The sequence below is a fragment of the Macaca nemestrina genome, chromosome 2, assembly GCF_043159975.1.
Source record: "Macaca nemestrina isolate mMacNem1 chromosome 2, mMacNem.hap1, whole genome shotgun sequence".
Taxonomy (NCBI): Eukaryota; Metazoa; Chordata; class Mammalia; order Primates; family Cercopithecidae; genus Macaca; species Macaca nemestrina.
The window spans coordinates 110275780-110382198 of NC_092126.1; the positions used below are offsets into that span (position 1 = coordinate 110275780).

The window sequence follows — 106419 nt, forward strand, 5'->3', positions numbered from 1 at the left end:
CTGACATACCTCCGTGACTGAGATTGCAGGAGGAGCACCAGGCCAGCAGGTGAAGGGTGGGCTGGGTCCCTGCTCTGGCTCAGGACTTGTGGGGAGCCAGGAATCTGAGCCCAGAGGGCTGGCTGGGCAGGGACCTGCAAGGTTGGACACATCCATCCACGACGCATCTGGGACAGTCACTAAGTGTCCCCACCTGATACCCACCTACCACCTTACCCTCTGGACCCTGCCCTCTCCCACCTTGGGCCATTCATGGGCTCCAGAGTGGCACAGAGCCCCTTGGCCCGACACCCTGAGGACTGACCCTACAGCGTGCCCAGCCTAGGCTCTGGCCTGAATGAGCTTCTTGCTCTTGCTGCAGCCTGAAGACGGCCCCGCATGAGCCCCGCCCTGCCTTCCCATCTCCTGCTCAGTCCGCCTTGTTCTCCATGGACTCAGCATCCAGGAGTGCACCCCATCTCCAGCAGCCCACACACACCCCGTAGGGCATAGGGGAGGGGTCAGGAGGCCCAAGACAAAAAACTCAGGTGGGCATTAGGAGGTGTGGGTGCCTGCTGAGCAGCCTCAGGCCCAGCCCTGCCTGCCCCTCCAGATGACGGACAGGACCAAAGGCTGTCCAAGGGCCTGGTGCACCCGTAGAGCTCCATGCAATGGTTGAGGGGGGCATAGGCCAGTCTTGAAGGGCCGCAGAGCCAGGCTGGGAGCCACTGGAAGTTCAAGAGAGAGAGCAACAGGTCTGAATGTTTAAAAAGTCCCCATATCGGCCTGGCGTGGTGGCTCAAGCCTGTAATCCCAGCACTTTGGGAGGCCGAGATGGGCGGATCATGAGGTCAGGAGATCGAGACCATCCTGGCTAACACAGTGAAACCCCGTCTCTACTAAAAAATACAAAAAACTAGCCGGGTGAGGTGGCAGGCGCCTGTAGTCCCAGCTACTCGGGAGGCTGAGGCAGAAGAATGGTGTAAACCTGGCAGGCGGAGCTTGCAGTGAGCTGAGATCCGGCCACTGCACTCCAGCCTGGGCAACAGAGCGAGACTCCGTCTCAAAAAAACAAACAAAAAAGTCCCCACATCAATGTGGAGACGAGAGGAGGCTGCACAGGGGTTGGAGAAGAGGTGGCCTGGCAGGAAGCAGGTGGCCAGGCAAGGAGATGGTGACAGGGAGGGCAACAAGAGTTGGCTGGGGGAAGGAGACCTCAGCAGGGCAGATCCTCATCCTCCTCCCCAGGGATGTCCAGTGCCGCTCTCCAGGGTCTGAACGGGAAGTTTCTGAATAAAGCCCATGAGGCCCACTCTCCCAGAAGCATTCAGACTGGGCACCCCCCAACAGGGCTGTGGCTTCCCCCTCAGACTGGGTGCCCCCCCAGGTGGAGGTGGGCCTCTTCTCTCAGACTGGATTCCCTCTAGAACAGGGTTTGGTCTCTTCCTACAACCAGGGACCCCCCAATCCCCACCCACATCCCACGACAGGGCTGTGTCTCCCCACTCAGTCTGAGTACCCCAAAGTCAGGGCTGAGCCTCTGTCTCAGGCAGGGTGCCCCCCAGAGCAGAGGTGCGCCTCTCCTCTGCCCTACTGGGTCACCCCAAGACAGGGCTGTCACCCCCATTAGACTTGTCACCACCTTCCCTTTATATGGAACTCCCCTCCAGATAGGGCTGTCCTTCCCCTTTGAACTAATGCCCCCAGGACATACTGGGTACCCCCATCTCAGGTTTGGTGTCCCCAGGCCAGGGCCAGGCCTCCCCCACCAGCTGGATGCCTCTAAGAGGAGGACCGCCCTCCCCTGGGGATATCTGCAGGGCAGTGCCAGGCCTCCCCCTTTAGGCACCATTTTTCCCCTCAGTCTGGATGTCCAGGACAGGACTGGACCTCTCACCTCAGTCCAAGTCCCCTAGGCTAGGACCAGTTCTCTTCCCTTAGACTAGAAGCCCCCAGGCCAGGGCTGGCCTCCATTCAGAGAAGCCTCAGAGCCCCACCTGGGCCATTCAGGTATTGGCAGCGGAAGTGGAGCCCTCAGCAGGCCTGGCAGGCAGGCAGGACCCTGTTTGCCTTAAGCAGGGGCTGGATCCAGGTGGTCACTTCTCCCTTCAAGGCCCCACAGCAAGGCCAAGCCACAGGGAACACGTAAACATTAGCAGAGCTGGGCGGGGTGGTCAGCAGGGAGGAGGGCACCTGGAGACCCCAACTCCTCAGCCTCCTTGGCTATGGGATCCGGCGCCTTACAGGCTGCCACAGACTCCAAGGCAGGCCAGTACAGTGGCCAGGTCCTGCTCCCACCTGTCTTGAACACATGGACGGCCCCATCCCTCACTGGCCTGTCTCCCTCAGCCCAGGCTGCGAGAAGGATTGCCTAAGGCCCTTGGAAGGAATGGACCTCCTGGGGGTGCTTGTCCAGCCCTGGAACACAGGCCTAGCCTCAAGGGGAAGCTGAGTGGATGCAAAGCTCCCAACTCAGAATAGGGTTGAGCTCTGCCACCCCGTCGAGAGCAAGGACTGAGCTGGGCCCCAAGTGCCTGGAGTGGACGGGCTGTGAGGGGCCACAATTTTCAGCCCTCAACCTGGGAGGTGGCCAGAGGGGGTATGGACAAACAGGAAAGGGGGCTGAGTTCTCTGGAGGTTCAAGAGGGACATGACTCTGCCCCTCCCTCCCTGGGGTCTGGGAGGACACAGCCCTGCTCTGGGGGTCTGAGGGGATATGGACCTGTCCTGGGGATCTGAGAGTGCACTGTCTCTGCACGGATTGCTGGAAGAGCCGTCTGGTTGCAGGGACCCGTTGTGGGGGGCTAGGGTGAGGGGGTGCAACTCCCTGTCCCTGGTGCCTCCTCAGCCAACTCCAGGAGAATGATCCCAGCCCGAGGCTGCCATGGCCAACTGAAACAAACCTTGCCTGGGAGACTGGTCCCACTGGCTGGGAGGGACAGAGGAGGAAGGGACTCCAGAGCTAGGCAGGGACCTGAGCCCTGGCTAGCTCCAGATGTGGGCTGTGTGGCTCTGGGCAAGCCACCTCCCCTCTCTTGAGCCTCAACTTCTCCTCACAGCTCAGGCCCCTGCTCAGGCGTCATGACCTCAGTGGGCTCAGGATCCTACCTTGCTCCTCAATAGGCTACCAGGCCCGGACAAGGATAGGGACAGGACCCCTATCCTTCCCTCGGGCAGGCGAGAGAACCTCAGGACCGCCCCCTGGGACCGGCTCTCTCCCTCTTCAGTGCCACGGGCATGCAGGCAGTGGAGGCCAGGTGAGGGTGCATTCTTCTTACTCCAGCATTTTCAACAGGCAGGAGCAGCCTTGGCATGGACCGCACCCTGGCCTTTACCCAGAGGCCACAGTTAGACAACCTGCCCACAACAAACTCATGTCCATACATCAGCAAGAGAGAGGAACGTGTTGGGTGTCATTCTCCATGTGCAAGCGTTTGTATGCATGCGCTGCTTGTGTATTTCTTTGTATTCGTGTACATGAGTGTCTGTGTACCTGTGTCTGTGCTTGTTTGTGTACCTGTGTATGTGTGGCCATGTGTGTTTCTATGTGTATGTATGTCTGGATATACCTGTATGGCCATTTGTATGTGTCTGTGTCTTCTGGTGTGTCTATGCGTATGTGGTTGTATGTGTGTGTACCAGTGTGTCTATGTATTTTTGTGTGTCTGTGTGCATTTGTATGTCTATTTGTGTATTTCTGTATGTGTGTCTACTTGTGTGTGTATATCTGTGTCTTTGTATATGTGTCTGTTATGTCTGTGTATGTGTGTGTCTCTACGTGTCTATGCTGGTGTATGTATGTATGTGTATGTGTATTTGTGTATTTATGTCTGCGTGTCTGTATATGTCTATTTGTGTATTTATGTGTCTGTATATTTGCGTATTTGTTGTCTGTGTATTTGTGTGTCTATTTGTATTTGTGTCTATTTGTGTGTCTGTGTATTTGTGTATATGTGTGTGTGTCTATTTGTATGTGTCTGTGTGTTTGTGTATGTCTGTGTGTCTATTTGTGTGTGTGTGGACTCGTGGTCTAAGAATGCTGCCTGTGGGTGGAATTTGGCTCATAGACATGTTTGGTTTGGCACCCACAGTATTTTCAACATCTTGAGCCAACATTCAAAATCAGGATATTTCACATAAAAATTCAGCTTTCCAACTTCTCTTAAAAATTCAGAAGCCCTGGCAGCCCTGGGCCTGCATTCCCATGAGGCCACGCTCCTCCCGAGCTGCACGGGGCTGGCCTCCTCCGTGCACCCTCCACAGCCTCGCCCACTTGTCTCGCCCACCAGTGTCTTGAGGATGGCTGAGTTTGTGAACCCAGTATGTGGTCACAACTGAGTGTGAACCTGGCTGTCAGGGAATGTGTGCATGAGCGGGGTGTGTGTGCATGTGTGTGAAATGTGTGCATGCATGTGCAAAACAACTCTGCGTATGAGGCAAACCTGTGTGCGGTGCGTGTGAATGCCTGCATGTGCGTGTGTGTGTGTGGAGTCTGCATGGGGGAACACGTGTGTAAAGGCATGGATGTGCACGTGTGTGTGCAGGGGAGTGGCCATATTTGTGGCTGTGTGGAGTGTGTGGGCCACAGAGGGCTGGCATGCTCTGCAGAGGGGCCCCTTCCGGTCTTTGAGGGGGAATTGGATTCCCGGCTTCTGGCTGGGCCGCCTTGCGGGATTTATTTCTGTCTCAGTGCCCACTGGAGGCCTGAGTAATGGGAACATTTAAAGAAAACCAGTAAATACATACAGAAGGGGCAGGCTGGCTGGGAAACTCAGCCCAGACACCCCTGCCCAGCCCACAGCTGCCAGAGCCCCTGAGGCAGGCCTAAGCCCAGGGAGAAAGGAGCCCCCGCATGCAACAGCACCCCCTCGCTCTGTGGGATGCCCACAGCTACCCATGCAGGCCCCCACCACCTGGATGGATGGTCCCTGGTCAACACTGGGCATCTTGAGAGCTTGCTTGGCTCCGAGCAGTAGATGTTCAGGAGATTCAGGGGATGCCAGCTCAGGCCTGGCCCAGGGGCCAAGAGGACCTGACCCTCCGAGGTGCCCTTTCCCAGCCAGGCTACAGGCATTCTGCCCACACACACCCTCTGCATATGCAGACACACCCACAGTTCAAGGAGAGGGGAGGCTGTGCTGACCTGGCCGGGCTGGGCGGGAACTCGATACCCCACCCGGACCTCACACACCTGGCAGTGCCTTGGAACCTCCTCTCCCAGGACACGGCCCCTGCTGTTCTGGGTCTCAGGCTGACTAGACCCCACTCTCCGGATCGTCTCTGATGAGCAGTCACTTACAAATGACAGACCCCACAGGAAAGGACAGGCGTGCGTCAGGCAGTGGAGTGACCTGCTTTACAGAAGACCCGGTGCTGGCAGGAGCCGTCTGGACCAACGCCCCGTCAGGGACCCCATCGAGCATCTCCTGCTGCCCCCCAGTGGCCATGGGAGGACACCGGGGAAATCACAGCTGCATGGAGCTGCTCATCGGCTTGTCTGAGTGGACTCTCAGGGCCCCACGTGGTTCCCAGACAGACAGTTATGGGGAAGCCAGGCCTTTCAACTGGTCTGAGGGAAGGGCCTTGGATCCCAGCACAGATCTGGAGACCACCCGGAAGGTCAGCTCCTCAACGGCAGAGCCGTCGTCAGTCACAGCTGCATCCCCGGTGCCCAGCACGACGTGGGTCCTCGGGAAGCATGCTGCACTAATGGCCCACTCCCTGGGCTCCTGGGGGAGGGCAGCGCTGTAGCAAGCCCTGGGCCCGGCTCAGAGCCCCATGGAGAGGCTGCCTGAAGGTCAGCGGGCATCTCACACGTGGAAGCCTCCAAGACAGTGAGGGGCTTGGGCCTGAGGCTGGACAGTTTTCACTTGTGACTTCAGGGATTGTGCCTCTCTCTGATCCCAAGCCCATAGTTCCTCACTGTGGTTACAAGGCCCTGTGCTGGCTGGCGGCCTGCCTGGTCCCTGGCTCTGCAAGCCCAGGTGGGACTTCCTCCCAGCCCTCTCGCTGCCTCCCCAGCGAGAGTCAGAACCAGAGGCCCCGCACCTGGGTCTCTGGTCAGCAGGCATTGTTCTCCTGTCCTCTTCTGGGGAAGGGGCATCTGTGCTGCCGTGGAACATCCCAGGCCTGACACCTCTCCCAAGATGAAGAGGCCGGGTGTCCTAGAGAACCGTAAGATGGAGGGACCTTAACACTGCGAGGTTGGTTAGGGCTGTCCTGGAGAAGTGCCTGGGCAGTGATGGACCAGGCAGTGGCAGGCACACCAGGGTTCCATCCACAGTGCTGGGCACTGGCCCCTGGCCCATCTTAAGCCCGAAGGGCTTACGACAAAGGGGCTGCCAGGGTCTCAAGCCACCCTCCTCACCTAGCCCGCCAACCAAGGCCAGGGCTGAGACTTTTTTTTCTTTACCAAATTCTCAGGGGATTATGAATCACTGAGACTAACTCTGAACTATCCTCACCTGATCTTCCCCAAGACTATGGTCCAGATCCCAGAACGTTTGTTTTAAATGGAGAACGCACACTTTAAAGAAACACACATTTCAGTAACATGTTTTACCAGTTTCTTTGCTCACCACCTGTATTTTTAAAATCTTTTTATTTTGAAGTATGGATTCATACAAAGTTTGGTTTTCGTTTTTTTTAACAGAGTCTTACTCTGTCACCCAGGTTGGAGTGCAGTGGCATGATCTCGGCTCACTCAACCTCCGCCACCAGGATTAAAGTGATTCTCAGGTCTCAGCCTCCCAAGTAGCTGGGACTACAGATGTGCGCCACCATGCCCAGCTAATTTTCGTTTTTTTAGTAGAGATGGGGGTTTCACCATGTGGGCCAGGCTGGTCTTGAACTTCCGACCTCAGGTGATCTGCCCACCTCAGCCTCCCAAAGTGCTGGGATTATAGGCGTGAGCCACCATGCCCAGCCAACAGGAAGTTTAAAAGTACAGAGAGGTCCTGTGTAACATTCACCCAGCTTCTGCCTGGTTCCATCTCCCACAGCTGCAGTACAACATCGAAACTAGGAATCAGACATCGGTGCAGTGTGTACAGCTCTACTCCATTTCATCAGGTGCACAGACACAGGTAACCACCACCACAGCCAAGACACACAGAGCTATTCCATCACCACCATTCCAGAGATCTCCTAGGAGCCACCCCTTTTAGAGTCACCTGTCCCCATCATCACTAACCCCTGGCAACCACTGTTCCCTGTCTCTATAATTCTGTCACTGTAAGAATGTTACAGAAGTGGAACCATACAGGAACCATACAGTATGTGACCATTTTGTACCTGCTGTTTTCACTCATCATAATGCCCTTGAGATCCACCCAAGCTGTGGCAGGTATCAGTCCTTGGTCCTGTTTTATTGCTGAGCTGTATTCCACGGTACAGATGAACCCCAGCTTAACCTGTCCCCTGCTGAAAAGACCTTTTCCCTAGCTTTTGGCAACCTACAAATAAAGCTGCTATGAACATCTGTATATGCATTTTTGTGTAAACATTCGTTTTTATTTCTCTGGGAAATAAAAATAAAAAGTACGTAAAGTTTTTAAATAAATGGCCAAACTATTTTCCAGAGTGGGTATTCCATTATACATTCCCACCTACAATGTATGAGATTCAATTTTTCCACTTTCTTGTCAGCATTTATCACTATTTTTATTTGCTCAACTAAGTGTGTAAAGATATTGTGATCTTTACTGGTATTTCCTTAATGGCTCGTGATGTTGAACATCTTTCTTGTACTTACTTACCATTTGTATATCCTCTTCAGTGAAATATTTCTTTATGTCTTTTGCTCACTTTCTAATTGTTTTTTGTTTTGTTTTTCTTACCGTTAAGTTTGGGAGTCCTTGATTTGATTTGCAAATATTTTGTTTGTAGCTTTTCATTCTCTTAATGAAGGGTTTTTGTTGGAACAAAAACTTTTAAGTCAAATTGATCGATTTTTTTTCTTTATGGATTGTGCTTTTGATCTCAAGTCTAAGAACTCTTGACCGAGCTGTAGGTCCTGAAGGTTTTCTTGCTTACTTCTAAAATTTCATAGTTTTGCATTTTACATTTAAGTCCACAGTACAGTCTGAGTTAATTCTGCATAAGATCTGAGGTTTCGGCTTGGGTTTGTTCGGTTTTTGCCTATGAATTTCCCATTGCTCCAGGACCAGTCGTTGAAGACCGTCCTTCCTCCAATCAATTTGTTTTGCACCTTTGCCAAAAATCAGTTGGTCAGCCTGGGCAACAAAGCGAAACCCCATCTCTACCAAAAATACAAAAGTTAGACAGGTGTGATGGCAAGCACCTGTAGTCCCAGCTACTCAGGAGGCTAAGGTGGGAGGATCGCTTGAGTCTAGGAGGTTTTGAGGCTGCAGAGAGCTGAGATCTCCCCACTGCACTCCAACCTGGGTAGAGTAGAGCGAGACCCTGTGTCTCAAAAAAAAAAACAAAAACAAAAACCAACCAACCAACCAACAAAAAAAAGTTGGCTGTGCTTGTGCATTGTCTTATTGATCTGCCTCTTTTTCCACTAACACCACAATCCTGACTGCTATTACTGTAAAATAAGTCCATAATAGGTAGTAAAATGTTTAGTATTCCTTATGCTTTTTTCTTCTAGTTAAAAATTGTTTAGCTATTCCAGTTCCTTTGCCTTTCCATACACATTTTAGAATAATCTTGTCTATATCGAGAAAAAAATCTCACTGGGCTTTTGTTAATAGTTACATTAAATCTATCAATTCTCCAATGAAACACCTGGGCTTGGAGGTTTTTCAAGGCTTTAAAATAATAAATTCAATTTCCTTAACAGTTATAGAGCCATTTAAATTATCTATTTCATCTTGGCCGAGGTGTGGTATTTGTGCTTTTCAAAAAACTGGCCCCTCTGAAGAACCTGTGGAGTTGATGTGGGTACGATCATTGATGGTGCCCTTTTCCCGTCTTTCTGATGTCTGTGGAGTATGATGCCCTTATTTCATTGCTGACATTCGTAATTTGACTTCTCTTTTGTGTCAGTCTTCCTAAAGGCTCATCAATGGTATTCATCTTTCCAGCGTTTGCCAGTCTCTTTCCACACCACTCTTTCCTGCACCCTGTAGCTCACTACTGGCTGCCTTCCCAGGAGCTTCTACCTTCCTCAGACAGTCTCAATTCATTGGCAAAGTGCCCAGGTTAAAACACCCATATCCCCCCGATGCCTTCGCGGCTGCTGACACAGTCATGGCCAATGCGAAGTGAAGACAGGTCTGTGGACAGAGTTCAGAGACAGGGTTTCCTCAGCTGGCGTGCCCTTTGCCCTCCTCCTCCTGCCGGTACCTCGAATCTGTGATGGGGCAGAAGCCCCCATGGGGAGGTGAGGATGGCAACTGGGGAGACAGAAGGGACTCACATCCCTGGAGGCCTCAGGGAGCCATGGTACCAGCTTGGACTTAACACAAGAATAAAACCCCTCCTTCCTTAAGCCCAGTCGTGGGTGACTGTCAAACAGTCCTGATTCCCATATCCACTCCTCGCTCCCTGGTTTTTGCTCAGCATCCCATCCTTTAGTTCTTTTAGCAAAGATCAGTGCATGGTAAACACTTAGTGTCATAAGCTTGGAAATGTCTGTCATGCCCCTACTTATGGTAACTGAGCAGACTTGACATTTGTTTCCTGAGCACTTAGGAAAACTGTCTTCTGGTATCAATTGTTGATGAAAAGTGAAACTAATTCCTTTGTAGGTAATCTTTTAAAATTTTTACATGTAGCTTGTGTGACTTTTCCCCTTTAGCTTCGATGTTCTCATCTAGACCACTGGAATCAAACTGCAGATGTAGTAAAACTACCCTTAAAAAAAAAAAGAAAAAATAGGCTGGGCACGGTGGTTCATGCCTATAATCTCAGCACTTTGGGAGGGGAGGCGGAAGGATAGCTTGAGGTCAGTTTGAGACCAGCCTGGCCAAAATGGTAAAACCCCGTCTCTACTAAAAATATTTTAAAATGGCACGGGCTCACGCCTGTAATCCCAGCACTTTGGGAGGCCGAGGCGGACAGATCACAAAGTCAAGAGAGAAACCATCCCAGCCAAAATGATGAAACCCTGTCTCTACTAAAAATACAAAAATTAGCCTGGCATGGTGGCACGTGCCTGTAGTCCCAGCTACTCAAGAGGCTGAGGCAGGAGAATCGCTTGAACCCAGGAGGTGGAGGTTGCAGTGAGCCAAGATCGCACCACTGCACTCCAGCCTGGCAACAGAGCAAGACTTCGTCTCAAAAAAAAAATAGGCATGGTGGCACACAGCCATAGTCCCAGCTACTCGAGAGGCTAAGGTTGGAGAATTGCTTGAGCCCAGGAGACGGAGGTTGCAGTGACCTGAGATTGTGCCACTGCACTCTAGCCTGGGTGACAGAGACTCCACCCATCCATCCATCCATCCATCCATCCATCCATCCATGCATCCATGCATCCATCCATCCATCCATAAATAAATAAGCAAGCAAGCCTGTGTGTTGAAATACAGCATATATACCAACGCGTATAAAAATAAATACATCTAGAGAATAAAATCCCATCACTCGAGCCAGGAAAAACACTTTATCATGATCTCACAGGGCCCCTTTGAGCTAACTACAAGCCTGAAATTGACGATCACCACCTTGCTCTTCCACCGTGACCTTACCACCTGAGTGTGTCCTTACATTGTCTCACTCTGCCTGTTTGGAACATCACACAAATGGCTCATACTCTTTCTTCCATGACTTGCTTCTTTCAACATCTATCCATTTGTTGCACCTGACTGTAGCTCTTCTCACAGCTATGGAACACTGCACTGTCAGAATGACAACTTACTATCCCCACATTCTGGCTTTCAGTGTGTTTGTGTGCACACATGTGCCTGTGCTATTACAAACAATGCTTCTGCAAGCATTTCTGTCCCTGTCTCCTGGTGTACATGCACAACAGTTCTCTGGTGCACTGAGGGCAGAATTCATGGGTCCCAGGGTGCACAAGTTCAACTTTCCCAACACGGTTACATATTTCCCACTCCTACGGCTGTCGGGGGAGGCCCCAGTGCTCCACAGCACAGCGGTGTAGCTAATGACACTTCTGAAAGTCTCCCTTGCCTGCCTCCTCCTGCCACCTCCACTTTCTTTTATCTTGTGCTTGATACAGCTTTTCTAGTCCCATTAATCTTTCTTTCTATTAATTTATGAGGCAGGGTCTCACTCTGTCGTTCAGACTGGAGTGCAGTGGCGTGATCAAGGCTCACTGCAGCCTTGACCTTCCAGGCTCAGGTGATCTCCCACCTCAGCCTCCCAAGTAGCTGGGACTACAGGCACGCACCACCAAGCCTGGCTAAGTTTTTTATATTTTTGTAGAAGATAGGTTCTTCTACAAAAGAAGAACCACGTTGCCCAGGCTGGTCTTGAACTCCTGGACTCAAGCAATCTGCCTGAGACTCAAGCAAATTCAGCCTCCCTAAGTGCTGGGATTACAGGCATGAGTCACTGCACCTGGTTGGCTTCAGGTTTTTTAAAACTCAGCAAACTGAGTTTAAAGGGAGAAAAGAAAAGAGAAAAGAGAAGAGAAGAGAAAAGAGAAAAGAAAGAAAAGCAGTCTAATACTTTGCCATTACTGACACATTTGGATTCCACTACTCAATCCACTTTTCTCTCTGCTTTCTTTTGGATACTTTTTTCTCATTGTTTTTTTTTTTCCTCTCTCTCTCTCATCTCCTCTGAAAGTAGTACACTCTATTTCTACTCATTTCAGGTTACCCTAGAAATGTCAACAGGCCTGTTTCCTAGTTTCATCCCTCTTCCCGAGTGAGCGTTTTCAAGGACTGTAACCCCAACCACCTCCTATCTCTGAACTTACATACCATTGTTGTTATGTATTCTAAATGGCCCTTGCTTTACCCCACAACACATTTTTCTTTTATAAGGTCAGTGCTTATTTACATTTATACTTTGTTTCTCTGATCTTTCCATCTGGGATTGTGCCCCTCAGTCTGAAAATATCCTTTATGATTTTTTAAAAAGGAGAATGCTTATTTCATTTTTAAAAAACTTTATACATATACAGTTCACCCATTAAAGTGTACAATTCAATGGCTCTTGGCATATTCAGCATATTCACAGATTTGTGCAACCACAATCACTTTTAGAACATTTTCATTACCCCAAAATAAATTTTCGCTTAGTAAGAGTCTGCTGGTGACAGAATCCCTGACTTTGTTGGTCTAAAAACAGGCCAGGTGCGGTGGCTCATGCCTGTAATCCCAGCACTTTGAGAGGCCAAGGTAGGCAGATCACTTGAGCTCAGGAATTCAAGATCAGCCTGGGCAACATGGTGAGACCCCATCTCTATAAAAAAATATGTCTCATATTTTCCCTGAGTATGCAATTCTAGGATGACAACTTTCTTTCATTCCTGTTTACACTGGTTATAGCTGAGATATCTGCTGCTACATTGCTCCTTGAAAGGTAGTATGTCCTTTCTCTCTGATTTTAAGGTATTTTCATGGTCTTTGTGCTCTTTAATCACGTTATTACAACGTGATTGGGTATGTAGTAGTTTTTAAATAAGTCCACAAATTCTTACAGTCCTCCCTTTAGGAAGTGGAACCTAATTCTTCTAAGTGTGTGCTGGGTGTAGTGACTTGCTTCTAACAAACAGAATGTAGCAGAATATCACTTCCAAGGCCAGATCATAAGCAAGCCCCATAATGCTCCCTCCTGCCTTCTCTCTTGGATTGCCACTCTGGGAAAGCCACCTGCCATCTCCTGAGAACACTCAGGCCGACGGAGATGTCCATGTGGCGAGGCACAGGGGCCACCAATCAACAACCCCATGAGTGATCTTGGAAACAGATCCTCCAGCCCCAGTCCAGCCTTCAAATGAGTGCAGCTTCCCAACTGACCCCAAGCTAGACTCACCCAGCTAAGCCACTCCTGATTCCTGGCCCACAGAAACCGAGGTAATAAGTGTTTGTTATTTTAAGCCCCCAGTTTTGGGTAATTTGTGTGTAGCAACTGATGATCAATGAAAAGTATGGAATTTTTTTTAAGTAAATTTGCTTACTTAGAATAAACATTAAAAAAGTGCATAAAACATGTATACAGTTCAATGAATATTCATAAAGTACAAATACCTACTTAATCATCACCCAGATGAAGAAACAGAACATTTGGATGTATATTTCTTCCTATCAACCTGCTTGAGACTTGGTGGTCTTCTTCAATCTGTGAACTGGTGATTTTCAAAAGTTCTGGAAAGTTCTCAGCCACTGTTTTTAAATATTGCTTCTGACTCATTTTCACTGTTTTATTTTGTTTTTTTCCACCTGGAACTCCATCGTTTTACATTGGATCTCTTCATTCTATTCTCCATGTCTCTCAGTCTCTTGCTTTACATTATCACTGTTTATCTTGCTGGGCTGCATTTTGGAAAACTTCAGATCTAGCCTCCCATTCACTAATTATCTCTTCACCTTTGTCTAATCCACAGATACAAGGTTTTTAATTGCCATAATACACTACAGTAGTATATAGTCACTCCTTATCCATGTGGGGGGATGTTCCAAGACCCCCAACCCCAGTGGATGCCCGAAATGGCGGCGAGTACTGAACCCTATATATACTGTGCTTTCTCTTACACATACATACATATGATAAAGTTTAATTTATAAATTAGGCACAGTAACAAATTAACAATAACTAATGAGAAAATTATAAAAATATACACTAATAAAAATTATGTGAACGTGGTCTCTCTCAAAGTATCTTATTGCATGTGATAGTTTTGGACATGGTTGACAACAGGTAGGTAGCTAAAACCACAGAAAGGGAAACTGGAGACGCCAGGGGTGGGGGGCAGATTACTGTATCTTTTATTTCCAGAATATTGGTTTGGTTCTTTTGCAAATCTGCTCTTTTCACATCTTTTAGTTCTTAAATAATTTTTAAACATATCTAAATTCCATGGCTGATAATTCTGATGTCTGAAGTCTTTACAAGTCTGGTTCTACCATGTTATTTTTGATGTTGGTTATCTTGCACCTGAGGCTCTGTTACCTTGCTTGTCTGATAAGCCTTTCTGCAATCTGTTCATTTCTCTTTCCTATTTTAAAAATAACTTAAAGCTCTTGGCTCAAAATTTATTGCTCCCTTCCTTTGATGCTCATTTCCCAGCAAGCCATCGTCCCATATGGGGCCAGACTCCTAGTCACACTGTGGGGAGGGACAGGTGCTGTGCCCATCATACTCAGCAGCAGTGAGGCGGTACATTGTGAAGTGGCCCAGGTCATGTTTGGGGATGATCCTTGAGGGTCACTGTCCATCAAGGGTCACTGAGTAGGCCCTAAGATTCTCATATGTCTTGGAACTTTATAAGTGAGAATTCTTTGAGAACCGATATGAATAAAGCTTTGTCCAGGTAGGATCTACATTTTCTTCTATCAAGTGTTTGAGACTTCCAACATTCTGGGACCAGTGGGACCACTTAAATTCTTGGATTCTCATGTGCAAAAACCCACATGAAGGCTGGCTCAGTTCTCAAGGAAGACCTTTTTTTCAGTCGAGTAAGTGGCAAGGTTTAATTTTTGTATGGGAAGCCAGGAGGGCAGATTTGCTATTAGTTCACAGAGGGTGTCACCCTTTGGGGACCCAGCTTTATAGAGAGTTCTATTAGGGCCCTCATTTTGCAAAGGTTTTGGTTTGTCTTCAGCCCAGGCATCAGGAACCCCAAAAAACAATGTTCAGTTTCACCTGGTTTGTCAAATGCTCTCAAGGCAAAGGTCAGACTATGGCATTCTGCTATCTTTTTTACATTCTGCCAAAGTATTCCTTATTTTCTTGCCAGCTCATTGCTGTATTTTTAAAATATTTGTTGTTATTCTTTATTTACCTAGAATTTTTAGCTGTTTGCAAAGAGAGGATCAGTTCAGGTAACTATTCCACCATGAAACTAGAAAGAGAAGTGGTTGTCCGGCTGGGTGCAGTGGCTCATGCCTGTAATCCTTGCACTTTGGGAGGCCGAGGCAGATGGATCACCAGAAGTCAGGAGTCGAGACCAGCCTGGCCAACATGGTGAAACCCCATCTCTAGTAAAATACAAAAATTAGCTGGACGTGGTGGCACGCATCTATAATCCCAGCTACTTGGGTGGCTGAGGCAGGAGAATAACTTGAACCTGGGAGACAGAGGTTGCAGTGAGCCTAGATGGTGCCACTGCACTCCAGCCTGGAAGACAGAGTGAGACTTTGTCTCGGGAAAAAAAAGAAGTTGTTGGCCATTCTTTCTTCAAGTACCTTCTTTCTCTAGTTTCCTTTTCTTGGAACTCCTGTCATCTATAGGACATGTATCAGTATGACAAGGTTCTCAAGCTACCCTCCATCTCACCCTCTTTCTCTCTCACTGCCACCTTCTGTATGACTGTCTCAGCTTTAACTTCCAATTTACTAATCCTTTCTTGGACTATAGGTTAATACTTGGCTCTCTAGTGAGTTTCTTATTTTAAGGGCTGTATTCTTTCTTTCCAAAATTTATCATCAGTTCTTTCTTATGTCTAATCTCTGTTCTTAAGGGTACCACACCCTCTTTTATCTCTCTGATGTAAAAACAAATGCTCATTTTTAAAACCTTGTAGGCTGTTACTATTTCAGTTTGGGTATAAATCCTCCCACTTGTGTTACTGGTCATTCTTTAAGGCATTGGATTTTCTCATGTATTTTGTAATTTTTGTTTGCGTACTCATGATGCATGGTACTTTGTTTTTCCTTCTAGGACAACACCCAGGGTCATAAAACCAGAAGCATACCTTTCAATAGCTCTCGGGACTGTCGTACTGGGGGATAACCCTACTCTAGTCCCAGAGCTGATGCTGAGTGGCAGCTTAGTTGCCAGTCACCAGGTATCCATGTCCTTCCACTGCTACAGACATGCATCCTGTTTCCAGCTGCAATCCCAGGAGATGCAGGGAGTCTTTTCACCCTTTTTTTCCATAGGAAAAACAGCCCAGCTCCAGTTTTACCAACTGGACAGAGGGAGCCTGGCTCCAGTCCTGCATGTACCACTGGACCTAGGAAATACTGGAAGGGTTTCTGCCCCATGTGGGAGTCAGGGTCTTGGTCTGGTCTTACTACTCAATGCAGAAGCTGGCCAGCTACCACTTCAGCCCTCACCTACGGCTAGAAGTTTCTGCTTCTTTTCCACACAGGAATTACCTTCCAATAATAGTTGCATAATTTTAACTTAAAGGGTTTTTTCATTAGTTGTGTGAGTGCACTGGTCTCTGTGTGCACAAACCCACTCTGCCTCTATGACTGGAGTGCTTGGCACTGTCTGCCAGAGATGGGTCATTGTGTTTCTGGAACACTGCGGAGAGGAAGAACATACTAGACGGCTTAGGGCAGAGGCAGGAGGCTCAAGGGGACATCCTGAAGGAAACTCAAGGGTGTAACCATCCTGGAGGAGATGCAAGTCCAGTTGGCCACAGGTACTGCAGTCAGAGATGACGCAGCCAGCCTGCTACCCTGGAGAGTCAGCTCCACAGAGGAGGCTCATATCCTAAAGCCAGAACCTTGGGGATCTAGGGTCCACGACCACACCTGAAACCCAGCCTACAATGTCCCCGTCTCTAGCAGAATGGGCCACCCCTCCCATGCAGGCTTTCTGTCCTAGGGGAGCCACAGTCTAGCTCTGACTGGTGGAACAGGGAGAGGGGCTGCCTGGGGCTGGGGAGAGTGGGGAAAGCAGTGACAGCAGCATCAAATCTGGAGTGGCCCTGAGTTGGGGCTTGCCAAGGCCCAGTCTCTCTCATACTGTGAAAGGATCCCCAGAGGACTAGGGTGGGAGCCTCTCCAGCTACTCCACAGACTATTGCAAGGCCTAGGCCTGGGGGAGGTGTTAAAAAGGATTTTCTCAGACCCTGTCTCTATCACCCAAGGATCTTGAGATGACCAGCAGTGACCATGGACTGGGCCAGGACATGGCTGCAGAAGGCAGCCCTGAGTATTCCCCACCCCTCCAGCCTTAACATGCCCAGTCCAACACAGGGATTATTCATACATATTAAGTACCGCTTCTGCAGTCACTCCATCTCCACCCTGTAGAGCCCAAATCCACAGTAGGAAATATTTGACAGATTTCTGCCACAGACAGGGATTTACTTGTCTCTATTTCCAGATTTTTTTTTTTAAAGTTCAAAATATATACATATATACAGACATATTTACATTCACATGGGCAGACACAGGCATGCCCAGAGTTGTTGCTGGTTCTGCCTCCATTCAGAATGGCAGGGGCCACCCAGGAGACACAGAGCTGACCTCACCGATAGGGGTTTCAGACGTGACGGGCAGGGAGTCTCTGCTCAGAAGCCAAACTGGAGGTGACGGCAAGCCGAGCCCCCATCCCTGCCCAAGACCATCCCCTGCAGGACAGGCCTGATGGGCGAGTGGTGGGGCAGGGCACGCCTCAGTCAGAGTCACAGGCCTTTTGTTCGGTGGCAGCATCCACTGCAGAGGCTAGGCTGTCGTCCTGGCCTTTCAGCCTTTCACCTGGGATGGATGGCAGACAGAAGGAGTGGGAAGGGTTCCTGTGCTTGGGCCACCATCCAGTGGGTAGGACCCCACCTTCCCAGGTACTGCACTTACGGATCAGCTCGGCAATGGCCCTCTGAGTCCGCTTTTTTAGTTTCTCCAGCTTCTTGGCCACATCTCTCTTGAGGTCCCTGGAGCAGGGAGGCAGGGAAAAGCAGGAAGGTGAAGGTTGGCCTGATGTGGCCTTGGACCCCCTCCCCTCTTGCAGCCCTCTGGCACAGGAGTCATGCTCAGTTGCTTGAGGGGGCTGCCCTGGGAAAGAGGCCAGGACATTCCCCTTCTGCACCCTCTCAAACCCAGCACGAACCATTATTTCCTGTCCCACTGAGGCAGGGGGACTAGTACCACAAACCCACCCAACATAAGGGACTGAGCTAAGACATGCAAAAGTGGATGGTTTCTCAGGGACCCTCTCTTGCTCTGCTCCTCCGGTCACCATCAGGGAGTGACTTGCTCCCGTCCACTGTGGGCCCTGCTCCTCCTCCAGCCACAGGCCCAGCTCCTCCACTGTGGGCATCTGGAAGTGCACAAGCACTCAGTCCATTCTCTCTGGCTCTGGGATTCCCAGGACATATGCCCCATGCTTTTGTTTCATCAAATTAAAATACCCTCAGCTGGTGTTAAGTGGACCCAGAATCAGACGACAGGGATACAGCCCTACCTCCAGCTCAAGATGAAGACAGACACAAGCCTCCCGGCCCACAGCACCCTCTCTCCCACTCTCTCTCTGCCTAGCAAGAAGGATGATGACCTTCATTTCAGAGAGGAGGAAACCAGGGCCAGAGGGAACAAACTATGGTGGTAGAACAGGAACAGAAAACTGTGTCTGCCCTTCCGTCCACCCATGGCCCCCAAGGACAGCGGTTGGGCTCACTCAAATGGGAGCTCTGGAGCAGATGGGCTCTCAACCTCTCAGGAGGGCCTTCATGAGGGGCCTGCTGCTCCCCGCACCTGAGCCCCTCTCCATCACTCCCCTCTCATCCCGCCACTTACATCCTCCTCAGCACTGGTTTCCAACAGTAGCTATCTCGTGCAACTCTATGTCTGTACTGCCAGTCTCTGCACTGTAAGGGCAGGAAGGGCCAAGCCCCTGGCCCATGCTGGCACCAAGAGCCCCTGAGTCAGCCTGCACCAGCCCCACACGGGTAACACTCACCAGTCAGGCTTCCGAGGAGCGAGGTTGGCCAGGTCCTGGGAAGGGAGGAGACACATATCAGGGTGGAGGGGCCGCCCCAGGGAAGGGGGAGGGCAGGCTCGGGAAGGAGGGAAATGGGAGAAAGAGAAGGAGGAAGGAGAGGGACGAGGGCAAAGAGGCAGGTGGGAAGGGAATAGAAGTGACGAGAAGGAATGAGGGGCAGAGGGAGAGCAGGTGGCAAAGAGAAACAGGACACACAGAAGCAGTGAGGATGCCAGGGCAGCCCAGGCACTTACCACCTCCTCGATGACGGGCTCAGGCTTGGCGGCCTCCAGCTGCTCCTTCACCTTCTCCTCCACTAGAGGGTGCAATAAAACAGAGAAGACCTGTGGGAAAGGCGCTGCTGCTCTGCAGGGACACTGCCTACTGTGGCCCGCAGTGAGACAGGACCCCAGGCTTCCTTGCACCCACTTCTCTGTGGTCCCCAATCAGCCAGAGGTGAAGACCCTGCAAAGGCAGCTCTGGAGGGGGGGGCCTTGGTTTTCCAGGATGAAGCAGTCCCCACAGGCCAAGAATGGGACAGCAGGAGGCAGCCAGCCACAGTCAGTCAGGAAGCATGGATGCTGACAGTAACTACGAGACCAGAGAGCTGCCTGGGTACATACAAAGTGAGGACTGGCTTCTCACATAATCCTAGGGCTACTGGGCTCTGAGGATGTCCTCTGGGTCCCAGCCTAGCCAGAGCCACAGGTGGCTTTTCCTCCATCCCACCTCAGCTGTATGCTCCCAAGACCAGGACAGAGGCACCTTCCAGCTCCTCCAAGCTGCTGCCAGAATAGCGAGCCTCTGAGCAATCTGACTAGAAGGTTCCTGCCCCTCGGGGACAAATGGCGGAAGCACTAACAACTCTGAGCTCTGTGGGCTTCCTCCAACCCCTGGCACTCAGTGGGCCCATGAGTGCCCTCCTGCTCTGCCTCACCTCCCTCCAGAAACAGATGAGAGTTGAGGGCTGCCCCTGACCTGGGCAGTTCCTCACCTCTCCTCTGTCCTGCCTACTGACCCCCACTGCACCATGACCCTACCAGGTGGGGCCCAGACTACAGAGCAAATCATGGGGAAATGTGTGGATTTCAGGGATGAAGGAGGTGGGGAAGCAGACTGGGATGTGGCCAAGCAGAAACACTTTACTTTTTCCCAAGATAAATGTATTTATTCACTTGTTACTTATGCAATTCAAAGAAAGATGATAACAAGGCCAGGAGTGGAGGCTCACACCTGGAATCCCAAAACTCTGGGACGCCGAGGCGGGTGGATCACCTGAGGTCAGAAGTTCGAGACCAGCCTGACCAACATGGTGAAATCCTGTCTCTACTAAAAACACAAAAATTGGCCAGGCACAGTGGCACACAGCTGTAATCCCAGCTACTCAGGAGGCTGAGATTACAGTGAGCCGCGATTATGCCACTGCACTCCAGCCTAGGTGATAGAGCGAGACTCCGTCTCAAAAAAACAAGCAACAAACATAAAGAATTAAAATAGGGACTCTCCAGGGCAAGGGCCCAGGGATCCGGAGGACTAAGAAACTTCCTGGCATGAGTGGTGTGGACGGCCAGAAGCTCCTAGTGGCTGTGCTGCTCCCACACCATGGCAAGAGACTAGGCAAGCCCTGGGCCAGGCCCTCTCCCCTACCTCGGTGCTCCACATTGCCGGTCCACTGCTGTGCATGGCTGAATGACTGGCCCCTGTCTCTGACCCACCCAGGCCCCACAGGACCCATCACCTGCCCTGCTGCCCAAGGGCCCCATGACCACGTCCACTTCTCAGCCCAGGAGTCCTCTGAGAGGATGTGGCCTTTTTCAAACCCCACTCAGATCCCGGGGAGGCCTCAGTCTCAGGCGGGTGTGAGCAGGACTGAGAAGGCACAAGAGGCCTCTTCAGCGCCCCGACAGCCTCTGCTGCCACCGACGGCCGACTGTGCGCATCTGCCATGAGATGGTAACAAAGGGTCCTGCCTGAAAGCCCAACTCCTGTCCTGGTACTGCTGGTTATTCTCAGAGAGCAAAGCCTGCTGAGGTGCAGGGTGGCTGACAGTGCCAGGAAGCAGAGGTGGAGAGGGGCAGCCTGCTTACCTGCAACCGGTTTGGCCTGGGGCACCCTCCTCTTCTTCAGGTCCTCATCCTCCGGGACATAGTTCCGCAGCCTAAGTTCCCTGCGAGGACAGAGAGAACAAGCAGAGACGAAGTCAGTGTGTGACATGGTCTCATTCATTCATTCATACAACTTGCATAGCCCATGACTTCCCAACTTTCCTCTGCGCTCTCTGGAGATGGCCTGGTGAGGAGGAAAAGCACAGAATGAAGTGTCATCAGTCAGGCCACTTGGCACTGTCCCCTGCCACTTAGCGGGACTGGCTGCCCTCCAGAGGCCCTGTCTACTCTGCTGGAGTATGGTTCTCTTCCAGAGTTGGGCCAAGGACGCCTAGGGAGCATTCACAGGGTGTCTCTCCTGGATCATCCCCATTTAACAGCTAAGGGGATTGGAGGTCAGAGAGACCATACCCTTTTCACAGGATCACACAGCAATGGGTGCACATCTGAGCTCAAGGCAAGGTATGCCTCCCAGCCAGGGCTAAAGCTCCTGGACTGAGTGATTCCTAAAAGACAAGGCCAGTGGTCACCCACAAGTTCCCCAAGTCTGGTCCCTCTTCAGAGCCTTCCTGCCCTGGGGCTCATGCCACGGAGTACGCCTCAACTACTTAGAGAAAAACATCTGGGTGTGCTGGGCCAGGGGCAAGTGGCAGTGAGTGAGGAGTGACGTGTGGACAGACAAGCAGGTGCTGGTGGGCTCCAGAGGGGCGCAGCTGCCTACAAGCCGTGGGAACATGGAGGGGAGGCACTCCAGGAGGTGGCAGCGCCTAGGCCTGCAGATGACGTGGACAGGGTCAAGGCACAAAGCACACGAGAGGCTGACTCGGCTCCAAGACTGCTGAGAGTGGCCCGTGAGGGCTGGGAAAACAGGCATGACCGTGTGCAAGGCTGGGAAGGCCACAGTCCACCAGGACAGCAGTGAGAAATGCACAGCCCCCAAGGCCTCCATGAAGACAGAGGAGCCACAGGGGACCAGAATCGCCCGGGGGGAGCTGTGGCTAGTTACTATGTTTTTATTTTCTTCTTGCCTCAGTCTTTTCAGGCAGGGGTGGCTGAACCAAGAACTCACTGGGGTCCTCTCTGGCTCAGGGGCTCATCAAATCCTGGACCCCCCCACACAGAAGCAGGCTCCCAGGAAGAGGTGTCCCTGGTAACTCCACAGGGCAGCAGGACGAGAGGTCCTGGGGGGCTGCTGGGTCTAAGAAAGGCAAGGCAGAGGCAGTAGGACAGACCCCTAGCCCCAGGGGATGCAAGAGTGGCCCCTCAGATGCCGGCCAGGGGATACTAGGCCGCGGGTCCTCCTCCCTCCCCAGTACCTCTTTCAGTTCTTGACCGTTGGTCCCTCAGAAAAGTTCTGGGCCTCTAAGGCAGGAAACAATTTCCCAACAAGCCTCCCATAGTCTGCCATCTTCAAAGCCCTCTGTCTGGACCAGGTAAAAGTGCTGCTGACTTTCTCAGGAACTGCGAAAGCAAGCTTTCCCAGAGGCAGGGGTGTCTGTGGCCACACAGCTAGCAAGCGGCAGTGCTTTGGACTCAGGGGCTTTCAGATGCCACTCACTCTCCTATTCAAGGGCTCCACCTGCTTCCTGCCCCCAGCTTACTTACCATCTCCTTCCCTCCTGCCAGGGCCCCTGGGCCTGGAGCCTTGGGGCTGGGCTGAACCACTGGATGATGGGGGAGATGGGGCAGTGCCAACATCGCCTGTGTGGAGGAAGCCCACCTGCACTCCGAGAGCCTGCTTCCTCTAAGGTGCGGAGATACCCCACCCCGTCCCCCATCCTTGAACGCCTGCCTCGGGCCTGGGGGTACATGTCAGGTCACAGAGGTACAGGGAGACAAAGTGGGGCATGACTGGGTGCAAAGGCTTTTGTTCACAACAGGGTGGGGAGAAATGAGGAAGAGAAACTGGGTGTGGGAAGAAAACTGCAGGGATTAGTAAGAAGAAAAACTGTCACTTTCAGAAACTGTCTCCAGGGTTCTGTGAGAAATTGACAGGAGAGAGGAGAGGCCAAAGGGAACTTGACCCAGAACTCAGAGCAGCAACCCGCACCCTGCCTCCAGCCCCGCCCACTGCCCAGGCTTCAGAAGGCCAACTGGAGGAGTGAACCACAAGCAAGAGGTGGAAGCAGAGCCTTGTGCCCACTGTGCCCTGCCACCCCCAGAGTGGAGCACTGGCCAAGCAGCCAAGAATACCCAGATCTCAACCACTAGGGGAAGGTCTCATTCTGGGCCTCAGTTTCCACATGTAAAAACATTAAGGTTGCGCTGGGTGCATCCAGCTCTATTGAGCTGAGTCCACACCCTCCCCAGACTCACTCTTGCAGAGCTAATCTGACGTGCAGCCACTGTTGTGCGATCGCGTGAAAATGGTGCAGTCTCTCTGACCTCCAGTCCCCTTAGCTTGGAGAGCTAAGAGACTTCCCCTCCCTAATGCCCACTTAACTGCCCATCCCTGGAATTCCACCACTACCAAAGGGCAGGAGTCTCTGGGAGAGTCAAGGAGCATGGGGGGGTTCAGCTTGGGGACCTGGTCTTTCCAACACAGGTTAATAAACCTGACAGCAAACACATTTTTAAAAATCTATTTCAGCCAGGCGCGGTGGTTCACGCCTGTAATCCGAGAGCTTTGGGAGGCTGAGGCAGGTAGATCACTTTAGGTCAGGAGTTTGAGCCCAGCCTGGCCAACATGGCAAAACCCAGTCTCTACTAAAAATACAAAAATTAGCTGGATGTGGTGCCACATGCCTGTAATCTCAGATATTCAGGAGGCTGAGGCAGGAGGATCGTTTGAACCCAGGAAGTGGAGGTTGCAGTGAGCTGAGATCACACCATTGCACTCCAGCCTAGGCTGCAGACTATCTCAAAATAAATAAATAAATAATACATATATATATTTAATTGGCTTCAGAGAAGTACCAAGACAACAAGGATTTCAGGGGCTGCAATCACGGAGATAAGGCAAGTAAAACAAAGTGAGCCTGACATCACGTCCCTCTTTCCCTTTAAAGCATGTCTATTTACATGCAGCAGCTGAAAAGCTACGAGACTGAGCAGAGCTTCCCATTAGGTTGGTGCAAACATAACTGTGGTTTTTGCCATTGAACATAGTGGCAGAAACCACAATTACTTTTGCACCAACCTCATATAATCTCATGGGCCTGGAGAGATTAAAAAAAAAACAAAGACGTGTGTTTAGGCAGAAACTAAAACAGACTGCTGACTTCTCAACTGAAACTATGGAAACCGTAAGACGACGAAATGGTATCTCAGAAATGTGGACAAAATAAATGTCACACAAAATTCTAAATCTAGTTAAGAAGACTTCAAGAGAAAGACTTTTTCAGACAAAGAAAGGTTAGGAGAATTAGTTATCAGCGAATCTGTTATTCAAGAAATACTAAAAGCAATACTTTAGGCTAGAGGAAAATGATCTCAGACGGAAACATGGAATTGCAGGGAAAAAATAAAATGCCTCAGAAAGGGTAAATACAATGGCTTGTGCCTGTAATCCCAGCTACTTGAGAGGCTAAGGCAAGAGGATTGCTTGAGTCAGGCGTTCAAGGCTGCACAGAGCTATGATTACACTACTGCACTCCAGCCTGGGTGACAAAGCAAGACCCTATCTCAAAAAAAAAAAATGCAGGGGGAAAACGGGTAAATACGTAGGTAGATTTAAATGAATATTCACTGTATAAAAGAGTAATAGTGACTTACAGTATTTAAAATGTAGCAACAATAGTATAAAAGAAAGAGTGGCAAATAGCCTTGAAGTGTTCTAAGGTCCTAAGCACTGTAGAGGAAATGGTAAACATGCTACTATTTTCTATTAGACTTTGGTAAGTCAAGGATTTTTGTTGTTATGCCTGTGGAAATTACTAAAAGAAAGGGAACACAGTATACAATTAACAAGTTAACAGAAGAAGAAAGTGGAATGATTAAAAACAAAAAGAGACAAGAACGGAGATAAAAAAGGAAAGTCAAGAAACAAATAGTAGGACAACAGATTCATACACAAAGCAGGCCCAGGCTGCCATCCTAGGGGCTCCCATAGCCTTACAGTGTCCAGGGCCGCCACAGCTCTTGGAGACTGGGCAGGGTGTGACGAGATGGTGCCAGCCAGACCAGTAGGGCAGGCCAACACCTAACACCTTGTCAGCCGGCCAGGAAACGCTGAAGCAGCCTGCACTCACCGGCAGTCACCGGCGTCTGGAAGCCACCTTTCTGAGGACCACTGGAGTCCAACAATGCTTCTGCCACCCCCACTTGAGAATGAGGAGGTTGCTAAGGGGAGAAGGTACTAGCTCTAGCTACAAGAAAAGAAATAAAACCAACAAGAATGTCAACAGTGGTTACCTCTAGGAGTGACTTTTTTTTAAGAGATGGGGGTTTTGCTGGGTGCAGTGGCTCACACCTGTAATCCCAACACTTTGGGAGGCAAAGGCAGGTGGATCACCTGAGGTCAGGGGGAGACCAGCCGGGCCAACCAACATGGTGAAACCCCATCTCTACTAAAAATACAAAAATTAGCCAGATGTGGTGGCGGGTGCCTGTAATCCCAGCTACTTGGGAGGCTGAGGCAGGCGAATCACTTGAACCCGGGAGGCAGAGGTTGCAGCGAGCCAAGATGGTGCCATTACACTCCAGCTTGGGTGAGAAGAGCAAGACTCCATCTCAAACAAAAAAACAAAAAAAGAGAGAGAGAGAGAGAGAGAGATGTGGGTCTCACTATGCTGCTCAGGTTGGACTTGATCTCCTGGGCTTAAGCAATCCTCCTGTGTCAGCCTCCCAAATGGCTGGGACCACAGGCGTGAGCCATCAGCTCATCAGGGAAGTGATTTTTACTTGATTTTTTGATTTTCTGTAGATTCCAGAATTTCTAATCAGTAATTCTTTCTACATAGAAACAATCAACCAAGTACTCAAAAACATAAAGAAGAAACAGGCAGAGGAGCCGAAAGGCAGCAGAGGACTGTGGCAGGGTTCTGAGTCAGGCAGCACCAGCACCTCAGCTCTGCTGGTGTCCAGTCTCTGTGGCTTAGGCCCAGGCTGTCCCCTAGCCAAAGGGAAGCAGAGACCAGGCCATGTTTTTGGGGCTTTCAGCCCCAGAGTCTATGGGAAGGGCAGCCGAGAAAACCCGATGGCTTCTAAGACACTATCCTTTGCACCAAATGCCCTAGGCCACCCACAGTCCACCCTATACCAGCAGCCAGTGTCTCGGTGGAGCTTTGCTATGTCTCCACAGGAGCAGACACAGCAGCCACCTCAGTGCCTCCACTGGTACTCCCTCTGACTCAGGGACCCCAGTGTCCCCAAAACGAGTCTAAGCTTCTTCACATGATCCTGGCCCCACAGCCTGCTCATCCCCTTGGCTACACACTTCCCTGTCCATCACGCTTCAAGAGCCAGCTCAAGGAGGTGGCCCTGTGGGCCCCTCCCAGTGTCGCTATTCACCCTGAGGCACAGTGACCGCCCTTCTCCAGGGCCCTCTTTGTCCCACTTGCCTCTCTACCCTCTCCACAGCAGCCCCCACTCCAGGCATGTGGCCCTGTGTTGGCTGCATATCTGTCTTTCACAGCCTGCCCTAAAGGTACCAGGCAACTCCAGGAGGGGCTCAGCATACATTGCCTCAAGCTGGATAAAGGAATTCAGAAGGCACTCAAGAAAGAGTTTTATGGGTAGCCTGGGGCTCTCTGAGTCTTTCAATGACTTGAGAAGACATTTGGAAGCAAAGAAGTTGTGCCCAGCAGATAGAGAGGGCAGGAATGTGGCTGGGCCGGGGCAGCCAACTCCTAAGCAGCTTCTTTGTGGCAAAGCAACTGGCAATGCCAAGCTCGCATTCTATAGAGTTTCCTTCTAAAACGGGTAGCTGACCTTTTCTATTTACTTTACTCCGCTTCAGGCCAGCTGCAGGAGCCCCGGACACGGGCTGGCCAGGGAGGTTCAGGGGAAAGCACCCCTGGGGTGCTTTTTCACACCTTCCATATGTGCCACTGAGAGGAAGCAGGTGGAGAAAGTTGATGTTCTGTCAAGTACAGAGCCAGAGTAGAGTTCTAGAATGGCGAAATGAAAGGAAGCTTTGAGATAGATTATGCATCTGATCCAACCCCATCACTGGCAAACTGGCCTCAAAGTCTACACTGCTCATGGGGGTTTCATGGCCCCTGGTCCACTTCACTCGCTCATGCTACCAGGCTTATCCTTTGGGGCGCTAGCCTCTCTTCTCATCCCTTGTATCTTGAGGCTACTCCACATTCTGCCCCTGCCCTGGGCCCGGGGAGGGAGGGAGAGAGAGGGTAAGGACAAGGCAGTCCCACATGGCCTGTTCCCTGAGAACAAGGTCCTCCACCTGGTCACCCTGGTCCCTCTCCTGCCCATACAGGCCCCCTCAGGGGCCAGAGAGAAAGCTGCTGTGAGGCACTCCTCCTAACAACAGACCACAGGGAAGGCCACGCCCGGGATACGCCTGCAGGCCTTGCGGAGGCCACCACTGGCCAGAGAGACTAGCAACTGTGATCAAAGGACACTTTCATTTTTAATATTCAGAGTACAGAGACACTGGAGCTCTGCCAGGAAAACACACTCATGACACTCAAACACGCCCCTAATAACCCTCTGTTTGCTTTAGGCTTCAGGACCTACCCCTTGTCCCCAACATAAATAACAAGGCTTCAGTTGCTGCTGCCAGAGGCCAGACCCGAGAGAAGCATGAAAATGAGGGGAGAGGCAACTGCCCCAGATGAGGTACACAGCTGCTCTAGAGGCTGCTCTGGTCTTTCTTTCAAGTGCCATTAAAATGTTCAAACCCCCTGACCCAGTAACCCTGCTCTGGGAAAATTATTCCATAGAAATAGTAACAAAACAGGAGCAAGCAAAACAAAGCGTTCTACATACACACAATCCTGGCAGCATAATTCATAATAGCTATGACACCTCTGGGATCTCTTCTGGCAGAGTGCCCTAGAGAGGCCTAAAGTACCACCAGGCTATGAGGGCAAAGGACAATTTAGTAGATGGATGTTTTTGTTTGGTGATTGGTATTTTTCTTTAGAACACTCAATGGCTGGCTCTGCAGCAAATGAGACTTTAAAAGAGACCAGTGGCTTCCCCACTTGTGGGCAGAGGAGACTGTGCTCCAGCTGTCACCCAGTAAGGCAACTGTGGACGCACACTGAACAGGTATAGCGTAAGGCAATAAAACCTCCCTTTCCTTCTCTTATCCAGCCCACCCCAAGCCTCCTGTCCTTCTGGCCAAAGAGGACAAGGTCTATTGGAACACATGACACACGAAGTGACCACAGACAGGACAGGGCCACATCACAGCCCCAGGGGGTGGACAGGCCTCTAAGCAAGCCCTGGCAAATGTGTCCTCAGCAGGCTTCAGGAAAAGGAGTGGGAGCTCCTTTGTGCTACCACCTGAAACCACAGGCCAGAAAGCATGAGATAATGCGCCCTTCCCAGTAGGGGCAGCCTCCACACACGGCCTCTCAGAGGCCACCTCTCGAGACCACCCTTCCACACAGGGAGAGATTGTCACTGACATTTTCTCAATGTGGAAAACAGTCCAGAAAGATTACCGAGGTGCCAGAGCTGAAGGAAGAGCCGGAGGCAGAATCCACACCCTGCTCTCTGGCCTAGGGGTGGACCCCATACCAGCTTCCTCCATCTGGCTCCTCCGGGACCAGCAATCACGGGAGAGAAGCTACCTGACGCAGTGACTGGGGTCTGGCCAGGGCTGCAGGTGGCTCTGCCAGGGCTCTGGGCACTCAAGTGTTCCTCAAAGGAAAAACTCCTGCAGCCTGCCCCACAGTGGAGTTCAGCCTACAGTATCATCCTGGAAACTCCCTCCCTCAACAGGAGCCCAGCCTCTCAGCTCTCCCCACGGCCAGAAGAAGCCTTCCTCGGCCCTAAAAATTACAATTTTAGGTCACAGGTCTCAGAGGCAGGAGCTTCAGAAGTAGTATAGTCAAGCCCTTGCCTTAAAAACGAGGAGGCCAGAGACGCCAGAGCTGGCTGGGGATGAGATCTGTATGGGAGCCCCCACCAAGACCGATCAACGGCTATGGCCACGTGTTCGCACCAAGGCCTACCCAAAGGCCCCCGAAGGATGGCTTATAAACAGCCAAAGGCTGTTCCAGGCAATGACCGGGGCTGAGTGTTAGTTAAATGAGGCCCCTGCCCTGCCGGAGCTGCCATCACATCTGCATCACGTGGTCTGCACCCACTCTCATCCTGGACGCTGCAGAACCTAACCAAGGTGCTCTACATTGACAAGCTGAACTTTGCACCCATCCCACCTGAAAGCCCATAGCTAGTGGGTACTTAAGGCATCAGAAAAAACTGGTATGCCAAAAAAAAAACAAAAAAACCTAGGACTAAAAAGTAAATCATGGTACTCTCAAAGAAATATTAAGCTGCCATAGATAATTTCATGAAAGTATATTTACCAAAAGACAGTCATGACACGGCACATGAAAAAAGGTTACAAAACAGCATGATATGCACAGATACATGTTGATCTGTAGTTTCTAAGTTTTCTACAATCAGAAAACCTATAATTTATGTAAATATCAATTTAATTTTTTTTTTTTTTTGAGACGGAGTCTCGCTCTGTCGCTCAGGCTGGAGTGCAGTGGCACAATCTCAGCTCACTGCAAGCTCCACCTCCTGTGTTCACGCCACTCTCCTGCCTCAGCCTCCCGAGTAGCTGGGACTACAGGTGCCCGCTACCACGCCGGGCTAACTTTTTTTTATATTTTTAGTAGAGACGGGGTTTCACCGTGTTAGCCAGGATGGTCTCAATCTCCTGACCTCGTGATCTACCGGCCTCAGCCTCCCAAAGTGCTAGGATTACAGGCGTGAGCCATACCTGGCCATAAATATCAATTTAAATTTTAAAACAGGAGAGGAGTAAAGGTTTATGGCAGATGAGCTAAGCCCCAAAGGGCTCATAAGGTGAGAAGTGGATTGGCCACACTGGCCATGCGGGGCCCAGATGTTGGGGGACAGGGACCTGCATAGCCCACTGCCCCTCACCCTCCCTGGCCCAATCGAGCCCACAGACCACTCTGGGACAGTGGATGGTGCTCAACCCCAACAGGCTGCCCTGAGCGGCAAACCACCAGCAGCCACTGTACTCTGCCAAAAAAAAGCCTCTTTTCCCCACACACGGAGGGGTCTCAGTGGCAGCTCCACTCCCTTTCAAAAGTTGGAGGATTTTAGCCAAGGAAATTTTAGCCAAGTTGCTTCACCTGCCTGGACTGTGGCTTCTTCACCTATAAATGCAGATCACATTGAGTACCAGAACAGAGATGAAGATTTCCTAAGAGGAGCTTTGGAAGCGAGATCAGGACACACAAGATATGACTTAATGCACAAAGAAAGGATTCAGCTGTGCTCCTACCCCACCCTACCCAGAAGGGAGGTGCCCAGTGCCAACACACGGTGAGTCGGCTTCACCATATTCTTTAAACCAGTTCTCTCTTGATTCATTCTCCCACATTCCCAGGCCTATTCCCGAGAAACAGGGTCAGGAAAAATGAGGCGGTGGTGGGTCTCTATGCTGCTGTTTCAGCAGGAGATCTCCACTGCCTGTGACTGGGACATCACCAGATGTAGACATCCTCTACAGTGGGACTGAAAGAACTCGGGAGGCATGATGGGAGCCGCCCTGGTTGGTACCACTAGAGTGGAGCAATGTATGCAAAATCAAGCTGATGTCATGGATCAAACAACCATGATCTGTGACACATCCTGGTGTGTGGAAACCATCACCGGGGCCCAGCACGCAGAGGCCTGGCATTGGCTGGACTCAAGGGTTTGGGCACTGGGCCAGGGCTGGGCCTTAGCTGGGGTGGGAAGTCTCTCCATGAGAGGGTCATGCACACATTGAGCTGGGGAACAGATTTTCCATCTCTGAAGAAGGAAGGCTAGTGACCTCATTTCTTTTGTAATATGTGACACCCAGCGCCGGTCAAACAACTATCTCTGATGGTAACCGACTGCTCCAGCAGTGTGCAGACCTCCATACAAAGCCACGGGGAGGTGGCGGCTGTGGAGGTTGGGAGTTCGGGACTTGCTTGTTCAGGCACTTTCTGGCATAGGAGGAGGCGAGTGCTCCTGGTTAAGTGCCTCCTCCCTTCTCCCACCTGTCAGCCCCAACCCAACAGTCCATCCATCCCACAAGGCAGGGTGGTAATGGCTGTCAGCCACAAACCCTGCCCTAGACATGCCTCCATGGCACACATCAGCCAACCTCCCATCACCAAGAAGCGATGGACAGCTCAAAAAAAAAACAAAGCAGCTGACACTGACATGAACACCCCTGAATACCCTCTTCCATGGGCCAGCCTTCCAGGGCACATCTTATCTGGGCAGTACACAGGGGGCTGGGGGAAGGGAGCTGCCTTAGAGATGAGTCATCCATGCCTCTACAGAGTTAGCTACAACAAGGCTGGCAGAGACAGGGAAGAGTCAGCCCAGAGAAGAAGGACCCATCTAGGGGTAGGAATGCATCCTTTCTTCCCACAGAGCCTGGGCTGGTCGAGCTGCTGGAGCTCACTCCCACCCAATGGGGATTTGGTTGTATGGGGATGGGACAGGATTTATCCTAGGACAGTAATACAAATTTTAAAAAGGAATCTGCACTGATTTCTATCAAAATCCCAGCAAGCTTTTTTTAAAATAGATATTAACAAGCTGACTATAAAATACGTAAGGAAAGGCAAAGGAACTGTTAGAACAGCTACAATAATTCTGAAAAGGTCTCCTCAGGCAGTGGGGCAGGAGCACACGCAGGCAGGCGGGTGACTCTTCAGGATGGCTGGTGAGGGGCAAAGTCCTGGGGTGGCTCCCTCCAATCCTGTTGGATTTTCATTTACTTAGCCACAAACTCTGGCCCTACAGGGTATCTGGTTAGACAAATGAATCTGCAAAATGAGGCCACTCAGCTTATTTCCAAGGACTATCTAATGCAGCAAATAAGCGAGGCTGTACAAAGTGGTTCCTAATCACAAACTTCTAGGTCACGTTTGCTTATTTCTACTCCCATCCATTGCCTCACATTTCCCCCAACTGTTGCCTTATTTGCAAAGCTGGCACACGCTTTATGTAAAAGTTACTTCTGCCTTTTCCAGGTGTGTCCAGAGTCCTTTCACTCTCGGGGTGCCTTCCTTCTGTCCAGAGCCCCAGCACTAGCTGAGCAAACAGGTATGGCATTTGCTCTGTTCATCAGGTGAAGCAAGTTTTATTTCATTATTTTCCACCTTTGGTTGAAGATTCTGAGGCTCACTGAGGCAATGTGACTTGCCCAGGGTTAGAGAATTAATAACTGGCAGGGCTTGGCCTCAAACCTGGGAACCGCTTCCAAAGCTAGACCTTGCTTCATCTGTCTAGGTCCTTTCATCTCAGGGACTGCTGCTGAACCAAGAATCTAAAGCACGATGAACTAGCTACATCAATACATGGAACTGACCACCAGGCAAGGGACACTGAGTGACCTGGAGGGTAACTGAGGCAGATGGACCCTGCTCTCTGTCAGCTAATGGGACACAGGGAGCCGAGACACTCACAGGCAGTAGGCCCTGGGGTCATCCAGTCATTAGAGTTCAGAGCTGAGTGGCAGTGTGGGATGGAATGACTCAGGGAGAAATCCTGGTCAGGATGTAAGAGGAGAAACTAGGGAAGAAGGAGAAGAGGAGGGTGCCACCTCCATTTCCCTGTAGGGCCTGGGTCAGGCAGCATCAGAGACAACTCAGCCTTTCCCATCCAGGTTGGGCCCTGGGTCTTAGATGCAGATCTGTTTAACTCCCTTGGTGTCACTCCTGAGATGGTGAGCGGGTCAGACTGGAAGGGGCCCCCAGGGACACTGACACTGTGTAAAGGAGAGTTGGCGTGATGTCTGTTCATGCCTCCCCAACAACAGGCTATACCAGCCACCCTTCCACACTGCAGATTCATGCCTCTGGACCTTTGCCACCCAAACCTTACCATCTGGATTCCAGACTTAAAAGGCACGTTCTCCATAAGGCCTTGTCCCACTGAAGGCAGGACAGTGTTAGCTGAAAGCACCTCAGAGTGGGCACCACACTCCTCTCAGCACACTCCAGAATGGCTGGTGTCAGCAGGGCTTCCCACCTGGCACCTGGGCTCAACCCAGAGTGACCCTGACTGAAGTAGGCTGTTCTCGCCTCCCAGCAGGCGAGGAAGGATGCTCACTGGTGAATGGCCTCAGGGGTCATCCCTGCAATGGAATGGAAGGTCACTTCTTTCTCCCCAGTGGCAAAGGAGGCTGCAGCAGGGGCTATGGCCTAGGAGGTTCTCTGGAATCAGCTCCCAATCCATAAGCTTCCTACGTGAGAGCCCCTTTCCAGACTTGGGGTACAAATAAAAAGCAAGATCCTCCTCCCTGGGATGGACACGGCCTCTGCTACATCCTGTTCTTCCTGGAAAGTCCATCATCCTCAAGCCCTGGACCCTGCAGTTTAAAGTTAAGTCCATATGGGGTCTGGCTCTCTGTTAGGGCAACCAATGTTCTAGTCTGCCTTCCTAAATAACCCAAGCAAGCCCTCTGCTCTGGGGATCTGTTAAAGTCAGAAGAGTCTGTTTTTCTCTGGGGTCTACAAATACAGGCACAACTCCTTGCTAAGGCTAGGCTTCCTGGCAACCAAAGGAGTGACCAAGCGGCAGGCCCTGCCAGGTACAGGATGCTAGAAGTCCACCAGCCCAAAGTCTCTAGAAGGACAGCCCTGAAAGCCAAGCTCCCAACGACTGGGAGGCAAACCCGTTCCACCACACTCCACTGCCTCAAAAGAGGCCAGATGAGAGCAAATCAGAAGAATGTGATGAGCTGAAGCAGAACCCAATTCAATGTCCAGCATGGTTGGTCCCTAGGCTGCAGTGAGAAAACAAAACAGGGCCTTGCACCTGCCCAGCTCAGTGGGCTCAGGACGGGGCCTCAGAGCAGGTCCTGTGCTCCACTACAAATGACCTGTAAGACCTAACATGGAGCAGGTCCTCACGTGGCAGGGCCCCTTTTATCTAGAACTCACTGACAGGAGCCTGGAACTACACATGCCCTTTGGTTTTTTCCCACTGTTTTCATTATGGTATATCTCAGGCACACAAAAAAGTTCGCACAATAACCTAACACATGTACTCACCTCCTGCAGAGTCAATAAAAGCAACATTTTGCCATATTCAAGACAGGTTTGTTCCCCTTTTTTTTCTTTTGTTACAACAAAACCACACATCATTGGCCTGGCCCAGTGGCTCACACCTGTAATTCCAACACTTCGGGAGGCTGAAGTGGGTGTTGCCTGAGCTCAGGAGTTCGAGACCAGCCTGTGCAACCTGGTGAAACCATGTTGTTTTTGTACCAAAAAATTAGCTAGCAATGGAGGTGCACACCTGTTGTCCCAGCTTCTTGGGAGGCTGAGGTGGGAAGATCGCTTGAGCCTGGGAGCCACTTGGAGGTTGCAGTGAGCTGAGATCACACCACTGCACTCTAGCCTGGGTGACAGAGTAAGACCCCCATCTCAAAAACAAGAAAAAAAAAAAAATCACACATCACAGAGCCTTTCCCTAATCCTGTTTCCTCCTTGCTTCCCCAGGCGTCAATCGGAGGCATCACTCCTCATGCATGTGTTTACACTTCTGCTTTTGCTTTCTTGGGAGCACCTGACACCTTATCGCACACCTGCTTCTTTGCTAACAGCCTGTCTCCCTCCAGAAAATGTCAGTTCCGTGAGGGTAGGGGCTGTACTCTGTCCACTGTTGCCTTCCAGGGGCCCACAATGGTGCCCTGCACAGAGCAGACAACCAATAAAGTCAGTACTTGTCAACTGAGAAACACACATATATCATTTTGTGTTCCTAAATTTGATATAAATGTTCCTGGCCTGTATGCCTCAATTCTGAAACCTGCTTTTTCCTTCACTCGACACCACGTTTGAGATTCACAACCACATGGTTCAGCACTCAAGCCTCTTACTGTACGACACACGCACCCACATGCTAAACCAGTGACCCTTCTTTCTCATCGAGGAGCGGGAGGGGTGGGAATAAGGGAAAAAACCACCAGCAAATCAGAGCCCAGAAACTGGAACTCAGGCTCCAGCCAGAGTTCCAGTTTTTGAGAACCTAAGAACAAACCAGAAGACCAAAGGGCCTCTAATACGTAGTTACCACAGAATGGGGAAATCTATGCCAGCACCCACCCATAAAGCCACATATGTTGGGGTCACCTGACAAACGAGCAACTAACTGGCCTTTGTCTTCCCATCTCAAGAGGTGGGGGCTAAGGCCCAACAAAATGCCCCAGGCCCAGTGGCAGCAGACCCACTCAGCGTTTAGCATCACCAGCCTCTCAGCATGGAGCTGGTAGCATGTCTGAACCCGAGTAGGGGGCATGGACTCTGAAGGGCTCTCAGGATGGTGCGATAACACTTTGTAAATGGTGTCTGTGATTGCTCCTGATTACAAAGGCGGAGATGAGGCCCGCATGTGGGGAGGTTCTACTCATACTGGTGAAGGTGAAAAAAGGCTGTGGCATCAGGAAAGCCTGCTCTGGTGTGACCGCCCAGCTTTCTCTGAAGGGCATTCCCTCCCCTCCTGCTGCCCCTATGCAAAGCAGAGCCTAAGCACATCAAGAGATACACCCCTGTGCCTGAAGGAAGCTGCTCAGAGCAAAGGAAATCAAGGCAACATGTCCAGAAAGACACATAGTTTGACCCCAGGAAGAGCGCGCCAGCTCAGGGCTAGGCATGGGAAGGAGGACATGAGACCTCTGGAACTGCTGACACAGGAGTGGTAGTCAGACACTCTGTTCACAAAGATCAGAGGCACAGCTCTGCCTCGCCCCACCCCACACACTGGTTCCAGCAACAGTTTCCAGGCTCCAGATTTTTGGGAGGCAAAGTAGCATCTGAGGCTCTGTGGAGGTGGCAGCCCTCAAGACTGCGGGGGAAGACCTTGTGCCTGCAATCACGAGGGAAGGGTACCCAAGACCCTCATATGTGCTGTGTTTAGGCAACTTAAGTGGACCCAACCAGATGACAGTATTCGACAAAATAAGATAAATACTACAGAGAGAAATGAAGCCAAAGGGGCACAGAAAAATGAGACAGGCGCCCTTTGAGCCGAACGCTATGTGAAGACCCAGACATCAAAGGTATAGGAGAGATGAGAAGGACCTCCAGGACGGACAAAATACTGGTCAGGAAATGCTGAGTGGCTAGGGGTGGCAAGGGCCGACCACAAAGGGCTCTGGCTGGAGGGAAACAGAGGAGGTTGGACGAGGCCAGATGACCCAGGCAGAGCTTCACATGTCAGGTACAGAAGGGGCACTTACTCAGCAGGCAATGGAGAACCATGCCACGAAAGGTGTATGAGAAGGGTAAAACGGCATAATGTAAGGGCTAGAAAGAAAATGCTGGGGGTTGAATAACAGCCAAATGGAAAATGAGGGAAAGGAGGCAGAGAAGGCCTCAACAAGGGCCTTCTGAGATGTTGAGATTTTAAGGTCTGAACAAGACAGCCATGGCAGAAAGAAGAGGGGAGGGAACAGGGTAGACACTGAACAGAGATGGGAGGACCCAGAGACTGGGAGACCGATGAGTGCTGGAGGAGACAGCAGAGCCTGGAGCTGCAACACGGGCATTACCTGTGCTTCTCGCCTTCTTCCTCCTCTTCTCTGAGATGCTTGGTCCTTGGCTCCCCATCTTCCTTGTCCTGCAGAGAAAGGGAAAAAACCACCAGCTCAGTTGAAAGCTCCTACTTCCAGTCCACACGGCCCAGGGAGCTAAAGAACAGGACATCTCAGAAGGGGGACACCTGGCAGGGCCCAGCTTGGTGTCGCAGACTCCAAGCAGGGTACATGCCTGCTGCATCTCATAGGCGCAACTGGAGCCTCACTGCCTGTGCAGAATTTAAAAATCCGTAACTCTTGGCCAGATGCGGTAGCTCAGGCCTGTACTCCCAGCACTTTGGGAGGCTGAGGTGGGCAGATCTCGAGGTCAGGAGATCGCAACCATCCTGGCAAACACACGGTGAAACCCCATCTCTACCAAAAATACAAAAAAAAATTAGCCGGGCATGGTAGCCGGGCGTGGTAGCTGGTAACCTGTAGTACCAGCTACTCAGGAGGCTGAGGCAGGAGAATGGCGTGAACCTGGGAGGTGGAGCTTGCAATGAGCCGAGATTGAGCCACTGCACTCCAGCCTGGGTGACAGAGTGAGATTCATCTCAAAAACAACAACAACAAAAAATCTGTAACTACAGCCCAGTCCCAGGTACCTGGTAGCCCTTAGAGAACACTCGCAGAAAGAGCTGGATGGCTTTAGATGGTGAGAAATGCAGCCACTTGGTGCCATGGAGGGGCCATGCTGGCAGGCCACCAGTCACCTTCATGGGTCTAGATAGAAACACCTGCTAAGCTAGGGAAGACTGGGGGAAGAAGTCACCAGCAACCAGGGCAGGATGAGAGCTTGGGCCTCCTGAGACACCTTTCAGGCCAGAGTCCTCTCCGGAAATACCTATTTGGTTCGCTTTAGAAGTAACATGAACAAGGACCAGGCTTATAACAAGACTCACTGCCTAGGCCTGTGCTACATTCAGGGAGACAGAGGCAAGGGGAATTAGTTTGAAGTTTCCATGAAAATTTTCTTAATCTGGTTCTTCTGACTTCCCACCAACTGCACCTCTTTTTTAAGTCTAGAGAGTCATGTTCATCTTAACTTTGACATGTTATGCTTGTTCTCAGGTGCACTGGGGGTTACAACAGAAAGAAACTGCCATACTGCTTCCACCTGCAGCAGAAAGTGTCTTCCTGGACTTTCTCCCTTATTATGTGATTACCACCGTTAGGTCAGCCTGCCTGTGGACAAACTGACACAGGGCGTGTGTGCGCATGTGCAAATTCGTGTGACCACATCTCGGGCCCAGGGCATGGACTGAGAGGTCCCAAGACAGAGCTGTCGTGGGTCTCCCTGCATGCCAGGTTGGCACTCCAGAAGGTGACAATGCGTACTTCACTATGGCAGTGTCCTGCCTGCCACTCTCGCAGAGCAGTGTTCTGAGAGAGATCTGTGAGCTCCTTCAGTAGGGAGCCTGCTCTGATGGACACAGAATGAGCTGGAGCCTGCATATAAATTGTAAGTAAAACAGTTGCTTGAACTACCTTTCCTAGAACGTTTATTTATGCCATTGACAACTGCCTTCCTAAGAATGGCATCTGCTTTATGTGAAGACTGCAGGCATCGACCAGACCCTGCCACTTCTTGGCCACACAACCTCCGGGGAGCAGACTACCAAAACTAGGTTGGAGGCCTGGCCCAGAGAAAGGCTTCTGTCATGTGAACAGATCAAGATGCCCCCTACCCCAACTCAGGGCAGCTCATCTCATGGCAATGAGGCAGCGGGAACAAAATAACTGACCAAGTGACAGCAGCTACATGAGAGAGGTCAACGTGGAACATGGTTCTTGCGGGAGGGGTGAGGGGTTTCCTACTAAGAGATGGGCTGGGCAGAATTGGGTGATACAGGATGGGGGACAGGAGTGGGAAGGGCATTCCCGGTGGGAAGTAGAACTTGAACAAAGGCAGGGTGTGGTCTAAGAGCATGCAGGTGACTGGGGTTGGGGAAGGGGGTGACGATGATTGCCAGGTAAGACAGTCAAGTCGGCCGGGCGCGGTGGCTCAAGCCTGTAATCCCAGCACTTTGGGAGGCCGAGACGGGCGGATCACAAGGTCAGGAGATCGAGACCATCCTGGCTAACACGGCGAAACCCCGTCTCTACTAAAAACACAAAAAATTAGCCGGGCGAGGTGGCGGCGCCTGTGGTCCCAGCTACTCGGGAGGCTGAGGCAGGAGAATGGCGGGAACCCGGGAGGCGGAGCTTGCAGTGAGCTGAGATCTGGCCACTGCACTCCAGCCTGGGCGACAGAGCGAGACTCCGTCTCAAAAAAAAAAAAAAAAAGACAGTCAAGTCAGGCAAGGGCCAAACACAGAGGGCTCTGGCCAGTGTTCTTAAGCAATGGAGAAACCGAGGAGAGACTGGGGAGAGTCTACCGACCCCTGCTGGGCAAGGCAGGCTCTGGGGTGGACAGGCAGATGCTTGGTGATGGCCAAAGAGGGAAGGGAGAACAGAGTACAAATGCTTCACTGAGAAACAAATCAGGATCTTCCAAATGGCTCCCAGGGCTGCAGGGACCCGGACGGGGCTTCCACAGGAGCCCTGCTGGCGCATGCAGCCCTCCCTGACTAAAGACGAGCCGATGAAGCAAGCCAGAGCCTGCATATTCTAGCAAAAAATTCCTTCCCGACTCCCAACCAGCGGACACCCTGAAGGCTACTCCCAGAAGTGCCTATCGCAGGGGAAGTAGTGGCAGACACCTGCCCTGGGTAAGGGCAGAGAAGGAAAAGCAGAAAGGGCTCTTCTTTCCCCACAGTGGGCTGGTGGGGCAAGACCCCCAGTCACAAAGGAAGACTCCTTTCCAAACGGGTTCTGTTAACCTGAACCACCTGGCAGAAGTAGGCGGGGACTACAGGAAAGTGTCCAGCCTTTGGGAGGAGTGCTTTGCAAATACAATGCCCTTTCTCAGCTCTCAAGCAAGGTCAAACAGCTGCCACCACCCTCCTGGAGCCCCAGAGACATTCAAGTGCCTCAGCAAAGGCCAAGTTATTCATTAATAAATGAGAAAACACCCAACTATCTAAATGACTTTTTAAAAATGCCTAGCAATCTGGCGGGTGGGGTGCAGCACTAGCTCTGCAGACGGCATGAGGTTAAAAATGACCCCAGCTTGGGATGCTGTGCTAAGAGCAGGGGCTCAAAAAAGATAAAGATCCACATCTGTGGCAGAAGCAGGTGAACAAATGAACAGGCCACATAAGTGGGAGAGACAAGGTGTACCTCAGCCTTCCTGACAAAGAGTGATTCATAAACAGGATAATGGGCACTCATGGGAATGAAAATCGCTTTTGGTGACACTGGCCTGAATCACAAGATATGGCCCCTTGCTGCCTAGGACAGTGGAGGGAACAGCAGACCACTTGAAGCTCACCCCTACCTGAGAGACTCAAAGAGCCTCAGACCTGGAGGGCTCGCAGGATCACCCATTCTAGATCCTCAATTTAACCCAAAAACCTGGGAAATGGCGGTCAGGGAAAAGGAAAAGATTTGTCCAAAGTCACAGAACCCATCAGCGGTAGCTGCAAGTCTGCCTCCAGGTCGTCCTGATGCCGGGCCCTCGTTCTTGCCAAGGAGACGAGAGAGAGGCTATCAAGAGTGGAAGAGTGGTGCCGAGTTTCTAAAGAGCTCTGATTCTACTCGCCTCTCCTGCGCTCCCCACAGTTCAGACCTGGCCCCAGTGCTCAGATACGGCCACAGCCAGCCCAAGTCCAAGCCTAGGCCCTGCTGGACACTCAGTAGGAAAGCAGGCAGGGCCCAAGGTGCACAGCCTCCCCAGGAATCTAGAGACACTTCGTTCACCCTGGGACCTTTAAATCAGACTCAATGCCTCACCACCCCCACCCCCCACCTCACACCCTTCCCAAATCTTGCCATCTTCTCCCTCCTTCCCAATCCCTAGTCTCCTCAACCACCTCCTTAGCTCCCCACCACAACCAAGCCCCCAGCCATTCCCCTCCACCTTTGCCTGCCAGCCAGCCTTCCCCTCTACTCTGGAGAATACAGCTGCCTCCTGCATTTTTTCCCTCTTTCTCCAACCCATCTCCCCTAAGTCGCTCTCCATCTTATCAATCCACATTCCTGGCCTCCTCTTCAAAGATACTGGTCAGACCACACTGCACCTCTGCTCAAAGCTCCCACTGGGTCTCCATACCCCCAGGACAATAGCCATTCATCTCAACCTCACATCTGCTCTGTCCAGAACACTCTTACACCCCACATTTTGTCTCAAATCATGAAATACCTACTCTGATAACCCCCAAGAAAACAGTATCTGGCCAGTCCTAGAGGCCAGGTCAAAGGCCACCTCCTCAAAGCAGCCTTCTAAGATTCCCAGGCAAAGGAATCCTCTGGGCCTACCCAGTGCATATCAGGGTCTGACCGTAGGCCCAGGGCACAGGCCTGTGGCTATTCCTATTCACAGTTGGCTTTACTACCCCTTCCCTTCAAGAACCTCTCAGCACGGGGCATCTCCTAGAGCACCTCAAGGCCTAGCCCAGAGCCTGGGCTAAACAACCTTCAGAAACTCTACCAATTGAACTGCTACCCTCTTCACCAACTCCAGAAGAGTAAACCTCAGGAACGCTGCTGGCTGGAGGGCAGGAGAGTCATGACCTGGGCTGGGGCCCTCTCCATAGCCTACTTGCCTATTAATGGACGTACTCCCACATTTCTCACCCCTGCCCACATCTCCACGCCTAGACCTTGCACCCATGCCCTCACCTCGTCCCAGAGCCTTTAAGAGGAAGAAGCCTTTGAGGAAGGACTTCAGGGGGTCTCAAATACAGCCCTGCTCAGGACAGAGTCTGACTGACCTGTTTCCTAATGTTTGAAATCCTTTTTATCAGGGACAAAACTGTTACAAATAAAATTAGAGCTGTGCAGGGTTGGTATCATTTCTTTCTTAAATGTTCAACAAGACTTCAGTGAAGCAATCTTGGCCTGAAGTTTTCTTTGGGAAAAGATTTTAGTTATAGGACTGTACAGATTTTCTATTTCTTCTCCAGTCAGTGTTATTAATTCATGTCTTTCAAGATGTCTGTTTCACCTAAGTTACTGAATTTACTGGCACAAAGTGACTTATATTGTTCTCTTAATAGCCTTTCAATGTCTGTAAGATCTGTAGTGATGTTCACTGATATTGCTAATTTGTGTCATTTTTCTTTATCAGACCAGCTGAAGGTTTATCAATTTTGGCACATGCCTCTATCTCATCTCCTCAGACTTGGTATTTCAACAATGGGTTTGCTCTTCAGTCTCCTCTCTCTGGAAGGATCCCTCACTGGATGAGTACACCTGCCTCTGGATGGCACATGAAGCGTGGGGGCAGCATCAATCCACACTGCTGTCTGAATGTAGTACCACTGCTAGAAGCAGGTCAATCAACAACCAGGCCTACAGGAGGAGGGAGGAAGACGAGAGGCTGCTCTATGCCCTCCTGTTGTCCCTTCCCACCCACAGTAAGATGAAGATCTCTCTTTCCTTGCTCCCCCCAGTCTCCTTTGTGGGCTAGGTCTACCTTGGGTACAAAGATAAAGAAAATAAGAACCCTGTCCTCAAGAATCTCAAGTCTACTCAAAGGAGCAGACTTAGAAAATGTAACTGTGCCATAAGTAGCGAGGAAAGCTTTACTAAATATCTCGTACACTTAGGGAATTAGCGAGGGATAGGCGTTGTTGGGGAAGGAAGTAATCCTTAAACTCAATTCTAAATGCCCGCTGGGGGATTACGAAGCAGCTAAAGAAGACAGAGCATTCCTGGGAGTGGTAACTCCCTACAAAGACATGAGAGCGAAGCAACAGCACTGTCACAGCTTGCAGAGCAGACCCACATAGCTGGCCCAGCCTCACCTGATGGTGTCAGGGGCAGGGCTCACAAGGCATTCCTCCAGCGCCGTGGGCATGAGGGCTGACACCCTGAACGGGCACTGTGGTAGCCTACAAAATGTGTCATGGGAGGAAAGGGGAAGACCAGAAGTCAGGTGAGATCCTCCACTCCCAGCCTGGACCTGCCCCAGCTTGCTGCTGTTTGTGTGTCTGTTTGGGAGGGGGGTTAAGGTTAATATGAGGGCTGGGAACTGTCACTGGGGGCAAGTGTGCCGAAGCAGGAGGACTTGAGCTCAGGGGATAAGGAATAAGCCTCTCCCTCTTCCTAAGACTTCCCAGGGACTCAAACTTTTAGGAGCTGCTGCCTAGAGCTCTCCCTTCCAGAAGGAAATAAGGGAAGCAGGAAAGGATTAAGAGAGAGACATTCAACTTCTCATCTAGGGTCTTCCCACCCTTCTTTAGCTTCCTGAAGAAGCTAGAGACTCAACTCATGGGTACAGAAACACTTTCCAACCCCCAGGTGACATGCCTCATTAGCTCTGAGTACGCCTGCTATGATGTCCATGGGAAACTGCCCTCTGTTCAACAGTTAAGAGAATAAGGCCTCAAAATCCCAGCCCCCTAAGAAGAGGCCAAACTGGCCCCACTTTGAGCCTTTGCAGTTCTGATTTGGGTCTGGGATGGGGAAAAAAATCAAAAGAGATGGGCACATAGTGCCTGAAGATGACAGGAAGAGACAGACAATGCTGGGGCAAACTTGGCAGGCTCCCCAGTGTCACCTTGTGCCCATCCTCAGGGCCAGTGCAGCCCCATGCTGGGGTGGAGGGACTTCCTGTTGGGTGTGGCCGCGGTGGGAGCTGTGTTCCAAGGGCATTTAGCAGGTAGGGCAGTCACCCGGAATCTGACTCACCCTGAAGAGGGAGTGATAAGAAGTCGGCTGAACACCACCATGCCTGGGACCAGAAACTGCACAGATCTCTACTGCCCAGAGACTGGGAGGGAGCAAGGGGGATAGCCTCTGCTTCTCCTGGGCAGGCTGAGATCTCGTCAGGCTGCAGAGCTCCTCACTCTGGGTCCCCTGCACTCAATGTGCTGCTAGGATGACTTGATCCAAGCATCCACTCTATCTGCAGACCAGACCAAGAGTTCCTAAAGGGCAGACGTTTGTTGTTACCAGTTTGTACCCACAGGCCTGACACCAATTACAGCAGGCACAGCACAGTGGTGCACAGGAGCGGGGAAATCCCGGCTCCATTTCTTCTTGGCTGTGTGACCGTGGGCAAGTTATACGACCTGTCTGGCCTCAGTTTCCTCATCTACAAAAATGAGGATAATCATACCGACATCATATCACTATTACAAGAAGGAAATGATGGAGAAAAGCCTGCAGCTTAGGGAGACGAAGCAGTCGAGCCTGAAGAGCAGGGAGAATCAGGCCAGGGCAGGAAGAAAAGGGCTACAGAAAAGCCAGTGGGGCACAGGCCCAGAACGGTGTGCCTCTGCAGAGGTCATGGTAAGCTTCCACGCCCATCATCCTTATCAGATGTTCTCAGCAATCCTGTGAGCAGACAGGGCAGTGTTGTAATACCTGCTTCACCAAGACATTAGAAGATGATGTCAGATGATCTGTGCAGTGAAGACAGATCTGATTCCCCATTCAGTGCTTCACCAAGAGTCAGCGGGAGCAGGTGGGGACTACCATCCAAGAGGCTGGGATTAGCTAAGAGTCACTGCTCTCCTGTGGGTTCATGTGTTCCCTAAAGGCTTCTGAGCAGAGCAAGAACAAAGCGCTGAGCAGGAGGCTGGGAGAACAGCAAGGAGGCTAGAGATAAGGATTGGAGATAAGGACGGGAACTAGGTCAGTAGCCGTGGACTAGAACAAGGAGGTGCTTCAACACTGTGGGGAGACAGGGAGGAGCAGAAACAACTGAGGTTCTGCTGCTGACTCACTGGGGGAAGGAAGGCGCCTTTGACAAAAAGGTGGTGGTGCTTAGGGGACAAAGAGAAAGGGTGCGGCAGCCTTCAGGCATTCTAACGGTGAGGCTTGATACCCAGGGCCTGAGGAAGGCTGGCGCCAAGGGATAGCACCTGTCAATGTGCCCTCAGCGGTGGAAAGGAGGGCCTGCTCCACTCAGAGGACAGGCACGCCGGGCCCCACCATCCATATGGCACCTCAACGCCCAGGCCACGGCATGCAGAGCCAGTACAGCTCCTCACCAGGCCCGTCGCGCAGCCCTGCCCAGATATCCTCTGTGTGTGTGTATTAGGAGTGTGGGGAGCCAGCCCAAGTCAACTCTGATCCTATTCTTGCTGCACGTGCTCAAGGGGGGCACTAGAGAGCTCCTCCAGCAGACTTGATTAGTTGACAAATACTGACTGGCTCCCCCGTGCCAGATACTCCACGCTGGGTACTGAGGAGAAAGAGTAACGAGTAGGCACCTAGTGCCCACAGAGCAGGGCAGGGATTCTTATCCTCGGTGAACAGATTCCAGAGGTCAATGACCAGAGAGAAACACAGGCGGGTGTGAGAAGGTGAATCTTAGTGGATGAGAAATCTGGAGCGCTTCAGATTCTCAAAGGGATGGCGACCCACACGAGAAAAGAGAAGGTGTCAAAAGCCAGGGAAGGCAGTGGGTTTTTTGTTTTTTGGTGGCATAAGAAGTGTCTGTGGAGGCTTTCCAAAGGAAGTGTCACCTTAAAGGATGAGTGGGAGTGGGGACAGAGGGACGGAGGGGGAGAGCAGAGGGAACAACCAGAACCATTAGTGTGCAAAGGGTCCCTCCCACTGCCCTGAGACTTCACCCACGCTGGCCCCAGCAGGAAATAATCTCTTGGAAGGTCACACAGAGGGCAAGGCGAAGAACAGTCCCTTCCCCTTCCTTCATATGCAGCCAGACTGGACAAGTTCCTCTGGGAAGTCTGGCCTGGCTCCGACCTCCCTCCAGGGTCCTTCCTGTAGGAGGCGCTGTGGTATGCAGGAAGCCCAGCCTGCAGCCCTGGACTGGGCAAGCGGTGGGAACATCAGGACACACTGCTTACCAGTGGTGGGACCTCCCTGAGGCTCTGTCTCCTCCCCTGTCAAAGTGGGGCTGGTGCTACTTTAGCAGGGGCATGTGAGGATTACACAAGACAACTTGGGTCCACCATGTGGTACAGGGCCCCACACGACCCTGCACCATGAAAAACTGCCTGCTGGCTGGGCGCGGTGGCTCACGCCTGTAATCCCAGCACTTTGGGAGGCCAAGGCAGGTGGATCACAAGGTCAGGAGTTTGAGACCAGCCTGGCCAATACGGTGAAAACCTGTCTCTACTAAAATTAAAAAATTAGCCGGGCATGGTGGCGGGCACCTGTAGTCCCAGCTACTCGGGAGACTGAGCAGGAGAATCACTTGAACCCGGAGGTGGAGGTTGTAGTGAGCTGAGATTGCACCACTGCACTCCACCCTGGGCGACACAGTGAGACTCCATCTCAAAAAAAAAGAAAAGAAAAGAAAAACTGCCTGCTGACATCTTGCAGTGTTCCAAGTCCTGCTGTCCATCAGTGATGGGCCTAATTCGAACCCTGGTTCTTGCTGCATCCCTCTTAGGGAACCAGATGTTCCCTCTGTTCTCACTCACCCCTTGCCCTGACACGAAAACCAAGAAAGCACTTAACAAGAACTCAGGACCCAGGACCCAGGGCCCAGATCCACACTGGGAAACAGAAGGCCTATTACTATTAGACCAACCAGAAGAGAAACTGACCTACATTTGCATTTCTTTGAGACAGGGTCTTGCTCTGTTGTCCAGCTGTCCAGGCTGGAATGCAGTGGTACAATCATAGCTTCCCGCAGCCTGAAATTCCTGGGCTCAAGTAACAGTTCTACCTCAGCCTCCTGCATAGGAGTAGCTAGGAATACAGGGGCGTGCCACCATGCACTGCTCTTTTTTTTTTTTTTTTTTTTTGGCGGGGGCGGTAGAGACAGGGTCTAACTATATTGCCAAGGTTGGTTTTGAGCTCCTGGGCTCAAGTAATCCTCCTGCCTTGGCCTCCCAAAGTGCTGGATTATAGGCATGACCCACATGCCCAGCCCATTTTTTAAATGTAACAACATTCATGTGAATGGAGCACATTATCCTTTTCTGAAAGCGCTACTTTTTTTGGCCAAGTCTCTGTAGATACTAAACTTTTAATTTTTAAAAGTGAAGCTCAAATGGAAATAACCTGTGTCCATAAATGGATGAATGAGTAAAGAAAATTCAGTATATACACACAATGAAATACTATTCAGGCTTTAAAAAAAAAAAAGAGGAAATCCCGTCATTTGCAACAACATGGATGAATCTGGGGAACATTATGCTAAGTGAAATAAGCCAGGCTCAGAAAGACAAATACTGCATGATCTCACTTATATGTAGAATCTAAAACACTAGAACTGGCCAGCCACAGTGGCTCACACCTGTAATCCCAGCACTTTGGAAGGCTGAGGCGGGTGGACTGCTTGTGCCCGGGAGTTCCAGACCAGCCTGGGCAACATGGCAAAATTCCGTCTCTACAAAAACTATAAAAAATTAGCTGGGTGTGATGGCACACACCTGTAGTCTCAGCTACCCAGGAAGCTGAGGTGGGAGGACCAACCAGCCCAGGAGGTCAAGGCTGCAGTGAGCTGTAATTGAACCGCTGCACTCCAGCCTTGGAAACAGAGTGAGACCCCTATCTCAAAAAAATTAAAAATTAAAATAAGAAAATAAAAAGTACTGCCGGGCGCGGTGGCTCAAGTCTGTAATCCCAGCACTTTGGGAGGCCGAGACGGGCGGATCACGAGGTCAGGAGATTGAGACCATCCTGGCTAACACGGTGAAACCCCGTCTCTACTAAAAATACAAAAAATTAGCTAGGTGTGGTGGTGGGTGCCTGTGGTCCCAGCTACTTGGGAAGCAGAGGAAGGAGAATGACGTGAACCTGGGAGGCGGAGCTTGCAGTAAGCCAAGATCGCGCCACTGCACTCCAGCCTGGGCGACAGAGCCAGACTCTGTCTCAAAAAAAAAAAAAAAAAAAAAGTATTTTTAACAAGGATCAAATTAAGAATGACTATCTGCTATCTGATTCCCTTAGGGGTATCAAGAGGCCCCCAGCTACAAGAACAAGCACCACCCATCTGTGAAGTATCCCCACAGAATCCTTAATTCGGACCCCACCACAAAACTCGGTGTGGGCCAAAGGTCACGACCACTTTTAGCAGAAAGGTGTTCTTCCCATGCCTTCTAATGATAACCATCCCAGATATATGATTTTACCTTTATTTCCCTGCATGAGATTTTGTTTGACATCTGTCTTCCTTCCTAGGCTAGAAGCTCTCAGAGGCCTGTCCATCACTGCTCGCAGCACCTGGCACTAACAGCAGCTGGACCAATACTAAAGGAACCACCCAGGGAGGCAGGAGGCACATGCTAACTTCCCATGTTACAGGAACTTCTGTTGTCTGAGCCTTCCAACAGCACCCACATATTAGGTTATCACTGGCCTTGTTGCACAGATGCAAGAACTGAGGCTGGTCCAGGTCTGTGCATGTCATACCTAATACTCTTTCCATTGGGCAGAGCTCAAGTTTTGGGAAATAAAACAGAAGCCCAGCTCCCTGCTGCCACATCCTCAGTTCTTTCTACCACATATGCTGCTTGTTTATCCCTTGGTTGTCTGTTCTATCCTCCTTTCCAACAACTATCTGCACCTCTGCTTCTCTCCTGCAAAATGAGGACAAAAATCCCAACCCTGCTCACTTCTTGCAAGTGTGGTTTTAACTAGATTCCATAAAATTGGAAGATTTTCCATTAGAAGGTGAGCTCTGGGCAGTGCCAAACCCAAATGTCGCTCTTCTCTGTTCTGTATGTCTTACAACAACACTGTCATTTCTTTGGTAATAACAGTGTGCCAGGCAACTGATTATTCCATTAATTAAACAGTAGTATTGATATTATTGAAAATAATCAATAGTTAATCACTATAAAAATCTAATAAGGTCAGTACTCCTTTCTCCTTCCACAGATGAGAAAAATGGAAGCCCAGGGCAATTAAGTAATCCATCCAGAGTCACACAGCTAGAGGCTGCCAGGACCCAGAACAGCAGGACAGGCTTCAGGCATAGGCTAATTCCCTCTAGAACCCCTGCCCTTTGTTCTTGTCCCACTCCTGTCCTAACCTTTCACATGCAAATGGTTTCAAGGGTGTCTAGGGCTCCTCCACATCACATGACAGAGTTGACAGTTCTTCCTGGTGTCATTTCAGAGAGATACAGTCAAACCCATCGAGAGCCCCAGATACGGTCATTTCTTGGCCAAGAACTCCAGTCCCAAAAGGCATCACGAGGAAAAAAAAGAGCAATGCATGTAGAGGTGTTTAGAGCTGTGTTTCTCACAAGAGGGAGAAGTGGAACTATGCAGTGAGCCCAACACCTGTAGGGCAGCATTCATGTGATGGGCCGGGGAGGCATTAAAATAGCGAGGGTAGCACTATGCAACAGACACGCACAGGAACGCCAGGGGGAAGAGTCCTATACTACGTACTCATGATCGCAACCATGGCAATACCATACATACAAATGGCCAAAGACTTCCTGGACCTGCACTCAACTGTGGGTAGTATTTTTTCCATCTTCCTTAATTCTGCTGTCAAAATGACTTAATAATAAAAGTAACCAGAGGAACCTAGCTGGCTGTGGCTCACTATCTTGACTCATACCCTAAACAGATTCTCTTGACCCTCACCTGGCTAAATGGGAAAGCAGGAAACCATGGCTGGCACTCAGGCCTGACACAGCCTTGTCAATGCGTAATGACTTTTCTCAAGCTTGGAAAAAAAAAAAGTCCAGCTTTGCTGGTGCAGAAGAGGGCAGATTGAGCCCGCACACACCAGCGTCCCTCTGCAGCCTGGGACTCTAACCACAGTAACAAATGCAGCAGCCAACTGCAGACTAAGCCCCCTTAAGTCAGGACAAACATCTCCATTATGTCTGGGGAGCGGAGGGGACTAAAATGTCAGTTAAGAAACTAACTGATGGTGAGCAATGAAGTCACCTCCCCATTCTCTCACCCTACCCCACCATTTCCCTTCTCTTGAAGGGGAAAAAAGTCTCCTCCACCACAAAGCAGAATTTACAACCACTAGGACTTCCTCACCATTCTAAGCTCACAAGGGGAGCAGCAGTGAGCAAATCACAAAGGCAAATGATAAGGTCAATGCAGATTGGAAGACCTCTCCCCCGGTGGGAGACAGCTTTGCGTGGCACCCAGAAACCCCTTCCCCATTGCCTCATAGTAGACAGCCAGAGGAGTCAGGCACAGGGGGTCCACCTGGTCAGTTCCAGGGACTGGAACAACCACCCAGACAGACTCTCTGGTCCTGAGGACATGTGGCTGCTACCTGACCATCTCCAGATCCGTCATGCCTGCAGAACAAAAGGTGACCTTTCTCCACAAACTCTGGCTGGTAGATAGGATCCTTGGGCTGCGCTCAGGAGAGAAGAAGAGCAAGCCCAACAACTATGTGTGCACTTTCGCTGGATCCAACAGACAGCAAGCAAAGGCCTGAAAACCTCAGTGGGTGGCCCCTGTAAATGATACCCTTTCACCTCCCACACACACCTTAGTCCCATGGGCCTGTTCACGTCAATTCTGGGTCCCCTAAAACAGTTTCCCTGATAGCTGCCAAAGGCCTTCACTCAAACCTGGCACCAGATGCACCAACCTCAATAGCATCTATGTGACCTCTCACGTGGGTAGATTTGTTCTTAAAATGGGGTGGGTCAAGGGAATACGAGCTACCATTTATTAAAAGAATACGTATTTCCACTGGGTGCGGTGACTCACGCCTGTAATCCCAGCACTTTGGGAGGCTGAGGAGGGCGGATCACAAGGTTAGGAGATAAAGACCAGCCTAGCCAACATGGTGAATCCCTGTCTCTACTAAAAATACAAAAATTAGCTGGGTGTGGTGGCAGGCACCTGCAGTCCCAGCTACTTGGGAGGCTGAGGCAGGACAATTGCTTGAAACCGGAAGGCGGAGGTTGCAGTGAGCCGAGATTGCGCCACTGCACTCCAGCCTGGGCAAAAGAGGGAAACTCCATCTCAAAAAAAAAAAAAAAAAAGGTTATTTCCCAACCAACCGATAGCCAACACCACAGCTGGGACATCAGGGTTCCTGGTATCCATGTCACACCACTGGCTTATTTAAAGCCTGTGACCAACTAAAATGCCCAGTTCTTTGCCAATGTTGGCGGCTGTCAAAGCACCCCTAGTCCATGCCTAAACTACAGATCGAAGAAACCTAACTGACTTCACAATCACCCAGTGTCTTCTTGCTGTTATCATCGCCACAGCCTGCACATTTTTTAAATAAACTCCTGGACTTGTCCTCACGGGCAAGTCTGTTTTCCCCTGAGGAAAATCTCAGCCCATCCAACTCCCAAATCCATGTGCCTACCTAGTTGCCTCTTCATTTGAATGTTTACAGAGTCTCTGAGTCTTGTCATGGGGCAGACAAAAAGGTGACTAAAGCGAGATGGCTGCCCTCAGGGAGATCAAGGGCAGGGAAGGGGGAAGCAGATAGGGAACAGATAACCACCCTACAGTGCATGCAAAGCCTGAGTGCCGCTGGGAATGAGAGAAGGTGGGACCTGAGAACACCTGGAGGGCCAGGTGGACAGGCTGTCCAGGGAGAGAAGAGGGAAGATGCAGATTGAGCGGGCAGAGAGGGGAATGTTAGGGTCACTAGAAGGAGCAGGTGTGTCCAGGCAGAGAGTGGTGATATCCAAGGGGACTGGGGAAGTGAGATGGGCCTGCCTCATGGGCTAGACTTTATCTCACAAGCACTGAGAAGCTGGACGACAGGTAGAGAGGTGGCAACAATATGATTAGAGTATTATTTATAAAGAGCATTTAGCAAAGGCCAGAAAGCAAAGGGGCCCCCCAAAAAACAAGCTGGATGTGAGTTAGGAGAGCCACCTTCTCACCCCAAGGACAGCAGAAGAGCAGCTGCCTCTGAGTCTGCCAGGAGGGACAGTCCCTTCCAACCGCACGCTGCCATGTGGTGCTTGCTCATCTACTCACACTTCACTCTTGTGCACACCAGGGCCTCTGGCCCTCACAACCACCCCAGAATCAGGTATTATCACTGCATACAAATGACCAGGTTCAGAACGACTAAGAAACTTAACCAATGGTTCACAGCTAATAAAAGATAGGCCCACAATTAAACAGGGGGCTTTCTGATTGCATCAGGCTTTCAAAATTCTCTCAAATAAACAGCCCCGAGGCTTAGGTGTGCTTTCTGCCTAACAGCCAGAGAAATGTGATCTCATCTATTCTTATACCAAATGAGAAAAATAAGAAAACCACCAAACTGGTAGGGCTGCAGAGGCCTCAGATATGAGCTGATAGAGGATAAACTAGCAGCAGCCCAGGAAACGGTTATAAATACACCTACCAAATCAGAATCTTCCATGGTAAGACCTGGGAATCTGAATGTTCAAAGAGCCCACCCACTCCTGGGTCGTATCTCTAATACATGGCCCAATTGAGGAACCTCTGAGTGAGACCACATGCTGCCTCCTCTTCAAGAGGCTGACCTAGAAGAGAAAGCGGCCTGCATGAGGCCACACTCAGCTGCCTGAGGGCTACCGTGGTCACCAAGGTGGGCTCTGGACATAGGGCAGGCAGGATGGGAAGAAACGCAGAGAAATCATTCATAAGGGGCTAGGCTCAGTGTCTCACGCCTGTAATCCCAACACTTTGGGAGGTTGAGGCAGGAAGATTCCTTGAGCCCAGGAGTTCAAGACTAGCCTGGGAAACATGGTGAAACCCTGTCTCTACCACAAAAAAAGACAAAGCCGGGAGTGGCAGTGCACACCTGTAGTCCCAGCTACTTGGGGGGCTGAGGTAGGGGAATCATCTGAGCCCAGGAGGTCAAGGCTGCAGTGAGCCAAGATTGCACCACTGTACTCCAACCTGGGTGACAGAATGAGTCCCTGTCACCACCGCACCCACCCCCCCCAAAATAAAAATCATTCATACAACGTAAATATCCAGAGGGCCACAGGAGATCCAGGTGAAGTGTGCAGCAAGAGAAAGGCAGAAGCCAGGGCCAGACCTCGGGTCTGGACCTCAGGTAGACTGGTGTATCCAATGCACCATGTTCCCAGTTACTGTATGGGCTGCCCAGAGCCCGAGCTCCTCCCTTCACTTATGAAAGCTCCACCTTGAGTCTTGGGGGAGGGAGAGCCTGCCCCTCACTACAGAAGCCAAAAGTGCCCCACTCACTTTCCCAGCCTGCCTTGCAGCAGGAAGTTAACTCTGGCCCTGTTGATCCAAAATGCCCATAAGAGACTCCAAATGAGTTGTGACCTGCAGAGAGGTAGGGGTGGGGTGGCACAGACTTCTCTCTAGGGGAGCTGCAATAAGATTTGATTCAAGATTGATTCCAGGGCACGGGGCAACAGGGCTAAATGTAGTATCCTGTACTCAAAGGCAGTAGTAGTTTCCTCATCGAGCCATTTTCCGTTTCTCTTGTGAAATGTTGGGCTTCTTTCAGGCTATGTACCTCTAAGGCTGGCTTGCTTTCTTTTTTTTTTTTTTTTTTTGAGAAGGAGTCTCGTTCTATCGCCCAGGCTGGAGTGCAGTGGCGTGATCCTGGCTCACTGCAAGCTCCGCCTCCCGGGTTCACGCCATTCTCCTGCCTCCGGAGTAGCTGGGACTACAGGTCTTTCTTTTTAATTTTTTTTTTTCTTTTACTCCTGGTAAGCTGTGAGTAGCTCGATTTTTAAAATAACAAGCATTTTGTTTTCTTCTAAAACCAGCCAGAATGAATTTCTGTTGTTTGCAAATAAGTGCCTTGGCTACAAATGGCCATTTATAGCAGTAACCTAAAAACGAAGTGTGTGGCAGGCCAGGTCCCACTAACGCAGGCCTCCATTACGTTTTAGTACTGACTGAGTAGCTAGGTTAAATATTAAAAGCTCGCCGGGGCGGTGGTTCACGCCTGTAATCCCCGCACTTTGGGAGGCCCAGGCGGGTGGATCACCTGAAGTCAGGAGTTTGAGACCAGCCTGGCCAACATGGTGAAACCCTGTCTCTACTAAAAATACAAAAAATTAGCCGAGCGTGGTGGTGGGCACCTGTAATCCCAGCTTCTCAGGAGGCTGAGGCAGGAGAATCACTTGAACACGGGAGGCGGAGGTTGCAGTGAGCTGAGATGATGCCACTGCACTCCAGCCTGGCCAACAGAGCGAGACTCCATCTCAAAAAAAAAAAATATATATATATATATATATACACACACACACACACACATACATATATATATGTAAAGCTGATAGAACCAGTGCCCTTACAAAAAGGCTAGAATGTAACAAAAGCCCACCAAGAGTTTGGCCTAGGCCTTTCCTGGGCCTTGAAGCATGACAAGATAATGAAGGAATTCTTAACAGGACCTGTTATAGGATTAAATAAGTTATATTGGAGGTCTGAAGAAACTCCCCAGGCCTCCACAAACAAGTTTATTGGGAGACTGAAAGGAACTCCCCAAACCTCCATGATTTAGCAGAAGACAAGATAAGGGTAATCACCCCAGCACCTGGACCCATTTATATTAAGAAAACTTACTGAGGGTCCAGAGGAAGGTCTTCAGCACTTTACAGGGCTCAAAGTTGTGTTACATTCCACTGTTCATCCAATCCCCAAGGCGAACCTGAGGTAACGGCAGGGCAAAAGTTGTGATGCCCACTCTGCAAATGGAGGAGCTGGGAGTCGGGATGTTAAGAGTTCTGTGAGCTTGGTCCCAGCATCCTCCCCAACTCTCCTGACCACCGCAAAGGCCAGTCACTGATGTAAGCCAAGGCCCTTACCTGAGCTAGGGGCCATCTCTGCATTTCCTCCAAGCCAACACACAGCTGAGCATGAAACATACCAGACCCCAGCATCAGGCACCCCAGTATGAAATGCAAAATTCCTTACAAGTCAATTTCCAGGCAAGTCAGAGGTTTACACAGCAACAAAATGTGCTGAAGCTCCTAGGAGACTGGAAGCTATTTTAACCTCTGATCAGCTGCTTCTCGGAGTGTCACAATCTGAGAAGTAAAGGGAAGACAGCTGTCCCCTCTGTGGTGTGATCTACAAGGGATAAAAATCCTAACTAAAACCAAATTTAAACAAGTCAGAACTGGCACCTTTTTTTTCTGTGGGGGGAAATACTGCTTCACAAGGTCTTAACCTCACCCACACACACTTCCTTTGGCTGCAAAGCGTTTTTAAAAATCCACATGCTCAGCATATGGAAAGGTTGAGAAAGCAGAACCACATGAGGAGTTGATACCCAGCTCTGAGAACTGTGTACTGTGGTACCCTGGGCCAGTTTAGCTTCTCAGAGCTGCAGTTTCTTCAACTGCTAAATAGCATTAAGTGAGGGTTCGCAAGTGACGTGACAGCCCTACACTGTGGCTGGCACACAGTACATCCTCAGTCAGTAGGCACCGACCACAGTGATGAAGACAGTGGAGCTTGAGACTCTCACCTGCGTCTTCAGGGTGAGACCCTCTCATCCACTGACAAAGGAGTCACATAACAGATCCCCACATTCATGCCTTGTTCCTTCCCTCAGTTCACCCAGAGCGGCCATCAGTTTCACCCAGAGGAAGACCCAGCCCTTGCCCTTGAGCTACCACAGTTGAGAAGAGCAGACCCTACATGTGTGCAGAGAATATGAGTCCAAGTCAGAAAAACCTAGCCAGTGTGGGGGGACAGGGAGGAGGCAAGGAAGAAGGGCCTTCCACAGATCGTCTTCCCCAATTCAGACCACTTCCATGCCTGCCTGCTCTGCTCCTGCCCCTCCTCTGCCTAAAATCCCTCCAACTCTTTCACACCTGGAAACAGCTATCACTCTCCATGCCATCCACTCAATCCCTCAAGTGTTTTCTCAGCACCTCTACCAGCTCAGGCTCTGTCTTGTGAGTTATGCAGCCTGGGACAAAGCCCAAATGGGGACACGACTCATAAGCCAACCAATAAGATAAAGCAGGGTATGTATATCGATGCTGGGCTCAACTCTCTCCTCCATGCCACATGCATGCAGTGCTGTCCCCCATTCCCTGTCCAAGTCCTCCCTCCAAGACACCGACAGTGCTCCCCTGCCCCTCCTCCGTGGATGGCAGTGTAGAGTATTATAACTAGGGGTACACAGGTCAACCTCCCCACGGGGCCCCAGCATGACCACGTCTGAAGCAAAGGCCAGCCTCACTGACCTCATTTCCCACCCAGGCTCTGTGCAGACAGCGGCCTCAACAATACCAGTTATAACAGCCAGGTGTGGAAACTGACTCCTCACCCAAGACACAGCCCAGCATTCACTCTCACTTCCTACATAGCTGCCTGAGTCATGGACTCCTGGGCCCAGGACAGAAAAGCCCTGCTTTAACCAGATGATGACAAACACAGGTGCTTTTTCTTCAGGATTCAAATTACCCTGCAAGAAATCTAGTGGTGCCTTGCCCTGAAAACAATGGAAGGGGGGATGTCCTTGAAAGGACAAATGTTTTCTGCTCCAGCCACTCACATTTTCTCTAGACAGAGCAGCTCTTTAGAGCCCTGAATCAAAACAGTCCAGGAGTGTGGATGTTACCGCCACAGGGCACTGTTGCCGAAGCAACTGTTTTTCCTCTTGGAATTCTTTCAAGGGTACAAGCTGTTGCTTCCCTCCAAAACAAAACCAGGGAGAAGCCAGGGTCCCAGAATTTAAAGGAAAGTTCCAAAGGAAGGAGGAGGGCCAGGCATGACTGAGCCTTATCAAGCTCGCCATGGGGTGCCCCAGATCTCTGAACACCTGGCTTAGAAACAGCAAGTCCCTCTCAGCTACTGAAGGTGTATGTGTAGGGAAGGCAAAGTGGGGGTATGGAGGTATGAAGGTAGCGCTGCTTATGTGTGTTTTGAGGTGTGTGTGAGATATGTATTGGTGTAAAGGGGTTGGGGTTTGTAGGTGTGGGTTGGGGGCATGTGGAGGGGTGTTGTGGGGGGTTGAAGGTGTGCAGGGAACGGGAGGGTGTGGGGAGAAGGGAGGTACTATTGTCGGGGGAGGTGTGTGGGGCAGGGCCTGGGGTGTGTGGTAGTGTTGTGAGGTTAAGGGAGTATAAGGAGGTGGGATGCACTGTAGGCAGGGGGCTGGGTGTGGACAGTACACGCTGTATGTGCATGTATATTTGCACTGGAGGTAGGTTGGAGGTATGTGAGATGGGTTACGGAAAATATTCCAAGATGATACCTGAGACATCTTCTCCAGAAACAAGAACATGAATTGCATTTCATTTCTATATTACAATTCTTAGTACTACAGAATCACATGCTGGTCCCAATGTCTGCAGGGTCCATGGAAGAGCCAAAAACCATTTATTTATTTTTATTTTTATTTTTTTTTTGAGACGGAGTCTCGCTCTGTCGCCCAGGCTGGAGTGCAGTGGCGCAATCTCGGCTCACTGCAAGCTCCGCCTCCCGGGTTCACGCCATTCTCCTGCCTCAGCCTCCCGAGTAGCTGGGACTACAGGCGCCCGCCCCTGCGCCCAGCTAATTTTTTCTATTTTTAGTAGAGACGGGGTTTCACCATGGTCTCGATCTCCCGACCTTGTGATCCGCCCACCTCGGCCTCCCAAAGTGCTGGGATTACAGGCGTGAGCCACCACGCCCGGCCCCAAAAACCATTTAAAACATACAGCCCAAGTTTGAAACAACTGCCCTGAAGCAACTATCTGAGGTAATACATACTTCTAGTCAGTACATCCCGGGGCCAGCAGGTCCAGACTATGGACAGAGTCTGGTTGGCAGGTCAGGAGGCCAGCACTGGAAAGCCTGGCTCGGCAGGTCCTTGTCTTCCCTGGGAGTCCATGTTGAGTCTTTTCTCTAGTGCACAAAGGCTACGGGGCTCAGAGTCACAGGACGCAGCATACCCACTACAGTGCCATGGGGCACCTAGGAAATGTTTTGTTAAAATAAGTTTAAGAGTTGTCTCTGCCTACAAGGAGCTGCCCGTCTACTGAAGGGGTGGCATGAACTGGGACTTAGAAGCATGAAAAAATAAATATATTTTAGCAGCTACTACTACTACTACTACTACTACGTCTACAATGACAATTATCAAGATGTTACAGAAGGTTAACCGCATTATCATGAACAGTGCATGCCAATTAAATCACAGAAAACTCTTCTTTCTAAAACACAAATGTCAAATATCAAATGGTGCCAAGTCACTGATATCCATATGGGGAGAAAGAATCTTGATCCCTACGCACACCATACAAAAGCAAATTCCAGACGGTTAGAGGTCTAAAGGTTAAAGTAAAACAAGCAAACTTCTAGATTATAACAAAAGAATATCATCTAGACCTATACATAGGCAACTATTTCCTTAAACAGGCCACAAAAGGTATTAGGGGGAAAAAAGTGATAAACTACATTAAAATTAAGAACTTCTGTTCACCAAATAATTCAATTTTGGGCCAGGTGAGGTGGCTCACGTCTGTAATCTCAGCACTTTGGGAGGCCGAGGCTGGTGGATCACCTGAGGTCAGGAGTTCAAGACCAGCCTGGCCAACATGGTAAAACCCCGTCTCTACTAAAAATACAAAAATTAGCCAGGCATGGTGATGTGCACTTGTAATCCCAGCTATTCGGGAGGCTGAGGCACAAGAATTGCTTGAACCCAGGAGGTGGAGGTTGCAGTGAGCCAAGATTGTGCCACTGCACTCCAGCCTGGGCAACAAGAGTGAAGCACCATCTCAACATAAAAAATAAAAATAAAAATAAAAATAAAAATTCAATTTTTAAAAGCCTGAAAAGTCGAAGCCAAGGCAGGCAGAAGACACAGTCACATCACACACACAGAACAAAGGGCACATAAGGAACTCCTAGAAATCAATAGGGAAAACAGGCAACTGAATAAAAGGAAGAAGAGGCATGAACAGGCACTTTGCATAAACATATGAAAAGATAATGCAACTTCATTAGGTAGGAAATACAAATTTAAACCACAAAAGGATACCACTATACCTCCACCAGCATGGCTAACATGAAACAAAACTAACCACACGAAGTATTAGAGAGGAACCGCCATACAATGCTGGTCAGAGTGCAAAATGGTAGAGCCATTTTGCAAAGGTGTTTGACAGTATCTGTCCTATATACACCCTATGGCCTAGCAATTCCACTCCTAGGCACAGATCCTACAGATGTGTACATATGTTCACCAAGACATGTACAAGACTGGGAAGAGCAGCACAATCCATAATAGTTCCAGCCTGAAAATCCACAGGAGAATGGATAAAATCTGATCTATTCAAACAACGGAATACTATACAGAAATAAGAATGCACTAATTCCACACCCAACAACTGACAAACATGATGAATGAAAGAGGCCAGATGCAGAAAACTACATACTGTTTAATTCCATTTACATAAGATTCAAAAGGAAGGAAGGCAACTTCTTGAGTCAGTAAGTCCAGAGTGGTTCCCCTGGGAGAGTGAACATCTGGGAGGTGATTCTGGGATGTTATCACGTTTCTTGATCTGAGTGACTGACACGGGCATGTTCACCTTAGGAAAATTACTGGGCTGATTTGTGTACTTTTCTCTCTGTAAAGTTTGTATGCTTACTTAAAAGGATTTTTTATGCCGCTATGAAGTCATTAAAAAGAAAAACTTAAGCCCACTTAGAAACCAAAAATAAAATCATTGAAATCTAGAGAGAACTCAGTCGAGAGGACCATAAGGAAAAAGTCCTCCAAAGAGAAGACTAAGGACTCTGAAGCACACCCAGAAGACAGCTACTTGGACACTGAAAGGGAAGCACACGCCTTTCACGCCCTCCTGGCTCCAGGAGACAGAAGAAAAAAACTGAGGGATTCACCATCAAGGCCATGCAAATTCTTTTGTTGCAAAAGCTAACAGAAAAATTAAAAACCAGCTTGAATTTCAAGATTCTTTGCTTTCCAACTCTCTGCCCCCATCAGTGAGACCTGGGGAACATGACTTACACCTTGTAACACCGCAGAAGTCAATCAAACGGGAGACTGTGGTGGAACAACTGTGTCACTGGCACAGCAAGAAAGAGGAACCTTGTTTTGTGGCTGTCTAGTGCCTCTTCTGCTATGTAGAGGGTGCTTCGGCCACCACAGGTAAGCTAAACCGTGAAGGATCCCGAATAGCCACCTGCCTGCCTCGAAGAAAACCGTGCCCTCCGAGGGAAATCCAGAGAGAGGCTCACCCTTCGCCCAGGCCAGGTGTTTCTCCCCAGCATATCAGACCAAGCTGAATGGAGGTCCCATTCTCTTCCCTGTAGCTCAATGCAGAGCCCCTCCTTGCACAGCTCCAAGGGGTGAGGGCAGCACCAATTCCATCCCAGAGGAAGAGCACCCCCAAATTTGGCCAGGAGGCGGTGGGCTCCAGAGGACAAGGGATCGGCCCTGTGTGACTGCGTATGGTCCCTTGCCTCTCCACATCTGTGCTGTCTCAGGTGCAAGTTAAAGGGGCCCTCAACCAGGGGTAAAATAAGAGTATAGGAGAAAGAATAAATCCACACATCACACTTCCCACCTCTCAACTCCCTTCTGCACACACCATCTCACTTAACTTATCCTGGGAGGGAGGAGTTACTGTGGCCATCTTCCAGCTGAAGAAGGATGTGAAGAGACCTACCTATCTACACATCTCAAGGTGAGCAGGGTGGCAGAGCCAGGTGGACAAAGCAACCTGTCCAGAGAGCAGGGAATCATGAGAGAAACGGCCAGCCTGATTCAGAAGCAGGGGTCATATTGCAGGAGCTGCAGTGCAGCCCTCAGGGCCTATGTGCAGGGACAGAAAGGAAAGGGGAGGGGGGAGTGTACATTTAGGGCAACTTGAATCTATGCTCCCAGGTTGAAAAAAAAAAAGAAAGGGGGCCGGGCACAGTGGCTCACACCTGTAATCCCAACACTTTGGGAGGCCAAAGCTGGGAGACAACTTGAGGCCAGGAGTCTGAGACCAGCCTGGACAACATGGCGAAACCCCATCTCTACTAAAAATACAAAAATTAGCCAGGCACGGTGGCACATATCTATAATCCCAGCTACTCAGAAGGCTGAGGCAGGAGAATGGCTTGAGCACGGGGCAGGGCAGAGGCTGCAGTGAGCTGAGATTGTGCCACTGCACCCCAGCATGGGCAACAAAGTGAGACTCTTATAAAAAAAAGGAAAAAGGAAAGGAAAAAGGAAAGGGAAAAGGGAAAAGGGAAAAGGGAAAGGAAAGGAGAGGAGAGGAGAGGAGAGGAGAGGAAAGGAAAGGGGCTAGAGTGGCAATACAAACACCTGAGCACTAGCAAGAAGGCTGCCAGCATCCAAATGCCAGGTGAATTCAGATAGCAAGGCTATAAGGGCACTGCCTCAGCCTGGCGCTACCCTCCTGAGAGGAGGGATGGGTGTCCCGGCTGGGGTCCAGTGAGGACTTCAAGCAGTGGAAAGGAGGCTTAATTTAATTTACAGGAAGGCTGTGGCCAGCATGCTGCACCTCAACCCAGCTGGCCTGGACTCCACTGGCACCACACACTTCCCTGAAACAGCTGGACCAAGTTCGCCTATCACCTTGTCTTGACAAAATCCATCCCCAGTCTTCACCTGGCTTCTCTCAGCCCCACTGTCCTCATCCCACCCCACCCCAGCAAGTTTCCTTGGATTCTTCCAACTCCTGCTAAATACCTGCAGGGCGAGCCTCAGGGCACAGACTGATCTCCCAGTCCTCTGTCTCTGCCATCTAAACTCTGTCACCAGAGGGCCTCGTCTAGCCCCAGGGCTTGATATCCTGTATCTGTTTCTAGTCCAGATGACTGCTTATGTCTCTCTTCACTTACCTGTCTAACAGTCATCTCTGGCTTAATGTGGCCAAAGCTAGACTCTTGTTTTCCCCTTCAAAGCCCCTCTGCCCTGTACTTCACCATCTCAGGAACCCTGTGTATGTGCACTGCCTCATACCTGGGCTCCTGTAGCTGCCTCCTACCTCCACACACAGTCAGCCAAGGGCAGGGCACAGCATGTCAGCTTTGCTCAGGTCTCCAATGGTTCCCCATCACCCTTAGACTGAGGTCCAGCCTTGGTGGTCTGCAAGGCCCCCCTCTAACTAGCCCGGTCTCCCAGGCCCTCTCCACCCTCATCCCTCTTCCATACCTCCCACTGTTCACTCTGCTCCTACTCCTCAAACGTGCCAAGCTAGTCTTGCTCAGCTTGGAATGCTCTTCCCTAGATCTTGGCATCTCACCCCCCACCCATCTCAGAACTCCCAGGTGGTACTCTTCCCAGCCTGGGCAGCTGCACAGCCTCTCCCCCAACACACACACCACATTCCCAAGTTCCTGGGACACATAAACAGGGACATCATGTTCCTTGTTTCTAAGTATCCCCACTCCTTCCACAGCAGCCCCTTAGGCAAGGAGGAAGTCTTGTTCATAGCTGTATCCCCAGGGCCTGCCATACAGCTGGTACTCAATAAATACTTATTAGTGGCTAGCTGCAGAGTTCCTGCAATGAGCATGGGCAGCTAAGGTTCCGGGGGGGAAAAAAGTATTGTTCCAATGAGAGAATGTCAGGGACTGATCAGATGTCCAGAAAAATGCATCAGAATCACCTGGGGAACTTTAAGAATGCATGAATTTATAGGCTATATACCAAAACCACAATAGGTCTGAGGTAGGGCCAGAAAAAAGGACTGCAAATTGTCTCTCAAGACAACCGGACGAACAGGTAGGTCTGAGAAACTCTGATAAATCCAACACCATCACATGAACATATTGAGGGCCTCAGAAGGAAATGCTGGCTCACCACAGACGTGTGTTGGGAATTCCAAATCTTCCACCCAGAAGAGTCTCCCTCTCACTGCCTCTACAACCTTGGAGTCTGAGAGCTTGGGCAGAAAAGGTGGGTCCTTAGGAAGAACGGGCACTCGCACTCCACCTCGGCTGTGGCTCTGCAAATCCATTTTCTTCTTAATCTAACACTTTGCAAAAAATTAGGGCTAGGATGAGTAAAGCCAGGGTGCAGGAGAAGGACCTCTTTGCTTCCACTGGAACGGGGGCCTGTTCCACCCACTGCCACCCAGTGGAGAAGGCTAGAAGACCACCTGGATGTCCCCACTTACAAGAAGGTAAGGAAGAAAGGACAGGCATCCACGTTTATAAAAGGCCTGTGTGCAAGATCTTGAGCTAGACACTTCATAGACCATCTTTCTCTGTTCTCCTAGCTACTGATGAGTTCAGAAGCTGTATCTCGATTTTATAGACAAGAGAGAGGTTCAGATTTTTCAAGGCTTGCTCTGAGTCCCACAGATGTGATTAATGGAGCAGAGGTTTAAATCAGATCTGTCTCCAAAGTCCATTCTCTCCACTCCATCACTCAGCCTCCACCTGACAGCCTGGTTACAGTTTATATGTGATGGGTGGAGGCTCCTTCCCGGGGGGTACTTATTCCCAAGCACCTGGGGGTGAGAAGCGTAGAGGGATAGAAGGCCAGAGCCTAAGGGACAATCTAGGGTCAGCAACAACTCAAAGCATGACTGTGGGACATTCCTTCAGCCCAGGGTTTCCTGGTCTATCAGACAGGGATGAACCAACACATCCTGCTTCAAAGTTCTGCTTCAGGGATGGAACACAATTCTGCCACAATTGCCACGCAAATGTTATGACTGCCAACCTGCCAAAGGCTGTCAAACAGGAGGCAGTGATCGCCTTGGCTGACTTTGCAACCCGACTGCTGGGCCTGGGGATGTGGCCACGTGGGATGGAGATAGAGGCAACTTCTTGAGACATGATCAGGACATGGACAAGTCTGACTCCTCACCCAGCACACTAGGCTCTCACCCACTGCCTCTGTTCCTCCAGCAAGACTTGCTAGCCCCTCCCTCTGGTTCCCTCTTTTATCCCCTCCAACCTGGCCAGGGACCCTCCCTAGTACCCCCAAGTCAGAGAGTACCAGTGCATGCCCTCTACCTTGGCACTGCTCCCACTCTGCACTGTGCATTTTGTTCTGTTTGCTTTTTTTTTTTTTTTTGAGTCGGAATCTCACTCTGTCGCCCAGGCTGGAGTGCAATGGCACAATCTCTGGCTCAATACAACCTCCGCTTCCCGGGTTCAAGCAATTCTTCTGCGTCCGCCTCCCGAGTAGCTGGGATTACAGGTGTCTGCCACCACGCCCGGCTAATTTTTTGTGTGTGTTTTTAGTAGAGACACGGTTTCATCATATTGGCCAGGCTGGTCTCAAACTCCCGACCTCGTGATCCGCCCACCTCGGCCTCCCAAAGTGCTGGGACTACAGGCCTGAGCCACCACGCCCGGCTCCTTTCTGTTTGTTTTTTAGTCCTCCCACCTCAGCCTCCCAAATAGCTGGGACTGCAGGTGCGGGCCACCATGCCCGGATAATTTTATTTTTATTTGTAGAGATGGGGTCTTGTTATGTTGCCCATGCTGGTCTTGAACTCCTGAGCTCAAGTGATCTGCCCACCTTGGCCTCCCAAAGTGCTGGGATTACAGGCGTGAGTCACCACACCCGGCCCGCACTCCCATTTCTTGAGTGTGTAAATCACAACTATACCACTCTGAATCACCAGCACTTAACTCCACAGGGTACATACACAGATGGCCCCAAATCAGCATCTGATGGAGATACCAGCCATGAAGATGGCCAACTTCCAAGCCCTCTGCCCAGCTTTGGGCTCCCAAGGCTGATCTGATGGTCATCTGGGTTTCCACCTGCCCCTTCGCTCTCAACAACTGGAGCTCAGGTACAGACACAGCTTCTTGTAAGTCAGGCTGAAGGGAGCAAGTCCTCCAGAGATGCACCATCCAATAAGGCAATCACGAGTCAAGTGTGGCTGTTTAAATGTGAACTAAGATTAAATGTCACAGTAGCCACATTTCTTTTTTTTTTTTTTTTGAGACAGGATCTCACAGTGTTGCCCAGGCTGGAGTGCAGTGACACGATCTCAGCTCATTGCAACCTCTGCCCCTGCCAGGCTGAAGTGATTCTCCTCCCTCAATCTCCCAAGCAGCTGGAACTACAGGTGCACGACACCATTCCAGGTTAATTTTTTGTATTTTCTGTGGAGATGGGGATTTGTCATATTGCCCAGGCTGGTCTCAAACTCCTGGGTCATATTGCCCAGGCTGGTGTCGAACTCCTGGACTCAAGTGATCCCCCTGCCTCCACCTCCCAAAATGCTGGGATTATAGCAAGCTTGTACAACCCACAGCCCAAGTCCCAGGACTGCTTCGAATGCAGCCCAACACAAATTTGTAAACTTTCTTAAAACATCAGGAGATATTTTTTGTTTTTTTTTTAAGTTCATCAGTTGTTGTTAGTGTTAGTGTATTTTATGTGTGGCCCAAGACCATTCTTCTTCTTCCAGGGTGGCCCAGGGAAGATAAAAGATTGGACACCCCTGGATAATAGGCATGAGCTACTATGCCTGGCCAGTAGCCACATTTCAAGGGCTTGAAAGTCACAGGTGGCCCATGGCTACAGTACTAGACAGTGCACATTAGAACACTATCACTGCACAAAGTTCTATTGAGCAACACTGCTGCTCTAATCTCTAGAGCCAGGTGACAACCAGGAATTGCTGGTTGCCTGGAACCTGCAACCTGACAGCCAGATCTCAGTCCCAAGGGCTGGTCAGCCAGACAGCCAGTCTCCCTGTCTCAGGGCAGCAAGAGACAGCCCAATTCAGGGCAAATGCTCAGGAAAGCTGACAGCCAAGGGGCAAATGTTTATGCCAAGTTAATCACCCTTAGAGAGCCTCCATTTGGCTGCTGAGGAAGAGGTCAAAGGAGGACAGAGTGGCCTCACACTGCCCTACCCGACAGCACTGTAAAGAGATGCCAGAGTTTCATCCACACAGCCTTGAACTGTTCACCTACTCACCTAGCCTGGAACTTCTGGATGAGCATCAGGAAATGAGGTTCAAATACAATACAGAAAAGTGTGCCCAGGCTGGCTACCATCCCTGCTGGAAACCCTGGCTCTTGTAAAACTTGGCTACTAGAGTACCCCAGTCCAGCACTTTCAGACTGTAACCCTGCCCCAATCACTGCCAAGTGCTTGCTGTCAAACTCCCTGGAGCATCTCCATTCTTACCTCTATGCACCTGCATGTTCCCACCTCTAAAATGCTCCCTGGGAACACTCTTCTTTCCAGCTACCTCAATGACCTTCTCCCCACCTTCCACCCTCCATGGCTCAGCTCAAGTTCCACGCTGCCTTCCCATGAAGCTTCCCTAGGCTCTGCCTGGCCTTCCCCGAAAATGAACCCAGCAGTACTGTCTTTCCACCTGTCAACGGGAACGGGCTGACCTACAAGATGCTGCTTCAGGCAGTGCTGTGTCCTCTACAGAATCCCCTTCCCACAGCGGGTCTTGCATGGGCTGGAATCCAAGAGACATCACTTCCCCTCATCGGCTTTGGACATCCCAGCTTTTCTCAGCCTCTTGCCTTGCTCCCCTCACTAATAAGTGGCATCAAGTGGGCTGACCAGGAAGACTTTGTAAAACTACAGCTGCTTGACTACAACAAGCTTTGCATAGAATAACATACGGAAACATTGCAACCCCTAATCTTGTCTCTCTCCATCTGCCACAATCTCAGGACCCTGATTTGTCATAATATCAGTAAATTATGAGTTTATAGTCTGGTGAGAGTTAGGAAGAAAGATAAAACTGTGAGGAAAACCAACTCCATGCCTGAAATTCCTAAGGCCTCCAGCAAAACCATGCACACAGTAAAAACTCAACGAAGGACCTGCCACTGAGTGCTAGGAAACCAGCAAGATGCCATCCTCATGGGGCAGACAGGTGCTTGCCAAGTGCAGGCAGAGGAGATGCTCAATCCTGGAGTCTGTTGTCACATCAGAAACCTGAACTAAAAATGTGAAGCCACTTCCTCTCTGAGGGAGGGGACTCGAGGGGTTCTATGTGGCCACAGCAGGCAGTCATACTTCCTCCCCTGACTCCCCACTTAAAAGGTCCCGCAGAAAGGGCCATAGGCTGGAAAATCAACTAAAAGTTTAGACCCTTACCTGTTCTGTCCCCAGGCATTCACCTTAATAAAAAAAAATCACTCAAAAAACTGTAGGGATTAAATATGACACTAAAAATACATGCAACAAAATAAAAAACAGATAAATTCAACTTCATCAAATTTTAGAGTCTTTGTGCAGCAAATGAGACTATCCACCAGGTGTGGTGGTTCACACCTGTAGTCTCAACACTTTGGGAGGCCAAAGCAGGAGGACCGCTTGAGGCCAGGAGTTTGAGACCAGCTTGGGAAACACAGTGAGACCCCCATCTCTACACAAAATTAATTTTAAAAAAAATGACACTACCAAGAGAATGAACAGAAAATCCAAAGAATGGGAAAAAAATATCACTAATCTCATCTCTAATAACGATTTAATATCCAGAATATATGAACAATTCAATGACAACTCAATAACAAGAAAAAGAGCCCAATTAAAAATATGGGCGGCTGGGCACGGTGGCTCACGCCTGTAATCTCAGCACTTTGGGAGGCCGAGGCAGGCAGATCACAAGGTCAAGAGATCGAGACCATCCTGGCTAACACAGTGAAACCCCGTCTCTATTAAAAATACAAAAAATTAGCTGGGCACGGTGGTGGGCGCCTGTAGTCCCAGCTACTCGGGAGGCTGAGGCAGGAGAATGGTTTGAATCCGGGAGGCAGGGCTGGCAGTGAGCCGAGACCGCGCCACTGCACTCCAGCCTGGGCGACAGAGTGAGATTCCATCTCAAAAAAAAAAAAAAAAAAATGGGCAAAGGGAACCTGGATACTTCTTCAAAGAAAATATATATACAAATGGCAAACAAGCATATGAAAGAATGTTCAACATCACTCACCATTGGGGAAATGCAAATCAAAACCACAATGGGATATCATCATCTCACACCCATTAGGATGGCTATAATTAAAAAAGCAAAAAAAGAAGATGGCTGGGCTTGGTGGCTCACACTTGTAATCCTAGCATTTTTGGAGGCCAAGGCAGGAGGATCATTTGAACCCAGGAGTTCAAGACCGGCCTGGGGCAACACAGTGAGACTCCTGACTCCTTAAAAAAAAAAGAAAAGAAAATTAAAGAGAAGGAAATAATAACTGTTGGGGAGGATGTGGAGAAACTGGAAGCCTTGCACACTGCTGCTGGAATGTAAATGGTGCAGCCACCACTGAAAACACTATGGTGTTTCCTCAAAAAGCTAAACAGAGAATTATCATATGATCCGGCTGTTTTCCCTACACATAGTTACATTCCTCTCCCTGCTATATAAACCCCCAATTTTAGTTCGTCGAAAAGACAGATTTGAGACTGATCTCCCTTCTCCTCACCTGACATCACCCGAATTAAAAAAAAAAAAAGGCCGGGTGTGGTGGCTCACACCTGTAATCCCAGCACTTTGGAAGGCTGAGGTGGGTGGATCACCTGAGGTCAGGAGTTCGAGACCAGCCTGACCAACATGGTGAAACCCCGTCTCTACTAAAATACAAAAATTAGCAGGACATGGCAGCATAATGCCAGCTACTGGGGAGGCTGAGGCAGGAGAATCACTTGAACCTGGGAGGTGGAAGTTGCAGTGAGCCAAGATCCTGCCATTGCACTCCAGCCTGGGCAACAAGAGCGAAACTCTGTCTCAAAAAAAAAAAAATATATTAATCCCAGCTACTTGAGAGGCTGAGAGAGCAGAATTGCTTGAACCCAGGAGGTGGAGATTGCAGTGAGCTGAGATTGCACCACTGCATTCCAGCCCGGGGAACAAGAGTGAAACTCCATTTCAAAAAAAATATATATATTTACCATGTGATCCAGTAATTCCACTTCTGGCTACATACCCAAAAGAATTCAAAGCAGTAGATACTCAAACAGGTATCTGTAATCCTATGTTTTTTCTTTTTTTTTTAGATGGAGTCTCGCTCTGTCGCCCAGGCTGGCATGAGTGGTGGGATCTTGGCTCACTGCAAGCTCCGCCTCCCGGGTTCATGCCATTCTCCTGCCTCAGCCTCCCAAGCAGCTGGGACTACAGGCACCCACCACCACGCCCGGCTAATTTTTTGTATTTTTAATAGAGACGGTGTCACTGTGTTAGCCAGGATGGTCTCAATCTCCTGACTTCGTGATCCGCCCACCTCAGCTTCCCAAAGTGCTGGGATTACAGGAGTGAGCCACCGCACCTGGCCTCGTACTCCCATGTTTATAGCAGCGTTATTCACAACAGGCAAAACATAGAAGCAACCCAACTAAACAAAATATGGTATACACAACGGAATATTATTCAGCCTTTAAAAAGGACTGAGATTCTGACACATGGTACAACATGGATGAAGTATGAAGACATGCTAAGTAAAATAAGCCAGTCACAGTGGGATAAATACTGTATGATTTGATTATATGAGGTACCTAGAGTAGTCAAATTCAGAGATAGGAAGTAGAACAGTGATTGCCAGGGGCTGGGGAAAGGGGAAATGGAGAGTTATTGTTTAACAGGTACAGAGTTTGGGATGATGAAAATGTTCTGGACACTGAATTATACATTTAAAATGGTTAAAATGGTATATTGTATGTGTATTTTCCCACAATTTTAAAACACAGAAAAAATAACAATCAGGCCATATTTCCAGCCCTCTGAGAGAATCCCTCTTTAAAGGCCAGTTCTCCTGATGATCTAGCACGTCCTTCCCTGGCAATGGGCCTTGTGGATGCTATTTTGTCCTTTGCATTCCGACTTCAAACCTGGCCCCAATAACCTGAGCCCTAAATTCAAGCAAACAGCTCAGGTGGACTAGCCATTGTTTGAAAGGCTGAGGCTTGAGCTTCTCTGGGACAGGCAATTTAGGGGATGTCTGTTATGTTCGACAGGCAGCCAACAAAAGCAGAAGCCACTCTAGCCAGCTTTCACTCTCTATTACTTCCCTTTTCAGTTTCACACAGGACCCCAGACTGCCATGCAGTAAGGAAAATAGGGGTCACACTGTCCAGCCTGTTTTTTCAGTTGGAAAGTGGGAAGTGCCCTCCCATCTCTGACAGGTCTAGCTGTTTAACATTCTTTGTACTTCATACACTGAAAGACACCGCTTTCACCCATCTGACAACAGAACCAACAACTATGGCCCTCACTGGTCTGTCTCTACAGCCCTTTCACACAGATTATCCCATCAGATCTCACAATAACCCAATGAGAACGAACGTGTAGGGACTGTCATTCCCCACTGGAGACATGAAGAAACCCGGACTCAGAGAGATGAAGCAACGTGTCCCAAGTCCAAGTAAAAAGCAAACTAGGGTTTGCACACAGGTAGTGAACTTCAGAATAATTCTTCCTCTCCATTACGTTGGAAAGATGAACAAAATAGAAATGGAACTTTTCATTTGGTGTTAAACGACAGCAAGGAAAACTGCTTTCGAATATGGCAACTAATAGGCTAGTAAGCCCATCCCTAAAGGAAGAACTAACGCCCTCTTCTTTTTTCCCTTTTTTTTTTTTTTTTCTTTTTTTGAGACCAGTCTCATTCTGTAACCTGGGCTGGAGTGCAGCGGCGCGATCTCGGCTCACTGCAACCTCTGCCTCCCAGTTCAAGCGATCCTCCTGCCTCAGCCTCCCAAGTAACTGGGATTACAGGTGCCTGCCACCACACCTGGCTAATTTTTGTATTTTCAGTAGAACCGGGGTTTCACCATGTAGATCAGGCTGATCTCAAACTCCTGAACTCAGGTGATCCGCCCGCCTGGGCCTCCCAAAGTGCGGGACTACAGGCACGAGCCATTGTGCCCGGCCCTCGTTCCCAATTTCTAAGGCCCACCCTAAGTTACTAAGTTAGAAATAGATCTTTTCTTTCTTTTTTTTTTTTTTTGAGACAAAGTCTCGCTCTGTCGCCCAGGCTGGAGTGCAGTGGCAGGATCTCGGCTCACTGCAAGCTCCGCCTCCTGGGTTCACGCCATTCTCCTGCCTCAGCCTCCCGAGTAGCTGGGACTACAGGCGCCCGCCACCACGCCCTGCTAATTTTTGTATTTTTAGTAGGGGCGGGGTTTCGCCGTGTTACCCAGGCTGGTCTCCAACTACTAACCTCAAATGATCCGCCTGCCTCGGCCTCCTAAAGTACTGGGATTACAGGCGTGAGCCACCGCGCCCGGCCTCTTTTTGATTTTTGCACGCAACGACTCCGGCTGTGTACCCATTGCTGTCACTTGCTGCCCTGTCCAAGGAGTGCTGCCGGACTGGGGAGTCTGTCTGACTCAGAATCGAAGGCAGGGGTTAAAGACCAGCTAGGCCATCGATAAACGGAACAAATCACGCCTAACCCAACAAGTATCCAAACCTACAGGCAACCCTAGACACCTACACGAGCAACACTCGGGAAGCAGGAGTCAGATAGACTACGGATGGCTGACCACTGCCTTACCCACCCCCGCGCATGCGCGACGACCGCACCAGCGCCAGAGGATTCCCACGCCAAGCAGCCCCAGACATCGTGGGAGGGCGCCGTCTTCTTGCGCATGCGTTACCGCCCGCGCATGCGCGTCCTCGGCAGCCGTTTTTCCTTATTAGCCCTCCGCTCTCCTCAAGCCCGACCCGGACCCCGAATCGCCTCAACGACGACCCTCACTCCACATTTCTCACCTTGCGGCCGGTTTTCTCCCGTAGGGCCTTCAGCCGTTCCTTTCGCCGCAACGCCTCTTCCTCTAGCCGGCCCACACCGGCCGTAGTCGCCTCCATCTTGCCCGCCGACGCCCCTCCCTTTCTCTCGTCTTGCATCGCGCAGGCCTAAGGACAGCGGATAAATGTCTCGCGGCCAATCCAAGGACGAGAATGAGAGACTGGAAGGTCCTGAAAGCCAATCAATGCGGGGGTATTATGGAAGAGCCCGCCCCGCCTCGCCCTGCCCCGCCCCACCCCGCCCTTACTCTTCCGGGCAACTTGCCTAGTGGGTGGGGAGCCAGCAAAAAAAAAAAAAAAGCTAAGGCTCGATTTATCCAATGCTGATCAGTCAAAGAGCAGCAAGTGGAATTCAGACCCGAGAGAAGGTGAAAGGAGTGCGTCGATCGCTCCGGTTTTGCCTAAGCACTAATCACACTAATCACTCCATGCTGGCGTCTTGGAATGCCCTGACCCATCCTTGTCCACTTGACCTGACAAGGCTCGAATGCCTTCAGGAAACCTTCCCTGGGCCGGGCGCAGTGGCTTACGCCCGTAATCCCTGCACTTTGGGAGGCCGAGGCGGGCGGACCACGAGATCAGGAGATGGAGACCATCCTGGCCAACATGGTGAAACCCCGTCTCTACTAAAAATACAAAAATTAACTGGTCGTGGTGGCGCGTGCCTGTAATCCCAGCTACTCAGGAGGCTGAGGCAGGAGAATCGCTTGAACCAGGGAGGCGGAGGTTGCAGTGAGCCAAGATCGTGCCACTGCACTCCAGCCTGGCGGCAGAGCAAGACTCCGTCTCAAAAAAAAAAAAAAAAAAAGCCTTTCCTGACCCTCCACTTCAATCCCACCCTAATATAAGATATGCCTCACACCTCTACCGCTGTCAGTGGCTCCCCAGACTCACCTGACAAGTGCCCCTAAGCCCCTCTGTGACCACTCTCAGCTCAGACAAAAGCCTGTACAGTGAGGGACCTGACTGTATGGCTGTTTCCCTCTGGACTCAAAGATGATCCCCTCTCACTCCCATCCCCTCCTGCAGCAGCAACGTCCTCAGGGTCAAGTTACCTTTCCCGGGGAAGAGCAAACCCCAACCTGGGTCCAGTGGGCCTCAAGGACTGCCCCCAATCCCCAGCTTAGAAAGTCTTGGTTTGGCCTTGACTGCAAGTCACCACAAGATTCATGGCTCCCCAGCAGAAGCTGCCAGAGTCTTCTTTCCTGCATGAACTAGAGTGTCCTGATAACCGAGAGACCACTTCAGCTGAAGTCGAGATATTCTTTCAGTATGTGGGGGTCCCCAAAGCCACACACCCCCCCACTTGGGAATAGGAGACCATGCCTCCCCCTGCCTCCACTGCCAGGGGACAACTAGCCTCTTAGGCTGTTCCCTCCCTGAGGCCTCTCTTCCCAAGCTGGCTGCAGGTGGACATCCACTCTTCCCCTTCCAACTCCCTTCAGAGGCCCTTGGGCCACAGACCACAGGTCTAGCCCTCCCTTCACTAACCGTCTTGTCCTCACTAAGCCTTCTTTCCTGTAGTGGATGGGTTGCTCTGCCAAGGCCTGGCATGCAGGTTGGAGGTGCTCAGGAAACCCCAGCTCAGAACTATGATGGATGGAGCAGGACAAAAGTCCAGACTGGAGGCATGGACCAAGAAGCTAGGAGAACAAAACAGGACAGGGTCTCTGTTCTCTTGGCCACCCAAGGCCTAGGAGTCTCCAGACTGGTCAACTCCTGGAACCAATAGCACCTCTCTGGGCCCAGCAAACTTCTCCCCAGCCCCAACAAAGGGCCTGATCCCTGGGGACCTGACCCACCAGGGGTTGGGTCCCTCCTACCATCATCCTGTGCCCCTTTCCCCATGCCCTCACCTCACAGTCTGGGCATGCCCAGGTGGTCCTCATTTCGCCAACCTGGGCCTCAGTTTCTCCATCTGTAAAACAGAGCTGGCCGGGTGCGGTGGCTCACACCTGTAATCCCAGCACTTTGGGAGGCCAAGGCGGGTGGATCATGAGGTCAGGAGATCCAAACCACCCTGGCTAACACGGTGGAACCCCGTCTCTACTAAAAATACAAAAAATTAGCTGGACCTGGTGGCACGCGCCTATAGTCCCAGTGACTCAGGAGGCTGAGGCAGAATGGTGTGAACCCGGGAGGCGGAGGTTGCAGTGAGCCGAGATCGCGTCACTGCACTCCAGCCTGGGCGACAGTGTCTCAAAAACAAACAAACAAACAAAAAACAGAGCCATGAGGCACCCACCTCTTGAGGTTAAAGAAACAACATATGTGAAGCAAGTTCTGGGCCCTGGAGTTGGGGAGTGGGGGGAACCCCTCCACTGGAGCGTTTGGGAAGGCTTCCTGGAGAAGGGAGGGGGACCCGTGGGAACGGTCTAGGTCTAAGCCTCTCTGGGATCTGGGAGGGCACCGCGGCCCCGAAGGTATTTCAGTCTAGTCCTGCTGCTAACTTCCCACCATCACACTCCACAAACAGCTAGAGCTCAAAAGTTGCGTTTTGGTCTTCCCATAAAGCGACAGAGTAGCACCTGGCATTTGATAAGCGCTACAAAGGGTCGTCATGGTGGTAGTGGTGATTATTGGTTTGTGTGTGTGTGTGTGTGTTTTGTTTTGTTTTGTTTTGTTTTGTTTTGTTTTGTTTTGTTTTTGAGACGGAGTCTCGCTCTGTCACCCAGGCTGGAGTGCAGTGGCCGGATCTCAGCTCACTGCAAGCTCCGCCTCCCGGGTTCACGCCATTCTCCTGCCTCAGCCTCCCGAGTAGCTGGGACTACAGGCGCCGGCCACCTCGCCCGGCTAAGTTTTTGTATTTTTAGTAGAGACGGGGTTTCACTGTGTTAGCCAGGATGGTCTCGATCTCCTGACCTCGTGATCCGCCCGTCTCGGCCTCCCAAAGTGCTGTGATTACAGGCTTGAGCCACCGTTGTTTTTTTTTTTTTTTTGAGACGGAGTCTCGCTCTGTGGCCCAGGCTGGTGTGCAGTGGTGCAATCTCGGCTCACTGCAAGCTCCGCCTTCCGGGTTCACACCATTCTCCTGCCTCAGCCTCCCAAGTAGCTGGGACTACAGGTGCCCGCCACTACGCCCGGCTAATATTTTGTATTTTTAGTAGAGACGGGGTTTCACCGCGTTAGCCAGGATGGTCTCGATCTCCTAACCTCGTGATCCGCCCGCCTTGGCCGCCCAAAGTGCTGGGATTACAGGCGTGAGCCACCGCGCCCGGCCAATGGTGGTCATTATTGTTGAAGGACCCTCGCCACCCCCACGCGGCCCGCCGCCCCTTCCCTGAATGGCGGCAACTGCAGTCAGGCCAGCAGCGTCCTGGGCGGATTCAGACCCTGGAGAAGTCTGAAATTCCTCACCCCGACCCTCGTCCGGGAGGCTCAGGCTAGCCCTTCCAATGGCACTGGTGGGGCGGGGCGGGGCGGCGGGGCGGCTGGGCACTCGCCCGGGCCGCCAGGCCCATAGGCCCCTCCTCCTGCCAGGCTCTCAGCCCTTTACACGGTCCCGGGAGAGGCGGGGCGGCGGTGACTGCAGCGAAGTGCAGGAAGCCGGGCGGCGGCCGGCAGTAAGAAGGAGGAGGAGCGAGCAGACTTGGGTGGCTCAGCGCCGCGGAGGCCACAGCCGCAGACTTCCCCAGTAGTACCGCGCCGCTCCGCCCCGGAGTGACGCCCTCCGCCCATGGGCCTGGCCGAGGGCAACCGGCGGGCGGCGCGGAGGAGGCGGCGACAGGTGGCGCGCAACAGGGCTGGAGCCGGGCCGGGCCATGGCCGCCTCGGAGCGGCTCTACGAGTTGTGGCTGCTCTACTACGCGCAGGTGAGCCCGCCCCGCATCCGCATCCGCATCCGCACCCGCGGTGCCCCCAGCTTCCCGCGTCCCGCGCCTGCTGCACCTGCGCCCAGCGCCGCTGGGGCCGCGTAGCCGCGCGCGCGCGAAGGGCATGCAACGGCTCCGCACACACGTGTGTGCCCCCAGCCCGTCGGGTGCCTCTGGCACTTATGCCTCGCGGTCGTGCACTTCACAGCAACCCACCCCCCAAGCAGGACCGTGCAGCCTGAGTCTTTCTTGCTAGAGGAGAGTGGCCTGGGCCGAGCCGGCCGGACGCTTCTTTTCCTTTTTACAAATGGGGAAACTGAGGCCTGGAGAGACCTGGAGACTGACCAGGAGGCTAGGGGGAGGGGGACTCAATTTGTATATGGGCTGCCTCTCCCTTGGGCGCAGCCCGATTGGGTGGTCGTGGCCAACGGGTCTGGGGGTGTGGGCCAACGTAGGGGGGGTGTGTGGGCTGACGTAGGGAGGTGTGTGGAAGGGGAATGCTCCCACTTCAGGTCCTTCTTGAGTTGCATCCCCCCACACCCCCAGCAGACAGGCTGCGATAAGCTCCTCCCTGACTTGAAACGACCCACCCTGCCCCCATTCTGAGGGGTGGACCCAGGACCTTTCTAGGAGCAGAAGAAAAGGTTTTGCTCTGGATGCCCAGGGTGAGGGTGGGGCGTTGATTCCCTGAAGGATGTCTGAAAAGGTTGGAGGGAGGCCCTTTCCTCCTGAGCTCCCCACCCGACTCAGAGAAAACTTCAGGTGGTCTCAGAAGGTGAGGGGAGTGACTCTGACCTGGGTGTCCCATCAGCTGAGAACCTGGTGTCACTCACACCGTCTCACACACATAGTCCCCCATTTTCCTTCTGCACCCACAGCAGGGAGGGATCCCAGGGTAACGCTCCCTTCCCCTTCACCCAGCACCTCCCTCCTTGCACCTGCCTGGCATCATGCTCCTGGCTCAGGTGTGCCCTGGGCACAATAGACCATTGTGTGCCCTGAACAGTTTGTCAGTGGGGGGAATTCATGCTCAGACGCGCTGGCCCTCCATGAGGAGGCTGGCCCACTGTGTTCCACCAACCTGGAGTCCAGGCCAGAAGGACCACAGCCTCTTCAGTCCACTCAGGTTGTGAGAGGTCCATGCCCCCGGCAGGAGGCCAGGCATGGAGTAGAGTCCCTCTTAGGTATAACTCAGATCAAACTCGACTTCTGAGCCTCTGCTTCCCACCTGTAAGATTGACACAGCCCTGGCCGGGCAGCCCTGGCTGGGCGTGCTGGCTCACACCTGTAATCCCAGCACTTTGGGAGGCCGAGGTGGGCGGATCACAAGGTCAGGAGATCGAGACCATGCTGGCCAACATGGTGAAACCCCCGTCTCTACTAAAATACAAAAATTAGCTGGACATGGTGGCGCATGCCTATAGAATTGCTTGAACCAGGGAGGCGGAGGTTGCAGTGAGCCGAGATTGCACCACTGCACTCCAGCCTGGTGACAGACTCTGTCTCAAAAAAAAATAATTACACAGCCCTGACCTCAGGGGCTTCCTAGACTCTGTGGAGAGGTAGCCATTATAGCTGGTCCAGACCAGAGAAGGCTCCTGTTTCCCTGGCCCCATTGGGTCCCCTCGCCCCAGCTTCTCTGCCTCCATCCCCAGTGGTTGTGAAGGAGCAGAGGATTTGAAGAGAAGCCTACCCCTAGTCCTCCCTCTGACTGCCCCATAGCTATGGGCAGGTTCTAGGTGCATGGGCAGGTAAAGGGGACTTAAACCAGGTGATGAGTGTGAGAGATGTTAATGACAGGTCTTCAGGTCGGGTGGCAGGCTGCTGGGAGTGTCTTGGTATCTCCCAGGACAGTAACTCCAGCATGGTTGCCTCCTGATGCCCCATCTAGCTGAGCTCTGTACATGGCCAGCCCCCATCCCCTCAGGAGGTGGTTATGGCTCATATCTGTGCTGAGCCTCCCACTCCAGGAGCTCCTCACCTCACAGGGCAGATATGGAACATAGGCTGGCAGGTTGTAGCTTTGGAAGCCTGAGCAGGCAGAGGGCAGTCTGGGGCCAGGCAAACAAATCCAGGATGTGACAGCAAACTCAGGAGCCAGGCGGGGCCAGGCTGCCTGGGAAGAGGAAGCTAGGGCCAACCTCCCAGCTCGCCTTCCTGCCCGCCTGCTCCTGCTCCTGGAACCCCCAATCCAGGGAGGAGTAGTGCTATACAACTTTGAGTCCTGTTAGGGACCTATTGTGTGTGTACTTGGGGAGGGGGAGTGCAAGGTAAGGGGCGGAGCTGAAAGTGGGTGTTTAGAGACCCTTTAGTTGGCCAGCCACCCAGCCAGCAACACCTGCACCCCTCCCTTCAGCTGTGAGAGCTGACATCAGCTGGCAAACCTGTTTCCCCAGTTGTGGGTCTGGGTGGGGATGGAGAGGGGGGAGTAACTCCTTCCTGCCCTTCCTCTTCCTTAAAGACCCCAGGTTTAGACCCACCACCCCCTCTCCCTGTGGGCCCGGCTCAACTGGGGGCCTCATAGTGAGGGAGGGGGCTGTGGGTGGCCGCTGAGGGAAGAGGGAAGAGTCAGAGCACCCCAGGACCTCACTCAGTTGGAGCTCCTTAGGGCCCTGGTGGGGAAACCAACGCAGGGTCCTACCACGATTGTCAGACCTCACATGTAGTAGGTGCTCCTTGGGTATTAGCTGAAGGGTGGGCCCCATAGCAGTGACCAGTCAGGAAGTTACCCCAGAGGAGGCTGAGTTTGGGCTTTGAGGGCCGAGAGGAAGGAACAGCAGGAGCAGTGAGACAAGAAGCAAATTGTCAGGAGTTGGGGTAGGGCAGAGCTAGTCAAGCAGGCCTGGTGGACAGTGGGGGCTCATCCAGAGGACTCCAAGCCCACCAGAGCTCCCCCAGGGAAGGCATAGGAAGGACAGGGGAGTCTTGGGGGACTGGGGACAGCACCTGACAGGCTGGCGGTTGGGCAGCCCATAAAAGTTAATGCCACATAGCATGCAGATGAGTGGTCCCTGTTCAGGCAGGAGCAGCAGTGATGTTCAGCAACCCCCCCAGTGAATGGGGTCACAGAGTGAGGGGGCACTGAATATGGAAGGGCACTCAGGGTCACAAAGGTCAGGGCAGAACAAACCCTCAGGTGACAGGAGGGAGCAGAAGCTGACCTGTCCAGCTATGCCACTGAGGCCTCAGAGGGGTCCAGGAAGGTTAGGTCAGGCTGGAGGCAACCCCGTCCTGCCCACACTTCCCCCAGTTCCCTCTCCCTAACTGATGTCTACTGCCTCTTAGAAGCCTGGTCAGGCCCTCCACTCCCCCTGGTACTTTATCTGGTCATATTCCTTTTTGGGCCTCAGTTTACCTTCCTGAAATGGGTAAATGGAAGGTGGAATCACTTCCTTGATGCTTGGTCCCCTGCCTCTATTACCAAGGCGCCTGAAGGAGGAGGGTCTGTAGTGACAGAGAGATGAGCACACAGCCCAGGCTTGGGTGGCCACTGGTCATTCCTGGGGTTGTTATGACAACTGGGGAGCTGATGGGGAAGTGTGGGGTCCCCGGAGAAACAGGGTCAGTTACTATGGGTCTATGGGGACCCTGGAAGGAGATTGCCATTTTCCATAGTGATAGTAAAAGGGGGTGGTCGGCTCTTGAGCCACTTGCTTGAGCCTGTTTCCATTCTGTGGAGTGTGATTTCATTTCAATAAATCTATGCTTTCCTTGCTTAAAAAAAAAAAAAAAATATATATATATATATATATATATATATATATATATATATATATATATATATATATAGTACAAGGGGATGGTCAGGCCCTGGGGCAGGGTGGGTGTCATGGAGATCAGAAGGTCCACCCTTTCAGCACCCCCTCTCCAGGTAAGGGGGAGAGACTGGCCCAGCCACCCAGGCACTCAAACCACTATCCTCAGTTGTCCCTGCCCCAGCAAAGTCCCATCTTCCTGCTTCATCCCATGGCCTAACATCCTCCAAGCCTGACCTCCAGTCCTGGTGATATAGCCAGAAGTCACATTTAGCTTGACATTGCCCTCCCCATCCGGCTACTGAATTGGGGGACCCCCTAGGCCTGAGATAGGCTATTCCACACAGACCCCACCCTGTCCCACTTCTGCTTGTCTGTCCCTGAAGATGGAGTGCTCACTACCACCCAGGCAGCTCTGACTGAAAGGAGTCACCCACTCTTGAGCTGTGTTCTTCTCTCCCTTCCTGCTCCTAGCTCTTCCCTGGGGTCTATTAATGCCTCTTACTGTCACTCACAGTGGGGGCTGAGGGTTGTTGCCTGGAATTCAGGGAGCTCGGGCAGTCCAGAGCCCCTGGATCTGGAGCTCCACTCACCTTACCCTCACCTCGAGTTGGGTAGGTATGGCTGGAGAACTTTTACCCATGAAGCAAAGGGATGGTTTTAAAGAGGTGAATGTTAGGTAACAAGCCACCGAGAGTTAGAATGGGGACTGGACTCCGGAACCCACGTGCTCACCACGGATTTGGTTCGTGAGAGGCACCAGACAGGAATAGGTCTTACAAAGAGTGCTGATGCCCCTGATGGGGGCATTCCAGCAGAGCAAACAAGAGCAAAGCACAGGCAGACCTGTGGGGGTATAGACAGCAAGTCACGCCCTTGGGCCCGGGCATCCTGCAGGTTTGGGATGTGGAGGCTGGAGGTGAGGTGGGCACCACCCACACAGGGCCTCAGATGTGAGCTTGTGATAGGGCATGCGACTGGCTGATCAGGCTGTGATGGTGACGGATGTCTACTCGAGGCCCACTGTGCGCTGGACTTGGGGTACGTCAGGCAGGGTCTGGGAGCAGCATGGTGTCAGGCAGCTCAGTGATCCCTGTCACCTTGGCAAACAAGGTGTACTCCCTGTACTCCCCACCAGTGTCACAACCACCAGCCCTCAGCCCTCCGGGTTACTTCAGAATTCCAGAGGAGTCTCAGTTCCATGCGCAGCCAGGGACTGTTTGAGCCTAAGCAGCCCTCAGGAGCCCCTCACCCCCAGCACTCTCAAGTGCCCTCACAGCTAGTTGGGCATAAGTTGGGGTCTCTGTGGAGGCGACCATGAGACCCCCTCTTCCCAGGGACACCGGCCTTCCCCATTCCCACAACCTTCTCCCCTGCTGCAGGACCTGGGCATCACTTACCTATGGGCCCTGGAGAGGGCTTGGCAGGTGTAGCTGCTCCCAGCCTGCCCTCAGTGGGGGACAGGGTTGGGGCTCTGACCCAGTTAGGTGGGAGCGAGGGGCTGGACTGTCCCTGACCCATGTTCCTGCTCAGAGCTGGCACAACTGACCAAGGCAGAGGCTCTGAGAGGGGCATGGGAAGCCTGAGCATCACGGCCACCCCTCCCAGGCCCTGGGCCTTCACATGCAGCACTGCTACTATGCTTTCATCCCCTGCCATTCTCTGCCTTCTGACCCTGGCTCCCTGAGGGACTCCCATACCCCGACACATCGCAGTCTCAAGCCATGGGGCCTAGGCCAGAGTTGGCCTGAGGCCTTCCAGGGAGAAAAGGTAAGACCCAGGGAGGCAGGACAGGCAGCCACCCCACCCCTGCCTAATACTGTGCCTTGGAGACCTCCTCATCCCCTTTCAGAGCCCCTGAAGGCTGTCTTGATTGCCCCAGCCCTGAACCCAGCTCAGCCCAATCTGCTGAAAGTTTACAGGACTGGACAGGCCAAGGCTGTGGTTCTAGGGACAGAAAGCAGGAGTATGTAGAGATTGAGGGACCCACCCCTATCCTGGGAAGGCTGATCAAGGTGATGGCCACCAGGAGGGTGGGAGGTTCCTGCTCAAGTACTACAAGCCCAAGTTACACAAGGCAGTAGGGCATAGGGTGGGCAGAGGCCTGGACAAGAGGATGTGAACCACAGATGGGGAGAGGTGGAAGCCGGAGAAGCAGGTCCTGGTTGGACCAGCAGCCTGGAATGCCAGGCTCAGCAGTCGAGCCTTTATGGGGAGGGGTTAGACATAGTCAAATGTGGGGCTTTCTGGTGCTCAGTAGAGCTGCAGCTGGCAGGAAGACTCCCATTTTGAGTGACTGGCTTGACTGAGGGGCAGAAGAGGGGAAGACAGCATTGGGACATTTTTGAAGGCAGCCAGCGGTCTCTGTGGGGCCACTGAGGCAAGGATCGGGTCACATGGTCTGCATGGGCTGGCTTGCTAGCAATCATGAGTGGTCCTGGCCTAGAACTAAGGTCTGGCTTTCAGCATCCTCAAAGGTACACTGAAGGCAAAGTAGTAGATAAGGCATCCCCTATGGGGCCTCCTGTTTCCCCATCTGTAATGGGAGAGGTTCAGAAGAAGTGGTCCAGGACCCCTGGCCGCCTCTGCTGTCTCGGGATCTGGGTATTTTGGGCTCCTTGCTGATTGTTCGGGAAGAAGCTGCCAGCAGGAGAGGGTGGAGAGGTCAATAAATGTCACTGACAGGCAAAATGTCATGGTTGTGTGGGTCTGCTCCATGGTGGCCCTGGCACCTCTCTGAGTTGTCTTCAGATCTGCACTAAAATATACCAGGGAGTTCCCCAGTCACAGGGTGGATGGCTGCTCTGCCTAGGTTTTTTTGGGATCTGGCTCAGGTCTGCTGTGGTCAGGCCTCTTGCCCTGGGACCATTCAGGCCTTGCCCTGTGGTCTGGGTCCATAGACTGCAAAAATTAGCCATCCATCCAAAGATAGTGCTGGAGGTCCTTGGGTATGAGGTCCATGGCCCCTGGGGAGCAGCCTCAGGCCTGCTGAGTACTGACCATGATGTGTCCCTTGCCTCTTCATCCTTTTCCACTCTAGCTCCCCCTGTCCACCTCTAACTCTAGGACTCAGCTGGTTGGGAGCTCCAGATGGCACCAGCCTGGAGGAATTCCTGTATAAGCCACCACCCACCCCTATCCCCTGGGAGGGGCTTAGAGGTTAGAGGAGATACGGGCTAGGCTAGGATTTATCAGCTGTGTTCCTGAGCAAAGAGAACTGCAGGGTCCAGATGAGGTGGCCAGGACATGGCGGTGCTGGGGGGACAAAGGTATGGCTGAGTCTTCTACATCGACCTCTATGGCCTAAGGCCTTGAGCACAGGTCAGGGAGCTGTGGGTGCCTTGAGTGAAGGGTACTGAAGCAGCAGGATCAGAACCGTCACCTGGATAAGAGCTCTTCCAGGCGCCAACCTCATGCTTGTAAAACTAGTCTCTGGCCCACAAGCCCCACCCAGGATAGGTGACTCCACCCCTCTGTAACAGGTCCCACCCTCAGCGCAGGCCAGGTCGCTTGCAGCCTCTCTCACTGGGGCCCAGGGTGCCCCGGCCCCCCCACATCCCTGCGGTCTGCCGGGAGGAAGCGGTCCCCCTCCCCCACCGTGACTTTGCGTTTCCTGCCCCAGCCCCGGGGCGGGAGGAGACATTTCCCGTTCACACCAAAGTTTTCCTGGCAGCGCCTAGACCTGGGCTTAGCCACTGCCCCTCTTGCCCATGGAACCAGCTCTGGGGCCTGGGGTCCAGGTAACCAGCGAGGGTGGGTGGAGGTTCCCGGGGCAAGGTAGTGCTGCACATGAGGATGTGCACATGTCTGGGTCTGCCTGTCTAATGGTACACATGTGTCCCGGGATACACAGTTAAAGAAGGTTACTGAAGGTAACCCCTTCTGCTGGGCTGGGTGACGATGGCAGATGAGGATCCAGCCCAAGGCTCTTGGTAGGGGGTGGCTGCTGTGTGGGACACCTTCTCCAGCCCTAGCACCAGTGTGGGCCACAGCCACACCCCACTTACGCCCCTCCCCTGGCTGTGTCAGACCTGCCTAGGACTGCAGGCGTTAGGGAGGTGGGAGCAGAAACTAGGAGGCTGAGAGAAGCAGTGGGGTGCCTGGAAGAGTGGTCAGTATGTACCTAACTCTCTGATGCTGACCTTCCAATGTCCTGCCCTCCCTCCCCCATCCCTTACTCCCCTCCTCCACACCCACCACTCTGCCTTTAATCCCTTGTCCATGCCCTGTGTCCACCACCATTCATTCTTCACCTCTGTCTACATCCCCTTGTCCCTGCCCTGTTTATTGCACCCCTTCTGCCCCCCACCACTGATCCCCTGCTCTGCCTACAGAAGGACCTGGGTTACCTGCAGCAGTGGCTGAAGGCCTTCGTAGGTGCCTTCAAGAAGAGCATCTCACTGTCCTCTCTGGAGCCACGAAGGTGAGGCCGGATCTACACAGACGGCAGGGACAGAGCAAGGAGATTGAGGGGTCCTCAGCACCCATGTCTCCCCTTTCCTTGCAGGCCAGAGGAGGCAGGTGCAGAGGTCCCGCTGCTACCACTGGATGCGCTGCATGTGCTGGCCGAGCAGCTGCACCAGGCCGACCTGGAGCAAGCCCTCCTGCTGCTCAAGCTCTTCATCATTCTGTGCAGGTGTCCCTGTTATCCACTCTACGAGCAGGGGCCTAGAACTGTGGGCCAGAGGGAGCGGGGGCAGGGAGGGGCATGGTATATTATTGTGACCTCTCTCCTCATTGACTCCCCCAGAAACCTGGAGAACATAGAGGCAGGCCGGGGCCAGGTGCTAGTGCCCCGAGTGCTGGCGCTGTTGACCAAGTTGGTGGCAGAGGTGAAGTGGCCTCTACCTTGGGGGGCAGAGGGTACATGCAGGGAGGCAGGCGGTAGCCATGGCAGGGTTAAACCTCTCTCCCCACACCTACAGCTGAAAGGATGCCCACCACCCCAGGACCAAGGGGCACAGTTGGAGAATGTGGCCCTACATGCTCTGCTTCTCTGCGAGGGCCTCTTTGACCCTTACCAGACCTGGCGGCGCCAGCGCAGTGGGTGAGACCCAGCCCAAAGGCAGGGAACCCAGAGGAGGGTGGGGAGAGGATGGCCGTGCTGGGCCCAAGGAGGGGTGAGAGCGGGGAGTGATGAGAGCCGGGCTGATGTACTTGGCCTCACTGCCCCCAGGGAAGTCATCAGCTCCAAGGAGAAGAGCAAATACAAGTTCCCTCCTGCTGCTTTGCCCCAGGAATTCAGTGCCTTCTTCCAAGGTCAGGCCCCGCCCCTACCCCCACTTGGCCCCACCCCCAAACCTAGGCCCCTTCCTGTAGTTCCTTGATCCTGCCATACACAGGAACCACTTGGTGGTGTCTGCATGCAGGTCTGGGAGAACCAAAGACTAGGCAGGAGTTTAGGGACAGAGAGAAGAGAAAGGACATCTTGGACTGGAGTGAGGGCATCCCATCAGGTGGAGGGGTGGGGTCAACCTGCCTACCCAGATTTCTCATCCTCTTTCCCTCCCATCTCCTGAATCCTTCTAGCCACTTGTACCCTACTCTGATCTTAAAACTCTCTGGTCCAATCCCTTTGTCCCCATAGCCTCCACCCACTCTCCACCCATCCTGGAGACACAGTAGGTATCTCCACCTCCTGCTCCCTGGCTGCTGGAGGATCCGATGCCCAGGACAGCTGCGGCCGCCTGTTCGCAGGTGGTCCTGTGAACCTGTTCTCCCTAGTGACCCTTCTCCCCTGGGTCCCCTCTCTTCTCTCATTGGAGGGAGACTGGCCAGGACTTTAAGATAGGCTCAGGGTGGGATATGGCCTGGACAGAGGTGGGCAGGGTTGTGAGAAGGTGGTGACCTATTGGGATATTAAGTGTCTCAGTGATGCCCCCATGGAGCTGTGGGCCTGGATCTAGAGTTGGGGCAGCAGCTCCAGGAGGGGAGGCACCCCTAGGGAGCTCCCCGCCTTTATTTTCCCATAGCCTGGGTGCTCTTATTAAAACAAACTGGATTTTATTCCTCCTCCCATCGTATCCCTTGATGTCAACCTGGCACCCTCAAGATGAAATCCTACTCCTCCCACAGCCTTTCTCTCCACTTGTCCTGCTGCCCAGCCTCGCTTCTCTCCTCTCATTCCCAGACTGCTACCACTGACCCCACCTCAGGGTCTTAGCCCATGCTGTGCCCTCTCCCCTCCAACTGCATTCTCAGGTCTCCCCTCAAAAGCCCCATCCCCAAGGAGGCCTCCCACCCATCCAACCGGAATCAAGCCCCAGCCCTACTCTTCTTCCTCCCTCAGGCATGTGACCCAGGGCTAGTCCCTTCTGCCCTCTGAGTTTCAGTCCCTGGCCTGGCATCCTGTCCAGCTTTGCTGGCGCAGGGCCAGGTGGGCCTCCTACGTATTAGGCTGTGAAAGCCCCTAGAAGTCCCAGGCAAAGGCATGGGCGTGGGGGAGGTGGCATCAGTGCAGGAGATACAGCAGAGTCCCCAGAGCACAGCATGAGAAGCACCAACCGTCACAGGGGCAGAGGGAGCAAGAGATTTGCATCTGAGAAACTAAGCCCTGGTCATCACGGGGAAGAGGAAGGATGTGCTCATGCTGGGGCCCTCACTTTGGCGCTTGAGGATCTAGGAAGCTGGCTAGACTCTCAGGGCTGGGCTGTGTCCCCCTTAAGTCCCCCAGAGAAGGGTTGTGTCCCTTTCAGACCCTCTACTATACAGCCATAACTCCTTAGATGCCCCCAGGGCAAAGCCCAGTCTTATCACTCAGACTGGGTCTTTTACTTGGCCCAGTTCCTTCTCCCCTCCACCCCAGGGCACCCACCTCTTGTGCAGCCCCCTGGGTCCATAGCCCTGCAACCTTGGTGACATTACCCTGCCCACAACCCCCTACCCAGAGAGCCTACAGAATGCAGACCACTTGCCTCCCATACTGCTGTTGCGTCTCATCCACCTCTTCTGCGCCGTCCTCGCTGGAGGAAAGGTAGGCTGGGAGGTGAGCCTGTGGACTAGAGAGCGGCTCTTTCAGCATCTATCTGCTGGGTGAGCCCCTTGCCCACTGCCCATCTCTGTCCACACCTGCAGGAGAACGGGCAGATGGCTGTAAGTGACGGCTCTGTGAAAGGCCTGCTGAGTGTGGTGCGGGGCTGGAGCCATGGGCCAGCCCCAGACCCCCACCTAGTACCACTGGCTCTAGAGGCACTGGTGGGTGCAGTCCATGTCTTGCATGCCAGCCGCACACCTCCTCGTGGCCCAGAGCTTCGTGCCCTGCTTGAGAGCTACTTCCATGTCCTTAATGCCGACTGGCCAGCTGGTCTGAGCTCAGGCCCCGAAGAGGCCCTTGTCACCCTCCGGGTCAGCATGCTCGGTGGGTATGGGCTCCCAGGCTCTTGGGGAAGGGGCATCATGAGGGAAAAGCCTAAGTGATGATGGAAGGGCTGGATGGGGCAGCATACGAAGGAAGGCTTAAGGCTGCCTAGAGGGGTCTGAGCAGGGCTTGACCCTTGACACTTCTACAGATGCCATCCCCATGATGCTGGCATGTGAAGACCGGCCAGTGCTGCAAGCCACCTTCCTCAGCAACAATTGCTTTGAACACCTCACTCGGCTCATTCAGAACAGCAAGGTGGGTAGGCCCCAGCCTGGGGGTGAGGATCTGGAAGCCAGAGGTTAGGGGAGACATGCATAGGTGCCAGGCTGCTGCTGAGCAAACATGGGCTGGACAGAGTCAGTTGTTTGCAGCTGGTGGGATGGCCTGCAGTTCAGTGGGAGGGTCTGGGGCATGGACAAGGGCCCGTCCCTTGGGGCCTCTATAGGACTGGGCTTGAGGCTCAGGACAGCTCTGTGCCCCACGGAAGCGGGGCTTGTTATGGAAGGAAGGGAGCTGCTCTGGCGCCTTGTTTCCCTTTCCCTGGCCCCAAGTACAGGGGCTAGAGGAGCACACCAGTGCTTTCAGATGCAGTGTCTGCTCCCACCCACCCATCCCCCCGATTGCCCATCTGAGCAGGGCACAGGGGGCTCAGCACCCTACTGTTCCCTAGTGCCAGGCAGGGCACCTGGCAGCTGCTCCTGGTCCTGCTCTAACCCCACCCTCTCCCGTCTTCCTCCTCTCTCTTCTTTGCCTCCTCCACCCTGTGCCTCCCCCTTGCCCACAGCTGTACCTGCAGGCCCGGGCGCCCCCTGAGGGGGACAGTGACCTGGCTACCCGGTTACTGACTGAGCCCAATGTCCAAAAGGTACCATCCTGGGGCTGACCAGCTCAGACACCCCCGGGACTTCCTCTTTAAGCTTTCTCCACTATAGCTGGGGGAATGAGCGGATGTGTGTAAGGCCTGGTGTGGTCTAGCAATGGGTGTGGGTCCTCCATGCTGTCTTGCCTGCCTTCCAAGTCCCCATCCTAGGGAACAGGACAGAAGGTGGTCTATCCCCTGCCTGGTGTTTGATTGGGTGTTGGGGTCTGCCTGTGCCAAGCGGGATGGAACCTTCGAAACTCAACTACCTACCTCATTTCTCAGAAGGGGAGACAGAAGCCCAGACACTCAAGGGTTTGGCTGTAGTCACAGAGAAGGGGGTCTCCCTCATGGTGCCATTTCTTTCTGTAGATTCTTGCACCCACCCTCAGCAGGTCACTGGGTGCCCCCAGCCAGCCCCTGATGATGCGCTCCCTGACTCACCTTGCATGTGGGCTGTAGGCAGCTGCAGGGTGTCAGCTGGCGGCTTCACAGCGGGCACCCTTTCTGGGGGCTCAACCTGTGGACCCCAACCTCCATAGCCCCTACCCTGGCTCTGTCTTCATGAGGTAACCCTATGTGTTCACTGCACATGGTCATTTTCTGAGAGCTGGCACGTCTATTCATCTGCAAAGCAGGCAGGGCAAAGTGACTTCCCTCTGTTTTTACAGATGAGGACACTGAGGCCTGGAGGGGGAAGACTGATGCCTGAGGTCACTTGGGGAGTCAGGCAAAGTTGGGACCAAAGGCCCCATGGAGCCAAATGTGACCTGGTCCCTGCTGAGAAGCTCTCCAAGCCCTCCCAAACCCTGACCCCCTCAGGGTGGGGCAGGAGAGGCAGCAGCATGCCTCTGGCTGTCAGGTTCAGCCAGGCTGAGCCTCAGTGTCCCCACCTGGATCTAGGGGGAAGGGGCAAGGTGGGACTTAAAGGTCTCGAAGGTTCTTTTGGTTCTAACACCCTGTGATTGATTGTCCCTGAATCTCTGACCCCTGTCAATCACTGTGGGTGATGGGGCACTTGCTGGCCTGTCTGTACTCGTGTGTCTAGCTTTAGGGAGACAGGTTGCGGGTGGGGCCCTAACTCCACCACAGAAAGGGGGACTGGACGGTGCAGTGAGAGTGTCCACCATTAATCTGTCCCAGTGAGGCCCTTCCCAGCCTTTGTTAGACTGGGTCTTGCTGAGCTGCTCAGAGAGGGCCCTAGGTCATGATAGGGTCACAGCAGTTGGGGCAAGGAGTAGAAGGTCTGGTGCTCCAACAGAGTTGCTGATCTAGCACATGCCACATGCCTTGGGGTGCTTGGCTCTGCACCTTTTTTACTGCAGGGGGCTGCCAGCTGTGACACCCTGGCCCCTGCCTCTCCTGACGGCCCCTCCCAACCCCAAGGTCCTGGACCAAGACACAGACGCCATTGCAGTCCATGTAGTCAGAGTGCTGACCTGCATCATGAGTGACTCCCCCTCAGCCAAGGTGAGGCTGCTGCACTGCAGCTTTAGTCGGGGTGCGGGGTGGAGTTCAACTGACCATATCCCCAGAACAGGCCTGGCCGGTGGCTATAAGAATCCTGTTCCCTGGAGCAAAGCAAGCTGGGAGGTGACTGCCCTGCCCTAAAGCACACTGGGCAGGTGTGGTCGCCAGTCTGTCCTGGAGCTGCATCTCCTCTATCAGGGCTGGATGGGGAATGGACACTTGTAGACCCACCTCCATCTACAGCCTTCTGGGATGGACTCATGTCCCCCCCATCCCTCTGCAGCCCACTGCCCACCAGTACTGTCACCCAGAGGCAGAGCCACGCAAGGGAACCGCAAAATGTGATGCCCCTCCAGGGTTTCCAGGGGGCCTGAGTTTGCCCTGGGGCACATGTATATGTTCACTTCTTCCCCATACTGCCTTACACAGGAGGTGTTTAAGGAGCGCATCGGCTACCCTCACCTGCAGGAGGTTCTGCAGAGCCATGGTCCCCCCACCCATCGGCTGTTGCAAGAGCTGCTCAACATGGTGAGGGAAGGGGCTTGGGACCAGGGTCCCAAAGGCAACCAGAACTGAGTCAGGGTTACCACAGATGGTGAGCTTTCCACCCTGGGGGGCCATGTTGACTGCGGCCAGTACATAGTGTGACCTGTAGCCTGGTCATGTCTATCAGTGTCACTGGAATGAGGATTCTGGCCCTGTAGGGATCCTGGAAGCAACTGCATGTTAGCAAGCCCCAGGATTATCTTAGGAACATGCAGTTAGGGGTTAGGCCAACCCAGGCTGAAAACTAAGGTTGAGGGATTAACAGCACTGAAGGATTCTTAGTAGTAGTGATCGTCATCTGTGTCCCTCTGACTTTCCTGAGCCTCACACACAACCTGTGGGCAGGATGGGGTAGATCATGTTGCTGACTGCTGCTGTAGGCAAGTAAATGGAGCCAGAAAGTCCTACTGTTGACAGGGTGCCACAACTGACCAGGGACTGTTATTCTGTCCACCCACAGGCTGTGGAGGGTGACCACAGCTTGTGCCCACCTCCACCAATCCGCAATGAGCAGCCGATACTGGTGCTGGTGCAGTGGCTGCCGTCATTGCCCACCGCTGAGCTGCGGCTCTTCCTAGCACAACGCCTCAGGTGGCTCTGTGACAGCTGCCCTGCCAGCCGTGCCACCTGTGTGCAGGCAGGCCTGGTGGGCTGCCTGTTGGAGACACTCAGCACAGGGCTAGCCCTGGAGGCCCGCTGCCAAGAGCAACTGCTGGCACTGCTACAAGCACTGGGCCGTGTATCAATAAGGCCCATGGAGCTGCGTCACCTGCTGCGCCCTCCGCCAGGATTGGACTCGGGACCAGGTGGAGCTGAGGCTGGAAAGGCCCGACACGCAGGTGCTGTCATCCGTTCATTATCAGGCATGGCCAGGCACCAGGGCCCTGCACGCGCTCTACGCTACTTTGACCTCACGCCCAGCATGGCGGGCATCATGGTACCCCCTGTGCAGCGATGGCCAGGGCCTGGCTTCACCTTTCATGCCTGGCTCTGTCTGCACCCCATGGATATAGCACCTACCCCTGCCCCCACCCGACCACTCCAGCGAAAGCAGCTGTACAGGTGGGTGACTGCCAGGGGCCAGGGACCTCCTGCCAGGGTGAGCAGGAACAAGCAGACATAACTGGCTCGCCTGCCCCCAGCTTCTTCACCAGCAGCGGCTCAGGGTTTGAGGCCTTCTTCACAGCAGCCGGGACCCTGGTGGTGGCTGTGTGCACACGGAAGGAGTACTTGACCATGAGTTTGCCCGAAGTGTCCTTTGCCGACTCTGCCTGGGTGAGACCCCATCCTTCTCATGTGGCCCAGTAGAGAGAGGGGTGCTGAGTCCCAAGTATGGCCTAACATGAGGCTTCTGTTCTAGCACTGCGTGGCTATCGTCCATGTGCCTGGGCGCCGGCCCTTCAGCCAGAACCTGGTCCATGTCTACAAAGACGGCCATCTGGTCAAGACAGCACCCCTTCGCTGCCCCTCCCTCAGTGAGGTGTGCCAAGCAAGGTTTGGGGAGGCCTTGGATAGATGGGGGGACTTGGAACACAGTGGGCAGGGTGTGGCCTGGAGCCCTTGTGTCCCGTGCTGCCCCATAGGCCTTGGACTTTAGCCACTGGGGTCCATGCAGCCATGGGGGTCACTGTGAGGAACTGCATGTAGGCGGAGCCCCAGGTTCTGCTGTGACCTGACTGCTCCCCCAACCCCGGTCCCACAGCCTTTCTCCTCCTGCTGTATCGGCTCCGCTGGGCACCGCACAACGACCACCACCACGGGGCTGCCCATGCCACCAGTCCCCGCCACCCTGGCCTACACTCACCCCGCCCTCACCCGGTCCCAGTCAGTCCCAGCCTCCACGGGGCTTGGCTGGGGGTCCGGGCTGGTGGCCCCCCTGCAGGAGGGCAGCATCGACTCTACCCTCGCAGGCACCCAGGACACTCGGTGGGGCAGTCCCACATCCCTGGAGGGTGAGCTGGGGACTGTGGCCATCTTTCATGAAGCCCTGCAGGCGACGGCTCTGTGGACCCTGTGCACCCTGGGTATGCAGCATCCTTCATCTCTGCCCCAGCCCCAGGCCAGAAGCTAGGGGTCCAGGGGTGAGAAGGCATCTCTGGGGGTCTCTCCTCTGGTCAGGCAGGCTCTGGATGGGGTTTGGCCAGAGGCCTAGCAAGGTCTGAAGCCCCCTGCCCACCTCCCAGGGCCCAATGAGACGGCACCCTTCAAGCCTGAGGGGGAGCTGCATGAGCTCAGCACCAGGCTGCTCCTCCATTACTCACCTCAGGTATTTGGGGGCCCCAGGGGAGTGGTTGGCTTGATTGTGCTACTTTCTGGTTCCCACACTGTGCCTGCCACCCCCTCCTCCCTCTGACCCTGGCTGCCTGCCCATTCCCCTGTCCCTAGGCTTGTAAGAACAACATTTGCCTGGACCTGTCCCCCAGTCATGGGCTCGATGGGCGCCTGACGGGCCACAGAGTGGAGACCTGGGATGTGAAGGTCTGTGAGCACGTGTGGGTGGTGTGTGCAGGAGGCATGAACATGGGGCACATGTGTGTTTGGAGTCAGGTGGGGAGCAGTGCTGTGCCTGGGGAGGATTTGGACAGTCCAGCTCGAGAGAGCAAAACTTCCCTTGTGGGTGGTCTGCTGGGGTGGAGCAGGGCAGGAAACTGACTGGAAGGCCCCCCTCACTGCCATCCTCCTTCCCCCAGGATGTGGTGAACTGCGTTGGGGGTATGGGTGCCCTGCTGCCCCTGCTGGAGCGAGTAGCTGCACAGCCCAAAGAGGCTGAGGCAAGTCCAGCTGAAACGCATGACCTCGTGGGTCCTGAACTGACCTCTGGCCACAAAACCCAGGGCCTGGTTCTCCCATTGGGTAAATCTTCAGGTAAGTGTTCCTGGTGCCTATGTTATGGGGCGAGAATCTTGGCATGGTAGGGGGGTGGAATGCCCAAGGTCTCCTGGCCACTGGCAGGCCCTTGATGCACCTCTGTCCCCTTCCTGGTGGCTGGCAGAGGAACGGATGGAGAGGAATGCAGTGGCTGCTTTTCTGCTGATGCTGCGGAACTTCCTTCAGGGTCACGTGGTGAACCAAGAGAGCCTGGTGCAGTGCCAGGGGCCTGCCATCATCGGGGCCCTCCTGCGAAAGGTAGGGCCTGGTAGGGCACGCATGGGGGATTAGGGATATGGTCAGCCTGTCTGACCGAGGGGACTGAGTGGGGAACCTGCTGCCCTGTCAGTCATGGAGAACCTCCTGGGAGAGTTGATACTTGAGTGGGCCCTGAAAGGCCGAGCAGGGTTGGATCTGGAAGATTTGGGGAAAGGCCCAGCACAGGTTGGGGTGGGGACCCGCACAGCAGGCAGGAGGCTTGCATGTCAGAGGCGGCAAGGAGCCCCCAAAGGGTTCTGAGCAGGTGGGTGGCCATGTCTGTGGCCGTCATGGCTGTGCAGGGAAGGGTGGCAGCTGAGAAGTTCAGACAGCAGGTGGGCAGAGCCTGAGCCCTCACTCCAGCTCCTGTCTCACCCCAGGTCCCCAGCTGGGCCATGGACATGAACGTGCTCATGTCTGCCCAGCTGCTGATGGAGCAAGTGGCGGCTGAGGGCAGCGGGCCCCTCCTGTACCTACTCTACCAGCATTTGCTCTTCAACTTTCACCTCTGGACCCTCAGTGACTTCGCCGTGCGCCTCGGTAGGTGTGAGGACCTGAGCAAGGGGCTGGCCATAGGGTGGCTGAGCACTGAGAAGTCAGAACCCTGCTCTGGGGGATCTGAGGGACTCACCTGATAGGAATCCAGAATGCCATGGGGTGGCTGAGGGGACTATGACCCTGCCCTGGAAGTCTGACAGGCACATGGCTCTGGCCTGGAGGATCTGAAGGGCCCAGCTCAGCCTAGTGGCCTAAGCCTCCTGCTCATTCCTTCTCAGGCCACATCCAGTACATGTCCAGCATAGTTCGGGAGCACAAACAGAAGCTGCGGAAGAAGTACGGCGTCCAGTTTATCCTGGATGCTCTGCGCACCCACTACAGGTGAGGCCAGTGGGGCCAGATGGGCCATGGGGGGCTGACGCTGACACAGTGGCCTCTGGCCTTGGGGACTGGGCTATGCGCTTACCTGACTCACCTGCCCACCCTCCCTCCCCCTCTCTCCCCTTCTCTCCCCCTGTCTCCCCACCTTTCTCCGGACCTGGCTGGGGGTGCCTGCTGACCTGCCAGCCCGCAGCGGGAGCGCCCCCTGGCTGCTGACGACCTACGCACCGTGCAGACCTCCCTCCTGGGCCTGGCAAGGGAGTTCCTGGTGCGGAGCCTCTCAGCAGATGACGTGCAGGTCACGCAGATCATGCTGAACTTTTTGGCAGCCACAGGGGATGATGGCCAGGTAGGCTGGAGGTTGGGGAAGGGGAGGCTTGGGTGAGGGGGGCATGGGGGCCTGGCACAGTGTGAGACTCTGCATCCCCAGGTGGTGGGTGCGCTGGACCTGCTGCTAGCCCTGCTGCACGGTTCCCTGGCACAGGAGTCCTTGGCTATCTTTCTGTTGGAGCCAGGGAACCTCGAAGTGCTGCTGGCCCTGCTAGTGCGGCCAGGGTCGCTGCCCCTGCTGCCCGATCGAGTCTGCAAGGTACACCCAGCCCATCCCCTCCCCTGGCATCCCATTCACTGGGGCCCCTGCCTGGGGTTCAAGGAGGTACAGCAGGCCTTGGGCCAGCAGATGAAGCTGCCTTCAAGGGCCTCTTGAGCCACACACCTGCACGGTGACTTCCCCTCCTACAGTAACTCCTTCCACATGATGACAGTCCTCCGATGACCCCCACACAGATCCTGCGCAGACTGCAGCAGAACGAGCGGCTACCTGAGCGGAGCCGCCAGCGCCTCCGGCTGCGGGAGTGTGGTCTCCAGGGTCTGATTGCCTGCTTGCCTGAGGGGACTGTTTCCCCCCAGCTCTGCCAGGGCCTCTACAAGCTGTTCCTGGGGGCAGGTACAACCTGGTTACAGCCAAGTGGAGGGGGTGACATGTCAGAAAAACTGGGCAGGCAGGCAGGAAGAAGGAAGGTAGTGGCATAGGGGCCAGGGCTGGGCCCCACCCTTCCTAGTCGGGTCAGTCCCTCAGGTCCCCCCAACCCATCCCCCCAGATTGCCTGAACCTCTCAGATCTGCTGGCTGTGGTACAGCTGTCCCTCCAGGCTGACCTCAGCGTTCGCCTAGACATCTGTCGCCAGGTGAGCATGAGATGTAAAAGCTTTGGGGGAGGGGGAGGGTGGCTTCTACCCTCTGGCCTTCACCTTGCCTGTCTCATGAGGGGGTCTCTGGAGCCCTCCTCTGCAAAGGCCCCGGATGAGGGTCTGGGGCAGGCAGTTGGATGCGTCCTCACGTGCTGTGCTCTTGCCTGCAGCTCTTCCACCTCATCTATGGACAGCCAGATATAGTGCGCCTTCTGGCCCGACAGGCTGGCTGGCAGGATGTGCTGACCCGGCTATATGTCCTGGAGGCTGCCACAGCTGGCAGTCCCCCTCCTTCTTCCCCAGAGTCACCCACCTCCCCCAAGCCAGCCCCACCCAAGCCACCCACTGAGTCACCTGCTGAGCCTTCAGATGTCTTCCTGCCCTCAGAGGCCCCCTGCCCTGACCCTGATGGCTTTTACCATGCTCTCTCCCCATTCTGCATGCCCTTTGACCTGGGCCTGGAACGGTCTAGTGTAGGATCAGGCAACACTGCTGGTGGTGGTGGCGGCAGCAGTGGTACTCTTACTCCAGCCAGCCAGCCTGGCACTCCTTCCCCACTGGATGGGCCGAGGCCCTTTTCTGCTGCCCCTGGCCGCCACAGCTCCAGTCTCTCCAATGTGCTGGAGGACGGCAGCCTCCCAGAGCCCACCATTAGCGGGGATGATACCTCGAACACCAGCAACCCACAGGTGAGATGGGCCCACCCTCTGCCACTGCATGGTACCCAAGGGAGGACACTTCTGTTACACAGGGCTGGCAGTATAGCCTCTCCAAAGGTGTGGCCCTGTCTGACCAGGGTTGCACTGCCAGTCAGGCCTGTGCTGTCCCATCATAGCTTTCATCTGTAGTTGTGTTCCCAGAGGGCTCCTGGAACAGGGCGAGTCATGACGAGCCAGAGTGGGTGACACCAGCCAGGCTTCAGAAGGGCCCTCAAGAGAGCCTGTAGGGCAGAGACCTCAGAGGGTCCAAGGGCAGCAAACGCCAATGGCCCTGCCCTGGGCTTCTGGGTTTGGGGATGGGCCTCTGCTCGTTCTATGTGAACTGCCTCATCTCTTCTTGGGAGTCTGGCGAGACCCCAGGATTCTGCCTGGAACTCAGGTAGTAGCTGAGACCCCTAAACTGTTCTTCCAGGCCCTTAGTGCCAGGCTCACTGTTAGCCAAATGCTCTGCCTCCTGGGTGGCTACCCCAGGAGGGATGCTGACTGGGGATGGATGGGCATCAGCCTGATTCCCTCTGCGGCCCACAACCCATGCCCACATCACCCACCTGTGCCCACAGCAAACCTCTGAGGAAGAGTTGTGCAATCTGCTCACCAACGTGCTGTTCTCGGTGACGTGGCGTGGTGTGGAAGGCAGCGATGAGGCTGCCTGGCGGGAGCGTGGCCAGGTTTTCTCGGTGCTCACCCAGCTGGGGGCCTCAGCCACACTTGTGCGCCCACCAGACTGCATCAAGCGCAGGTGAGAGGGCAAGTCTGGAGCGGGAGGGGCTTCAGGGAGCCTCGGGGGAAGGAAAGAAGACAGTCAGGTAGACCCTTGAGTTCCCCACTCACCCGCCAGCCTCCTGGAGATGATGCTGGAGTCAGCCCTGACCGACATCAAGGAAGCCCCCATGGGGGTCCTGGCCAGCCTCACCCAGCAGGTGCTTTGGCTGCTGCGTCTGCTGCAGGACTTCCTGTGTGCTGAAGGCCATGGTAACCAGGAACTGTGGAGTGAGAAGGTGCGGCCCCTCAGAGAGGCGTGAGCCACATGAACACTCAGGTTCAGCAAGGCTGCAGGGATCTGGTCTGGGAGGTGGATGGGTACACGTGCGCAGTTGTGGGTACATCAGCATGAGTGCCTGTGAGCGTGGACTTGCCTGTGTGCACAAACCCTACCTGGCCCCCAGCGCACACTTTACTTTGCTCTCTTTCCATGGACTCCTGGCCTCCCTTGGTGATGTCTGTTGGGAACCCGTTGTCTGTGGCAGCTCTTTGAAGGTGTATGCAGCCTACTTGATCGCCTGGGAGCCTGGCCCCACCTGGCCAACGGCACAGCTGATCTCCGTGAGATGGCACAGATTGGCCTGCGGCTTGTGCTTGGCTACATCCTGCTGGAAGACCCACAGGTGAGCACAGGGTGAGCATGGGGGCAGGGGGCATGGGAGGTGTGGGGAGCTCCAAGAGTGGCTGGGTGCCACTCATCTCTCTTGCACCCACAGCTGCATGCCCAGGCCTATGTGAGATTGCACATGCTGCTACAGACTGCAGTGCCAGCCCGCCGCGAGGAAGCCTGCTATGTGCTCTCCAAGCTGGAGGCTGCACTGGGGCGGGCGCTGAACACCTCTTCCTCCGAGTCAGCCACTGATAAGGCAGGGCCCCCACCTGCAGCCACAGCAGCCGCAGAGCGCTGCTCCTGGCTGGTGCCGCTGGTGCGCACGCTGCTAGACCGTGCCTATGAGCCGCTGGGGCTGCAGTGGGGACTACCCTCCCTGCCACCCACCAATGGCAGCCCCACCTTCTTTGAAGACTTCCAGGCTTTTTGTGCCACACCCGAATGGCGCCACTTCATCGACAAACAGGTGCCTGGAGGTGGGGCCCAGGAAGAGGAGTGGGGACTGGGGCCCACATCGAGCACTGTTCTCCTCTGACCAATCCTCCAGGTGCAGCCAACCATGTCCCAGTTCGAAATGGACACATATGCTAAGAGCCACGACCTTATGTCAGGTTTCTGGAATGCCTGCTATGACATGCTCATGAGCAGTGGGCAGCGGCGCCAGCGGGAGCGTGCCCAGAGTCGTCGGGCCTTCCAGGTGTGCCACAGGGGTGGGGATGGGAAACTGATCCACACATGCGCCCAGGAGATGTCTCACAAGGTGGAGAAATAGGGGTAGGACAGGCAGCAGCCAGGGGACTGACCTATCTCCCCCACCCCAGGAGCTGGTGCTGGAACCTGCGCAGAGGCGGGCGCGCCTGGAGGGGCTGCGCTACACGGCAGCGCTGAAGCAGCAGGCAGCCCAGCACTCCACAGCCCTGCTGCACTGGGGCACGCTGTGGCGCCAGCTCGCCAGCCCATGTGGGGCATGGGCGCTGAGGTGGGCCGGGCTTGAGGCAGCGTCACTGTGGAGGGGTGGGGCTTGGGAGGGAGGGGTCACCTGGAACCCCAGACTGCCTTTGGGGTGAGGGATGGGGGTGTCTACAGCCTCCATGACGTGGGGGACATTCTGCAGGGACCCTCCCACCCTCCGCTGGAAACTGTCCAGCGCTGAGACATACTCACGCATGCGTCTGAAGCTGGTGCCCAACCATCACTTCGACCCTCACCTGGAAGCCAGTGCCCTCCGTGACAATCTGGGTGAGGGAGTATGCTGAGCTGGGTCCACCCAACTCAATTGTCCCGTGTCCCATCCTGCCTTGCTTCATCTGAGTACCCTTGGCCCCTTGCAGGTGAGGTTCCCCTGACACCCACCGAGGAGGCCTCACTGCCTCTGGCAGTGACCAAAGAGGCCAAAGTGAGCACCCCACCCGAGGAGCTGCAGGAGGACCAGCTCGGCGAAGATGAGCTGGCTGAGCTGGAGACCCCGTGAGTGAGGCCCTGGAGAGATCGGACTGGGGTGGTGGGCAAGGGGTCTGCTCCAGTGTGTGCATGCCTCTGTGGGATCAACTCCCTCTTCTGCTGCCTGACTACATCCCCCTGAAGGGACTGTCCAAAGCCAGATGGGGGGTGGGAAAGTCTCCTAACAGGGCTGAGTTGCTCTTTTAACAGCCAGGCACCCGAGGACAGCACTGAGAAACAAACCAGAGCGGGAAGGGGGCCCAGGGAGTGGGCAGGGGCTGGGTGAGGGGAGCAGGGGACAAGGGTTGGCATCCTGGCAAAATATTCAGAAGCCTAGTGGGTGGCAGGCTGGGGACAGGGGCTGGGACCAGTAGGTTCTGGACCCTAAACAGCCCCTCCCCATCTCTGGGAGTCATGAGAGTATATACCCCATGACTCAATGGCACTTGGATGCCCTTTGGGCTTGTGAAGAAGGGGGTCTCAGAGCCTAGAGCCTGAGGTGGGTTGCTGGTCTTTAGGATGGAGGCAGCAGAACTGGATGAGCAGCGTGAGAAGCTGGTGCTGTCGGCTGAGTGCCAGCTGGTGACGGTAGTGGCTGTGGTCCCAGGGCTGCTGGAGGTCACCACACAGAATGTGTACTTCTACGATGGCAGCACTGAGCGTGTCGAAACTGAGGAGGGTGCGTCCTGGTGGTGTGGGTTGGGAAGATGGCAGGGAATGGCTGAGGTCTGGGTGGGCCTGGGGTGAGTGATTCCTGTACCTGCTGTTCCTCCCCATAGGCATTGGCTATGATTTCCGGCGCCCACTGGCCCAGCTGCGTGAGGTCCACCTGCGGCGTTTCAACCTGCGCCGTTCAGCACTTGAGCTCTTCTTTATCGATCAGGCCAACTACTTCCTCAACTTCCCATGCAAGGTGGGCACGACCCCAGCCTCATCTCCTAGCCAGACTCCCAGGCCCCAGCCTGGCCCCATCCCACCCCACACCCAGGTACGGAACCAGGTGTACTCGTGGCTCTTGCGCCTACGGCCTCCCTCTCAAGGCTACCTAAGCAGCCGCTCCCCCCAGGAGATGCTGCGTGCCTCAGGCCTTACACAGGTGAGAGCCCGGAGTGTGAGGGATGTGAAGTTGGGACCCTGAATCAGGGGGCAGTGCTGGACAGCCCACCTGGCTCACATCTTGATTGCCCCTGTCCCCAGAAATGGGTACAGCGTGAGATATCCAACTTCGAGTACTTGATGCAACTCAACACCATTGCGGGGCGGACCTACAATGACCTGTCTCAGTACCCTGTGGTGAGGGCCTCACTCTGTACCCCTCCACCCCTGCCCCTCTGACCTATCAGCCCTTGGTTCCCCCAAGTGTAGGTACCTGCCAGTGGGCCAAGCCCTGAGCTTGGTCCTGGGTAGGTGTGCCAATGAAGAGCTGGCCTCTGTTCCCTGCCAACCCCCAGAGGTCCCCAGCCTCACTACCTTCCCCTCCCCACCTAGCCTCTATTCCTCAAAAGGAATCCTGTTCCAGGACAGTCCTTCTTGCTCCCCTGGGACCCCTCTAAGTGGTGCTCCCCCAACCTGTGGGCAGGTTCTGTACCCGCCTTCTTGAGGGTGAGGGTGAGGGCAGGGCAGGGTGGGCTGGTAGGCCATCAGGGCCCTCATGCAGCCCCTGCTTGGGTGGGCGGCCAGTTCCCCTGGGTCCTGCAGGACTACGTGTCCCCAACCCTGGACCTCAGCAACCCAGCCGTCTTCCGGGACCTGTCTAAGCCCATCGGTGTGGTGAACCCCAAGCATGCCCAGCTCGTGAGGGAGAAGTGAGCATGCGGGCAGGGCTGGGCTTAGCGGGTAGGGAAAGGTGAGGGGAGGGCTTCTGCTGACATGTCCAACTGTGGCCCCAGGTATGAAAGCTTTGAGGACCCAGCGGGGACCATTGACAAGTTCCACTATGGCACCCACTACTCCAATGCAGCAGGCGTGATGCACTACCTTATCCGCGTGGAGCCCTTCACCTCCCTGCACGTCCAGCTGCAGAGTGGCCGGTACAGCCCAGGGGCTGGTGGGCAGACTAGGGAGCAGACAAGGGGAGGAGGCTGGTCCTCCCCACATCCTGGGCCCACCCTTGGCTCCCTTCTTCCCTCCAGCCACAGCATCTCCCTCCCTGTTCCCATTCTCCCCACCTCACCTTGGCCCCATGCCCCTCCCCCAGCTTTGACTGCTCCGACCGGCAGTTCCACTCAGTGGCAGCAGCCTGGCAGGCACGCCTGGAGAGCCCTGCCGATGTGAAGGAGCTCATCCCAGAATTCTTCTACTTTCCTGACTTCCTGGAGAACCAGAACGGTAGGCGTGAGGTGCTGGCACTGGAGCAGGCAGGTGTGGGGATGGAGAGCAGATGGTGGAGTGGCCAGGGGGCAGTTGGGATGGACAGGGAGACAGCTGACGCAGTCCTTTGTGCCAGGTTTTGACCTGGGCTGTCTCCAGCTGACCAACGAGAAGGTGGGCGATGTAGTGCTGCCCCCGTGGGCCAGCTCTCCTGAGGACTTCATCCAGCAGCACCGCCAGGCTCTGGTGAGGAAGCAACCACAGGCAAATGGCAGGCAGCCGGGGTTCTGAAGGTCATGGGGGGTCAGCCGTCCCTGCACTGATTGCTGCCTCCCTACTCCCAGGAGTCGGAGTATGTGTCTGCCCACCTGCACGAGTGGATCGACCTCATCTTTGGCTACAAGCAGCGGGGGCCAGCTGCCGAGGAGGCCCTCAATGTCTTCTATTACTGCACCTATGAGGGTGGGCAGTGTGCTGGACTCTAGTCGGGGCCAGGATAAAATCAGGAGGGGTGGATGCAGAGGGCACGTGGGGAGCCCTGACTGCTCTGCCTACCTTCCCAGGGGCTGTAGACCTGGACCATGTGACAGATGAGCGGGAACGGAAGGCTCTGGAGGGTATTATCAGCAACTTTGGGCAGACTCCCTGTCAGCTGCTGAAGGTAAAGCCAGCTTAGAGGATAGTGGCCAGGGATGCCCACGCCATGGTGCTGACCAGCCACTTGCCCACAGGAGCCACATCCAACTCGGCTCTCAGCTGAGGAAGCAGCCCATCGCCTTGCACGCCTGGACACTAACTCACCTAGCATCTTCCAGCACCTGGACCAACTCAAGGCATTCTTTGCAGAGGTGAGAGGAAGACAGGACCTCAACTTTATATTATGTGAAATGGGTTTAACCCCACTGTCCTTACCAACCACTTGGGGCAGATGGGAACCCTAATCAAGGTCACTGATTTCAAAGCACCTTAGAAAATGAGCTAAACATGGGAAGAGTATTGGGGCAGGAGGGGTGCCCTCCTCATCAGGGCCAGGATAAAGTGTTGACTCACCTAACAAGCTCTGAAAGCCTTAGGGAGATCAGGAGGGAGGAGATCTGTCCTTGGACCCCTTCCATCGCCTTCCTAGGCAGGAACATTCCTGAATGTTGCCCCCAGGCCTGACTTTTTTTTAGGTTTCCCTCTCTTCCTGCCTTTGGGCTAGGGGGACAAGGAATAACAGGGTGGGAGGACCAAGGTTGAAACTAAGTGTGATACTCTGGAAGCACCTTCCATGTCTGTCCCAGCTTCTCACCCACTTTCTGAGATGCCCTCCTAAAGTCTCTGCCTGTTGCTTGGAGGGACCTCTGCATCTGTGATACCTACTCCGTGACCCCTGGGGACTGAGTTACGGTAAAGGAAGGGATGATGCTTCAGGGAGAAGATAGTGTAATCTGATAGTACTCAGGCATAGCTAGGCCTGCCCTTGTCCCTGCAGGTCGTCAGTGATGGTGTACCCCTCGTGCTAGCTCTGGTCCCCCACCGGCAGCCCCACTCCTTCATCACCCAGGGTTCCCCAGACCTGTTGGTAAGTGCATTGTGCAGAGCCCTAGCTCAGCTCCACTCCCCCTCTGCCTCTGCCACAAACCCATCTCTGCCCCCTCCTGCCTTCAGGTGACCGTGAGTGCCAGTGGGCTGCTGGGTACCCACAGCTGGTTGCCCTATGACCGCAACATAAGCAACTACTTCAGCTTCAGCAAAGACCCCACCATGGGCAGCCACAAGTAGGACAGAGGGCTGTGGGTGGGGTGGGCTACAAATGCTCTGCACCCTGAATTATTCCTCTCCCTAATCAGAATGTAGGCCAGCTGCAGGGGAAAGGTCTGACCAGGCTCCCTGAGGGCCTGGGTCTCTTCCATGTGGCCTGGCCTCACTTGTCATCCCCCTCACTGGGTCAGGACGCAGCGACTGCTGAGTGGCCCATGGGTGCCAGACAGTGGTGTGAGCGGACAAGCACTGGCAGTGGCCCCTGACGGAAAGCTGCTATTCAGCGGTGGCCACTGGGATGGCAGCCTGCGAGTGACTGCACTATCCCGTGGCAAGCTGTTGAGCCAGCTCAGCCGCCACCTTGGTATGAACAGCCTTGGAGGCACGCAGGTATGGGGCCGGGTTCTGAGGCTGGCCGGGGTGGATGTGATTCCTCCATTTTGCCTGTACCCTCCCCTTCCCGTGCAGATGTAGTAACCTGCCTTGCACTGGACACCTGTGGCATCTACCTCATCTCAGGCTCCCGGGACACCACATGCATGGTGTGGCGGCTCCTGCATCAGGTGTGCCTGATGGGCAGCTCTGTGGGGTCCCCATAGCCCAGACCTACAGCCCATCCATCCCTCGGTGGCCTTCCGGTCCTGCCCTCCTGTCTTTCCCTTCCCTTTGCTACCATGAGCAAGTCTGGGGTTCCATGACCCTCCAGCTCTCTAGTCTTGGACAAGGCCTTCGTTTCCTGAGCCTCAGGGGCCAGTCCTAAGCCAACCCTGGTCATCCACAGGGTGGTCTGTCAGTAGGCCTGGCACCAAAGCCTGTGCAGGTCCTGTATGGGCATGGGGCTGCAGTGAGCTGTGTGGCCATCAACACTGAACTTGACATGGCTGTGTCTGGATCTGAGGTGTGTGTATGCATGTGCCCTGGGGAGGGTGAGTTTGCTGGGCAATCCCCCTGGAGCCCAGATTCCTGCCCAGGACCCTAAGTTGCCTTCCTGCAGGATGGAGCTGTGATCATACACACTGTACGCCGTGGCCAGTTTGTGGCAGCACTACAGCCTCCGAGTGCCTCAGTGCCTGGACCTATTTTCCACCTGGCATTGGGGTCCGAAGGCCAGATTGTGGTACAGAGCTCAGCGTGGGAACGTCCTGGGGCCCAGGTATGGGGAAGGGGTACCCAGCAAAGATGGAGGGGCAGTTGGGATCCTGTCCTTGCTGACACTCCCTGCTTCCTCCAGGTCACCTACTCCTTGCACCTGTATTCGGTCAATGGGAAGTTGCGGGCTTCACTGCCCCTGGCAGAGCAGCCTACAGCCCTGACGGTGACAGAGGACTTTGTGTTGCTGGGCACCGCCCAGTGCGCCCTGCACATCCTCCAACTAAACACGTAAGCCCCCCCCCATTTATGAGTTCATGGCCCCTGAAGGTTGTGGTCATTGGTGTAGAATAAAGCGGGGGGGATTCCCCCTAGGAATCCACACACCATACATGTTTGTGGGCACATATTTCAAGGTTTGTTACCTGTCCCCTCATCTTCCCATAGGGAGGTCTTGCCCTGGGCCTCGGCTTAGCCACAGTTGTGAGAGATTTCTTTGTGTATAAAAGTTTCAATTTAGCCATCCTTAAAATGAGGACAGAGAGGGTATATGGGATAAGGGATATCTGCTGGTCGCAAAGCCCCCTTGCAGTCGCAAGCTGGTGTATATCCCCTCTCCCTTCCAGACTGCTCCCGGCCGCGCCTCCCCTGCCCATGAAGGTGGCCATCCGCAGCGTGGCCGTGACCAAGGAGCGCAGCCACGTGCTGGTGGGCCTGGAGGACGGCAAGCTCATCGTGGTGGGCGCCGGGCAGCCTTCTGAGGTGAGGATGGGGCGAGGGTGGGGAGGCCCCTCGAACGGGGCGGGGCGCAGCGCGGCGGTCCCAGCTGACCCTACTCAACCCTTACGCCCACCAGGTGCGCAGCAGCCAGTTCGCTCGGAAGCTGTGGCGGTCCGCGCGGCGGATCTCCCAGGTGTCCTCGGGAGAGACGGAATACAACCCTGCTGAGGCGCGCTGAACCTGGCCAGTCCGGCTGCTCGGGCCCCGCCCCCGACGGGCTTGGCCCGGAAGGCCCCGCCCAGAAGTCGACGGGAACACCCCGGGGTGGGCCGCCCAGGGGGTGGGCGGGGCCCCACTCTGCACAGCTCAGGGATTGGCGGGCGATGTTACTCCCTCAGGGATTGGCGGGCGGAAGTCCTGCCCCTCGCCGGCTGAGGGGCGGCCCTGAGAGTCAGCGCTGGCGTCTGCGGCCGTAGCAGCACTTTTTGCACAGTCTGGGTCGGGGTTCCCCGGCTTCCAAGTCCCGGTTTCGTCAGAGCACGAGGGCCGCCTGTGGCCTTAATTCCTAACGGCGGCCCCGGTTCTCCCTTATCGGCAATAAACCTGGCCTAGTTTTGTAGCTGCTCTGTCTCCGACTGTGCGTGCGCGCGCGGCGTCTCGGGTCGCGGTCTCAGTCTGGCCTGGCTCGCGTTCCCTTGGCCCGTGACCCCCTCTGGGCTCACTCGCCCCCCTCCGCGTGGCCGTCGCTGAACTGGGGCCTCAGTTTCCCCGGCCGTGCAGCCCCTGCCCCACATCTCGCCCCGGCTCGTGGTTTCCCCAAGATTCCATCTCTTCATCCGGTCGCCCTCTCACGCCATTCGTCCAAGACCGCAACCCGGCCAGGCGTCCCGCAAGCGCGTTTGCATTCCTTCGCCGGGCGGGGGCGACAACACCTGAGGCCGCGCCCCTCCAGCTTGGCCCTGCCCCCTCATTGTCTTGCCTACTTCTTGGGCCGCCCTGTGGCGCTGCTGTGGTCGCGAGGTTGGGGTTGGGGGCCAGAACCACCCCAGAGACTCCACGTTGTCTTCTCGGAGGGCTCGGTCGTGCCCTGCTGAGTGGATCCATCCTGGCGGCCACCGGTCAGGAGGAGTTAGGGGCAGAGCCCTTGCTGAGTGGAGGGAGCCGGGGGCTGCCTCTCTGTCCCCCATCTCCAGACTCGTGATCCTGCAGGTGTTGTGTGTGTTGGTGTCGGCGTGTGCATGAGAAGTCAGGGTGGTGTGGGTGTGCAGGGTGGTTGCATTGTGTGTGCGTATTCGTGGGCCTGGAGACGGATGGGAGGTGGGACGGGTTCCGTCCCCGCTGCTCAGAGTGGGCTGGGCGGAAGCCAGGCCTGTCTGCTGCTGCGTCCTGGTCACAAGCCCATCGACCATCCAGGATCTTGCAGGGTCCCTTAATGTAAGTGACACAAATGTACACACTCCACATGTGGCAAGGGCCACCAGGTCGCACACACTTGGCCACAGCACTGTGTTGCTGACTTAGCCATACACATGGGGACATGGTGTGGGATAGACTGGTACCCAGTATGTGGTGGTGGATACTGGGGAGTTGGAGGGCCTTCCCGGGTGTCTCCTCCATTCCTTGTCTCCAGGCAAGCTCTCCTTAGTCTAGACGAGGAGCTTCTCTTCCTCAAACCTTAGGAAGTGGGTCCCATCAGATTCAGCCCTATAGGATCCAGGTAGGACTGAGTAGTCCTATCCTTTGAGTCTTAGGCCCTCTCTGAATTTCTGGATGAAGCAGGATCAACTAGGGGATCTCTGGGCCCGTATCCTCCATTCCCTTGCTGAACCCACCAAGTTAGCATTCCACCCAGTTCCTGATCAGGAGAGGGCTGGACACTGACCCTTGAGGAAGGACTGCGAGCATGGTCACTGCAGAAAGTCCTCCTGCCTTGGGGCTTCAGGATGTTGGGTTCCTGAGCTATAGCTGAAAAGCCTGGCAGTGAGCCTCCCACTGGCCAGTACGTCTCTCCAGCCTGGTTCTGGCTAAGATGGAGCTAGAAGGCATGTCTCCCCTATCCTCCCTACCATCCCTGGACTCAGACCAAGTGTTTCGCAACATCTTTGAGACAGGGTGGTTTCCAACCTGTTTTCCATCCTGAATTGTACCTGACACTTCTAACTTTGGCCAGCTGGGACCACCTCTGTCACCTCCACCCCATCTGACACAGGAGGAAACTGGTCCAGCGCTAGAGTGAATCAGGTTGAAGTGAGAAAAGGGGGACAGACTACCCCAAGGGACTGCCAACGTCAGGCCTGGAGATTTCCCCCATATTCCTCCTGCACACAGCCCTTTTTGGACTGAGAGAAGCAGCTCCCAGCTCCCCTGCCTGGGGGCTGCCTAAAACTCTCTAACCTCTTCTCCAAGAAACAGCCCCAGGGAGCATTACCCACTAACAGCCATGCTTCACAACTCTAGCCACAGCAAAGGCCTGGCCTATGTGGGTAAGCATCCCTTGATTCAGATCATGGGCACCAGGCAGGCTGAGAGGTACCCCAAGTGGGTAGGTCACACCCAAGTCCAGCCACAGGTTCTGGAGTCTCTCAGATCCTGTGTACCCTGACTGCACTAGATCGGGAGGACAAGTCGCTTCCAGGCAGAAGAAAGCAACAACACTTCCTTTCCAGTTCAGCTTTATTTTGCAAAAATTTACAAGGCCTCCTTTGCACAGAGATGCTTGTGGGGACCACATGAATCAATGTGCCCTCACAGTCCAGACTTAGTGGCAGAGACCGGACATAAGTGCCATGGTAGACAGTGCCATGGTCTTTCTTCCTGTGCCCTGGATAATTGGATAAAAAAAAATTGGATTTAGTGCTGTGGTAGACAGGAGTGCAAATGGACCCCCAAAAGGAAGAGATCGAGGAAGTCTTCCCAGAGTAGAAGATTTTTGCCAGTATG

General features: G+C 53.2%; 2 protein-coding genes across 6 annotated transcripts; one reads left to right on the forward strand and one right to left on the reverse strand.

The window, feature by feature from the left end:
• Positions 1 to 10533: 10533 nt before the first annotated feature.
• On the reverse strand, positions 10534 to 71197 carry LOC105480376 (coiled-coil domain containing 12). Its single transcript, XM_011739107.2, has 7 exons — positions 71054 to 71197; positions 36502 to 36569; positions 20826 to 20905; positions 18993 to 19054; positions 18718 to 18752; positions 17616 to 17692; positions 10534 to 17519 (listed from the first exon to the last, which is right to left on the reverse strand). Exons 1-7 carry the CDS (start codon positions 71186 to 71188, stop codon positions 17437 to 17439), a joined length of 540 nt encoding a protein of 179 aa, XP_011737409.1. The 5' UTR covers positions 71189 to 71197; the 3' UTR covers positions 10534 to 17436.
• Positions 71198 to 74581: 3384 nt separating this feature from the next.
• On the forward strand, positions 74582 to 104098 carry LOC105480377 (neurobeachin like 2). 5 transcript variants are annotated; one of them, XM_011739108.3, is made up of 54 exons: positions 74586 to 74901; positions 82991 to 83079; positions 83164 to 83292; positions 83407 to 83488; positions 83582 to 83703; positions 83833 to 83915; positions 85544 to 85629; positions 85731 to 86013; positions 86165 to 86271; positions 86801 to 86881; positions 88262 to 88345; positions 88775 to 88873; positions 89352 to 89953; positions 90034 to 90166; positions 90252 to 90371; positions 90594 to 90915; positions 91075 to 91157; positions 91277 to 91369; positions 91582 to 91756; positions 91884 to 92017; positions 92398 to 92557; positions 92794 to 92896; positions 93083 to 93245; positions 93327 to 93485; positions 93683 to 93842; positions 93998 to 94083; positions 94257 to 94775; positions 95366 to 95544; positions 95644 to 95803; positions 96053 to 96190; positions 96284 to 96643; positions 96725 to 96874; positions 96999 to 97156; positions 97292 to 97416; positions 97509 to 97644; positions 98136 to 98296; positions 98397 to 98713; positions 98815 to 98910; positions 99298 to 99422; positions 99507 to 99647; positions 99815 to 99945; positions 100064 to 100173; positions 100272 to 100389; positions 100491 to 100588; positions 100659 to 100775; positions 101402 to 101491; positions 101578 to 101687; positions 101862 to 102034; positions 102139 to 102233; positions 102452 to 102568; positions 102665 to 102823; positions 102902 to 103050; positions 103386 to 103521; positions 103616 to 104098. In XM_011739108.3, exons 1-54 carry the CDS (start codon positions 74851 to 74853, stop codon positions 103715 to 103717), a joined length of 8259 nt encoding a protein of 2752 aa, XP_011737410.2. In that variant the 5' UTR covers positions 74586 to 74850; the 3' UTR covers positions 103718 to 104098. The 5 variants fall into 5 exon arrangements, with proteins under 5 accessions (XP_011737415.2, XP_011737410.2, XP_011737412.2 ...); XM_011739109.3 differs by lacking the exon at positions 74586 to 74901 and adding an exon at positions 82186 to 82396; XM_011739110.3 differs by lacking the exon at positions 86801 to 86881.
• Positions 104099 to 106419: the final 2321 nt, after the last annotated feature.

Bases quoted from the DNA above. Each gene is read 5' to 3' on its own strand.
- LOC105480376 (XM_011739107.2), bottom strand. From the start codon at position 71,188: ATGCAAGACGAGAGAAAGGGAGGGGCGTCGGCGGGCAAGATGGAGGCG. The intron at 36,570-71,053 runs GTGAGAAATGTG...CTTTCTCTGCAG, and splicing joins GGGAGAAAACCGGCCGCAAG to GACAAGGAAGATGGGGAGCC. The intron at 20,906-36,501 runs GTAATGCCCGTG...CTGTCCTCGCAG, and splicing joins GAAGAAGGCGAGAAGCACAG to GGAACTTAGGCTGCGGAACT.
- LOC105480377 (XM_011739108.3), top strand. From the start codon at position 74,851: ATGGCCGCCTCGGAGCGGCTCTACGAGTTGTGGCTGCTCTACTACGCG. The intron at 88,346-88,774 runs GTGAGGCTGCTG...TGCCTTACACAG, and splicing joins GTGACTCCCCCTCAGCCAAG to GAGGTGTTTAAGGAGCGCAT. The intron at 95,545-95,643 runs GTGAGAGGGCAA...CTCACCCGCCAG, and splicing joins CCAGACTGCATCAAGCGCAG to CCTCCTGGAGATGATGCTGG.